Here is a 144,179-nt window from a genome sequence, read left to right as displayed (position 1 = left end):
GTGTGAGTCAGCACGCCTGGCCAGTTCCTGTTATTTAGTTAGATTTGAACAACTTAATGGTATTAGTTGTGCCATGTCCAACAGATGTCTCTATTTTTCTGAAAATTTTAAAATATCTTACAGCACCACTGAGTTTGTTTCAGCATTCTGGATTGCCTCAGCACATAGTTTGGGAACTGCATTATTAATTTGAATAATTAATATTGAATGCTTACATTAGTTTCGAGAATTCCAGCAGTCAACTGGACTGCTGAGAGGGACTAGTTGGTCCCTTTCACTAACATATCTTTGAACTGGTTTTGTATTAACTAATAATATCCTGGGGCTACTATACTAAGATGGTGTTTGCCTTGACTGAGCATACTACACTAACTGATAATAAATGGTGCATGTCCACATGTGTTCTAATTACAAGGCTTGTCTAGTCAATCCTAGACAAGACAAAGACCCAGCTGAAGACCTGTAAGAGTGGTTGACTTTCCCCATGAAAGAAAATCACCTTGAGAGCAGAGACATTGTCTCCATCTCTAGGATACAGACGTTGTCTCCATCTCTAGGATGGATAAATTCCCTAGGGCTGTGCTCAGCACAAGGTGGGGACTCAACACATTTTTGTTAAATGAATGAATGACTGAATGGCTGTATCTATTTCATCCTTCCTCCCTTTTTTATTTTTAGAAGATGAGCGGAGGTGTCCTAGACATTTCTAACTCAGAATTCTTCCCTGAAGAACCTTATAGTGTCAGCCCAAAGAAGGAAAACAATCATCAAAGTCAGTGACCAATACCTAAGCTTAAAATTTCACTTGTTCTTCACTCTAAAGCAGGGGTTCCCAACTCCAAGGCCATGGACCAGTACCATTCCATGGCCTGTTAGGAACCCGGTTGCACAGCAGGAGGTGAGTGGCAGACAAGCAAGTATTATAGCCTGAGCTCTGCCTCCTGTCAGATCAGTGGCAGCATTCGATTCTCATAGGAGCTTGAACTCTATTGTGAACTGCACATGCTAGGGATCTAGGCTGCACCCTCCTTATGAGAATCTAATGCCTGATGATCTGAGGTGGAACAGTTTCATCCTGGAAACATCCCATCCATGGAAAAAATTGTCTTCCATGAAATCGGTCCTTGGTGCCAAAAAGGTTGGGGACCACTGCCCTAAATGAAGTGGAAGGAGAAAAGTGCTTTAGGAATACTAAAACAGGAAAAAGAAAAATGGACAATATTTTGATGTTTTATTACTTGAGGTTGTGGCATCTTTTTCTTGATGCTTTTAAAGAAAAGGATAGATAAATTATTGGAATGGTTTGGTTACAGGCTAGCTGTGAGAGAGGGGAATAAATTAATCAACCCTTTTGTGGAAGGTTGACAGCAATATTTCAGGCCCTCATGCTCTTACAGAACGTTGACACTCTACGTCAAGAGGTGAAGTCTATTTTCCCTCTCCTTAAACTTGGCTAGGATTTTGTGACTCCTCTGACTAATCAAATGCAACAGAAGTGAACTTAATTTCCAAGACAGAACCTAAAAGGCAACGTGGCTTCCATCTGGCTCTCTCTCTCACTCATGGGATACTTAACTTTGGATCCCAGCCACCATGCTGTGAGGTAGTCAAACTAGCCACATGGAGGGTCCCATGTGGACAGGAATTAAGGTTCCCGGTCAACAGCCAGCATCAACTGCCAGGCATGGGAATGTGGTGAGTCCTCCAGATGATTCCAGCTCCCAGCCTCCAAACCCTCCAACTGGTGCTGACTGGGGCAGACATGAGTCATCCCTGCCAAGCTTTACCCTGTTTAAAGAACAGATTCATGAGCAAAATAAATGCTGTGCTTGTTTAAGCCACAAGTTTGAAATATTTGTTATAGAACTTTAGTAACTGAAAAACTTAAAAAAAAATTTTTTTGAGACAGAGTATGGCTCTGTCACCCAGGTTGGAGTGTAGTGGCACAAACAAGGCTCACTGCAGCCTCAACCTCCTGGGATCAAGTGATCTTCCCACCTCAGCCTCCCATGTAGCTGGGACCACAGGTGTGTGTCACCACACCCTGCTAATTTTTTTGATTTTTTTGTAGAGACCGGGTCTCACTTTGTTGCCCAGGCTGGAAAGAAGGCTTTTTTTTTTTTTTAAAACATTGTATTTGAAAAATGTATAGATAATATAATGAGGAACACAGAACTCTGGACATAGACTGCCTGGGTTCTAGTGCTAGCTTCAGCACTTATAAGCTCTATGACCTTGGGCAAGTTAAACTCATCCCTGGAATGAAGGTAATAAGAATACCTACTTCATAAGATTGTTCTGATCATTAAGTGACTTAATACATGCAAAATATTTGAAACAGTGCCCACTACAAAATAAGCTCTATGTAAGTATTCCATATGTTGTGGTGGTTTGGGTGATGGTTATTATGGGTAATACTAATGTGGTAGGCAGAATTCTAAGAAGGCCGTTGTGACTCCTGCTCCCTGGTGTCCACGCCATTGTATTATTCCCTCACTTTGAATCCAGACGGAAGCAGTGATTCACTTCTAGTTGATAGAATATGGCAAAAGTGAGGGAATTTTGCAGATATAAAGTCCCTAAAGTTGATTTTAAGTGAATTCAAAAGGATGTTATTCTGAGTGGAGCTAACCTAATGAAGTGAGCTCTTTAAAAGAGGATCTAGAGATCAGAGACTCTGACCTGCTGGTGTTGAAGAAGCAAGCTGCTGTAAGCTCAACAGCTGTGAAGAAGTGAACGAGGCCAACTACCACATGAGCTTGGAAGGGACCCCAAACCTCAGATGAAACTACAGTCCAGGCCGACACTTTAATTGCAGCCTTATGAGACCCTGGGCAGAGGACCCATTGAGCCATACCTGACTCCTGGTCCATGCAAACTATAATATAATAAATGGTTGTTGTTTTAAGTCACTGAGTTTCTGCTAATTGGTTATGCAACAATATGCAACTAATGCAAGTAGTAAAAATTCAAACCATAATAAAGTATATACAATGAAAAGGAGATATTTTTCTACCATTCCAGACCTTCACCCTCCTCAGAAACAACCACTAATAAGAACTTGTGCTTTTGGCTGGGCACGGTGGCTCATGCCTCTAATCCCAGCACTTTGGGAGGCTAAGGCAGGTGGATCACCTGAGGTCAGCCTGGCCAACATGGTGAACCCCATCTCTACTAAAAGTACAAAAATTAGCTGGGCATGGTGGTGCACACCTGTAATCCCAGCTACTCAGGAGGCTGAGGCACAAGAATCACTTGAACGTGGGAGGTGGAGGTTGCAGTGAGCCAAGATTGCGCCACTGCACTCCAGCCTGGAAGACAGAGTGAGACTCCATCTAAAAAAAAGAACGTGTGCTTTATCATTCCACAATCATCTATGCATGTGTAAGCATTTATATCCATACAAATTTCCTATATGTACACACACAATAGAGAGGTAAATAGGTATTTTCCACTGTTTTCCACCTGTTTTCTTCACTTAAAGACCAGAGATTTTTTTTTTTTTTTTTTTTAGACAGAGTTTCACTCCTGTTGCCCAGGCTGGAGTGCAATGGCATGATCTTGGCTCACTGCAACCTCCACCTCCCGGGTTCAAGTGATTCTCTTGCCTCAGCCTCCCAAGTAGCTGGGATTACAGGCGCCCACCACCATGCCCAGCTAATTTTTTATATTTTTAGTAGAGACGGGGTTTCACTATGTTGGTCAGGCTGGTCTTGAACTCCTGACCTCAGGTGATCCACCTGCCTTAGCCTCCCAAAGTGCTGGGATTACAGGTGAGCCACCACACCCAGGCCAGAGATCTTTCCTTATGTTATTTTTTATTGTTGCACTACAGTTCATTGTGTGGATGTGCCATCATTTTTCCTAGTTCACTATTGATAGATATGCAGGTTGTTTTAATATTTTGCTATTAAGATAATGCTACAATAAGATTCTTATGCTTACATTTTTGCATGCATTTTTCTGCATTTGTAGCATAAATTTCAGTAGTGAAACTCTTAAGTCAAAGTATATATTTTAAATTAATAAGTATTGACAAACACATCCTAAAAATTTGCACCAATTTATACTCCTACTAACCATGTATGACAGAATACTTGTTAACACCGGGTAATATGAATCACTTTGATCTTTGCCAGTTAGGCAGGTGAAAATGTATATCACTCTTATTTGTTTTTATTTGTGTTTAAGTAACTTTGAATAATGTTGAGCATTTAAAAAAAGTTTATAAGCCCTATTTATTTTTGTGAACTGCCCATCCATAGCCGCAGCCTATTTTTCTTTTATTATTATTATTATATATATATTTTTTGAGACAGAGTCTCCCTCTGTCACCCAGGCTGGAGTGCAGTGGCGCAATCTTGGCTCACTGCAACCTCTGCCTCCTGGGTTCAAGTGATTTCCTGCCTCAGCCTCCTGAGTAGCTGGGACTACAGGCACCCGCCACCACGCCTGGCTAACTTTTGTATTTTTAGTAGAGACAGGGTTTCACCATGTTGACCAGGCTGGCCACGAACTCCTGACCTCAGGTGATCCACCCACCTCGGCCTTCAAAAGTGCTGGGATTACAGGCATGAGCCACCACACCCGGCCATCCATAGCCTATTTTTCTATTGAGCCATTGGCTTCTTCCTTATTGATATACAAGACCTCTTAATACAAGAGCCTTTTGTCCTCTGCCTTACAAATACCATCCCCTGGTATACTTTCTTCACCGTTTGTCTTTATTGAATTTTATTTATCCGTGATGAAATTTCACCTTTTTATAAGGTCAAGTTTTTTTTGTTAATGGGTTCTGAGTCTTGTTTTCTGCCTAGAAAGACCTTCTCTGCTGTAAAACTTAAAAAAAAAGAAAAAAAACTCTTCCATATTTTCTTTGGGTGGTTTTACATTTTAATTCTTCACTTTATATATTTAATATACTTGGAATTTAAAGGTTTATCTTTTTTCTACACAGTTAACCAGTTGTTTCAAAACCATTCATTGAATAATCCACGGTTTTCCCTGATGTGAAATACTAACTTTGCAATATATTAAATTGGCACGAGCATTTTATCTTCTGGATTTATGCATCAGTGATACACTAACTTAATTACAGTAAATTTATAATATATTTTAACATCCAGAAACATTAATCATCCCTTACTGCTCTCCTTTTTCTGATTTTGCTGGGAGTGTTTTTATTCCTATTAGCACAAGGTACCATTCTGCTCTAAGAAAAAGTTATAAATTTAAGCCAGAAAGGAAACTATAGTGTTAACCAGGAATAAGAAAGTCAGTGCAAGGGAAATTCCCTCCGTTGGCCCCAGGTTCAAACTTTGTTCCTAATGACTAGTCCGGCATTCTTTCCTCTCTGTTTACTTTGGCATACCTCACCACACATTTAATTACAGAGTGTAAGCTATGAAACCACAGCACTGAAAGGAACCAAACCTGGCTCTCCTAAAAGCTATCTCAGCTGGAAAATGTTTCATCTTGTTTCTAAATACAGATTTCTGAAATTCTCTCTCTCTCTCTCTCACTGCCCTTGGTCCTTGTTTCAAAACTATAAATCTTCTGGTGATATATTTTTACGACTAATTATCCTCCAAGAGTAATTTATTATTTTCACTGTGGTATATAAAACAATCTCCTCTGAGAAATGAAAATTTAAAATATTATTACCAATTAGGCTATAGATATTCAGAAAAGGCCAAGAGTACCAATTGTAGACTTCTGTGACCACACTGGCAAGGTTTTGCTTATGTAACGAAGGCCTTCTCATTTAAGTTATCCAACTCATTATTCATTCAGTCAACACTAGTCATCTACCATTTGCCGAGCACTGAGCGAGGCACTGGAGATCCTGCCTTCACTGAGCCCACACTATTGGAGGAGAGAGGCGTGTACAGAGATATTTTCAATACTGTGAGATAATTTGGCACTATATATGAAAAAGTGATTTAAATGGGCATACCCTTTGACAATTTTCACTTCTAAGAATTTATTTTATTTTTTTAAAGGCAGAGTCTCACTCTGTCACCCAAGCTGGAGTGTAATGTCGCAATTTCTGCTCACTGCAGCCTCAACCTCCCGGACTCAAGCAATCCTCCCACCTTAGCCTCCCGAGTAGCTGGGACTACAGGCACACGCTACCATGCCAGGCTATTTATTTTTATTTTTTGTAGAGACAGTGTTTCCCCATGTTGCCCAGGCTGGTGGTAAACTCCCGGGCTCAAGTGATCTGCCCACCTCGCTTTCCAAAGTGCTGGGATTACAGGCAAGACCCACCATGCCTGGCCCTAAGAATTTAAGAACAGCTAGGTGCAGCGACTCACGCCTGTAATCCCAGCACTTTGGGAGGCCGAGGAGGGCGGATCACAAGGTCAGGAGTTCAAGACCAGCCTGACCAACATGGTAAAACCCCGTCTCTACTAAAAATACAAAAATTAGCTGGGCGGGTGGCACACACCTGTAATCCCAGCTACTCGGGAGGCTGAGGCAAGAGAATCACTTGAACCTGGGAGGCAGAGGTTGCAGTGAGCCGAGATTGTACCACTGCACTCCAGCCTGGGCAATAGAGCAAGACTCTGTCTCGGAAAAATAAATAAATAAGTAAATTTATTTATTTAAGAAAATATTGAAATGGATGAACAAAAGGTATATGAATGACTATCATAGCATTTCCACAATAATAATACTCATCAGGAAAGAGACAAAATCAAACTACCTAAATATCCAGCAACTGGGAGAATCAAGTAAATAAACTATGACAAAACCATGTGATTGAATACTGTCAAACCACTGAAAGAAAAAAACTATACAGATCTATAGATATAGCTATGGGTGATGATTCCCGATTTATTAACTGAAAAAAAGTCACAAAACAGGAAGTGTTATATGACTCTATTTTTGTAAAAATAAAATACACTTCAAACAAATTTTTAAAATATGAAAGGATATACATACTAATGTTAAAAAAGAGTTATTTAACATTTGATTGGATTGTTGGTTATAAATTATTATATGTAAATGATTATATGATGGTTTATAATATGAATTGGGTATCTGGTTATAGATTATTTTTGTATTTTCAAAAAATAATATAGTGTAAAACCTAATTATATATTCATATATATATTTTACAAAGAACATGTACATTTTTAGTCAGAACAAAGGTTTCTAAACCTAAGGTGTAATACAGTAACAGTGATTGAACAGGCATTCCTTTCAGTAATGGGAATATAGCACCTTCTGTGTGCTGGGCCTGAGCCGCACTAGAGGAGGCAAAGCTAACGGGAGGGGTTTCCTGCTCTCAAGGCCCACCCTAGAAGGTTGTGAGAACAGAGGGTCACCCATTGGAGCATGGGGAAACATGGATGGGCAGCAGAGAGATGCTCAGAGTGTCACTGGAGCTGTGCCTTAAAGAATGAGGAAGAGTTTCCTAGATGGTATGGGAAAGGCTGTGAAGGTTGTCCACGCAAGGGCAACAAGATCAGAGTCTCAGGAAAAAACAGAAAGGTCAGGGCTGCAGATGGTTGTGCAGTTTGCACTGCAGAAAGCTACCTGCTGAGGAAGGAGGAGTGGGGCGGATATGCAGGATGGGCTTCGCTCGCCAAGTTATACGTCCCAGTTGCAACCATCCAAAGAAGTATCCACTCTCCATTTTTTTTTTTTAATAGAGGAAAGGGGACTTTTGTTTCTGCAGGCACCTTCTGCTTGTGAAGCTGTGGGTCTGGAGGCTTTGTCCACCCAGAGAGGGATACCTTTTCCTATTTACAGAAGGTGCACTGAGGGCTTTGAAACCTCTGTCCAAAAAAGTCCTTAAATCCTGACTTGGGAAAAACCATACCTGACAATGTCTTCCTGAGGATGAAAGAGCCCTGTCATATGCTCTCCAGAGCCATTGTAATGCATGCGATAGGCTTTATATAATAAGAGCCAGCATTGCAAGATGCTGGAAGATGTGGAAAGTGTTGCCGAGAAAAAATTAAAATTAGGTAAATGTTTCAGCTTAACAGCATGAATATGTATCAACAGTCTTTCAAATAAGGATTCCTTTTTACTTTGCAATTCCGCTTTTCAAAAAAAATTTTTAATGCATTCTAAAGAATAAGTATAAAGGTTTGAATGTGATTCATTGCAGAAGTTATTTATAATAGTCAAAAAAAAATCCACAATCTTGGTTGGGTGCCCTGGCTTACACCTATAATGCCAACATTTTGGGAGGCTGAGGCAGGTGGATTATTTGAGCCCAGGAGTTTGAGACCAGCCTGGGCAACATGGCAAAAACCCATCTATATAAAAAATACAAACATTTGCCAGGCGTGGTGGCGTGCACCCACAGTCCCCACTACTCGGGAGGCTGAGGTGGGAGGATCACCTGAGCCCAGGAGGTCAAGGCTGCAGTAAACCAAGATTATGCCACTGCACTCCAGACTGAGTGACAGAGCAAGACCCTGTCTCAAAAAACAAACCACAATCTTAGTGTTCAGCATTAAGAACAGTTGGTTGGTTCAATAAAGTACAATACCTCTGTATTAGGAAATACTAAACTAGGCAGCAGTTAAAAATCATGTTTTAGGCCGGGCATGGTATAGCTCACATTTGTGATACCAGCACTTTGGGAGGCCGAGGTGGCGGATCACCTGAGGTCAAGAGATCAAGACCAGCTTGGCCAACATGGCGAAACCCCATCTCTACTAAAAGTACAAAAATTAGCTGGGCATGGTGGCACTCGCCTGGGAGCTACTCGGGAGGCTGAGACAGGAGAATCGCTTGAACCCCGGAGGCAGAGGTTGCAGTGAGCCAAGATTGTGCCACTGCACTCCAGCCTGGCTGACAGAGCGAGACTCCATCTAAAAAAATAAAAAATCATGTTTTAGAGCTGATTCATTCCCAGACTAGGTGAAGTGCCTCTGCAACAACACCCTAAGCACTGTGCTTCTCCTGTGTTTGCACTGAGCAGACTTTATTGCTGTGGCTTACTGAATTGTGTGTCCTCCCTGCAGACAGAGACCATGTCCCTTTTGTTCACCATTTGTCCTCAATGTCTAGCAGTGTCTTACATATAGTAAGTAGTTCCTTTATCAAGGTTTAGTCAATGAATGAATTACTAGATACGTACAGAAAGAAGCCTGGAAGAATATATGCCAATAGATTAAGAAAGCTATTTTTTTATATTTAAAATGTTTATTTCTTTATACTTTTTTACATGTTCCAAATTTTCTACAATGGCCCTAGTATAATTTTGTAATCAAAAGAGAACATACTATTTTTAAAATTTGTAACTCAGCAGCCTGCCATAAAGTATATGGAGCCCAATTTTTAATATGAGACTTCTGTTTGGCTCTGCCCTACTTTAGCAGATCTATTAACTACAAATCAGAACTCAAGTATTATGCAGGTTAAAAGGTGATTATTCTCAATGCCAAAGGATTTATCAAAAGGGTCCATTACATTATAAATTATCCTAGGATATTTAAATGTTGATATGATTTTCAAAATATTCCATCCAGAGCGGGCACGGTGACTCATGCCTGTAATCCCAGCACTCTGGGAGACCAAGGCGGGTGGATAGCTTGAGGTCAGGAGTTCGAGACCAGCCTGGCCAACATGGTGACACCCTGTCTCTCCTTAAAATACAAAAATTAGCAGGGCGTGGTGGCACGTGCCTGTAGTCCCAGCTCCTTGGGAGGCTGAGGCCAGAGAATCTCTTGAACCCGGGAGGCGGAAGTTGCAGTGAGCCAAGATTGTGCCACTGCACTCCAGCCTGGGTGACAAGAGCGAAATTCCATCTCAAAAAAATTATATATATATATATACACACACACACACACACACACACACACACATATATATATTCCATCCATATACTAATTTTCCAAGACAAATATTCAAGGAAGCTTCAGTGGCTTAATTTTATTTTGTGAAAGTTACTGTTTGGAAATCTTCATCCTCCTAATCCAAGCAGGTCATTTTGCCCAGTGCAGAGATGGCAGCAGGTATTTTTATGATCATTTGAGATTTACAATTTACTTCTTTTTAAAGTGAAAACTATGTGGTTCTTCCCGGTAATTTTTTTTGTTTTTTTCCTAAAAGGTTAAATCTAGATATTCTTAGCCAGGACCATTTCATAAATGGAAAACACAAAACCAGACATAGTTTTAGGTCCTCAACTGTTTCATTCTATGGCTCAACTATCCTCTGAGCCCTAACGGCACACATTTCTGTCCCTCATTTTCTTCTGCAGAGTCACCGTGCACAGAGAAAAATATTTAGGTAATCAAAGTTATTCATCTGAATCCACCCCTTTGGGGCTCCTTCCTAGTTTATGGGTGGTCCATGTCTGCCTAGTTAGCACCCCTCTCAAACACAGACACACATGCCCGATAATTATAAATTGTCCTGTGTTCTCTCCAGACAAAAATCCCACGGTTCAGTTTTTCTCTCACTCCAAACAAAACTGATGTGCCCAGCACTCCTCTTATTCATGTCTTAGTACAAAAACTTAGTAAAAAAAACGGCATGGCATAGGGTTTTTAGTGGTTTACAGGTTCCTGTTGGCAGATGTCAGGCTTGCTTTTTAGCACCAGGGTAACATAATACCCTCCCATAAGGTTGTAATTCCAATGGTGGTAATTTCATGAGTGCTTTAATAGTTTTGGTTCTACATGTTATAGCAACTGTCTTCTAGTAACCACTACTCAACCCACGAACCTGTTCCAGCGCCCCCAGGAAAGTGTGGATGAAAGGGAGAATGCTAACAACCCAAGGAGGAGTCCCTTTGTTTTCCAAGTCCCTGGATTCTGTCCCTATGCCTTCCTGCTGGAAGGGGCAAGGTGGCATTTCCTAGCAGAAGAAATATGCACACAGTGAAAGAGAAGCTGTCTTGTCAAATACAAAAGCAAATAAAAGTACACGAGTGAATACAAGGGGCCTAATTGCAGGCTCATTCAAATTCAGTCCAGCCTTTCTTGTCAGTGCCCTAATAACTGTGTGAATTTTGTCCTACTGGATTAAAAATCACTCCTATTATCCAATCGCCACCCTTCATTTCATCTGAACAGAGCCATTTTCTACTGCAAGAAAGTCATTCTCAGGAGGAACTATGTTTGGGAATTTCAGTTGCCTGGCAGGCTGGTGAATGTTTGGGTACTCGTGTTGGGTTTGCAAATCTTCATGGTTGTTTCAGACTATAATTTTTGTGCAGCTTCCCCCACTTTTTTTTTTCCTAGTGACAAGGTCTTGCTCTGTCGCCCAGGCTGTTATACAGTGGCATGATCATAGCTCACTATAGCCTCAACCTCCTGTGCTCAAGAGATCCTCCCACCTCAGCCTCTCAAGTAACAGACTACAGGTGCATGCCAGTGCCTGGCTAATTTTTTAAAAAATTTTTAGTATAGCTGAGGTGTTGCTATGTTGGTCAAGCTGGTCTCAAACTCCTGGGCTCAAGCAATCCTTCCACCTTGGTCTCCCATAGTATTGGAATTACAGATATAAGTCACCACACCCAGCCTCCTGACTCTTACCTTCAGAGCACACGGCTTTGGTCCAGAGGGGCTACTGTGGTTATGGCTGGTGTGTGTAATTTCACAGGTCTTTGTCACCTCCACAGGTTGGTTCTCTGTGCTCCTTTATCAAGACCTGTGGCAAGGTCCCTTTGCTTAGTGGAAAGGCTGGAATGCTGCAGTGGGTCTTCTCATTCAAGAGGTCACTATCTTCGCAAGTCTGTTGCTCTCCAAAGCTCCCATTCCTTATTATAACTCTGGTTCTTGATAGTGAATTGGAACTTGGTTAAATGTAACTTGAAAGCTGGGGTAAATTTGGACACCTGCTCTTGATCTTCAAAAGCAGCAACACCCAATGCAAATATGTGATCTACCCATGTGATTTGAAATATTCTGGGTTTCAATTACATATATAATTGTTTTAGTCTGTTTTATGCTGCTATAACAGAATATGTCTGAGGAAAAAACTCTCAAACTGTTTTTCCTCTGCTCTCATACCACAAAAATCATCAACACAGAAGACTTCTATAACCAAATATGTAGGGGGTAAATTGGTGCATACACCAAGCAGTGGACACCAGCTAGGTGTCCTCCAATTCAGTTCTGACACTATCTACCAAGAGATAGTGCCAGAACCAGAGGTTGAGGGCTCAGTCCTGTGAGATCACCCCCTACTTCCCACCAGTCACAAGTCCAGACCTCCAGAACTTCTGAAAAACTGGCTCCAAGTTGGGGTTCCCACAACCCCTCTATGGGTTTGATTAATTGGCTGGAGTATTGGGGGAAATTCAGTCAGATATCGGGCAAAATTTGCCCCGATATTTCACGTAGGTTCTTTTCAATATTCTCTAAGTGTTGGCCAGTCCGAGAAATAAAGGGACAGAGTACAAAAGAGAGAAATTTTAAAGCTGGGTGTCTGGGGGAGACATCACATGTCAGCAGGTTCCGTGATGCCCCCTGAGCCATAAAACCAGCAAGTTTTTATTAGTGATTTTCAAAAGGGGAGGGAGTGTATGAATAGAGTGTTGATCACAGAGATCATGTGCTTCACAAGGTCATAGAATATCACAAGACAAATGGAGGCAGGGCAAGATCACAGGACCACAGGACCGGGGCAAAATTAAAATTGCTAATGAAGTTTTGGGCACGCATTGTCATGGATAACATCTCATCAGGAGACAGGGTTTGAGAGCAGACAACTGGTCTGACCAAAATTTATTAGGCAGGAATTTCCTCGTCCTAATAAGCGAGCACTACAGGAGACTGGGGCTTATTTCATCCCTACAGCTTCGATCATAAAAGATGGCCACCCCCTGAAGTGGCCATTTTAAAGGCCTACCCTCAGGGACACATTCTCTTTCTCAGGGATGTTCCTTGCTGAGAAAAATAATTCAGCAATATTTCTCCCATTTGCTTTTGAAAGAAGAGAAATATGGCTCTGTTCTGCCTGGCTCCGGCGGTCAGAGTTTAAGGTTATCTCTCTTGTTCCCTGAACATTGCTGTTATCCTGTTCTTTTTTCAAGGTGCCCAGATTTCATATTGTTCAAACACACATGCTCTACCAACAATTTGTGCAGTTAACGCAATCATCACAGGGTCCTGAGGTGACATACATCCTCCTCAGTTTATGAAGATGACGGGATGAAGAGATTAAAGACAGGCATAGGAAATCCCAAGGATATTGATTGGGGAAGTGATAAGTGTCCATGAAATCTTCACAATTTATGTTCAGAGATTGAAGTAAAGACAGGCATAAGAAATTATAAAAGTATTAATTTGGAGAAATAATAAATGTCCATGAAATCTTCACAATTTATGTTCTTCTGCCATGGCTTCAGCTGGTCCCTCCATTCGGGGTTCCTGACTTCCTGCAACACTGGAGTGGCTCACAGAACTCAGGGAAATACTTACATTTAATGGTTTATTATAAGAGACAGTACAGAAGATACAGATGAAGGCCAGACATAGTGGCTCATGCCTGTAATCCCAGCACTTTGGGAGGCCAAGGCAGGAGGATCGCTTGAGGCCAAGGTATGGGGGAACGGATGCAGAGCTTCCATGCCTTCCCTGGGCATGCCACCCTCTAGGAACCTCCACATGTTCAGCTATCCAGAAGCTCTCCAAACTCTGCCCTTTTGGGGTTTTACAAAGGCTTCATTACATAGGCATGATTAACAACCATGTAGAAATGTGATTAGACAAAAAGCACATAATCTAAACCCAGCAAGTCCTGCCTGTTCAGGCTTTTCTTGGCCTGTGTAGCATTCCTTCCTCTAGAGTATGGGACAGAACACTTTCTGGAATGAGGATCTTATGACCCACAATCAGATTAGAGTCCTGCCTTGGGCAGGTGAAAGAAAAACAGAAGGTCAGAGAGAGATTCTGTTTCCTGAGGCCTGTTCCTGAAGCCTAAAGTGCCCCAACATTATAATATAAAAAAAAGACTGGGCTTGGCGTGGTGGCTCACGCCTGTAATCCCAGCACTTTGGGAGGCCAAGGCGGGTGGATCACAAGGTCAGGAATTCAAGACCAGCATCTGGCCAAGATGGTGAAACTCACTGCAGCCTGGGCGACAAAGTGAGATTCTGTCTCAAAAAAAACAAAAACAAAAACAAAAAAACTGTAACAAGGGTTATGGGAGTTATAAGACAGAAACCATGGATGAAAGCCAGTATATATATCATAACACCACAACCTGAGACTGAGCAATTTATAAATAACAGAAATGTATTCTCTTACAATTATGGAGGCTGGGAAGTCCAAGATCAAGGCACCAGTGATTTCAGTTTCTAATTCCAAGATAATGCCACTTTGCTGCATCTTTTGGAGAGAAGGAGCATTGTGTACTCACCTGGCAGAAGAGCAGAGGATACCAACCCATTCCCACAAGCCCTTTTTATAGTAGCATTCATCCATTCATGAGGGTGGAGCCATCATAACCTAAACATTGCCCATTAGGCCCTATCTCCCAGCACTATTAGGGATTAATTTTTAACATGAGCTTTGGAGAAGAAAAAAATAATCAAACCACAGCAGTAATTTGAAAATATAAAAAGAAATGGGTGAAATTAATTTTAATAATATATTTTATTTAACCCAAAGTGTCCAAAATATTATCATGTAATCAATAATCAGTATTATTAACAAGATATTTTATATTTTTTTCTGTACCCAGTCTTTGAAATCCAGTGTGAATTTTATACCTATAGTACATCTGAGTTTGGACTAGTCACATTTCAAGTGCTCAAGAGCCATATGTGGACTAGTGGCTACCATATAGGACAACATAGTTCTAGAGGAAGCATGGCATGACTTTGGAGGTCATCTAGTCTGACTTGTTATTTACAGCAAAGTTAAGTACGTTGCCTGAGGTTATACAACTTATTAGTAGATGAGGAGCAATTAGAATCCAATTATCTTCACTCTACCTCATGGTTTTATTCACAAAGCTGATTGGCAGCAAAGCTGGACTAGCACTCATGCCTCTTCACACCTGCTCTTGGGCTCTTTTCTACAAGGCATTGCGCCTCTTCCTGTCTTTCTCCTAAATAAGCTATTGTAAAAAGCTTCACTGGAAACAATTTGGCTGTGAACCAAGACTAGAGTGGGGTTTAATACTTCCATATCTTTCCACAAAGATAAATTTTTTATGACTTGTCACCCTTGTCCCCAGAAACTCATGGTTTCCATAAGCTACTTAAAAACTGATTATGCAATGGATCTCAACATAAGTGTCCATCAGAATCACCTATGGAGCTTTTACAAAATTCAAATGACTGGTCTCCTACCTGGGAGTTCTGTTTTACAAATCAGGGAAAGGGAAGACTCATTTAGATTGATTTTTTTTGTTGTTTCCCAAATGATTCTGATGCACACCCCGACTCACAGTGACCCTACCAGCTGCCAGATCTCCACTGACATCCCCTGACCCCCAGGCAAGGTGAACACAAGTTAGGAGCTTGATAAAACGGGGAGGAGCCTGGTCTTAAGGAAAGAAACATGAGAAATAGATACCCTGAACACCTCCCAGGGCGGGGCCACCTGGCTTACTTTTCCTCTACACTTTCTCTGTGCCCAAGGACACCTTTAGCCTCATTTCCTGATCGAACAGCCTCACTTGTGTTGCTGTCAGTGCCAGTAGGGCAGGCAGGAATGCAGCAGACAGGACTCGCCATCGTGGTCTTGGCTGTCTGTGTGGCCCTACATGCCTCAGAAGGTGAGTGGGAGCACTGGCCACTTAGGCCTCCACTGGAAGGGGGGTATCTCCCAAATCTGTGCTGGAAGGCTTGAGGTGGGGCAAGAATATCTATCTCTTCAAGCAGGAATTTCCAATTGATTTCTGATTACCTACAAGAGAATGACATAGGTTTAAATTCTAGATCTCCCAGAAGTTTCAGGAAGGAACCTCATTCTAACAGGCATACTAGAAATTTTTGCCACCTGGAGGATGAGGTCCTTCCATATAGGTACAACTTTGAGCTATGTTTCCTTTTCTGATGACAGTATCTTAGAAAATCCCCAGCTAGAGGCTGGAGTAAAGCCCCTACTATTCATCTGTCTTCCTCCACACCCCAACCTGCTAAACGGTCTGAACACAAGTGTGCACATTCTGGGAGGGAAATACAGACTTGGCCAGCAGCATTCAAATTAGGTAAGTTGTAAATTTCCTGAGCAAAGTCAGCCCTGTGGATACAGAAAACTGAAACTTCAGTCTGACCTTTAAAAAGGGAGGGCAGAGCTGAGCACAGTGGTGCATGCCTGTATTCCCAGCTACTTGGGAGGCTACGGCTGGAGGATAGCTTCAGGCCAGGAATTCAAGATTGCAGTGAGCTATGATCACACTGTGAATTGCCACTGCACTCCAGCCTGGGCAACACAGTAAAACCCCATCTGTTAAAAACAAAAAGAGGGGAGGGGAGGGGAAAGAGAAGGAAAGGAAGAAAGGAAAGGAAAGAAAGAAAAAGAAGAAAAGCAGGATGAGGGAGATTGAACCATACAAATTATGTCAAAGAGAATTTAAATTGTGAGTTTCTAGCATGTATTTGGAGATTATAACTGCATTTGAACTAGAGGGAATCTCTTCTAAAGTGGCACTCGCTACTATATTCAGGAAACCCTAAGTGTCAGTACTTAATACTTGACCAATGACTCTTTTCCATTGTCATCTTTTCTTTAAGCTTTATCCTGAACAGATTCTCTAAGTCTAGAGCAGAGGTGGAATATAAGTCTTTGGTCTGCTTTTTAAAAATTTGAGCCAACATTTTAAAACTGAAAGCTTTCTCATGTACATACTCATACATACACACATACAAATTGGATTTTAAAGCTTCTCTTGAAAAATCAGATGTGGCAACAATGATTCCACCATACCATGGCAAGAACTGGCTATAGCAGATGAGCCTCTGAATTTGCTGTATTAACTGCCTGGTCCCTGCAGGCATTTGCTTAGGGACTCCAATATAGTCCATCAATGTACTGGGCTTATACAAATAAGCAACAGAAAAAACCTGGACAATCCCTTCTCAATTTCTACTAATCTATCTATCTTATCAAGATAAAGACAAAAATTTGTCACTTTATGTTTCTGTAACATTTCTCAGAAAAATTCACCATTGAGATTTTGGGACTCATTTTCACTATTTCTGAAAGTTCTACCTGCTAAGGCTTCACTCCTAGTTCTGGTAATTCCACCAACTCAAATTTTTTACATAAAACTTTGAAATGTGTGCCTCCATCCAGCTTCCTGACCTACTCCCACCTGTCCCCACAGCAGCAGCTCTCCTACAGGAAAGGAGGGAGGGAACAGCAGGTCGAGGAGGCAGAGGGTAATGAGGAAGGCTCTGCCATACCCAGGACCCACCTTCACATGGGACTGAGTCCTGGTAGAGACGGTGGGGTGGGACGGCAAAATGCAGAGGTGTGTGAAAAGGTACGGCTGCTGGCGATAATAAGAAAGGGAGCCGAGAGACCCAGCAATAGCCTTTTGGGTTAGTCTCAATGCTTTACCTAAGGCAGTTTAGGCCACAGGAAAATCACATTGCCTGAGAAGCCCCAACCTTCTGCCATTTAAAAATAAGTGATACTGGGTAAAAATACACAAGTAGGCCTGAGAACAGTTGTGGAACAGAGGGGCAATGCCACAGCTATTCTTAACAAACTTCCACTCAAGTGTCCATGTAAGCCAGGTGCCCTGTGGGAGGCACTTAAGTGATTCTGGCTCCAGGGAGGGGGTGGAAAATCAAGTGGGGAGGGAGGAAGGTAGACAACACTCAACAACTCAACAGTGCAGAGAAGAGGACAGGTGGCCTTGGCAAGGGGAATAGGGAAAAGGCCTGTGCCAGTTTGGAACTTTGGGAAATATATTTTGTTTTCTTCAGTCAGAAAGCTGTTCCCTTATCTTAATGGTGTCTTAAATGGCTATCTTGTTGTGATGGCTCAATAACTGGCATTCCCTAAGTGTTTTGCATAAATCAGGAAGCAGGTGACTTTATCTATAATTAAAAGCCTTGGATTCTGCCCAAAGGTAGGGCACACTCCACCTCTGCTGACGTGGCTGCTGGCTCCCAGAACTCAAAACTGGATCCATAAACAAGTCTATCATCCTGTTTCAGTGGCCCTGAGCCCAATTATTTAAACCCACAATCTAGGGCTTTGTGGGCCTGGCTGTTTTATTGTACATTAAGATTAAGGCTCACTTGTGCCCAGCAGATTCAAGTTAGGAGGTTTTGCTGCAGTGAGTCCCAAATTGCCTTCCCACTGACAACCTTCTTCCTCAGAGTGCAATGGCTACTGAATCACACCAATACTTGCTAGAGATTTGCTGCTTGCATCCTAAAACCTTTATCTTTTGTTTTAATCATAAGACTCTGGCTAGGGAAGGTTACCACGAATATACATTTTGACTCAATGTTGTTCTGCACAATTGGGACTCTCCAATTGTGGTCCCTAAGAGGTCTGACATAGGTGGGACTACAGGTGCATGTCACCACACCTGGCTAATTTTTTGTTTGTTTGTTTTTGGAGATGGAGTTTGTTGCTCTTGTTGCCCAGGCTGGAGTGCAATGGCACAATCTTGGCTCACTGCAACCTCTGCCTCCTGGGTTCAAGCAATTCTCCTGCCTCAGCCTCCTGAGTAGCTGGGATTAGAGGTGTGCACCACCACACCCAGCTAATTTTTGTATTTTTAGTAGAGACGGGGTTTCACCATGTTGGCCAGACTGGTCTCAAACTCCTGACCTCAGGTGATCCACCCACCTCAGCCTCACGAAGTGCTGAGATTACAGGTGTGAGCCACCATGCCCAGCTACACCTGGCTAATTAAAAAAAATTTTGTTGTAGAGTCTCACTATGTTGCCCAGACTGGTCTCGAACTCCTGGCCTCAAGCAATTCTCCTGCCTTGGCCTCGCTGCCTGTAATCCCAGCAATTGGGAGAATGAGGCAGAAAGATTGCTTGAGCCCAGGAGTTCGAGGCTGCAGTGAGCCATGATCGCACTGCTGCACTTCAGCCTGGGTGAAAGAGTGAGACTCTCATCTCAAAAAAAAGTAAAAAATTACCAAAAAAATAAAATTACCAAAAAAGTCACAAAAATTAAAGAATTTATCCTAATATTATGAAAGTTACAAATACTTAGTGTATTTTCAAATATAAAAATATAAAGAATAAAAAAAAAGGAAAGTCCCTCTTCATCATTCCTTTAATCCCTCTCCCCTCTCCAGAGGGTTCTGCATATCCTTCCAGAATTTCCTCTATGCATTTAGCAATATGAACCCACACATACTCGTGCCTGATTGCCCTGGCCAGAACTTCCAACACTATGATGAATAGGAGGGTGAGAGAGGGCATCCCTGTCTTGCGCCAGTTTTCAAAGGGAATGTTTCCAGTTTTTGCCCATTCCGTATGATACTGGCTGTGGATTTGTCATAAATAGCTCTTATTATTTTGAGATACGTCCCATCAATACCTAATTTATTGAGAGTTTTTAGCATGAAGCACTGTTGAATTTTGTCAAAGGCCTTTTCTGCATCTATTGAAATAATCATGTGGTTTTTGTCTTTGGTTCTGTTTATATGATGGATTATGTTTATTGATTTGCATATGTTGAACCAGCCTTGAATTCCGGGGAGGAAGCCTACTTCATCATGGTGGATAACCTTTTTGATGCGCTGCTGGATTCGGTTTGCCAGTATTTTATTGAGGATTTTTGCATCAATGTTCATCAGGGATATTGGTCTAAAATTCTCTTTTTTTGTTGTGTCTCTGCCAGGCTTTGGTATCAGGATGATGCTGGCCTCATAAAATGAGTTAGGGGGGATTCCCTCTTTTTCTATTGATTGGAATAGTTTCAGAAGGAATGGTACCAGCTCCTTTTTGTACCTCTGGTAGAATTCGGCTGTGAATCTGTCTGGTCCTGGACTTTTTTTGGTTGGTAGGCTATTAATTATTGTCTCAATTTCAGAGCCTGTTATTGGTCTATTCAGGGATTCAGCTTCTTCCTGGTTTAGTCTTGGGAGGGTGTATGTGTCTAAGAATTTATCTATTTCTTCTAGATTTTCTAGTTTACTTGCATAGAGGTGTTTATAGTATTCTCTGATGGTAGTTTGTATTTCTGTGGGATCGGTGGTGATATCCCCTTTATCATTTTTTGTTGGGTCTATTTGATTCTTCTCTCTTTTCTTCTTTATTAGTCTTGCTAACGGTCTATCAATTTTGTGGATCTTTTCAAAAAACCAGCTCCTGGAGTCATGGATTTTTTTAAGGGTTTTTGAATCTCTATCTCCTTCAGTTCTGCTCTGATCTTACTTATTTCTTGCCTTCTGCTAGCTTTGGAATGTGTTTGCTCTTGCTTCTCTAGTTCTTTTAATTGTGATGTTAGGGTGTCGATTTTAGATCTTTCCTGCTTTCTCTTGTGGGCATTTAGTGCTATAACTTTCCCCCTACACACTGCTTAAAATGTGTCCCAGAGATTCTGGTATGTTGTGTCTTTGTTCTCACTGGTTTCAAAGAACATCTTTATTTCTGCCGTCATTTTGTTACGTACCCAGTAGTCATTCATGAGCAGGTTGTTCAGTTTCCATGTAGTTGAGTGGTTTTGAGTGAGTTTCTTAATCCTGAGTTCTAGTTTGATTGCACTGTGGTCTGAGAGACAATTTGTTATAATTTCTGTTCTTTTACATTTGCAGAGGAGTGCTTTACTTCCAACTATTTTGGAATAAGTGCAATGTGATGCTAAGAAGAATGTATATTCTGTTGATTTGGGGTGGAGAGTTCTGTAGATGTCTATTAGGTCTGCTTGGTGCAGAGCTGCGTTCAATTCCTGGATATCCTTGTTAACCTTCTGTCTTGTTGATCTGTCTAATATTGACAGTGGGGTGTTAAAATCTCCCATTATTATTGTGTGGGAGTCTAAGTCTCTTTGTAGGTCTCTAAGGGCTTGTTTTATGAATCTGGGTGCTCCTGTATTGGGTGCATATATATTTAGGATAGTTAGCTCTTCTTGTTGAATTGATCCCTTTACTATTATGTAATGGCCTTCTTTGTCTCTTTTGATCTTTGTTGGTTTAAAGTCTGTTTTATCAGAGGCAAGGATTGCAACCCCTGCTTTATTTTTGTTTTCCAGTTGCTTGGTAGATCTTCCTCCATGCCTTTATTTTGAGCCTATGTGTGTCTCTGCAATTGAGATGGGTCTCCTGAATACAGCACACTGATGGGTCTTGACTCTATCCAATTTGCCAGTCTGTGTGTTTTAATTGGAGCATTTCTCCCATTTACATTTAAGGTTAATATTGTTATGTATGAATTTGAGCCTATCATTATGTTGTTAGCTGGTTATATTGCTCATTAGTTGATGCAGTTTCTTCCTAGCATCAATGGTCTTTACAATTTGGCATGTTTTTGCAGTGGCTGGTACTGGTTGTTTCTTCCCATGTTTAGTGCTTCCTTCAGGAGCTCTTGTAAGACAGGCCTGGTGGTGACAAAATCTCTGTAAAATGTCTGTAAAGTATTTTATTTCTCCTTCACTTATGAAGCTTAGTTTGGGTGGATATGAGATTCTGAGTTGAAAATTCTTTTCTTTAAAAATGTTGAATATTGGCCCCCACTCTCTTCTGGCTTGTAGAGTTTCTGCCGAGAGATCAGCTGTTAGTCTGATGGGCTTCCCTTTGTGGGTAACCCGACCTTTCTCTCTGGCTGCCCTTAACATTTTTTCCTTCATTTCAACTTTGGTGAATCTGACAATTATGTGTCTTGGAGTTGCTCTTCTTGAGGAGTATTTTGTGGCATTCTCTGTAATTCCTGAATTTGAATGTTGGCCTGCCTTCCTAGGTTGGGGAAGTTCTCCTGGATGATATCCTGAATGGACCTTGGTTCCATTCTCCCCATCACTTTCAGGTACACCAATCAGACGTAGATTTGGTCTTTTCAAATAGTCCCATATTTCTTGGAGGCTTTGTTTGTTGCTTTTTACTCTAAACTTCTCTTCTCACTTCATTTCATTCATTTGATCTTCAATCACTGATACCCTTTCTTCCACTTGATCGAATTGGCTACTGAAGCTTGTGCATGCATCACGTAGTTCTCATGCCATGGTTTTCAGCTCTATCAGCTCACTTAAGGTCTTCTCTATGCTGTTTATTCTAGTTAGCCATTCGTCTAATCTTTTTTCAAGGTTTTTAGCTTCTTTGAGATGGGTTCAAACATCCTCCTTTAGCTTGGAGAAATTTGTTATTACCAGTTGTCTGAAGACTTCTTCTCTCAACTCATCAAAGTGATTCTCCATCCAGCTTTGTTCCATTGCTGGTGAAGAGCTGCATTCCTTTGGAGGAGAAGAGGTGCTCTGATTTTTAGAATTTTCAGCTTTTCTGCTCTGGTTTCTCCCCATCTTTGTGGTTTTATCTACCTTTGGTCTTTGATGATGGTGACGTACAGATGGGGTTTTGGTGTGGATGTCATTTCTGCTTGTCAGTTTTCCTTTTAACAGTCAGGACCCTCAGCTGCAGGTCTGTTGGAGTTTGCTGGAGTTCCACTCCAGACCCTGTTTGCCTGGATATCACCAGCGGAGGCTGCAGAACTGCAAATATTGCAGAATGGCAAATGTTGCTGCCTGATCCTTCCTCTGGAAGCTTCATCTCAGAGGGTCACCTGGCTGTATGAGGTGTCAGTCAGCCCCTACTGGGAGGAGTCTCCCAGTTAGGCTAGTCAGGGGTCAGGGACCCACTTGAGGAGGCAGTCTGTCCGTTCTCAGATGTCAAACTCCATGCTGGTAGAACCACTACTCTCTTCAAAGCTACCAGATAGGGATGTTTAAGTCTGCAGAAGTTTCTGCTGTCTTTTGTTCAACTATGCCCTGCTCCCAGAGGTGGAGTCTACAGAGGCAGGCAGGCCTCCTTGAGCTGCAGTGGGCTCCACTCACCCAGTTCAAGCTTCCTGGCCGTTTTGTTTACTTACTCAAGCCTCAGCAATGGCAGACGCCCCTCCCCCAGCCTCACTGCCGCCTTGCTGTTCAATCTCAGACTGCTGTGCTAGCAGTGAGTGAGGCTCCGTGGGCGTGGGACCCTCCAAGCCAGGCATGGGATATAATCTTCTGGTGTGCCGTTTGCTAAGACTATTGGAAAAGCACAGTATTAGGGTGGGAGTGTCCCTATTTCCCAGGTACTGTCTGTCACGGCTTCCCTTGGCTAGGAAAGGGAATTCCCTGACCCCCTTGCACTTCCTGGGTAAGACAATGCCCTGCCCTGCTTCAGCTCACGCTCCGCGGACTGCGCCCACTGTCTGACAAGACCCAGTGAGATGGTCCCGGTACCTCGGTTGGAAATGCAGAAATCACCTGTTTTCTGTGTTGCTCACGCTGGGAGCTGTAGACTGGAGCTGTTCCTATTCAGCCATCTTGGAACCAGCACACACCAATTTTTTAGAACAGAAACAGGATCACAATCTACATATTGTCTTAACACATATTTTAATCATAGATAACAGTATATCTTTTCAACACAAAAAGTTAATTCTGAAAATCTGCATCTTCATCTTATATAAAACATTTAAACTTCCCAGAACAATTGGGAATGTTAATGTTTCATTTATTCATTTATTATTAATATTAATCAGGGTCCTATTAGGAGACAGAAACCAGATAATTTGAAAGTTTAATATGAACAAATTATTAACTATAACAAGAGATAGGCTAGAAAGAAAGAGAATTTTAAGGAATGTAGGAAAAGCAGATATTCCAAGGGCTAAAACAAATCACTCAAGGAAGAATTCCTGTACCCTTACCCTCCCCAGCTGAGATCCAGCCATGGCTCAACAAATGGCAGAAAAGTCACCTGTCTGTACTGGGAGAACATGCTGGATATCCACCTTCCAGTTTGCAGGGGAAAGTCCTTCACAGGGAAGCATCTCATTGGACACGCTGGGCTACAAACCTGCCTGTAGGGGTGCTGTTAGTTGCCATGCACTGGAGAAGCTAAAGCACTGCAGAAGCTGGGTCTACAGGAACCTGATGAGAGAACCCTGGAGCCAGGAAGGAAAACCCCCTCTTCCTGCAATGTCCCTTCAATATCTTCTATAGATAAAGTTTAACAACGTTCCACCTAGCCAAGGAAAAATATTTAAGGGCCCATCTCAATTTCATAGAATAGGAAATTAAGGGTGAGTTTGAAACTGAGGGAAAATGAATAAACAAGTGGCACATTCCACAAACATTTAGTGGGCACCTGTATACTTACTATGAGCCAGGGACTGTACTGCATATTGGCCCACATATGTCCTTTTTGTTTCCATTTATTGAGTGTTGTTTGTCACTCCTATTCTAAGCGCTTAAATGTACAAACTCATGCAATCTTCACAATAACCCTGAGGTAGATGCTAGTACCATCCCCATATTACAGAAAAAAGGATTGAGATACAGAGAGTTAACTCACCCAAGGTCAGCTAGTAAGTAGCAGAAGCAGAATTTAAACCTGGTAGTCTCCACATGCTTAAGTACCATGCTACAAAGCCTCTCAGGATGTTTTTATGGCACACAATTATCCAAACCCCTTCAAGACTATCCCCTGACCACTCTAGTGTCTGTATCATGTTAAAGCAAAGAAAAATCCCCATCCACTCTCCATGCCCCCAAACATTATCCCAGGGTTCCAAAAAGTACCTGGCAGGACTTTATTTGGGAATAGCAGTTCCATATATCATGGATTAGTGAGTCTTACCTGCCCACTTAGTGACAGCAGTGGTCATCTGTCGGCACCCACTGCATGATCTGGCTACATTAAGGTGTGAGGTCCACAAGAATGGAGAGATGTGTTCTAACCACATTCTGAACATTATGTGTTGCCTTTTTGTTCTTTTTTTTTTTTTTTTTTTTTTTTTGAGACGGAATCTTGCTCTGTTGCCCACGCTGGAGTGCAGTGGCGTGGTCTCTGCTCACTGCAACCTCTGCCTCCCAGGTTCAAGTGATTCTCCTGTCTCAGCCTCCTGAGTAGCTGGGATTACAGGCACCTGCCACCACACCCGGTTAACTTTTTGTATTTTTAGTAGAGACAGGGTTTCACCATGTTGGTCAGGCTGGTCTCGAACTCCTGACCCCATGATCCGCCCACCTCGGCCTCCCAAAGTGCTGGGATTACAGGCTTGAGCCACCGCACCCAGCCTGCCCTTCTTAAATTGCATTCAGTCTTGAGACACCGCTAGCAGCTAAGTGAATCTTTTATGTCATTTTTATCTTTAGTCTGCAAATCGTTTCTCCAATAATTGCATGTGCCTTTCTTTACTGTTTCTATTTTGCTGTGTTCTATATACAGTACCAGTGCTTTTCAAACTGCATTTCTAATCACCTCCCAGGTGATGCCATTGTTGTGGCTCTGGGAGCCACACTTTGAGTAGTGAGATCCTATACAACACATCCAAGTAAGAGAGGAAGCTGTTCACGTCTCTACAATAGCAGGATCCTTTCCTTAAAACCCAAAATCTGCCAGGCACGGTGGCTCACGCCTGTAATCGAGCACTTGGGGAGACAAAGGTGGGAGGATAGCTTGAGTCTAGGAGTTTGAGACCTGCCTGAGCAATAGACTGAGACCCCATTCTCCAACAATAACAAAACCCAAAATCTAACTTTTGTATCACAAATTTGATGTGTAGTGCCAACAGTTCTTGAGCACTAAGAGATCTTTACAGCCCTCTAGTGACCAAAACTGGATCATAGACAGGGACTCACATTCCTGGAAAATCATCCATACACTTAATACTGGGAATAATAATGACAACAATCCAAAACTAATAGAAATAACACCAGAATAAGGCCAGGTGCAGTGGCTCATGCCTATAATCCTAGCACTTCGGGAGGCTGAGGTGGGAGGACTGCTTGAGGCTAGGAATTTGAGACCAGCCTGGGCAACATACAACATCCTGTTTCTGCAAAAATTTTTAAAAATTAGCCAGGCATAGTGGGATGCACCTGTAGTCCGAGCTACTTGGGCAGCTAAGGCAGGAGGATCACTTGAGCCTGGGCATTCAAGGCTGCAGTGAGCCGTGATCGCACCATTGCGCTCCAGCCTGGGCAACAGAACAAGACGGTCTCCCCCCCCCAAAAAAAAGAAAAGAAAAGAAATAACACCATAATAAGACAAATAGGAATGCTTTTAATCAGACACTAAAAACATCTTTACAATATTACATATAGTGAACAAGTGATTTATCATATTGACTGACCCCTTATTACTTCAATGTGCAGGGATGGTACCTATGAAAAGCACTGTGTAATTGTAGGTAATTTGGGACATAAGACCTTGACCAAAAACTGAAAATACTGTTCCTAGAAAAAAAGCAAAAATATTTTGGACATTAAAAGCCTTTAAACAAGATAAAAATGAAACACTGATAAGATCAGAGCTTAGTTCAATCCAAGAAACTTATTTAGCACTAATACCAGACAATGTGCTATGTGGTAGGGGGTTACAAAGATGCCCTGTGGGAGCTTACAGTCAAAAGACAGTCATATAGACTCTTAATGTCATACATGGTAAAGACTAAGATATACGAAAGCACAAGGTACTGTGGGACCTCAGATTCAAATGGGGAAATGACAAAATTGGAAGAAAGTAGACAACTGAGGTTCAGCAGTCCAGAAGCCAATTAATAAGGTCCTGAACTAAGAGTTGTAACAAGGATGAAGAGGAGACAGATCTGAAGTGTTAAGGAAAATACAATCTACAGGAGTTTGACTGTCCATGGGAGTGAAGAAGATGGAATTACACTTGGATAACAGTACAAAGTGACTAAACGAGATGAGAAAAGGAAAACAGAAGTAGATTTAAAGTGGCAGGAGATGATGTCTTCAGTTGCGGCTCTGCTGAGTTTGGGGTGCCTGTGGGATATCCAAGTGCATGTTCAATGACAGGTGGATACACATCAGAATATTTGGGTAGGGCTAAAAAACACATTTTGAAGTTACTGACATAGTAAAAATTTTAAACAAGAAATGTGGAAAGAAAAGAGCAGTAGGTTAGGGATGGAACTTTGAGAATGCTAACTATTGAGGAGAGGGCAAAGGAGGACGCATTCAAGAGGCAGAGAAAGTAATTTCTCTTCTTTTTTTTTTGAGATGGAGTCTCTCTCTGCTGCCCAGGCTGGAGTGCAGTGGCACAGTCTGGGCTCACTGCAACCTCCACCTCCCGGGTTTAAGCAATACTCTGCCTCAGCCTCCTGAGTAACTGGGATTACAGGCATCTGCCACCATGCCCGGCTAATTTTTTTGTATTTTTGGTAGAGATGGGGTTTCACCATCTTGGCCAGGCTGGTCTTGAACTTCTGACCTCGTGATCCTCCTGCCTCGGCCTCCCAAAGTGCTGGGATTACAGGCGGGAGCCACAGTGCCCAGCCGTAATTTCTCATTATTCAGAAAACTAGAAGAGACTAGTAACTAGGAATATGGAAATTTTCAAGGAAGGAATGGGTAAGTGTTAAATGCAGCAGAGAGGTCCAATGAGACAATGTTAGAAAAATGTCTGCTCAGCCTGGGCACAAAGTGAGATCCCGTCTCTACAAAAAAATAAAGAAATTAGGCGGGCATGGTGGTGTGCACCGGTGGTCCCAGCTACACGGGAGGCTGAGGCAAGAGGATCACTTCACGCCAGGAGGTGAAGGCTGCAGTTAGCTGTGTTTGTACTACTGCACTCCAGCACTCCAGCTTGGGTGACAGAGCAAGATCCTATCTAAAGGGAAAAAAAAAAAAAAAGTCTGCTAATTGCTAATTGTAGGCGCCCTGAGGGCAGGTACTATGACTTATTAATTCTTATATACTCGGTGTCTGTTACAAAGACTGATACAATGCAGGCAGCACCCTATAAATGCTTCTAGAATTTTACTGATGTGACAATCACTTTAATTAGTAAAATAACACACTTCTACAATTCAAAAAGAAACATGTCAGTACTAGATATTGTAGACATTTTTCCCAAGGGAGCTTTTTCTTGACCCAACTCAGCCTAAACTTTTAGTAGAAAAATATTAATAAACGAAATACAGAAAATACCTTTCCAACAGAAAGAATAAAAACCAAAGAAAAAGGATTTAAAAATGCAAAAAAGAATAAATGAATACAAACCAAAAGATTAGTGTAGCAATGTCAATAACAGAAAAATATGATTTAAGCAAAAAGTTATAGTAGAAATAGAGGAATCTTAACCGAAAGATAAAAAAGTTCACTTCACAGAAAAGCTATCTCTAGGGCCCAGACTCCTGTGAGGCAAGAGAGGTGATCGAGTCGTGAAAATGCAGTCAGATTTTGTTTTTATTTAAAATTGCAGCATTTTACTAATCATAGACTTTTTGGCATTAATTTTTATTTTTTAAAATATTGCAACCAAATATTGCGTATCTTCATTACGGAGTTCTTTTGGCGGTCCCTTAAATTCTGCACCTGAGGCTCGTGCCTCATTTTAATCCTGGCTGTGGACCAGGAGGGTACTTGGGCGTCTGAAAACATAACCCCAAGTGTTATATCACATAAGTAGACAGAAATGCAAGAAAAAAAAAAACTGGCATAATCCCAATAACAGTGGGAGATTTTAACACATCCGCATCAAAAGCTGACCGATCAACTAAAAAAAAAAAAAAAAACTAGTAAGGGTTAGGGAATGCGTGCACAATACAACTAGTTTTCTCCTGCAGCTCTGTGAAGGGCAGCCCGCGGTAGGCTAGGCCTGGTCCTGGGCGCCCCAGCCGGCTTCCCCGGTTCCAGGCGTGCGCTTGCGGGCGACGTGGGCGTCTGGGCATCCGGCCGTCACGCGCTGCCTGGGACTCCACCCTACCCTTCGCGTAGTATTTGTTATACTTTGCCAGCTTCTTCACGCCGATCCTCTCCGCGCGCCGGTAGGAACAGTCCACGGCCTTAAAGAAGCCTCCTCACCAGGTCAGTGGCGCCAAGCAGGTTGCGCACGCGCAGAGGCCGGAAGGGCGTCTTGACGTCGCCCAGGTAAACGACGTCCCGCGCCACCCCTTTCTTGTTGCTGTCGCTCTGCACTTCCCGCGCTCTTCCTTGCTCTCTGCTTCTGCTACCGCTGTTTCCACTTCAGTCTCCCTGGTCCACGGTAGCCACGACTACAGATACGAGCAGCGCGACAGCCGCAAAGCGCCATAACGTCGTGCTTTTCTTTTTTCGTTCTTTCTCTTTTTTTTTTTTCTCGTGCTTTGTTTCCTCTGATTTTCCTTTTCCGGGTTTTTAGTTGAACACACGTTTTTTTCGTGTATGTGTTTTAAATAAATGCATTTAGGGCTAAATTTAACTGTACCCCACCCATTATAATAAATAGTACTTTTACGATTTTCCAGAATAAGATTTTGTGGTTTCCTCTTTAACCCATGAGTTGAATGCTTTGTTTCTAAGCTTAGAGCCAAACATTTATTTATTGTTAGAGACAAGGTGTCAGTCGCCCAGGCTGCAATGCAATTGTCAGAGGCGAGTGAACCAGAGCAACTCTATCTTAAAATAAGAGCTAGGTAAAATGAGGCTGAAACCTACTAAGCTGCATTCCCATCTAACTCACAGGATGAGATAGGTCAGCACAAAATACAGGTCATAAAAGACCTTGCTAATAAAACAGGTTGCAGTGAAGAAGCCGGCTAAATCCTACCAAAACCAAAATGGCCACAAGGGTAACCTCTGGTCGCCCTCACTACTACACTCCCATCAGCCCCATGACAGTTTACAAATGCCATGGCAACGTCAGGAAGTTACCCGATTTGGTCTCAAAAGGGGAGGTATGGGCCGGGCGCAGTGGCTCACGCCTGTAATCCCAGCACTTTGGGAGGCAGAGGCGGGCGGATCACGAGATCAGGAGATCGAGACCATCCTGGCTAACACGGTGAAACCCCATCACTACTAAAAATACAAAAATTAGCCGGGTGTGGTGGCGGGCGTCTGTAGTCCCAGCTACTCGGGAGGCTGAGGCAGGAGAATGGCGTGAACCCGGGAGGCGGAGCTTGCAGTGAGCAGAGATCGCGCCACTGCACTCCAGTCTGGGCAACAGAGCGTTACTCAGTCTCAAAAAAAAAAAAAAAAAAAAAAGGGCGGGGGGGAAGGCATGAATAGTCAACTCCTTGTTTAGCATATCATCAAGAAATAACCGTAAAAATGGGCAACCAGCCACCCTCAGGGCTGCTCTATGAAGTAGCCATTCTTTTATTCCTTTGCTTTCTTAATAAACTTGCTTTCACTTTGCACTGCGGACTGGCCCTAAATTCTTTCTTGCACGAGATCCAAGAACCCTCTCTTGGGGTCTCGATGGGGACCCCTTTCCTGTAACGCAATGGCAGGATCAAAGCCTCCAACTCCTGGGTTCAAGCGATCCTCCTGCCTTAGCCTCCCAAGTAGGTGGGCCACAACGCCTGGCTAATCTTTTAATTTTTTTGTAGAGACAGGGTCTCACTATGTTGCCCAGGCTGGTCCTGAACTCCTGGCCTCAAGCAATCCTCCCACCTCAGTCTCCCAAAGTACTGGGATTATAGGTATTAGCCACCACACCTGGCTCAAACTTTGCACAAGAACCTTCACTTCAAACACTAAGAATTTAAAAAAGGAGTCATGACTGCAAATACAGTGAGATAAAGATATGACACTTTGTGAGAATAAAGTAGAAACTGTGGATAAAATGAACAATTTCTTGGAAAAATAATAAATATATATATATGTGAATATATATATATATATATTATATACAAGTAAGCCAATAACAAATCCAACTTAAACATCTTTCCTCAGACACCAGGCCTAGATAGTTTTTTAAGTTTTACCAAAAATTGGAGGAACAGAAAATCTTTATCTTATACAAACTCTTTCAAAGGATGGATGAACAGAGAAAACTACCCAATGCATTGTTGAGATTAACATATCCTTAATACCCAAAACATGGAAGGATGGTAACAGAGTATAAAAGTATAGATTAATTTATGAACAGAGGTGCAAAAATCTTAATAAATAGCAAATCTTATACAAGATATAAAAATTAATATATTATGAATAAGTATGGTTTATCCCAGGAGGGCAAGGAAGAAAATAGATTAATCCACCACAGCAATTTAAAACTTTCAATGGGCTAGGTACTGTTCTAGGCATTTAGCAAAGTAACAGATTTTAAAAGAGAAAAATCCTTTATTTCCTACACAGGAATTGAGAAGAAAGAGATAAAAATGACGATTTACCTATAAAACCAGAGTATCTACTCCAAACTATTACAAATAAAAAAATTCAGCAAGGTTGCTGGATACAAGAGCAACATTAAATAATTAATCCAATTCTTATACATAAAAATTAACTAATTAGAAAAAAGTATTTTTAAAGAGTTCATTCACGATACAACAAAATATATAAGGTACCTAAATATAGATCTAAGATATATGACATTATCTTATCATTTTCTTCATAAAGATCTTGGAGGACCAAGAAAATCTGAATAGATAGATAATTCCGTATTTATGAATGGGAAGACAGTATATTTCAGATCTTAGTTGTAAATTTAGTGCATTTCCAACCACAATTCCTGAAATTCTTAAAGAACTAAGCAAACTGATTCTAAAATTTATCTAAAAGGTAAAGGATCAAGAACAGCCAAGACAATTTTGAAGAATAAATTGGGTGGGGAGACTTATTGTATCAAGTTTTGAGACTTATTAAAAAGTGTCTTAGTTGAGACATGTGGAATTGATGCAGGGATCAATAAGTAGAACATGAGACAGAAGAAAAAGCCCAGAAACAGACCTATGTGTATGTGTAAACTTGAAGATTTAAGGAGTGTCTGCATATCAGTGAGATGGCGTGGTTCTGTTATGGAAAGAGAACAATCCTGCCAATGAAAGATTCCTCTGTACCAATACAGAAGAGAAAAAAAAAGTATTACTGAGTAAGCATTAACATATTTACAAGCATGTACGGCAGCACAAAAGTGACTATGAAATTGGAACAGAATTTTATATAGCATAGCAGAAGAAAGAATAACTTCTCACCTCCTCAAAAGATAAAAGGGTCACACCTTGTGACAGTTGCTACACGTCTTGTGAGAGACCCTGAGCTAAATCCAGAGGTGTTTTTAAAAATACATCTGGAGGTTATTTGGCCCTTGGCCTTGGATATATATAGCTATTATTACAAAAACTGAAGAGTGGGCTTAATCCTTGTAGAGATTTATCTCAATCCAAAAGTAAAGATTAAGATACACTATGTCTTTAAAGAACCTCATCTTAAGAATGGAGGAAAGGAGGCCAGGTGCGGTGGTTCACACCTGTAATCCCAGCACTTTGGGAGGCTGAGGTGGGTGGATCATTTGAGGTCAGAAGTTCAAGACCAACCTGGCCAACATGGTGAAACCTCACCTCTACTAAAAATACAAAAATTAGCTGGGCATGGTGGCGGGCGCCTGTGGTCCCAGCTACTTGGGAGGCTGAGGCAGGAGAATCGCTTGAACCCAGGAGGTGGAGGTTGCAGTGAGCCGAGATTGCGCCACTGCACTCCAGCCTGGGCAACAGAGTGATACTCTGTCTCAGAAAAAAAGAAAGAAAAAAAAAAAAAATGGAAGAAAGGGATGGGTGTGGTGGCTCATGCCTGTAATCCCAACATTTGAGGAGGCCAAGGTGAGCGGATCCCTTGAGTCCAGGACTTGGAGACCAGCCTGGGCAACATGGCAGGACCCCCGTCTTTTTAAAAGACTTTTTAAGTAAAAAATACATACATTTTTAAAAGTATGGAATAAAGGGGAAATGGTTTCTTTGCCCTTTGTAAATGGAGAAAAAAATTTCATTTACCACTATAGTTCTGAGACAATAGGTATTCTTATTCAAAAACTTTTTTCTGACTCACAATCTATAAAAAATAAATTACAGGGGTAAAAAAGCTTTGCTTTTTAAAACAAAATTATTATTATGTTATTTTTATGACATCTGACTATGGGAGGATTTGCTAAATAAGACATAAATAGCAAACTGTAAGGAAATACTTCAAAGTTAAAAGATACACTTACCAAGGGGGAGAAAATATTTTCTAATTACTGAGAAGAGATTAGTATCCCAAGTATTTTATGAGTTCTTATAAATAATTTTTTAAAAATCAAGGTAAAAAAAAGCTGGCAAAAATAAGATTTGGCAATTCAAAGAGAAAATGTAAATGATTAATAACTTACCAATAGGGGAACACAAATGAAGCCACATTAAGGTACAATTTCAACCCCATCAGATTGGCAACATTTTAAAACGACATTATGAAAAGTTGTTGAGGATGCGCAGAAATGGAACTCTCATCAACTGCAGGTATGAGTGTAAATTGGTATAATCACTTTGTAGAGCAATTTGCTGGTATGAAATATAGTTAAAGATGCATATATCCTACAACCTAGCAATTCCATGTGTGAATCTGTTTTCCAAGAACAGTGGTTCTCCAAGTGTGTTCCAGGACTAGCAGTATCAGCATCACCAGGGAAGTTATTAGATATGCAAATATTGGCCCAGCACAGTGGCTCACACCTGTAATCTCAGCACTTTGGAAGGGCGAGGCAGGCAGATCACTTGAGGTCAGGAGTTCAAGACCAGCCTGGTCAACATGGTGAAACCCCGTCTCTACCAAAAATACAAAAATTAACCAGACGTGGTGGCACACACCTTTAATTCCAGCTACATGGGAAGCTGAGGCAGGAGAATCTCTTGAACCCAGGAAGTGGAGGTTGCAATGAGCCGAGATCACGCCACTGCACTCCAACCTTGGTGACAGAGTAAGATTCCATCTCAAAAATAAATAAATAAATAAATAAATAAATAATAAGATATGCAAATGTTCAAGCCTCCCCTCAGATTTACTGAATCAGAAACCTGAGGTAAGAGAGGGATTTGATTTTGATACACATTAAAGTCTGAGAACCACTGCTGTAGAGAAATTCTCACACAAGCCTCAAAGAGACATCTAGAAAAGCAAATAAAGTATAACGAAAAGGTCTAAAAAGTGCCAGAATGTATGTATTCAAATTCCAGCCCTACTATTTATTTCTTGGCCCTTTGATCTCGGGGAAGTTATGTAGTTTTTCTGCATATTATTACCCATTTATAAAATGGTGATTAATATACTTCCTTCTGCATATAGTTGCTGTGTAGATTATGTAAATTAATTCACACATGGCAGTTACACTAGTGCCTGGCACACAGTAAGAACTCAAAAAATGTCTGTTATCATTAGGATGTTTGTTGTAGCCTTGCTTGTAACAGTAAAGTACTGGAAACAGTTACTTAAAAATAAGACTGAAGGCAAATATGGAAAAGATTGAACATTAATAACATTTGGGTGATGAGTATATAGGTGTTTTTATTATTCTTGGTAGTTCCTCTGTGTTGAAATATTTCACAAGGAAAGGGGAATAGTAGTAAAGTCGTCATTTATTTATTCACATCTACATTTCCACTGAAGTATTAGTTTAGGTGAATTGTCATGTCTTGATTTTTAAAGTTTCCATAGAAAAAGATTACTGAACTTGTGTTATTGGTATAAAATATAAAGCTGTCTGGCCTCAAAATACTTTTCATGTCATCCTCCTACAACTTACATTCATAAATTCTATATTCCAACCAAATTTGCATGAATCTGCCTTTTTCCACATTTGTATCTTTACACCCACTGTCTCCTCTATATTTACTGCCCTATTCATATTCTATCCATTTTTCACATTTTCAGCTTAAATGCCACCACCTTGATAAAGATGGACCCAAGTCTCTATAATTTATCGCTTCTGCCTTTTAGTGTTCCAGATACCATTCTGTTTATCACATAGCCCTTGCCACATTTTCTCTTATGTTAGAAATGTTTTCCCCCTACTTTCTTTCACACACACTCTACAGAAGCACACCATTATTTTTAATGGAGCAAAAGTTGATACAATCTCAAAAATGCCAGAGCAAACTGATTCAAATATGATTTAAATACTGATTTCAATTCACTGCATAGACACATCAGATGATACCCATGGAACTCCTATACTCTGGGCTTCACTGGCTGGTGAGTAGAAATTGTGATGTTCTGGGTTCCCACTTTCTTGCCTGGCAGTAATTACAAAGTTGCTGCAGGATTTCTCAATCCAAATATTCTTGACAATTCTCAAATAGTGGGTCCTGGAGAAGGGTACTTTCCCTCTAAGAGTCTGGGGGAAGTTGGTCTGATAGTGTAGGAGGGATGATCCCTTGCATAATCAGAACCCTTACTCCCAGTTTTGTGGTTCCTCTGTTGGGCAGCTGCTCCGGATCCATTTGAAACCCACTGGCAGTTGCCCACTTCTCCAGAGAGCTGACCTCAGTGCCTGCTTCTCAGGCCAGCTGAGAAACGCATCTGCTGATCTCACAAATCACTTTTCAGAGAAATTCCCAGGTGGATCTATTGGGCTTTGTCCTTCCCAAAGCAAAGGGAGCACCTCTAGGAGGGGTTAGGGAGGCAGTTGGGGGTGGATCAGGCAAAGTCTTGCATTATACCTCAGATCCTTGCTCGTTCATACCTCTGGACTCCGCTGCTTTATTAAGCCCACTCTGCAAGACTTCTCTTATTTTCAGTAATAGTCACATATTTCTCTTCAGGGGAACCCCTTCTCCATCATACAGATTTGTGTTTGTGTGAACTCCAATTCTGGAACATAAGCTGGTTATTTTCCATTATATACCTGACCAAGGTGGTCTTTGCAGACAGGTTTTGGCCTCCCCGATCTCTTATCAGCTTGCCTCCCCCAACAACCTCTCCAACAACCATCGTTCAGTATCATCTGAACAAAACTATGTAAATGCTGAATAAATGTCACATAATCATCTTTTTCAGCCTAATTGACACACCAAACTCTCTCCTATATAGAAATTCTGGAGTCATAATTGAAATAAAGGGAAGTAGCTGATGGCTTTTTAAAAATGGAACTATTCTGACAGGAGGCTGCAGGAGGGAACCTCTAGGGGGCGATGTTATCTAACAGGATTTTACAGTTGCCCTATTCAGAACTACCCAGTTTACATTCTCCATTGCCTAACTTCCCATGTTCTCTCCAAAGTTGTTTCCTGGCCTCATATTTTCTGCTTCCTCTGGAGGGCACTAGTTGCACCTACTAACATGTAATAAATGCTGGCCTGCTTCTTGCCTTTTTATAGTTAATGTGACTTAGATCAAGTGATCTCCAGCTAAGCCCATCCTACGTTTATATTAATATTTGAGAAATGCAATCCAGTTTACTAAGTATATATAGGCCCCCGGTACTCTTCTGGGTTAAGACTGTTTGAATTGATATCAGCACTCAAATAACTCAAATTCCTAAACAGACAGATTTTCTTGTGATTCTTAATTGCTACCATGCTTCTGAAAGTACGTTTCCTATTAGAGTTGCTTGGGTCACAGCTAATCTTTGAGGCTAGTAATCTTTCATCTTTCTACCTTCAGGGTCTAGCATAGTGATTCACATATAGTGAGATGGGTGGATGAATGGGTGGATACGTGGATAAACCCAATACCTTGTTCAGGATATTAAGAGTTTGACTCAGGCAGCACAGCATAGCTAAAGAAAGAAACAATTAGTTTTAGGAAATAAATGCATTAATAAATGTAGGAACAACCAGTATTCACACACCATAAAATTTTCCATTTTAAAGTATAAAATTCAGTGGTCTTCAATATATTCACAGGATTGTGTGATCATCAATATCTAATTCCAGCACATTATCATCACTCCAAAAAGAGATCTTGTACCTGTTCGCAGTCACTCCATGTCCCCTCCTTTCATTTGTCCCTCTCCATCCCTTAGCCCCCCAGCCCCTGGCAACCACTAATCTACTTTCTGTCTTTATGGATTTGCCCATTCTGGATCTTTCATATAAAGGGAATCATACAGTATGGCCTTTTGAATCTGGCTTCTTTCATGTATAATCCCATAACCCTTTGAACATAACTCTTTAACACTTATTTTGCTGTGTTGGGATTATTATGGCCTGCCTCCCACTGGACTATTAAGCATCACAAGGACAGATTATGCCTTGTTTATTTTGACTTTGAATGCAGAGCTCAGGGCCTGTCACAGAATGGGTAATCAATAAATGTTTGCTGAACGAATGATGCTTTTCCAGTTCCAAAATGCATGAAACACCGTGTTGACCTCACTCCTTTCATCTTTGATCAGTCTGCAGTACCACCAGAATCCTTGTCTGTAACTCTTTTCATCTCTTTCACTTGTTTTGTGTCTTTGCCTAAATTTACATTTTCTCTTTCACAAATACAGCTTAAATTCCAGAAAGTGGGAACATGTCCTGCCCCAAGTCTGTATTCACAAAGCCATGTTTGCCCCTTGTTTGTGTGGATTAACATTGTTTCTCTGAAATCTTTAAAATGAGAACCATGCCAGTGTTCTATAAACCGTAAGATTTAACATTTTCTTTCTTTTCTTCTTTTAGCCATACTTCCCATTGCCTCCAGCTGTTGCACGGAGGTTTCACCTCATATTTCCAGAAGGCTCCTGGAAAGAGTGAATATGTGTCGCATCCAGAGAGCTGATGGGGATTGTGACTTGGCTGCTGTCATGTGAGTGCTCTTCAGCCGGGAGGTCTAAACCTGCACAGTGATTATTTCCCTGACCAATGAATAATAGGTTGGAAAGGCTTTGCTTGATTACAACATACAAACAATCATCCAAACAAGGGAGGGAAGAGTAAATATTCTGTCCGTTAGGCCCCAGGCTCCCTGGAGTAAATGCATAGTCTCTCTGTCCAAAGATGTCCTGAGCCCCATACCAGCACACCATCTACTTCCACCCTGTAGTGCTGTGGTTAGGACTAAATTCCCCCAGTCACCAAGAAGTGTTCATGACTTTCCCAGGCAAAACAAAACCCCAAACAAAAGATAACTCTGTTATATTTCATGGCTTTTAACCTTTTTTAGTATATGGGTTGCTGTCATTTCTACTTTATGAATTCATCAGGAGCATATTATAAGGTTCAAAAAGGTAGGCCGGATGTGGTGGTTTATGCCTGTAATCCCAGCACTTTGAGAGGCCAAGGCAGGGGTATCGCTTGAGCCCAGGTGTTCAAGACCAGCCTGGGCAACATGGCGAGACCCCATCTCTACAAAAAACTTTAAAATTAGCCAGGCGTGGTGGCGTGCACCTGTAGTCCCAGCTACTTGGGAGGCTGAGATGGGAGGATCGTTGAGCCCAGTTCGAGGCTGCAGTGAGCCGTGATCATGCCAGTGCACTCCAACCTGGGTGACAGAGTTAAATCCTGTCTCAAAAAACCACCACCACCACAACAACAAAAAAGGCAAAGAAAAACAAAAGAAAAGGTTCAAAAAGAAGCGTGGAAATATCTATACCTGCCGCAGTGCTATATGCAATCCAATCACAAATGCCAATCCAATCTCTGCTTTTGATTTTGTGGTGTTGGTTCACGGTGAAGCCTCCCACCCCTGCCCCTGGCTCAGTTATTAAAAGCTTTGTTTGTATATGTACTTAACATTTCTATGGAGGCTCTAACATCTGAACTGCATTGGTATTTAGTAAATCTGGATTCTGACAACAATGCTGTGAGGAAAGCATAAATGATCTCCCAATCATACACAGGAGAAAGCTGTGACTCAGGTTACACGGTTCACTTGTGTACAGCTCGTGAATTGCAGAAACAGGATGTGAACCCAGGTCTCTTAGTTCAGAACACTGTATACCTCCAATGTCATTCTAAAGCAGTGGTGGGACCAACCATAAAATGCCCTCTCCAAACTCTACTGCATCCGAGTATCAGGCATCTCCCTGGCATGCTGGTTTTAACACCATTTGTGGCTCCAGGTGATGCTAGTGAGTCATTTGGTGCTCCTTTCTTTGGCCTATAAATAAACCCATTGCTTATGCCTGAGCTCCTGAGTCACTCAGAAACCTTATTCTTTCAGTGAATTCAACAAATACTTATGAATTAACGATTATGTGCCAAGCACTGTTCTATATGCTGGGGATGCAGTGGTGACAAAATGGGTTCTGTCTGCCTAGAGTCTCGAAGGGACTCTTTATCCAGCTGGGTTCTGAAGATCATCTTAATGATTTGAGATGATCTCTGGAACTTGAAATATATTTTCCCCCCTTTCAGAGGAATTTATCCATTATTCAATTTTGAGGAAAAACTGCTCCAAGATAAGGGTTCTCAAAAGTTCAGAGGAAGAGTTTGTAAGATGTCTGTTGATAGACTTTCATCAGGTTAGGGGCTGTGAACTTCCTGAAATTTTTGTGTATGAACCTGTGAGCATTTTTAGAAGGTCCATAGGTTTTATAAGATTCTCAAAGTTTCTGAGATCGAATAAAGTTTAAAGATCACACTCAGGGTCAGATGTAGGGGAGGAAACAATTCTTGATCCAAATTTGTATTAAGCATGAATGTCTTTGTGGGAGAAGGGAGAAGACTGAGAATTTTCTCAGCATCTCCTGAGTTCAAGCCACCACGTGGCTCCACTGGCTCAGGTGGTTTAGTCATTGGGAACCAGCATCACCTGTGGCACTCCAGGGGCTACATACCAATGAGGATTCTGAGGGGTGCTCCAAGTTCCCAACTTCTTTGAAAAATTCCTTGGTACATGTCTGGGCGAGATTCTACCAGTCTTTTATTTAATCTTAAAGAATATTGTTGGTAATAGTTGGGAAGTAAAAAATTCATAGACAATGCATGGATAGACAATGCTCTAGGTAGTTAGAAACAGCTGGATATTTGTGTTGAGTGGACCCAGCTGCACTAAATCTGTCTGAACCTGCTCCAGTTGCTCTGAGAAACTCCAAATTTTCAACTCCTCTCAATTCCTTCCACCTCATTGGCATATATCACCTCAGACTTGAAGCTTGAAGCTTGTAAGGGCTCCAATAGGACTCCCAGAAAGACTTGGAGGAAAAAAACAGAGGAAGTTTCTGTGGGTGTATAAGAGATTCTGGAGGTTATCCAGGGAAGGTATTGGTAACAGGATTTTCAGGGATGTTTCTTTGGGATAAGCAGGTGTCAGAGATCTGAAAGGCATAAGAACAGAAATGATGTTTTTCTGTGATAAGGGAAAATATAATCAGAAACATAAGTCTTCATTTTAAAAAGGACTCAATTTTAATTAAAGAGGAACTAGGAAGCCAATCAGTTGGATCTAAAAATATTTACTTTATTCAAGCACAATTTGTAAATTGACCTCTCTGTGCTAAGAAAGCTGAAAAATACAGAGTTGTTATGACCTAATCCCAAATAAAATTAAATTTAACTCTGTAGTATTTTTTAACCATAAATTACAGATCCTATCTGTTGTGTTTCCTGATGTTCAACATAAATAGATAAAGATTATCTTGTTTGCAGATTAGTTTAGTATGGAGCATGTCTTTACCTATCTAAAATGTAGTCCCTTATCCCTGACTGGGTATAAAGACTTTAAGATTTGAGAAAGTGTTTAAGATGCAGAAAGCATTGCTAACACTGGAAATGTAATTCCCAAGTAGCATGTATTACTAGTAACAATTAATTAATATAAATCAACGTACGGTAAACTTACTAGGCTTCTTTTTCTTTTCTGCCTAGAAATAGGTCCTTTGTTTCATACCTTATAAATGGTCATTGTAGTTTTTGATGCCTGAGACAGCAGTTTTCTTGTTCAAACTCCTCTACAGTGACTCCATTAATGAGCTTCTGGATGTTTCTGAACATAAATACAATAAAAGGTTGTTTATCATGGCCAGGCACGGTGGCTTACGCCTGTAATCCCAGCACTTTGGGAGGCTGAGGCAGGTGGATCACGAGGTCAGAAGATCGAGACCATCCTGGCTAACACGGTGAAACCCCGTCTCTACTAAAATACAAAAAAATTAGCCGGGCGTGGTGGCAGGCACCTGTAGCCCCAGCTACTCGGGAGGCTGAGGCAGGAGAATGGCGTGAACCCAGGAGGCGGAGCTTGCAGTGAGCCAAGATCGCGCCACTGCACTCCAGCCTGGGCGACTCCGTCTCAAAAAAAAAAAAAAAAAAATTGTTTATGTTAGGCAGAGGCCTGAGGATTCTTGAATCAAACAGACATTTTTTGTTGTGAGAAAATTTGAGGTTTTTAAATAGAATTATCTGGAAGGCTTGAGTAGTGTTTCAGATGTGGTTGTGAGGCATTGTGTTTAGAGGAATGGGTAAAGAAATAAAGTTTAAGGGATATTAAAGGTATAATCTCTATGGCAGGACCACCCCTTTACGTCCATCAGACTATCTCCAGCTATCCTCCTGAGGGTTAAGAAAAAAAAAAAAAATCAGGGGGTTGGCCTCAGGATTTCTTACAGTCAAAACTCTCCACCTACAAACTCACCATTGGGAAGGTGGAGATTGGTGCCCATCAGCATACTATGGAATTGCGAGTAGGGGAAGGAGTGTGGAATAGGCCAGCCCCCTTTCCAACATTACTTCATCTCTTTCTATCCTGGTGGAAAATACATGGGATCCAAGTAGAGATTTAAGAAGTTTTTAAACTTCAGGATTCTAAAACATCATAGGATCTCAGATTTGGGAGCTGTATTCTGGTAGCTGATTTTTTTCCCCAGTTGAATTACACTGAGAGGTTGCCTCACCAGCAAGTCTTTGAAAAAGCCCATATGCTAGTTGTTGCCTGTTTTCCTATGGTCCTCCACCTTTCTGAATCCTCTGTCTATATCTCTTCCATCTGGTTCTCTCCTTCAGCCGCAGTGCCAATGCCCCTCCCTGAATCCCATCTCTCTTATTTTTATAATGGACTTGAATCCTAGGTCTTTCCTGTGTAACTTATGGGCTTATCTGCATGTCACAGAAATCTTTTTTTTTTTCTTTTTGAGACAGAGTTTCCCTCTTGTTGTCCAGGCTGGAGTGCAGTGACACGATCTCGGCTCACTATAACCTCTGCCTACCGGGTTCAAACGATTCTCCTACCTCAGCCTCCCAAGTAGCTGGGATTACAGGTGCATGCCACCATGCCCAGCTAATTTTTGTATTTTTAGTAGTAGAGACAGGGTTTCACCATGTTGGCCAGGCTGGTCTCGATCACCCAACCTCAGGTGATCTTCCTGTCTCGGCCTCCCAAAGTGTTGGGATTATAGGTGTGAGCTACCGTGCCCGGCCTGCATGTCACTAAAATCTTTATCTGCTCAGTTTTTTTCTAACATCACAGGGATAGGCAAGAGTTTTAGTCCTTTGGAAAGGGTAGGAGCTTCAGTGCCAGTTTTTTGTTTGTTTGTTTGTTTTTGTTTCCTACGCAGCAGTGCTACAGCCACATTTTCTCCTATGATAGCAAACCAACTGACCATAGTGAGAATTAGGCTTTTTTTTTTGAAGACTCTCTATCTAATATACATAGGGAATATATTGTGCTCTTATTAATATTCCCCACATGCTGGCTTTATTATGTTAAAGCTCATTTATAACTTTCTCCCCATTCTCCCCACTTTTCTCCCATTTCAGGAGTCCCTACATTAGCTGAAAAAGATTCAACTTGGGTCATCTAGAAAAATAGCAGCTTACTCTCTACTCCACCTCTGTTTTTTCCCTGAATAACAGGGTCAGGAGTTTCAATTTATCTGGATACAGAAATATTGTATATGTAGAGCCAGCAGGATTTGTGACATTTGATAAGAGCTGATGACCCCTCATGGGGAAATTATAAGTCACCAATATCTTTTTCAACAAAAAAAATTCTTCTAGTTACCAGAAACTGTGCATGCTGTAGCATTCTCCCAGCCCACTGTGAAAACTTCATATAGAAAAATGAAAATGAGCCAGGTACGGTGGCTCATGTCTGTAATTCCAGTGCTTTGGGGGCTGAGGCGAGTGGGTCACCTGAGTTCAGGAGTTGAAGACCAGCTTGGCCAACATGGTAAAACCCCCTCTCTACTAATAATACAAAAATTAGCTGGGTGTGGTGGTGCACACCTGTAATCCCAGCTACTCGGGAGGCTGAGGCAGAAGAATCACTTGAACCCAGGAGGTGGAAGTTGCAGTGAGCCGAGATCACGCCATTGCACTCCAGCCTGGGTGACAAGAGCGAAACTCCATCTCACTAAAAAAAAAAAAAAAAAAAAGAAAAGAAAAATGAAAATGAAAACACATTCTGAACTGTGGCATAGATCTATATCATATTAAAATGTTAACAAATGCCTAGAATATCTTAGTTTTGTTTTGTTAATTTAAGTTTTAAATTAAGTTTACATTTTAAATTAGTTTAAGTTTTGAATAAGGCGTTTTCAAGACACTTCTAGACTGTTCCTCCTTCAAGGAGCATAACTCCAGTAGGAAAGATGAGACAAGTACTCAGATAAAAGACAGAATAAACTAAGTGCCAGAAAAGAGATAACTCTCACCGTGGAGAATCAGAGGGGAAAAAAGACGGCATCTAGCTGAGAGAATCTACAAATCCTTATGGATCAGAAAAACGTCAAACAAACCTTAAGGATGTGTTTGAGATGGGCTGTGAGGATGAATTGGTTTTGTTGGGTTCACTTGGTTTTTATTATTGTCTCTTTTCCTCCTTTTCTTCTTCCTCTTTTTTCTCCTTCCTTTTCTCCTTCTCCTGCTCCTCATCCAATTCCTTCTTCTCCTCCTCTTTCTTTTAATACTCTCTCCTGATATCTGAGGACCCACAGGCAGCAGTGTTTGTAAAGTCAAAATTGAACCTTGTGGTGCTCAGCTTGAGAATTCACTTCATTTCTACACTGAATTCAGAAATTTAGTCTGAATTTAGTCTCTAGGAATACAGTGTTCCAAAGTGGGAGCTGCATGTAAGTCACTAAGTGATTATTTATATATGTTTTATATCAGTGACTTTCTTTTGCTTCCTTTTCTAACAGCCTTCATGTCAAGCGCAGAAGAATCTGTGTCAGCCCGCACAACCATACTGTTAAGCAGTGGATGAAAGTGCAAGCTGCCAAGAAAAATGGTAAAGGAAATGTTTGCCACAGGAAGAAACACCACGGCAAGAGGAACAGTAACAGGGCACATCAGGGGAAGCACGAAACATATGGCCATAAAACTCCTTATTAGAGAGTCTACAGATGAATCTACAGACAATTCCTCAAGTGGACTTGGCCATGATTGGTTGTAAGTTTATCATCTGAATTCTCCTTATTGTAGACAACAGAACAAAACAAAATATTGGTTTTTAAAAAATGAACAATTGTGCAGTATGCAAATGTAGCCAATAATATACTCAACTGGAAAATGAAATGAAAAGATAATACTGGCTGGGTACGGTGGTTCACACCTGTTATTCTAGCACTTCGGGAGGCTGAGGCAGGAGGATCACTTGAGGCCAGGAGTTTGAGACCAGCCTGGGCAACATAGCGAGACCTCATTTCTACAAACAAAAAAAAAATTAGCTCAGCATGGTAGTACTTGCCTATAATCCCAGCCACATGTGAGGCTGAGGTGGATCACTTGAGTCTGGGAGAGTTTGAGGTTGCAGTGAGCAGCCTGGGTGACAGAATGAGACCTTGTCTCTAAAAATAATAATAATAATAATGATAGTGCTTATCTTCATATGATATTTTAAGAAGAGCATATAGATATAACTTCTCCCAACTTTTTAATTATAGTTTTCCAAACTTACAGAGAAGTTAAAAGAATGGTACAATGAACATCTATATATCTTTCACCACAATATTAATCATTGTTAATATTGTGTCACATTTGCTTTCTCTCTCCTCTCTTTGTATGTGTTTCTATATAAAATATTATAACTTTTTAAATATATCTTGTTTGCTAAACCATTTGAAAATAAGTTGCAAACATCATGACACTTCACCCCTAGTTTCTTTTTGGTGTTATAACTTGACATACCCTAAAATAAAGACATTTTTCTACGTAATCACCTTATCAGTTTTATACCTAAAAAATTAACAATTTCATCTAATATATTCCATATTCAAATTTTCCCAACTATTTAGAGAGCATTTTATGTAGTTTTTTTTCACTCCAGTAATCAATGTTGACATACATATTGCAAATAATTGTTATTTTTCTTTAATATCTTTCAATCCAAGAAAGTTCCTCTGTCTTTTTTTTTTAATTTTTAAAATTATTTTGTTGAGGGAGGGTCTTGCTGTGTCTTCCAGGCTGGAGTGCAGTGGTACAATTTTGATTTTGGCTCACTGAAGCCTCAACCTCTAGGGCTCAAGCAATCCTCCCACCTCAGCCTCCCGAGTGTCTGGGACCAAGGTGCATACCCACCACACCTGGCTAATTTTGTTTATTTTTTGTAGAGACAGGGTCTCACTATCTTGCCCAGGTTGGTCTCAAACACCTGGGCTCAAGCGATCCTCCCACCTTAGCCTCCCAAAATACTGGGATTATAAGTGTGAGCCACAGTGCCTGGTCTAATTATTTTCTTATGATCAAATTCAGGTTTAATGTTTTTGGTTAAGAATTTCCTATGTGAATTCATATACTTATTTTGTCATTTAGAGTTCACAAATATTAGGGTTTATTTTCTAAATAGAAAAGTTTAAACTAAATATAACTTCAGAACGTCTAGTTTGAGTAGCTACCGTTGTTTGGATTGAAATTTTCTGATACTGAAAAGAACAAAAAGCCTGCCTTGCTGCCCAGAACCTTTTGCCTCCCCCAGTCAGTTCTTGGAGCAGCACTAGTTAGGGACCCAGAGTTCGGTCCTCTGTGTGGTGATTTTATGCTCTGCCTAAACAAGGAGCCTACATCTTTTAGCTCCTATCCCACCCTTCTCACAGGTTTTTGTTGTTGTTTGGTTGTTATTTTTGAGACAGAGTCTTGCTCTGTTGCCCAGGCTGGAGTGCAGTGGCACAATCTCGGCTCATTGCAACCTCTGCCTCCCGGGTTCAAGTGATTCTCTTGCCTCAGCCTCCCAAGTAGCTGGTATTACAGGTGCCCGGCCACCACACCCCGCTGATTTTTGTATTTTTAGTAGAGACGGGGTTTTCCCATGTTGGCCGGGCTGGTCTCAAACTCCTGACCTCAAGTGATCCACCCGCCTGTGCCTCCCAAAGTGCTGGAATTACCAGCATGAGCCACCATGCCGGACTCCCACGTTTGAGTTGATACCATTGTGCCATTCCTCTTTTGGCCTCTTTTTTCTCCATAGAGTCTTCAAGAGAGACAGGTAAGAGCCCAGTATTGTTCACAAGAAGCCAGTAGAGAGCAGGAGCCACTTTATCAGGTGGCAGGTGTCCTGGGCCTCCCTGCTGGCTAGTCCCAAGCAGTGGTGTTGCCAGGATGTCTTGGAGGTGATAATGGGACACACAGAGGCACTGAGTCTCCATAGGTTAAAATGCCACCAAAACTGGCCTTTGCCTAATATCCCTCATTGACTATTTAGCATTTAATTTATTTATTTTCCTGACATTTCTGCAAGCTTTGTATTTATATTTCCACTTTATGGATGAGGAAACTTGAGGCTCTTAGAGGTAAAATGACTTGCCCAGGTCACACAGTAAGTGGCAGAGACAAGCTTTTTAAATAAGAAAAAATTAATAAAATATAATATGAGAATAACTTAAAATATTAATAAACCACAATTTTAAGTTAATTAACCATGATAACCAACCTTAATAAAAGTTAAAATACCAAAACACTGGTGTCTAATTCTTTCAGCTAACAACTTGAATTATTTTCCATTTTGTTTCTTCTTACTAGTTCGATCTGCAATTCTACACAATTGTTGGGTAGTTATGAATGACAGTAGGTTTACATGATATATTTTAAAAACTGATCTTTCTGCAATGCAAATAATTGAAACTTTGCTGAAGATAGTGTGCCTGGGAAACCAGATTTTTTTTTATTTTTATTTTTTTTTTGAGATAGAGTCTTGCTCTGTCACCAGGCTGGAGTGCAGTGGTGCAATCTCGGCTCACTGCAATCTCTGCCTCCTGGGTTCAAGCAATTCCCTTTCCTCAGCCTCCCAAGTAGCTGGGACTACAGTTGCACATCACCACATCTGGCTAATTTTTTGTATTTTAGTAGAGACAGGGTTTCACCAGGATTGGCTAGGATGGTCTCAATCTCCTGACCTCGTGATCCACCTACCTCGGCCTCCCAAAGTGCTGGGATAACAGGCGTGAGCCACCATGCCCAGCCAAAACCAGATTCTTAAAGAAATTACATTTTACAGGTTATTGCATGTGCTTAGTAAAACATTATTGTATCACTGTTACTGTACTATGTACTATTATTGTACTAAGAGTAAATGCTGTTACTATATCATGAGTTACTGTATTATGAGTAAATCACCTGGTTAATCCTTTAAGTTTTCTTTTTGAGAAGTAACATTTTTATTGAAGTAATATAGGTGTGTGATTTACAAAATCAAAAGTACAGCAGAATTTATAATAAAAATAATATCCTCCCACCCTATCCTCCCTATTCCTAGACCTATCCTTGAGGCAACATCTTGTAATCCTTTTTTTTTGAGACAGGGTCTTGCTCTGTTGCCCAGGCTGGAGTGCAGTGGGGCAATCTGGGCTCATTGCAGTCTTGACCTCTTGAGCTCAAGCAATCCTTTTACCTCAGCCTCCCTAGTAGCTGGGACTACAGGCATGTGCCACCATGTCTGGCTATTTTTTAAAAATTATTATTTTCTGTAGAGACAGGGTCTCACTACGTTGCCCAGGCTGGTCTTGAACTCCTGGACTTAAGCGATCTTCCCATCTCACCCTCCCAAAGTGCTAGGATTACAGGCATGAGCCACTGCACCTGGTTTTCTTAATCCTTTAAAAAGTTTAAGTTCTAGTGGTTACTTCTGTGATTTCAAATGAAATGTTTAAAGTATCATTTCTTTGCTTATCTCTTCCCTTCTTTCTCCTAATCCTAGTGCTTGATGTTTCATTACAATTATTTTTCTTTATCTCTGTAACTTTCAATAATATACTTGTCTTCCATTTATTAGTCTTTTTAAAATAACTTTTTCTTTTTTCTTTCTTTCTTCTTTTTTTTTTTTTTTCTTTGATACAGAGTCTCACTGTGTCACACAGGCTGGAGGGCAGTGGCAGGATCTCAGTTCACCCCAACCTTTGCCTCACGGGTTCAAGGGATTCTTGTGCCTCAGCCTCCCGAGTAGCTGGGATTACAGGTGTGCACCAGTACGCCTGGCTAGTTTTAGTATTTTTTGTTACAGACAGGGTTTCACCATGTTGGCTGGGCTGGTCTCAAACTTCTGATCTCAAGTGATCCATCTGCCTTGGCCTCCCAAAGTGCTGGGATTACAGGCATGAGCCACCGCACCTGGCCTATGTATTAGTCTTTATGTAAGATGTACACAATACTCCATACTCCTTTCCTTTTCCTCCTATTGAAACTGTTCCTATAAACTTTATAAAATTAATCAGAGAAGAAGAGAGGGTGAGAAACATAATAATCCAAGCTTGCAGCACATTCAGCATTAATCACTAGGTCAGTTTGCTCGCTGACCCCTTCCTCATAGTTGTTTGGCTATTGCTTCAGAATTACGTGGAGTCTGTTACAAGATTATAGTTCCCCTTAACTGCTCTATAGATAACAGCTTGAACATTATGAAATGTTAAGTTTTCCCTTTGAGACATTCTTTCAGGTCCTGCATACTGATGAAACTACTGATGTCAGCTAGTCTGAAGGACCCTACCAGAAGCTAAATCATCAAAGAATGCAATTTCCATATCCTAATGATTTAATCTCCCTTACCCTGACCAATCAGTGACCCAAATTTTCCAGCCCCTTGCCTCCCATGATCTTCTTAAAAACCCCAGCCCAGAACTCTTCAGAGATTTAAGAATCTCCTCCTACCTCCTGACTCAGCACCATGTAATCATTAAACTCTCTGCTGCAAACTCTGCTGTCTCAATGTATCAGTCTGTTACTGCACAGTGGGTGTATGAACCTGTTGGTCTTATGACAGTATCCTCCTATGTTATGTCACATCAGCTATACTTTTACATTTACATGTCTGATGTTGATCATTCTAACTCTGCACTGTAGTAATAATTGTCTTTCCTGTTTTGCTTAGGGCAGGGTTTCACAATCCTGGCACTACTGACATCTTGGGCTGATAATTCTTTGTTGTGGGGGGCTCTCCCATATACTCTAGGTGGGTTAGTAGTATCTCTGGCCTCTACCCACCAGATGACATCCAAAAATGTCTCAAGATATTGCCAAATGTCCCCTGGGGAGGGGTATAAAAATCTCCTCTAACCCCAGTTGAAAACAACTGGTCTAGAATCTAAGATAGATTTCAAAATTGAAAACCAATGTAGTCGGAAAAATTCTGAGATGACCCCTAAATTTTCTGCCCTGGTATAGACATACCTCCCAAGCACCAATCTAGGTGCTGCAGTGAAGGTATTTTGCAAATGTAATTAAGGTCACAAATCAGTTGACCTTAAGATAGGGAAATTATCCATGTGATAGTGACTTAATCACAGGAGCCCTTTCAATTTTTTGAGACAGAGTTTCGCTCTTGTTGCCCAGGCTGTAGTGCAATGGCACAATCTCAGCTCGCCACAACCTCCGCTTCCCAGGCTCAAGCGATTCTCCTGCCTCAGCCTCCCGAGTAGCTGGGATTACAGGCACACACCACCACACCTGGCTAATTTTTCATATTTTTGGTGGAGACGGAGTCCGCCCACCTCAGCCTCCCAAAGTGCTGGGATTACAGGCATGAGCCACCATCCCCGGCCCCAAGTTCTTTATATAGCCTACTATTCTTGCCTTTATCAGTCACTCGAAATCTTGAGATGACCACTTGTGCATTTGGAGCTGTTTATACTTCTAAGATTTTTAAGTAACAGCGTTCATGTCAACTGCATTGCTGGGGAGGGCTGTGCCCTTCAAAATGAGTGCCAAATGTCTGCCTCCAGATCCCTAAAAGTGGGCAATGACTTTTCTATCAGTTAGCAATGGCCTTTTTTTTTTTTTTTTTTTTTTTTTTTTAGCTTTCTGTCTGTTTCTGATGCCTGCTTCTGTTTCTGGCTACCCTGGATTGGTAGATGAGTTTTTACTCCTGTTTTTTTTTTTTTTTTTTTCTGAGACGGAGTCTCGCTCTGTCCCCCAGGCTGGAGTGCAGTGGCATTTTTACTCCTTTTAATAGGAAGACTATTGGCCGGGCGCAGTGGCTCACGCCTGTAATCCCAGCACTTTGGGAGACCGAGGTGGGTGGATCACGGGGTCAGGAGTTTGCGACCAGCCTGGACAACATGGTGAAACACCTTCTCTACTAAAAATACAAAAAATTAGCTGAGCATGGTGGCAGGCACTTGTAATCCCAGCTACTCGGGAGGCTGAGGCAGGAGAATTGCTTGAACCTGGGAGGCGAAGGTTGCAGTGAGCAGAGACCGCAGTATTGCACTCCAGCCTGGGCAACAGAGCGAAAGTCCATCTCAAAAAAAAAAAAAAAAAAAAATAGGAAGGCTACTGTAGCTTTCAATTTAATCTGAATTGAAAAAGATCTTCCAGGCCTGGCATGGTGGCTCATGCCTGTAATCCCAGCACTTTGGGAGGGCAAGGCGGGTGGATCACCTGAGGGTGGGAGTTTGAGACCAGCCTGACTAACATGGAGAAACTCCATCTCTACTAAAAATACAAAATTAGCCGGGAATGGTGGTGCATGCCTGTAATCCCAGCTACTCAGGAGGCTGAGGCAGGAGAATCACTTGAACCCAGGAAGCGAAGGTTGCGGTGAGCCGAGATCTCACCATTGCACTCCAGCCTGGGCAACAAGAGCAAAACTTCGTCTCAAAAAAAAGAAAAGAAAAAGATATTTCATTTTGTAGAAAATGGATTTTCTGGGTAATGCCATTAAACTTCACTATTTCAATCCAAATTGGGATGGCTAGCAGACAATCTAAAATGCTTCACTCATTCTATGAAGCTTAACTAGAGAATGAGAGCAAGAGGACAAAGATGACCTAAATGTGTAAATGTGGTATTAGTACACATCCCTGTGAGATCTGAATTTTTTTTTTTTTTTTTTTTTTTTTTTTGAGACAGAGTCTCACTCTGTTGCCCAAGCTGGATTACAGTGGCTCGATCTCGGCTCACTGCAACCTTCACCTCCTAGGTTCAAGCGATTCTCCTGACTCAGCTTCCTGAGTAGCTGGGATTACAGGTGCCCGCCACAAGGTCCGGCTGATTTTTGTATTTTTAGTAGAGATGGGGTTTCACCATGTTGGTCAAGCTGGTCTTGAACTTCTGACCTCGTGATCCACCCGCCTTGGCCTCCCAAAGTGCTAGGATTACAGGCGTGAGCCACTGCACCCAGCCTTGAATTTTTATACTATCACAGAATAAATAGAACTATGACATATGTTTCACAATTACATAGCTAATTCGATGTTCTTTTGACAATTCTAGCACATTTTTTTTACAATGATAAAATCATTGTTTCCCTCTGGTAAATGTGGGTGACTCCAAGCTCATTCCATCCTAATGCCATGCTTATGCTCTTCCTCACTGTTCCTGACAGATAATTTATTAACTGGCATATTGCAGCCTCTATATATTCTTGCCATTCTACCTCTATATAAACTTATCAAAACAGTACAGCATCTCCTTTCTTCATCCGGGGTTTAGCACATAGTAGGCACTCAGTAAATATTTATTGATAAAACAAATATATGTAGGCAAGTGACATCTTATTTGCTCAATTACAATGAAAACAAAACACCACAGAGCAGTCATGCACTCTTGAGATGACCAACTTCTACTGAAAAATGAGAAGGCTACTGAGGGTTAAATTCTGCCAAGACCTGGCCTAGGAAACTATGTTAAATTAAGCCAGTGTGACTGGGCTCCAGGGTTTCCAAACTTTTCCTAATATCAGACTTTCCATGCCCTCAGCCTGTCTATAAGATAGACTTATCTCTATTTCTGCTCATTTTTCTCCCAGGCCATAATTATATGCATCAGTGAGTTAAAAAACCTTCTTTGCACAGTAGGTAGGACAGGAGAAATGGCTTCTGGAAGACCAACTTTGCTAAACGCAGGCCACAGTGAAGACAAATGGCACAATCTGTGAGAAAAGTCAGTTTTGGAAAGAATCTGGGAACATAGCAGCCTTGGAGATTATAAAAGATGAAGAAAGGAGGTGATGCCCTGTTGATTCTTTACTTGGAGAGTTACCCTGGACCAATCAGAAGGGCTAAAATTTAAAAGATAAAAATATCAAGTGTTAGTCCGGGTGTGGTGGCTCATGCCTGTTATCTCAACACTCTGGGAGGCCGAGGCAGGTGGATCACCTGAGGTTGGGAGTTCAAGACCAGCCTGACTAACATGGAGAAACCCCATCTCTACTAAAAATACAAAATTAGCCAGGCGTGGTGGCACATGCCTGTAATCCCAGCTACTCAGGAGGCTGAGGCAGGAGAATCACTTGAACCAGGGAGGCGGAGGTTGCAGTGAGCCGAGATCGTGCCACTGCTCTCCAGCCTGGGCAAAAGAGTGAGACATCATCCCACAAAAAAAAAAAAAAAAAAAAAAAAAAAAAAATCAAGTGTTAGTAAGGATGTGGAGCAACTGGAACTTTTGTGTGTGTGAGAGGAGGTGCAAATTAATGAAATCATTTTGGAGAACTGTCTTCACTATCTAGTCATATACCTATGCTATGACCCAGAAATTCCACATGTGGGTATTAATAATATCTAGTTAAGTGAATATGTTCGCCAAAACACATGTATAAGAATGTTCAGGCTGGGCGTGGTAGCTCACGCCTGTAATCTCAGCACTTTGGGAGGCTGAGGTGGGTGGATCACCTGAGGTCAGGAATTTAAGACCAGCCTAGCCAACATGGCAAAACCCCATCTTTGCTAAAAATACAAAAATTAGCCGGGCGTGGTGGTGAGTGCAACTGTAATCCCAGCTTCTCAGGAGGCTGAGGCAGGAGATTCACTTGTACCTGGGAGGCAGAGTTTGCAGTGAGGAAAGATCATACCACTGCACTCCAGCCTGGGCAACAAAGCAAGACTCTATCTCAAAAAATAAAATAAAGTCAGATAACAGCTCTAAAAAAAAAAAAGAAAAGAAAAGAAAAAGAATGTTCATAGCAGCCCCCAAACTGGAAACTACCTAAGTGTCCATCAACAGTAGAATGGATAAATTCAAAATATTATATGTATATAGTGAATATAACATTTGGCTGGGCATGGTGGCTCACCCTTGTAATCCTAGCATTTTGGGAGCCCAAGGTGGGTGAATCAGTTGAGTTCAGGAGTTTGAGACCAGCCTGACCAACATGGAGAAACCCCATCTCTACTAAAAATACAAAAATTAGCTGGGCATGGTGGCACACACCTGTAATCCCAACTAATCAGGAGGCTGAAGCAGGAGAATCTCTTGAACCCAGGAGGTGGAGGTTGCAGTGAGCTGAGATTGCCCCACTGCACTCCAGCCTGGGTGTCAAAGCAACACTCTGTCTCAAGCAAACAAACAAACAAAACAAAAAGAATATAGCTGTGTTAATGAGAAAGGACATCTAAAAGACATGAGTCCTCTTCAAGGACTCATGAAACAATACAGGTGTATCTCACAAGCATAATTCTGATAGAACAAGATCAGATACAAATGAGCCAGTATTAGTTATTGCTACAGTTAGCTATGTTTGCCCCCTGAAAACTCATATTGAAATTAGATCCCCAATGTTGGAGGAGGGGCCCAATGGGAGGTGTTTGGGTCATTAGGGCAGATCCTTCATGAATGGCTTGGTGCCATCCTTGTGGTATTGAATAAGTTCCCATGCCGTTACTTATCTGGAAAGCAGGTTGTTAAAAAAAGAGCCTGGCACTTCCCCCACTCTCTTGTTTCCTCTCTTACCATGTGATCTGCACACACTGGCTCCCCTTTGCCCTCCACCATTAGTGGAAGCAGCCTGAAATCCTCAACAGAAGCAGATGCTTGTGCTCTTGTACAGCCTGCAGAATGGTGAGCCAACTAAACCTCTTTTCTTTATAAATTACTCAGCCTCAGCTATTCCTTTATAACATAAACAGACTGAGATAGTTATACATTAACGTATAATAAGTTACCCCAAAACTTAGTGACTTAAAACAACACATATTTATTATCTCATAGTGTCTGTGGATAAGGAATTTGGGAGTGGCTCAGCTGGATGGTTTTGGCTCAGGCTGTCTCATGAAGTTGCAGTCAGAATGTCTGCAGGGGCAGCAGGCATCTGAAGGCTTGACTGGGGCTGAAGGATTCCCCTCTCAGATGGCTCACTCACATGTTGTTAGAAGGAGGCTTCATGTGGGTCTCTCCATGAGCTGTCTGAATATTCTCACAACATAGCATCTGAATCCCTCAGAGAAAGTGATCCAAGAGACAGAACAAGGAGAAAGCCTCAGTGTTTTTATGACCTAGCATTAGAAGTGACTTATCCTGTCTCTGTAGGTTATACAGACCAAATCTGATACCATGTGGGTGGGGACTACACAATGGCATGAACACCAGAAGTCAAGGATCACTGGGGACAATTTTGGAGGCTGGAATCATCCATTCCACACGTTTCTATAAATATAAAGTACAAAAACCAGTGAAACTAAGCTATGCTGTTGGTTAAGATAATGGTTACTCTGGGGAGAAGGTAGTGACTAGAAGGAGGGAAGAGATGGACATTGGGGATGCTAGTAATGTTCTGTTGCTTGATATAGGTGTAGTTATATGACTAAATTCATCAGGCTGTAACTTATATGTTTCTCCATATATATTAAACTTTGACAACTTAAGCAGATTAAGAAAAAAGAAGAAGGAGAAAAGAAAGAGAAAGAAGCCAGGCATGGCAGCTCACTCCTGTAATCCCAGCACTTTGGGAGGCCAAAGAGGGTGGATCACTTGAGGTCAGGAGTTTGAGACCAGCCTGGCCAACGTGGTGAAACCCCATCTCTACTAAAAATACAAAAATTAGCTGGTTGTGGTGGTGGGTTCCTGTAATCCCAGCTACTCAGAAGGCTGAGGCAAGAGAATAGCTTGAACCCAGGAGTCAGAGGTTGCAGTGAGCCAAGGTCACGCCACTGCACTCCAGCATGTGCAACAAAGCAAGACTGTCTCAAAAAAAAAAAAAAAAAAAAAGACAGAGAGAGAGATAAAGGAAGAAAGGAAAAGAACTCTGGAATACATCCAAAGGACATGGGTTTCATATTCTGTGAATGGAAAATCAGACCTTCTCAAGAAGATGCTTAGCCCAGTGGCCCAGTGACCCACTGCAACATAACTCAGAAGGAGAAGGGAGATCCTGATCCATTTGACAGATCTAGGACACAATACATTGGCAGTTGTCTTATTATTAAACCAGGTGCCATAAATTCTTGAGTATATAAACAGATAAAGATATTAGAAGAAGCAGGAGTAATAAAATTTAGATGTCTGCAATATTGCTCCATTCCTGGGTGTATCATGCCAACCACCAAGAGACAATAGATTGTCTATGCATTGATATGCATGGTCATGACCTCATAAGACTGTTGAGAGATTAAGCGATATGATGTGTGAGAAAGTAGTAGGAGGATAGGATGGAGGAGGCACTGAACACATGTTTATGTATTCATTAACTAGTATTTGAATCATATATTGCCGTCTAACTCACTATCTTAAAATTTAGTGGTTTAAAACAACAGTAATTTATGATTTCTCACAGTTTTCTGGGTTAGCTGGGGCTCAGTTGGACAGTTCTTATATTGGTCTCACTTGAAGTCTTTTATGTAGGTACAGTCAGATGGTTGGGACTGGAAAGTCCAAGATGACTGCACTCCCATATCTAGCACTTTGTGGGGATGACAGGAAAGCTGAGCCCCACAGGGTGCTGGGATCGCAGGATCTAGTCTTTCTCCATAGTCTCAGAGTCTTTTCCTCTCCATGTGGTCTCTTCCCATACTATCTCTAGTAGAGTAGCCAAACTTTTTTCATGGTGACTCAGGGTTCCCAAAAGTACAAACATGGAAGCTGCCAGGTCTTGTGCCACACTCAGTTAATTAAAACAAGTTGGCAGATTCCATTTGGGAAGGGACTGTATACCAGGAGGTATGATTCGTTGGAGGTCATCTTTGGAGTCTAGCTGCCACATGTGGACACTTAAAATATGTATCAAGGCCAGGCGCAGTGGTGGGCCTGTAATCCCAGCAGGGTGATGTTGGGAGGCCAAGGTGAGTGGATCACTTGAGGTCAGGAGTTCAAGACCAGCCTGGCCGACATGGTGAAACCCCGTCTCTACTGAAAATACAAAAATTAGCCGGGTGTGGTGGCACACACCTGTAATCCCAGCTACTTGGGAGGCTGAAGTAGGAGAATCACTTTAACCGGGGAGGCAGAGGTTGCAGTGAGCCAAGATCCCACCACTGCACTCCAGCCTGGGCAGCAGAGAGAGAATCCGTCTCAAAAAAAGAAAAGAAAAGAAATAAAATTTAAAAAATAAAATAAAATACATATCAGGAAACATCAATGTTGTTTATTTTAAGAATGTACTTTCTCAATTTGTTTCTACTTTTTGGTCTCAATTTTTTAAGATCAGCTTTAGGTATACTAGAAATTAACAAACTAATAAGCCTGGTGGGCAATCTTCTAAAATGGTGCCCAATCATCCCTGCCTTCTAGTATTCATGCCCTTAAGCAATCCCCTTCCCTTGAGTGTGGGCTGAACCTAGTGATTTGCTTCTAACAAATAAAATACAGCAAAAGTGAGGGGATGTCAGTTTTTTAATGAATTATAAAAGATTGTGACTTTGTCTTACTGGTTCTCTCTCTCTCTCTCTCTCTCCCCCCGCCCCCCACCCCACCTCTCAAAGACACTCTCCTGTCTTCTTGGCTTACTTGCTGTATGAGTTTGCCAGGGTTGCCATAACAAAGTACCACAAACTAGGTGGCTTAACAACAGAAATTTATTGTCTCACGGTTTCAGAGTCTAGAAGTCTGAAGGTATCAGTTGGGTTGGTTCCTTCTGAGGGCTGTGAAGGAGGATTCTGTCCCACACCTCTCTCCTTGGCTTGTGGATGCCTGATGGCCAGCTTCTCCCAGTGTCCCTTCACATCATCTTCTTTCTACGTGTGTCCATTTCTGTGTCCAAAATTCCCGTTTATATGAAGACCTCAGTCATACTGGATTATGGCCCACCCTAATGACCTTATCTTAGCATAGCTAATTAAATCTATAACAACTCTATTTCCAAATAAAGTCATACCCTGAGGTCATAGGGGTTAGGACTTTAACAATTCAACCCATAACAGGTAGGATGAGTGCTGTGGGAATGGGAAAGGAAATTTTTTTTTTTTTAAAGTACATGACTCAGAGGTTGCATATAGCACCTCCCCTCATATGCCATTGGCCAGCAGTTAGCCACATGGCCACATGACCATCCAACCTCAAGAGAAAAAGGAAATATAGTTCTTAGCTGGTGGCCACCTGCCAGCCAAAAGTGTTGTTGTTTTATTATTAGAGGAAGATGGGGAGAAAGGATATTGGAGGCAACTAGCAGCTTCAGATACATTATAGTTTGCAAAAATTTTGTGAAGGAGAGAACTACCTCCTCCAAAATGCAATAATAATTGCTCTTTTGTTGCAACTACCAACCTACCATACCAGAAATATTATGATTAGTCCTTACAATAACCCTGAGAGTCATTTTTCCTCCCACGTGTTACAAAAGGAAAAATCAAGTTTCAGAGAGATTAAGCAATTTGGTCAGAGCCAAACCCTTTAAGTGGTGGAGCCTGGAATCCAACAGAGGATTCTGTCTGGTGTTAAAGCCTGACCATTTCACTGCACCCCATCACATACCCTAGCAAGCAGCACTCCATCAGGCCTACCTTATTTGTACTGCTTAACTTCATGGCAGTTCTGGGTAGTGACTTGAAGATTTGTATGGGAAATATCAGAAATGCCCATTTCTAGACTTTATGGGATAACAAAGTGAGAGACAATCAAAATTCCTATATAAAACATACACTGGTAGTTGCAGGCAAGATAGCCAAATAGGAACAGCTAGGGCCTGCAGCTCCCAGCAAGATCAATGCAGAAGGCAGGTGATTTCTGCATTTCCAACTGAGGTACACGGCTCACCTCATTGGGACTGGTTAGACAGTGGGTGCTGCCTACAGAGGGTGAGCCAAAGCAGGGTGGGGCATTGCCTCACCCAGGAAGTGCAAGGGGTTGGGGAACTCCCTTCCCTAGCCAAGGGAAGCCATGAGGGACTGTGCCATGAGAAACAGTGCACTCTGGCCCAGATACTATGCTTTTCCCGCAGTCTTCACAACCCGCAGACCAGGAGATTCCCTTGGGTGCTTATGTCACCAGGGTCCTGGGTTTCAAGCACAAAACTGGGTGGCCATTTGGGCAAACACCAAGCTAGCTGCAGGAGTTTTTTTTCATACCCCATTGGCACCTGGAATACCAGTGAGACAGAACTGTTCACTCCCCTGGAAAGGGGGCTGAAGCCAGGGAGCCAAGTGGTCTAGCTCAGCAGATCCACCCCCACAGAGTCCAGCAAGCTAAGATCCACTGGCTTGAAATTCTTGCTGCCAGCACAACAGTCTGAAGTCCACCTGGGGTGCTCAAGCTTGGTGGGGGGAGGGGCATCCACCATTACTGAGGCCTGAGTGGGCATGCAAACAAAGTGTAAACACAAACACAGTGTAAACAAAGTGTAAACACAAACACAGTGTAAACAAAGCGTAAACACAAACACAGTGTAAACAAAGCGTAAACACAAACACAGTGTAAACAAAGCCACTGGGAAGTTCAAACTGGGTGGAACCCACAGCAGCTCAGCAAAGCCGCTGTAGCCAGACTGCCTCTCTAGATTCCTCCTCTCTGGCAGGTCATCTCTGAAAGAAAGGCAGCATCCCATAGTCAGAGGCTTATAAATAAAACTCCCATCTCCCTGGGACAGAGCAACTGGGAGAAGGGGCTGCTGTGGGTGCAGCTTCAGCAACATTCCAGCCTGCTGGCTCTGAAGAGAGCAGCAGATCTCCCAGCATAGCACTTGAGCTCTGCTAAGGGACAGACTGCCTCCTCAAGTGGGTCCCTGACCCCCGTGCCTCATGACTGGGAGACTCCTCCCAGCAGGGGCTGACAGACACTTTATACAGGAGAGCTCCAGCAGGCATCTGGCAGGTGCTCTTCTGGGATGAAGCTTCCAGAGGAAGAAATTGCAGCCTCCGCTGGTGATACCTAGGCAAACAGGGTCTGGAGTGGACCTCCAGCAAACTCCAGCAGACCTACAGAAGAGGGGCCTGACTGTTAGAAGGAAAACTAACAAACAGAAAGGAATAGCATCAACATCAACAAAAAGGACATCCACACAGAAACCCCATCAAAGGTCACCAACATCAAAGACCAAAGGTAGATAAATCCATGAAGATGAGGAAAAACCAGCTCAAAAAGGCTGAAAATTCCAAAAACCAAAATGCCTCTTCTCCAAAGGATCACAATTCCTCGTCAGCAAGGCAACAAGACTGGAGGGAGAATGAGTTTGATGAATTGACAGAAGTAGGCTTCAGAAGGTGGGTAATAACAAACTCCTCCAAGCTAAAGAAGCATGTTCTAACCCAATGCAAGGAAGCTAAGACCCTTGAAAAAAGGTTAGAGGAATTGCTAATGAGAATAACCAGTTTAGAGAAGAACATAAATGACTTTGAAGGAACTGAAAAACACAGCGCGAGAACTCTGTGAAATATACACAAGTATCAATAGCCAAATCAATCAAGTGGAAGGAAGAAAGGATATCAGAGATTGAAGATCAACTTAATGAAATAAAGCGTGAAGACAAGATTAGAGCAAAAAGAATGAAAAGGAACAAACAAAGCCTCCAAGAAATATGGGACTACCTGAAAAGACCAAACCTACATTTGATTGGTGTACCTGAAAGTGACGGGGAGAATAGAACCAAGTTGGAAAACACTCTTCAGGATATTATCCAGGAGAACTAGCCCAACCTAGCAAGACAGGCCAACATTCAAGTTCAGGGAATACAGAGAACACCAGAAAGATACTCTTCAAGAAGAGCAATCCCAAGATATATAATCGTCAGATTCACCAAGGTTGAAATGAAGGAAAAAATGCTGAGAGATTTTTGTCACCACCAAGCCTGCCTTACAAGAGCTCCTGAAGGAAGCACTAAATATGGAAAAAAACAAAAAAAAACAATACCAGCCACTGCAAAAACATACCAAATTATAAAGACCATCGACATTATGAAGAGACTGCATCAACTAACAGGCAAAATAACCAGCTAGCATCATAATGACAGGATCAAATTCACAGATAAAAATATTAACCTTAAATGTAAATGGGCTAAGGGCCCCAATTAAAAGACACAGACTGGCAAATTGGATAAAGAGTGAAGACCGCTGGGCACAGTGGCTCATGCCTGTAAGCCCAGAACTTTGGGAAGCTGAGGTGGGTGGATCACGAGGTCAGGAGATCAAGACCATCCTGGCTAACATGATGAAACCACATCTCTACTAAAAATACGAAAATTAGCTAGATATGGTGGCACATGTCTGTAATCCCAGCTACTTGGGAGGCTGAGGCAGGAGAATCACTTGAACCAGGGAGTCAGAGGTTGCAGTGAGCCAAGATCACGCCACTGTACTCCAGCCTGGTGACAGAGCAAGACGCCATCTCAAAAAAAAAAAAGTCAAGACCCATCAGTGTGGTGTATGCAGGAGACCAATCTCACATGCAAAGACACACATAAGCTCAAAATAAAGGGGTGGGGGAATATTTACCAAGCAAATTGAAAACAATGAAAAAAGCAGGGGTTGCAATCCTAGTCTCTGATAAAACAGACTTTAAACCAACAAAGATCAAAAAATACAAAGAAAGGCATTACGAGACCTACAAAGAGACTTAGACTCCCGCACAATAATAATAGGAGACTTTAACACCCCACTGTCAATATTAGATCAATGAGACAATAGATTAACATGCGTTTTTTTAGAACTGAAATAATTACATTCTATGATAAAATTATTTTGAGATTAATATACCATAAGGCTGCCAGAAATCTATATCTTTATACAAATGGATATTTTTTTAAATTCCTTATTTTTATCAACACATTGTAATTATATATATTTATGGGGTACAATTTGATGTTTTGATATATATGTTGTATAATGATCAAATCAGGGTACTTAGCATACTCAAAAAAATACAGTGGCATAAACATATAAAACACTCTACACAATACACATACATACACACATGTACATGTACATACACACACACACACACATATATAGTTTTGCTTTTGTGGAAAATTACTGTCCTTTCTTTTATTCCTCCAAGAGCATCACTTTGCTCTGTGTTGCTCTGGTTTTAAAAAAAAATCACAATGTTTATCAGAAAATAAGGTTTGTAGTCTGCTTTGCCTATGGAGTAGCCATTCTTTATTCCTTTACTTTGCTAGTAAACTTGCTTTCACTTTTTAAAAAGCAGAAAAAGAAAAGAAGATATATAAATAAGATTTTGCTGAAGTTGAGCAGAGAGTTTTATCCTTGTCCCTCTCCCAAATCTGATGGCAGGTTATTGTTTCAATTATCTTAGCCACTTTTTCTTTTTCTCTAGGCAGAGGCAGGGAGTCAATTGGGGATGATGATTCACTAGTCTCAATTGCTCTATGAAGGCTTTCTTGAGTGGCTTCTATTTCGTTGTGTAAACCCAAAGGTTGCCATAAGATGATCCTCTCCTCTCCCCCTTTATGGGTTAGCAGCAGTTTCTTCCACTAATCTATGAAAATTCTGGAAAAGAGGTATGTAGGTTACATCAGAGAGCCAGAGCTTTTTGGGAAAGAGGTACCAACACTCTAATCTGAGCTACTGAAATTGGAGATAGGGAAACCTGTCAGGGTAAACCCCTGAAGTCAGCTGGCAGGCAAGGCACCAATTGCCACAAAGGGAAACTCACCTGAAGGGCAAGTGCATTCTCAGTTGGTCACTTGGGCTTGACACCAGGGACTCAGTGCTTGGGCATGGAGGTGGATTCTTTCTACTTCGGTGAGTGATTAAGAGCCAAAATGCTCAAGACCTTCCCACTCAGGGTATGGAATCTGAGCCTATGTGCTTCCCAGGACAGCTGCAACTGTGGAGCCCAGTTCTGGAGTAAATGAAGTTGGTTGTGTGTCTGGTCGAGTAAGGACATCATCATCTACTGAACTGTGGTATTAGAAAAGCCCCGTGAGGGCAAAGCCATATCTAGTGTGCTCCCTGTTGTATTCCTGGTGCCTAGCCCACTATCTTGTATGTGGAAGGTGCTCAGTGAATACTTCATCATAAAAGATGCTAAAGAATTCAGGATCTAGAATTCAGTAACATAACACTGTGGTAGCAACCACAGCAACCATAGCAACCATGCTGGTAGACGCAAATCTCTCTCTCTACCTCATATCTGGAAAACAAAAGTGCCCTGCTTTGGACTGAATTCTTGGACTATTCAGGTGGAGGACATAAAGAGACCTTGAAAAGGAAATACTCTAGTTCTTGTAAATAAAGGTAAATTGATTTGCAATGAATTGACTGGAAAAATAAATGTTAGTATATGTGCACCCCAAGTAAGTAGAACAAATCATACTGGTTGCATAAGATATAATTTCAGGTATCTGAATCATGTACATCACGGGTGACAACTGCAAGGTTCTGATTCCCTGAAAGGACATGCCTGAACAAATCTTATTTTAGTTGGATGAATCACTTAGTACGTATATATATCAATCTTTTATGTTAGAAATAGCTCCTCACTCCAAAATGGGCTCAAGTTACTTTTCAGGTGTAAAAGGAGAAACTCAGCATTTCTAGTTCTCCAAATAAAATGTTAAAATCAGGCCAATTTCTCCATATTGCTGTATAAGAAATCAGAGGTAGCGAAGACACAGCAGATATTATTTATTTCCGGAGCAAACATATTCACAATGACTGCTATGTAAATAATTCAAGTAAAATATTAGTTTTAACGATCTTGCATGCATTTTCATGGAGTTAGCAATTATTATTTAAAACACACACACAACTTAGTAACTATAAGTGAAAACTATGGGGTAAATAATATTTGTATAATATAATTAAATTGTAAATGAAGTAGAAAAGTTTTGCAGATGACATGATTCTATATCTAGAAAACCCCATAGTCTTGGTCCAAAAGCTTCTTATGCTGATAAACAACTTCAGCAGTTTCAGGACACAAAGTCAACATACAGAAATCATTAGCATTCCTACACACCAAAAACAGCCAAGCTGTGAGGCAAATCAGGAATGTAATCCCTTTCATAACTGCCACAAAAATAATAAAATACCTGGGAATACAAGGGAGGTGAAAGATCTCTACAATGAGAATTACAAAACACAGCTCAAAGAAATCAGAGATGACACAAACAAGTGGAAAACATTCCAAGTTTATGGTTAGAAAGAACAAATACCATTAAAATGGTCATACTGCCCAAAGCAATTTACAGATTCAATGCTATTTCTATCAAACTACCAATGACATTCTTCACAGAACTAAAAAAAACTATTTTAAAATTCATTTGGAACCGAAAAAGAGCCTGAATAGCCAAGGCAATCCTTAGCAAAAAGAACAAAGCTGGAGGCATCACTTTACCAGACTTTGAACTATACTACACAGCTACAATAACTGAAACAGCATAGTACTGGTACAAAAAAAAAGACACATGGATCAATGGAACAGAATAGAGAGCCCAGAAATAAGGCCACACACCTACAACTATCTGATCTTCAACAAAGCTGACAAAAATAAGCAATGAGGAAGGGACTCCCTATTCAATAAATAGTGCTGGGATAACTGGCTAGCCATATACAGAAGATTGAAACTAGACCCCTTCTTTACACCATATATAAAAATCAACTCAAGATGGATTAAGACTTAAATGTAAAACCCAAAACTATAAAAACCGTGGAAGACAACCTAGGCAGTGCCATTCTGGACATAAAAACTGGCGAAGATTTGATGATGAAGATGCCAAAAGCAATTGCAACAAAATCAAAGATTGATAAATAGGGTCTAATTAGACTAAAGAGCTTCTGCACAGGAAAAGAAACTATCAACAGAGTAAATAGACAACCTACAGAATGGGAGAAAATATTTGCAAACTATGCATCCAACAAAGGTCTCATATTGAAATGCAAATCAAAACTACAATGAAAGACCATCTCACTACAGAAAGAATGGCTATCAAAGGAATATAAGTCATTCTATTATAAAGATACATACATGTGCATATTCATTGTAGCCCTATTCACAATAGCAAAGACATGGAATCAACCTAAATGCCCATCAGTGATAGACTGGATAAAGAAAATGTGGTACATATACACCATGAAATACTATGCAGCCATAAAAAGGAACGAGATCATATCTTTTGCAGGGACATGGATGGAGTTGGAGGCTATTATTCTCAGCAAACTAACACAGGACTACAAAACCAAACACTGCATGTTCTTACTTGTAAGTGGGAGCTGAATGATGAGAACACAAGGGGAGGAACAACACACACTGGGTCCTGTCAGGAGGTGCTGCCAGGGGAGGGAGAGCATGAGGAAAAATAGCTAATGGATGCTGGGCTTAATACCTAGGTGATGGGATGATCTGTGCATCAAACCACCATGGCATGTGTTTATTTATGTAACAAACCTGCACATCCTGCACATGTACCCCTGAACTTAAAAGTTGAAGAAAAAAAGGTCTCATATCCAGAATCTATAAGAAACTTAAACAAATTTACAAGAAAAAAACCATTAGAAAGTGGGCAAAGGATGCAAACAGACACTTTTCAAAAGAAGACATACATGTGGCCAATAGGCATATGACAAAAAAGCTTAATATCACTAATCATTAGAAAAACACAAATCATTTTGCATTTAGTACATATACACCATGAAATACTATGCAGCCACAAAAAAAAAAGAGATCATGTCCTTTGCATGGACATGGATGAAGCTGGAGGCCATTATCCTCAGCAAACTAATGTGGGAACAGAAAACCAAATACCACAAGTTCTCACTTATAAGTGGGAGCTAAATGATGTAAACACATAGACACAAAGAGGGAAACAACAGACATGGGGGCCTACCTGAGGGTGGAGGATGGGTAGAAGGAAAGGAGCAGATAAAATAACTATTGGGTATGAGGCTTAGTACCTGGCTGACAAAACAATCTGTACAACAAACCCCTGTGACATGAGTTTACTTATATAACAAACCTGCACTTGAACCTAAAATTTAAAAAAAATCCCAAAGAAACGTGATAAAAATGAATATTAATATTATTTCATTTTTTTACGTGGGTCTGGGGACCAAGGGAGAATATTATTTCTTAAAGCCAGTGTTGACATTTGAGTTTTCATTTGTGCAGCATTACCTGGTAGTGTAATTGCCCAAAGGGTTCTTCTTGTCTGCTGCATGGATAAACCAGTTCACTGAGACAGCATTATTGCAGCATAGAGTTTAGTTTACACAAGGCCAGCCAGGTGGGAGGACAGGAGTTCATTATTACTCAAAACAGCCTCCCTGAGAACCCTGAATCCTGAGTTTTTATGGATAATTTGGTGGGCAGGGGACTAGGGAATGGGTGCTGCTGATTAGTTGGGGATGAAATCATAGAGATGTGGAAGATGGTCCTCATGCATTGAATCTGCCTCTAGGTGGGGGCCATGGGACTGATTTTGAGTCATGAGTCACAGGCCTGGGGGGTGTCATTCAGTTGCCAAAATGCAAAAGTCTGAAAAAATCTCAAAAGACCAGTCTTAGGTCTTACAATACTGATGTTATGTATAGGAGCAATTGAGGAAGTTACAAATCTTGTGATCTCTGGCCACATGACTCCTTAGCAGTAAATTATTATAGAAAAACAATCTAGGGGAACAATGGCTGCTTATTGTTGGGAACAGGCCCCCAAATCTGGCCATAAACTGGCCCCAAAACTGGCCATAAACAAAATCTCTGCAGCACTGTGACATGTTCGTGATGGCTACGACACCCACGCTGAAGGTTGTGGGTTTACCGGAACGAGGGCAAGGAACACCTGCCCCACCCAGGGCAGAAAACCACTTAAAGGTGTTCCTAAGCCACAAACAATAGCACAAGCGATCTGTGCCTTGAGGACATGTTCCGGCTACAGAGCACTAGCCAGAGCCCATCCCTTTGTTTCGACCCATCCCTTTGTTTCCCGTAAGGAATACTTTTATTTAATCTATAATCTATAGAAACAATACTTATCCCTGGCTTGCTGTTAATAAATATGTGGGTAAATCTCTGTTCAGGGTTCTCAGCTCTGAAGGCTATGAGTCCCCTGATTCCCACTCTGTACTATATTTCTGTGTCTTTCCCTTAATTCCTCTAGCACCACTGGGTTAGGGTCTCCACAACCGAGCTTGTCTCAGGAGCTTATCATTTAGCTATACCTACATTTTAGCAGAATTCAGGCCCCTTTCATAATCCTAATCTTGTGGCCTTTCATTAGTTTTACAAACATGGTTTCAGTCCCTAAACAAGGAGGGGATCAGTTTTAGGAAGGGATTATTGTTATTCTGGCTTTATAACTAAACTATAAACTAAATTCCTCTTATAGTTAGCTTGGCTTTTGCCCAGGAGTGAGTGAGGACAGTCAGCCTGTGAAGTTAGAAGTAAGACAGAGTCAGTCATGCTAGACCTCTCTTGCTGTCATAATCTTTGCAAAAATGATTTTAGTAGAAAAAGTTTGGGACTATTTTGGTCAGACAGACCTTTATTAAAATCCTTGTAATTAACATTTGTTTGTTTATCTGTAAATATATATATTTTTTAATTTGCTTAAAAGATTGTGAGGATTTGATATAAAGCACAGTGCTTGACATAAGAGTTGCTCAGTAACCATTACCTCTGTTTTGGTGAAGACATAATTCCCAGCAGTTGCTGGATAAAATTTATTGAAGACCAATAGTTTGGACTGGTCTCCTGCACTAGGTCAACAGATCAAACCAAAATGAAGTTACTTTTGCTGAAGTTCCACACCACCAAACGGAAACTAAGTTGTTTATCTGACCTTCCAACAAACAAGAAGAGAGAAAGATAGCCAAATCTTCAAACAGGCCAGTTTTGGCTGACATAAGGAAGTCCCCTCTGCTTTAACCTTTATAAGGAAAGCAATTTTGAAATGACCAATCTGCTTTTTGTTCTCTGTTTTTGCTTTTTTATGACCTTTTCTGTCTATAAAGCCAATTTCCTCTGTTCAGCTCATGGCAACACTCATTCTACTTTGTACAATAAGGTGTTGCCTGATTCTAGAATTCCAAACAAAAGCCAATTAAGATATTTCAACTAAATTTTTTGTAATTTGTCTTTTGACACACTTGAGCACTTATTAAATATTACAGCTTTGCCTCAGCCATGCTGTGGAAGTTGGGGAAGGGCCTGTATTGTGCTTCAGAACGAATTGCTAAGAGGAGAGCTGTATCTTCACAAGGCCTGAGTGGTGACATTAGGGGCTGTCACTAATAGAACAGAAGACATCTGTGCCTCTAAAAGCAGCAAGTTAATGTGGGTCATTAATAGCTGAGGTAGTGACAGGGCAGCAGAAACAAGGCCTGTCCCTGAGCACAGTTGGGACAATACCCTTGGGCCCTGGGTGGAGGTGGGAGTGTCACACTGAAGAAAGGAAATTTTTGACAGTTAGTTTGGTGGAATTACAAGATATCTTAATTGAGCATCAAAATAACATGCCCCTGTCTTGCAGTCACATCAGTTATTTTTTTCACAGCATGAAATTGGCTTCTGTTTCATTGATTTAGATTGGATTTGGGAGTAGTTTGAGAAAATGTTGTAGCATACACTCCCCTTCCCTTTTCCCCCCCATCTCCCTTTCTTTCAGGAACATCAGAGACCTGGGTGGGAGAGAGTAAGAGAAAGAACACAAGAGTAAAAAATAAAGTATAACCACAGCTTTTGGAAATAAGGAGAAGAATTTGGGAGCTTGATCATGTTTTTGCTTTTGTTGTTTTCTCATTCTGCTTCACCTTCCACCAAGCCTACTTCCCCAATGCCATGGCGGAAGATCAATGACAACAACTCTTAATCTTTTCTGACTGGCTTCACTATCCTGAATGGTGTCAAAGAACTGGTTCTTCCCTGCACTGAAATTGGAGTCTATTATGATGGTCTGTTGTATACTGAATCATTGGCCCCAATTTTTTGTCCTTCCCTGTATGCACACCCTATGCCAAGTGACTTTGCAGTTCCTCCCACAAAAACAGAGTGTATTTCTTCTCGCCTTGACTTTGGACTTGACCAGATGACTAACTTTGGCATGTTAGCAGATGTGATGCAAAGGAGGGCTTGAAGAGTATTTGTGCAGTGGTGCTTGCCCTCTTGCACTCTGCCACTGCCATAAGAATCCTCCCCTCTGGGTAGCAACTCCTTCCATTCTGGGTCCTAGAATGAAAACACCCCAGCACAGATCTAAACTGGCCAGACCCATATTTTGAACAGAGCCATTCGGTTGAACCCACTCTGGATCAGCTGACCCCTAGCTAACCTGCAGAGGTGAGCAAAAAAATGTTGCTGTTTTAAATCATTGAGCTTTGGGGTGGTTTGTTTTACAGTAGTAGCTGACTAATGCCATATTTCTACAGAAGGGAGGTAGAGAGAAATGTATGCTTTTTTCATAGGAATTCATCTGTCACAGTGGATATCCTGCTACATCAGGGAATGGAAGAGAGGAGGAGAGGTGATACGCCAGAGTGACAATGAGGTTGTGAGAAAAACAAGATAAATCTGGGGGATATTACCAAATAAAGTCAGCTTGGCATGGTGGCTCACACCTGTAATCCCAGCCTGGGCAACATAGTGAGATCTATCTCTAAAAAGAAAAAATAGGCCAGGCACAGTGGCTCATGCCTCTAATCCCAGCACTTGGCAGGTGGTGGGGCAGGGGGGCCGATGTGGGTGGATTACCTGAGGTCAGGAGTTCAAGACCCGCCTGACTAACATGGTGAAATCCCATCTCTACTAAAAAATACAAAAAATTCGCCAGGCATGGTGGCAGATGCCTGTAATCCCACATACTTGGGAGGCAGAGGCAGGAGAATCACTTGAACCCAGGAGGCAGAGGTTGCAGTGAGCCGAGATCATGCCACTGAACTCCAGCCTGGGCAACAAAGACTCTATCTCAAAAAAAAAAAAAAAAAAAAAAAGCTGGGTTTGGTGGCATGTACCTGTAGTCCCAGCTACATGGGGTAGGGGCAGGGAGGATAGGGCTGAGGCAGGAGGATCACTTGAGCCTAGGAGTTCAAGGCTTCAGTGAGCCTTGATCATACCGCAGTACTGCAGCCTGGGTGACAGATCAAGACTCCGTCTGTAAATAAATAAACATGTCAGCGGTATACTGCCCTTAAAGTGTGGGCTGAGCATAGTGATTCCCTTTTAAAGAGCACAGTATAGAAAGTGGGAAAAGAGTAACTTTATAGTGAAAAACCCTGGTAAACATTGCCTTAGTCAGATGATCAAGGTTAACATCAACCGCAATAAGTCATGTTGATAGTATGTACCCTTGGTATGATTTAATGAGAATGGCACTTTAACCTCAGTGGTCTTCCTCCAGAAAACCTATAACCCCAGTCTTGCCATGAGAAAAACATTAGACAAACCCCAATTGAGGAATGTTCTACAAAATAGTTGACTAGCATTTCTCAAAACTGCCAAGGTCATCAAATACAAGGAAAGCCTGAGAAATCGCCACAGCCTAAGGTGATATAATAATGTGGTGTTATGTGGTATCCTGGATGGGATCCTGAACAGAAAGGAAACACTGGGTAAAAACAGAGGAAATCTGAACAAAAGCATAGAATTTAGTTAATGATAATGTGTCAGTATTGGTTCATTAGTTATGACAAATGTACCATATGTAAGACATTAACAACTGGGGAAACGGGGTGTGGAGTGTATGGGAACCCCGTATAACATGCGTAATTTTGCTGTAAACCTAGAACTACTCTAAAATTAAAAGTGTACTTTAAAAAAATCGAAGAATACTATAATCCAATTCTCACATCCCCCTAGAAGTCTTTTTTGTTTTGATTTCACTCATTGATACATTCTCCCTCTCTTTCTTCAAGGCCTAGAAATGCCAGTTCACCAATTCTTTTCAAGACAGTACCTTCAATTCTTTCTTTTTTTTTTTTTTTTTTTTTTTTGAGACAGGATCTGGCTCTGTCAGCCAGGCTGGAGTGCAGTGGCATGATCATGGCTCACTGCAACCTCTGGCTCCTGGGCTCAGGTGATCCTTCCACCTCAGCCTCCCGAGTAGCGAGGACCATATAGCACATGCCACCAAGCCTGGCTGATTTTTGTATTTTTATTTTCAATTTTTTTTTTTTTTTTTTTTTTTTTTTTTAGTTTTTGTATTTTAGTAGAGACAGGTTTTCACCATGTTGCCCGGGCTGGTCTCAGACTGCTGGACTTAGGCAATCAACTTGCCTTGGCCTCCCAAAGTGCTGGGATTACAAGCATAAGCCACCATGCTTGGTCCCTTTAATTCTTTTATTTCCCTTCATTTGTTCCCCTGTCACCTGTAATCATTTTTGTAGGCAAGCTGCCCCAGGCAAAGCAAGACAGGGCAGGACAGGTAGGGCAGTCATACCAGTCCCACCTACTTACTATCACCTCAGCAATTCAAACGGTTGGATAAAATACCATGTCTCTCCTCAGAGTAAAATTACTTTGGAACTGTGAAAACAAGCGGCATTCTTATTTTAGATATTGAAAAATCATAGAACTTAAGAATGTGGCAAGTACTTGGAAAATCTCTCATTTTAAAGATGAAGAGGACGAGAGCCAGAAAAGGTAAGGTTGAAAAGGGTAGGCTGAAAGCCATGGTTCCTGGTTTAGAGATCATATGTGCAGTTTATCACACATAATTTTTAGGGAAATAATTACCCAGATCAACTACATTTATTTCAGAAAATATTTAAGCATCTACTTTGGGCAAGGCTTTGTGCTAGATGCTGAAGACAATAGAAACACAAGCAAGAATAGTACCTGTTCCCAAGGAGCTTCCAATGTAGGGATGGGAGAGAAATAACACCAATATGTGGAATAACTATAATGTAAGCAAGAGCAGTATATGTGCCATAAGAGGTATAAGGTGGTGAGAAAGGCGACATGACATCCAGTCAAAGATATCAAGAAAGGATTCATGGGCGGGGTATCATTTGCAGTGGGTTTTGAAGGATGGGTGAGACTTTGGTGGGTAGAGATGGGGTGGCAAGGCATTCTAGACAGAAGAAGAGCAAAAGTCAAGTCAGAAATGTGGGAATATATAGATTGAAGTTGAGGAAGAGCAAATAATTTGGTTTGGCAAGAAAATTCTGCAAGAATAGGCCAGGATACTATGGACAAAGGACTTTGGATGGCTGTAGCTTTGGTATTTAATTCCCTAAGAAATGAGGAATGCCTGGTTTGTGCCACTGGCAGAGAAGATGTGGGACTTTACCTGGCTTGGTGTTCTCCAGTTCAGAATGGTGAGAAGGTAGATCCACCCTATACCCACAATGTAGAGGCAGCACATAAGCTAGATTGGAGGAAGGCATGTCCTTGAATGAGGTGGGAACACACTGGGAAATCCAAAGTGGTCTATGAGAATGTGGGGCTGAAGCAGTACAACATAAGCATAGCCAAAAGAATGGTTAAATGTGAGCTAAGAGGTATGAGACATGCATAGGGGTTAGGCCATAACTGCAGAACTTCATTCTTAAAAGAACAAAGGAGGCCAGGAGATATCCTGAGCAGTGAGTTACGGAGCAAGAGGAAGGTGAGCTAGGAACTTCAGGAAACTCTACAAACAGGAGGCCCATTAGTCTGGAATACTCTCTTATCCTGATCATCAAGATGGTACATATGGAAATTAACCTAGTATGATAAGTATAAAGTTCCAAAGTGAGTGTCAGAATGAGATGCAGATTTTCTTTCTTTTTTTTTTTTTAAGAGGCAAATAAAAGTAATCTTTAAATCATTTGAAAAACATGGTGTTTATTTGCCCAATACAGACTCAAACTTAAATGCTATGGTTATAATTTCCAAACTTCTGCAAAATTAACATTTATATATACATATGGGTTTGTTTATAGAACCATATTTTGCAATCAACAAGTTTTAGAGAACAATATGTCTGGTTACAGCTTCACATATCTGCAGTAAAGACAAGCCACATAATATTCATGATGTTAAATCTGGCTCTAAATAACCTAAGGTACAAAATTTTGACCAAATATCAAAATTATAATAATCTGATCTTAAAAATTCAACCCATATGAAACTACTTTTCAGAGAGTAAATGTGCTGTTCAGTAATTATTTCAATAATCCTTTCTTTTTATGAGTATCTGCAAACTGATCCTTTTCTTTAATCTTCGTGACTCACCAATATTTCAAAGTGACCTCTTTGCTGCCATGTTACCATGTCAGTACGCAGGGATTTCTGAGGCAGCATAAATTTGACTTCATAAAAAGAGTAGATACTTTAACAGTGACAGTTTTTAAATCTGTAAACTCAATAATCACATTAGTGATTCAGCAACTATAAAAACATTGAGATTGTGGCACTGCAACCCAGAATCTCTTTGTGCTTTTAAAATTAAGCTGCTTTTGCATCTTTTTGGTATTTTATCAGCCATCTGTATTTCCCTTATAAGAATAAAAGAATATATTTAAAATAAATTTTAAGGTTAAATGTCCTGGGGGCTTATCAATACTTTTTTTTAAAACAGTATAAATCAATTCTCTTTTTTCCTTCAGTATTTGGAAGAGCAAAAATTATTTCTGGTCCCTCCTTAGATCAATCCACACCACTTTTCATGACATATAACACCGAAATTTACAGACATCCCTGAAATGTTTTTAAGTAAACGAGTGAATCACAGTGGAGTCTCCATCAGTTAACAGTGTAGATCTATTTTTTAAAAAAAACTGAATATTAAAAGAAAATCTTCAACCTAAAAACAAAAACAAAACCCTCCTAAGAACTAAAGCTGAGTGTGTGTTGTCAATGATTCGATACTTCTATCCCCTGACTGATTTAGACTCCTCCTCCTCATGTTGTAAGACATGTTTGCTGAAATCTTCTCACCAAGCTTTTGGGACGCCTGGGTGAAGAGGCTATGCTACTGCAGCATCTAAGGGAATAGTGACACCATTTCTTCCCTAATAGACTTCATATCGAAAGATGAGCAATGAGTCTCACTCCCCTGCATTTACCAGCATCTTATCAGGAGATAATACTTGCTGTGCAAATTGATAACAGCTGATCCTCCCACCCCACCCCCCCCACCCCAACCCACCCCAACCCACCCCACCCCCTACTGTCAATATGAGGTTATCATCAGTTTGTCATTATATGCACTGGCCTTTCACTCTTTCAATCAGAAAAGCTGTGGCTTACTTTAAAAAGGTCGGGGAGGGACAGGGAGAAATGAAAAACCAAGAGTCTAAAGGCATAAAATCGCATAGCTGCTCTAGTTGGAGTTTGTAAACAGAGAATAGGTTGAATTTAGGTAATCCCAATCTATGAGAGTAAAAAGGCATCCGCAGCAGGCTTTTATCCAGCCAGCTTCTTTGAGACCCTTCGTGGGTTTTGAGGTCTACAAAGTATGCACTAAAATACCCATACTTCAACAAGCAATAAGGCAAATAGTATAATCATTATTCCAAACGTTACAGTGGTAGTGTAGGCATACATAGTATAATTTAATTACAATGTGTGGTACTGTTTCTATTATATTAACTGTTTATTTCCTACATAATTATGAATTCAGCTGGGTTTCAGTTGAACAAAAAAATCCTTGTATCACCATGGATAGTTGGCAATAGCTCTTTGATAGCAGTTTTTATTCTGCTGTAGAAATTAGCCTTGAACTGAAAAAAGTCCACAATCCAATGTCCAGTCATTAAACAGTATCATATTTGTGAAGAGCTACTTCCAACTTCTGGGTCACTTTTTGGAAAAATATTGTTTGTTGTAAGAAATGCTGGAGATGCAAATTTTCAAAGGAAATGCTCAAGCTTTGGTTTGGATTCACAATTCTAAAAACACCCAACTCATAATAAGGGTGTGATGGTCAGTTTTATGGGTCGACTTGGCTGGGCTACTCTACAATTCCCAGTTATTCAACCAAACACTAATCTAGCTGTTGCTGAGAAGAAATTTGGTAGACATAAAGTTCATGGCAGTTGCCATTAGGGACATTATCTAGATAATCTGGATGGGCTGGATTCAACCAGTTGAAAATCTTGAAAAGCAAAGCTGAGATTCCCTGAAGAAAAAGCAATTCCACATATGGAGTGCAGCTGCAGCTGTTGCTTGAAGCTCCAGCCTGCTGTTCCTGATGGCTTGCTTTCCGGATCTGCCTAGCCAGTTCCCACAATTGTGTAAGTCAATTGCTTGCAGTAAATCTTTGACTATATATCTCCTGTTAGTTTGGTTTCTCTGGTTGAACCCTGAATGAGTTGAAAGAGGAGTGCTCAAGAAACAAGTTAGGTGAGGAAGTTTTCTTTGGAGAGAAGTATGCTTTGATTTCCTTCCTTCAAATGGGATGGGGCTTCCATGGGACTCCTAAGAATGTGACATGTGCTCTATGAAGTTGGAGGCAGCATGGACTGATAACAGTTTCTCAGGATGAGAGCAGGTGGGCTACCTCCTTTAGCAGATGAGCCACCTAAAACCAGGACAGAGACTTCCAAGTAAAAATATGAATTGAATATACATTGACATTTACTCCCTTGCGAAAACTGACTGAAATTATAGTACGTGGACTTTGTAAAAAATCATAAGAATAGGAAGGCTAAGAGAGGAAAAAACAGGAGCAAGATTTTCTTGGGAAGGAAATAAAAGAGTGAAAAATCTAGCAGAACCTATCAGTATCATCTGAGTACATAACCAGCTATTGGAAAAGAAAAAAAATCTCAATATTCCTTATGGGAACAACAGAAAATACAAAAATTCAACTCCAGATTCCCAGAATAGGCCTTTGGGTAAGCACAGACATTCACTACTTTAGTGCTGGATTACTCTGAATTTTCAAAAGTGGATATTAGTGTCAGAAGATACAATTAACTTAATATCACCATAAAATAAAGCCAAATCAATATCTAGGGGTATTGATTATGGGTTTGTTTCCTCTCAGCTTCAAATTCACTCTGTTAATTTCCCCGGGCTGTGAAAACAGTTCTGGGATCTTCAAAGGATTTTCCTTTGCCAGCTGGCACAATGTTAAGCTTTGTCAGTGGAGGGGTTCTAGAAAGACATTGCAGGAGGGAAAAAGGGGTTTTGCTTTCTGATTCCCTGAGCTTCTCTCAGCAGGCTCCTGCAAGAGTTTAGTGTGTGGGGTGTGGGATGGGGCAGTAGCCCCCAGAGGCCAGCAGCACTCCCCTTCCCAACACCAACCCCCGGTCTTGAGCAGCTTTGTACCCCAATGCCTCTGGTGAGCCCCAACAATTTTCCCCAGCACCCTGGAGGATAAATTTCCACAGATTCCAGAGGACATGCCACCACAGTGACTTCTGTGCCTTTCCGTGAGCCACAGCCAAGTTCTCTCCAACAAAGTCTGGCTCTCAGCCCAGTGCCAGGGCTTTTCCTTGGATGCTCCATCTCACCTAAGAGACGTAGGGATAGTGGCTGCTCTTTATATCTGCTATTCCTGTATTCTTTAGAATTCTCTCTTGACTACTCAATCTAGGTACACCAGTCTCATCATTTAGTGCATGATTCTTTATATTAAACCTTTCCTGTTTAAATTACTATGTGTTTCCTCTTTCCTGATTGGATTCAGACTGAGACAAGAAGAAAAAAGTAGCAAACTAGATACACATTAAATTTTTAGAATTTTACTTTATTTTTTTGTTTTGTTTTGTTTTGTTTTTTGTTTTTGAGATGGAGTCTCCCTCTGTCACCTAGGCTGGAGTGCAATGGCGCAATCTTAACTCACTGCAACCTCCGCCTCCTGGGTTCAAGTGATTCTCCTACCTCAGCCTCCTGAGTAGCTGGGACTACAGGTGCGTGCCACCATGGTTGGCTAATTTTTGTATTTTTAGTAGAGACAAGGTTTCACCATGTTGGCCAGGCTGCTCTTAAACTCCTGGCCTCAAGCAATCCACTCACCCTGGGCCTCCCAAAGTGTTGGGATTACATGGTGAGCCACCACGCCCAGCCTAGAATTTTACTTTGAAAGTACAAATGGAATAATTTGTATAAATCTGTTTGAGTCTGCCAGTGCTACATTTAAAAACTGTCCTCTTCTCATGTCAAGTTCTTAAACGATTGCCAAATGAGACTAAAGTATTGCCTATATTCCTGCTAAGAGTCAAGGTAAAGGACATGATCCAGGTGTGTACAGTATCAGTGGGCTTCCTAACGCTGAACCTCTGAATTGCAGACTCACCCTCTCAGGCACAGGCAAGGGTGCACCAGGACAAGCCTCTTTCAGAAGGGCAGGGCTGGTACTCCAAGCTTACTATATGGTAAGGGCAACACAGCTCATGCAGTCTGGCGGTGGCTCCCAAGATGGAGGAGAATGGGCTGGGGCCACAACTTCCTGGTTTCTTCTTCCAACTCTTAAATTAGGTAAATCAGTCTTTCCTCTTGGAGAAGGAAAGAGTAAGTGGGTATGGAGACACCAGGAGTATTTTACAATGATGCTCTCCATGTGCCACTCCCTTCAACAAGGTCCATCACATTTTCATATTACTTTTCTGGATTTCACAAGGATGTATAAAAAATGACATAGGCATAGTTGGATTATAACACATATCAGTTAAAATCCCATGTTCATAATCTCCTAGTGCCTATATGGGTCATGAAATAACATTAGAGATTGTGTTTTTTTTTTTTTTTAAGAGTTTGGTTTTTTATTGAACATGTTACAAAAGAGATTTTGTCAAAAAAGACCAAAGCTCATGCATCATCAGACTGCTCGGATTCTTCTTTCTTTGATTCCACTTCCCTCTCTTCAGCTTGGGCTGCTGTGGTGGAGGGAGCAGGACCTCCCATTGGTGCAGCACCAGGTGCTGGAGCAGGTCTACTGGCCTCTCCAGTGCATATGAGGCTCCTGATGTTGACATTGTCCAGGGCCTCTGCAAACAAGCCAGGCCAGAAAGGTTCAACATTTCCACCAGCTACTTTAGTGGTGGCATTTATCTTATCTTCCATGATGGTCACCTCAACATGCAGAATGGGGCCTGAGTAAATGCAGGTGAGCTCAGAGACAGAGTCCATGGCGCAGGCGAGTACAGGGCTGATGCTGCTGGGAGTGGTGCTCATTGTCAGATCAAGTGAGGGCCTCACTCCAAGTCAGCTTTAGCTTCCTCGGAAGAACTCAGCACCTTGGCAGCAGATGACGAAAGGATTTTTGTTCAATCATTTGCATGGTTTTCTTTTAACATAAATTATGGTACAGAAATTTCAAAAGGTGCAACCATAGACATAGTTAGACATAGTTAGCCATTGTATCAGACACCAATTCCGACTGGTTTAAACAGAAAAAGGATTTATTAAAATGATACTGGGCATCTCAGAATTTCTAAGAAGGCTGAAGAACCAGGTCTAGAAAATGGGCAGAAAGGAAGGGTTGCTAGTCATTCAGCACAGCAGCCATAATCATGCCAGCCAGGAAAGACCTATCCCCTCTGCAGGATGCTGGTGCCGTTGCTTGCACCACTGGTCCTGAATATTCTCTTGGCCTTTGCCTGTAGATAACAGACAGGGCAGCCATGGCAGCCATTGTCAGAAAGAACTGTCCACTTGGATTGCTTCTTTCCAACATTAGCTTCAGATTCAAAGTCCCAATTAGATGTATCTGACTGGCTGAACCCAGGTCATGTGCTTTCTTTCCAACTGTTAGGTGATCTGGGAAAGTGATTATCTGTTGCTCCCATCTTCTTATTGTGGAAGGAAGACAGCAAGAAATGTTCATAGGGAATTCTCTAAATATAGAAAAGAGATCCACATACTAAGAAATCAAGAGAAAAAAGGGCAAATGTGCACTACAACTATTTGTTGCTGTAGTGCAAGTAGCCACATGTTTGCACGGATTAAAACAGGTCATGCCGGCCCGGTGCGGTGGCTCAGCCTGTAATCCCAGCACTTTGGGAGGCCAAGGAGGGCAGATCACTTGAGATCAGGAGTTTGAGACCATCCTGGCCAACATGGGGAAACCTCATCTCTACTAAAAATACAAAAATTAGCCGGGTGTGATGGCGGGCACCTGTAATCCCAGCTACTTGGGAGAATCTCTTGAACCCGAGAGGCAGAGGTTGCTGTGAGCTGAGATCGTGCTACTGCACTCCAGTCTGACTGACAAAGCGAGACTCCATCTGAAAAAAGCAAACAAACAAAACAGGTCATGCCTTAACTCACAATTTTGTATCCTGTAGCACCTTCATATTCAGCAGACAGATGAAACACAAAGTTCTACTTTTAAAGAATTAAAGTCCACAAAACAAAAAGGTTAATACAGCAATAAATGTCTTTCTTCATTTAAACTAGGAGAACCGAGAAAGAAATATCTAAATCAAGAAATATTAAAGTTTTCATATTTACTATATCATAGATTTTACCTTTTATTTATTTATTTTTTTTTATTATACTTTAAGTTTTAGGGTACATGTGCACAACGTGCAGGTTTGTTACATATATATACATGTGCCATGTTGGTGTGCTGCACCCATTAACTCGTCATTTAACATTAGGTATATCTCCTAATGCTATCCCTCCCCCCTCCCCTGACCCCAAAACAGGACCCGGTGTGTGATGTTCCCCTTCCTGAGTGCATGTGTTCTCATTGTTCAATTCCCTCCTATAAGTGAGAACATGCGGTGTTTGGTTTTTTGTCCTTAGGATAGTTTGCTGAGAATGATGGTTTCCAGCTTCATCCATGTCGCTACAAAGGACAGGAACTCATCATGTTTTATGGCTGTATAGTGTTCCATGGTGTATATGTGCCACATTTTCTTAATCCCGTCTATCAGTGTTGGACATCTGGGTTGGTTCCAAGTCTTTGCTGCTGTGAATAGTGCCGCAATAAACATACGTGTGTATGTGTCTTTATAGCAGCATGATTTATAATCCTTTGGGTATATACCCAGTAATGGGATGGCTGGGTCAAATGGAATTTCTAGTTCTAGATCCCTGAGGAATCACCATACTGACTTCCACAATGGTTGAACTAGTTTACAGTCCCACCAACAGTGTAAAAGTGTTCCTATTTCTCCACATCCTCTCCAGCACCTGTTGTTTCCTGACTTTTTAATGATCGCCATTCTAACTGGTGTGAGATGGTATCTCATTGTGGTTTTGATTTGCATTTCTCTGATGGCCAGTGATGATGAGCATTTTTTCATGTGTCTGTTGGCTGCATAAATGTCTTCTTTTGAGAAGTGTCTGTTCATATCCTTCGCCCACTTTTTGTTGGGGTTGTTTGTTTTTTCTTATGAATTTGTTGGAGTTCATTGTAGATTCTGGATATTAGCCCTTTGTCAGATGAGTAGATTGCAAAAATTTTCTCCCATTCTGTAGGTTGCCTGTTCACTCTAATGGTAGTTTCTTTTGCTGTGCAGAAGCTCTTTAGTTTAATTAGATCCCATTTGTCAATTTTGGCTTCTGTTGTCATTGCTTTTTGTGTTTTAGACATGAAGTCCTTGCCCATGCCTATGTCCTGAATGATATTGCCTAGGTTTTCTTCTAGGGTTTTTATGGTTTTAGGTCTAACATTTAAATCTTTAATCCATCTTGAATTAATTTTTGTATAAGGTATAAGGTATAAGGTAGGGATCCAGTTTCAGCTTTCTACATATGGCTAGCCAGTTTTCCCAGCACCATTTATCAAGTAGGGAATCCTTTCCCCATTGCTTGTTTTTGTCAGGTTTGTCAAAGATCAGATAGTTGTAGATACGTGGCATTATTTCTGAGGGATCTGTTCTGTTCCATTGGTATATATCTCTGTTTTGGTACCAGTACCATGCTGTTTTGGTGACTGTAGCCTTGTACTACAGTTTGAAGTCAGGTAGCGTGATGCCTCCAGCTTTGTTCTTTTGGCTTAGGACTGACTTGGCAATGTGGGCTCTTTTTTGGTTCCATATGAACTTTAAAGTAGTTTTTTCCAATTCTGTGAAGAAAATCATTGGTAGCTTGGTGGGGATGGCCTTGAATCTATAAATTACCTTGGGCAGTATGGCCATTTTCACGATATTGATTCTTCCTACCCATGAGCATTGAATGTTCTTCCATTTGTTTGTATCCTCTTTTATTTCATTGAGCAGTGGTTTGCAGTTCTCCTTGAAGAGGTCCTTCACATCCCTTGTAAGTTGGATTCCTAGGTATTTTATTCTCTTTGAAGCAATTATGAATGGGAATTCACTCATGATTTGGCTCTCTGTTTGTCTGTTATTGGTGTATAAGAATGCTTGTCATTCTTGTACATTGATTTTGTATCCTGAGACTTGGCTGAAGTTGTTTATTAGCTTAAGGAGATTTTGGGCTGAGACAATGGGGTTTTCTAGATATACAATCATGTCGTCTGCAAACAGGGACAATTTGACTTCCTCTTTTCCTAATTGAATACCCTTTATTTCCTTCTCCTGCCTAATTGCCCTGGCCAGAACTTCCAACACTATGTTGAATAGGAGTGGTGAGAGAGGGCATCCCTGTCTTGTGCCAGTTTTCAAAGGGAATGCTTCCAGTTTTTGCCCATTCAGTATGATATTGGCTGTGGGTTTGTCATAGATAGCTCTTATTATTTTGAGATATGTCCCATCAATACCTAATTTATTGAGAGTTTTTAGGATGAAGGGTTGTTGAATCTTGTCAAAGGCCTTTTCTGCATCTATTGAGATAATCATGTGGTTTTTGTCTTTGGTTCTGTTTATATGCTGGATTACATTTATTGATTTGTGTATATTGAACCAGCCTTGCATCCCAGGGATGAAGCCCACTTGATCATGGCAGATAAGCTTTTTGATGTGCTGCTGGATTCGGTTTGCCAGTATTTTATTGAGGATTTTTGCATCAATGTTCATCAAGGATATTGGTCTAAAATTCTCTTTTTTTGTTGTTGTGTCTCTGCCCAGCTTTGGTATCAGGATGATGCGGGCCTCATAAAATGAGTTAGGGAGGATTCCCTCTTTTTTCTATTGATTGGGATAGTTTCAGAAGGAATGGTATCAGCTCCTCCTTGTACCTCTGGTAGAATTCGGCTGTGAATCCGTCTGGTCTTGGACTTTTTTGGTTGGTAAGCTATTAATTATTGCCTCCATTTCAGAGCCTGTTATTGGTCTATTCAGAGATTCAACTTTTACCTGGTTTAGTCTTGGGAGAGTGTATGTGTTGAGGAATTTATCCATTTCTTCCAGATTTTCTAGTTTATTTGCATAGAGGTGTTTATAGTATTCTCTGATGGTAGTTTGTATTTCTGTGGGATCAGTGGTGATATCCCCTTTATCATTTTTTATTGCATCTATTTGATTCTTCTCTCTTTTCTTCTTTATTAGTCTTGCTAGTGGTCTATCAATTTTGTTGATCTTTTCAAAAAACCAGCTCCTGGATTCATTGATTTTTTGAACGGTTTTTTGTGTCTCTATTTCCTTCAGTTCTGCTCTGATCTTAGTTATTTCTTGCCTTCTGCTAGCTTTTGAATGTGTTTGCTCTTGCTTCTCTAGTTCTTTTAATTGTGATGTTAGGGTGTCAATTTTAGATCTTTCCTGCTTTCTCTTGTGGGCATTTAGTGCTATAAATTTCCCTCTACACACTTCTTTGAATGTGTCCCAGAGATTCTGGTATGTTGTGTCTTTGTTCTCATTGGTTTCAGAGAACATCTTTATTTCTGCCTTCATTTCATTATGTACCCAGTAGTCATTCAGGAGCAGGTTGTTCAGTTTCCATGTAGTTGAGTGGTTTCGAGTGAGATTCTTTATCCTGAGTTCTAGTTTGATTACACTGTGGTCTGAGAGACAGTTTGTTATAATTTCTGTTCTTTTACATTTTCTAGGGAGTGCTTTACTTCCAACTATGTGGTCAATTTTGGAATAGGTGTGGTGTGGTGCTGAAAAGAGTGTATAATCTGTTGATTTGGGGTGGAGAGTTCTGTAGATGTCTATTAGGTCTGCTTGGTGCAGAGCTGAGTTCAAGTCCTGGATATCCTTGTTAACTTTCTGTCTCATTGATCTGTCTAATGTTGACAGTGGGGTGTTAAAATCTCCCATTATTATTGTGTGGGACTCTAAGTCTCTTTGTAGGTCTCTAAGGACTTGCTTTATGAATCTGGGTGCTCCTGTATTGGGTGCATATATATTTAGGATAGTTAGCTCTTCTTGTTGCATTGATCCCTTTACCATTATGTAATGGCCTTCTTTGTCTCTTTTGATCTTTGTTGGTTTAAAGTCTGTTTTATCAGAGACTAGGATTACAACAACTGCCTTTTTATGTTATCCGTTTGCTTGGTAGATCTTCCTCCATCCCTTTATTTTGAGCCTATGTGTGTCTCTGCATGTGAGATGGGTTTCCTGAATACACCACACTGATGAGTCTTGACTCTTTGTCCAATTTGCCAGTCTGTGTCTTTTAATTGGAGCAGTTAGCCCATTTACATTTAAGGTGAATATTGTTATGTGTGAATTTGATCCTGTCATTATGATGTTAGCTGGTTATTTTGCTCATTAGTTGATGCAGTTTCTTCCTAGCCTCGATGGTCTTTACAATTTGGCATGTTTTTGCAGTGGCTGGTACAAGTTGTTCCTTTTCATGTTTAGTGCTTCCTTGAGGAGCTCTTTTAGGGCAGGCCTGGTGGTGACAAAATCTCTCAGCATTTGCTTGTCTGTAAAGGATTTTATTTCTCCTTCACTTATGAAGCTTAGTTTGGCTGGATATGAAATTCTGGGTGGAAAATTCTTTTTTTTAGGAATGTTGAATATTGGCCCCCACTCTCTTCTGGCTTGTAGAGTTTCTGCTGAGAGATCTGCTGTTAGTCTGATGGGCTTCCCTTTGTGGGTAACCCGACCTTTCTCTCTGGCTGCCCTTAATATTTTTTCCTTCATTTCAACTTTGGTGAATCTGACAATTATGTGTCTTGGAGTTGCTCTTCTCGAGGAGTATCTATGTGGTGTTCTCTGTATTTCCTGAATTTGAATGTTGGCCTGCCTTGCTAGATTGGGGAAGTTCTCCTGGATAATATCCTGCAGAGTGTTTTCCAGCTTGGTTCCATTCTCCCCATCACTTTCAGGTACACCAATCAGACGTAGATTTGGTCTTTTCACATAGTCCCATATTTCTTGGAGGCTTTGTTCATTTCTTTTTATTCTTTTTTCTCTAAACTTCTCTTCTCACTTCATTTCATTAATTTCATCTTCCATCACTGATACCTTCCTTCCAGTTGATCGAATCGGCTATTGAGGCTTGTGCATTCATCACATAGTTCTCGTGCTGTGGTTTTCAGCTCCATCAGGTCCTTTAAGGACTTCTCTGCATTGGTTATTCTAGTTAGCCATTCATCTAATCTTTTTTCAAGGTTTTTAACTTCTTTGCCATGGGTTCAAACTTCCTCCTTTAGCTTGGAGTAGTTTGATCGTCTGAAGCCTTCTTCTCTCAACTTGTCAATGTCATTCTCCATCCAGCTTTGTTCCATTGCTGGTGAGGAGCTGCGTTCCTTTGGAGGAGGAGAGGCACTCTGATTTTTAGATTTGTCAATTTTTCTGCTCTGTTTTTTCCCCATTTTTGTGGTTTTGTCTACCTTTGGTCTTTTATGATGGGGATGTACAGATGGGGTTTTGGTGTGGATGTCCTTTCTGTTTTTTAGCTTTCCTTCTAACAGTCAGGACCCTAAGCTGCAGGTCTGTTGGAGTTTGCCGGAGGTCCACTCCAGACCCTGTTTGCCTGGGTATCAGCAGCAGAGGCTGCAGAACAGCAGATATTGTGAATAGCAAATATTGCTGCCTGATCGTTCCTCTGTAAGTTTTGTCTTAGAGGAGTACCCGGCCATGTGAGGTGTCAGTCTGCCCCTACTAGGGGGTGCCTCCCAGTTAGGCTACTTGGGGGTCAGGGACCCACTTGAGGAGGCAGTCTGTCCATTCTCAGATCTCAAGCTGCATGCTGGGAGAACCACTACTCTCTTCAAAGCTGTCAGACAGAGACATTTAAGTCTGCAGAGGTTTCTGCTGCCTTTTGTTTGACTATGCCCTGCCCCCAGAGGTGGAGTCTACAGAGGCAGGCAGGCCTCCTTGAGCTGCAGTGGGCTCCACCCAGTTTGAGCTTCCTGGCCGCTTTGTTTACCTACTCAAGCTTCAGCAATGGCAGGCTCCCCTCCCCCAGCCTCGCTGCTGCCTTGCAGTTTGATCTCAGACTGCTGTGCTAGCAATGAGCGAGTCTCTGTGGGCGTAGGACCCTCCAAGCCAGGCACGGGATATAATCTCCTGGTGTGCCGTTTGCTAAGATCATCAGAAAAGCACAGTATTAGGGTGGGAGTGACCCGATTTTCCAGGTGTCGTCTGTCACCCCTTTCCTTGGCTAGGAAAGGGAATTCCCCGACCCCTTGCACTTCCCGGGTGAAGCGATGCCTCGCCCTGCTTTGGCTCAGGCTCAGTGCACTGCACCCACTGTCCTGCACCCACTGTCCAACAATCCCAGTGAGATGCACCCAGTACCTCAGTTGGAAATGCAGAAATCATTCATCTTCTGCGTCGCTAACACTGGGAGCTGTAGACTAGAGCTGTTCCTATTCGGCCATCTTGGCTCCACCCTTCAACAAATGATTCATTTTACCTTTTAAAACTAGAAGTATTCAATATGTGGGTGCAGTGATTTAGAATCCTTTTCTCAGCTCAAAAACTGTGGCTCAAGCCAATATTCAAAATGGCAACCAAATTTTCCATTTCCACCCCCCCCCCACACACTTTTTCTTTAGTATTCAGCTTTGGTAACAATGTTGATAGTTCTTGGCATGTTGCCCCTTAGTTATTATTTATCTTAATATTTGCTACAATTTGTGACTCATTTTGAGAGCAAGGTTAGGTTGGAATATTAAAAAAATTAGTATTTTAAAAAGACTTTTGCATAGTAGCATTTAGTTTGCTAGGCTAGAAGCCACCAGAGTTAGAACTCCTGCACTTTTTTCCACATACAGGAACACATTATTAATCCTAGAACATAACTGCATGTGTCAAGAATATCTTTAAAAAGTGCTTTTTTTTTTGAGACAGAGTTTCGCTCTTGTTACCCAGGCTGGCGTGCAATGGCACACTCTCAGCTCACTGCAACCTCTGCCTCCTGGGTTCAAGCAATTCTCATGCCTCAGCCTCCCAAGCAGCTGGGATTACAGGCACCTGCCACTACGCTTGGCTAATTTTTGTATTTTTTTAGTAGAGACGGGGTTTCACCATGTTCGCCAGGATGGTCTCGAACTCCTGACCTCAGGTGATCTGCCTGCCTTGACCTCCCAAAGTGCTGGGATTACAGGTGTGAGCCACCATGCCCGGCCCTAAAAAGTGCTTTTTAAAACCTGCTTGTGAATCGACATTCTACATTCTTGATTACATATTTTATTTGTCTATACTTTTCCAGGAAATCATATTTGAAATTGGCATTCTGATCAAATCATAATAAGCATCATAAGCTTGGTTGATATGAGTTTGTTTCTGAGCCCACAAAGCCAAGCACTAAATCGTTGAGCATATTCACTTCCTCAAGGAAATGAGTTCTGTCCTCTGAGGCCTCTCAGGTGAAGCTACCCATCTTTCCTTTCTAATCTCTGGACATAATTGTGTTTTTTATGGTACATAGAATAGTGGAAAGAGCATGAAATTTGGCACAGACCTGGGTTTAAAACCCAGCTTTGCCATTTACTGTGGGAAAATTACTTAAGCTCTTTGAGGCTTGGTCCTTCAACTGTAAATTGGGAATGATATCTACTTGGAGGATGGTGGGTAGGATAATATTCCTAAGACACCTATTCCTAAGACACCTAGAAAATAGTAGGTGCTCAATAAAATGGTAGCTATTATTCAAATATTTACAAGTTAGCAGGTAACTAAGAAACTTAGGATCCTAGTGAGGGAAGAATACTCCATTGAACTCATTCCTTTACTTCCCAATGGCACAGAAAAAGTCACTGCAACCTACTCTAGGACAAAGGAGATTGCACTGTTACCACAGCTTCAACTTTATTACTCTTTTTTTTTTTTTTTCAACAAATGGGGTCTCACATGCCAGGCTGGTCTTAAACTCCTGGCCTCCAGTGAAAGTGATCCTCCCACCTCAGCCTCCCAAACTGCTGGGATTACAAGCATGAGCCATTGTGCCTGGCCACTTTATTACTCCTGATTAAAGTTTCAGTTCCCACTTTGTGCAGTTTATGGATCCCCTTCTCTAAAATGACTTCCCGTCCCTGTCCTCTTCTTCCTGTCCCTTGGTCCACAACCCAGATAACTCCTGTTAGTCCTTCAAAATTCAGCTCAGACACATGGATCTTTATTTCCTGTTCTTCAAATAGGCCAAGGCTGTTCCTGTCTCAGGGACTTTACCCTTGCTGTTCCCTTCTCTTGCATCATTCTGCCCACAGAGCTTCATAGACTGGCTGCTTCTCATCCTTCAAGTCTCAGCTTAAGTGTCACTATTTCAGAGAGATCTTTCCTAACCACCTCATGCACATATTTACCCCACAGTCATCTGCTATCTCATTAGTTGCATTATTTTATTCATAGGATCATCACTACCTGAAGAAACAGCTCATTTATTATTTTTCTTACATAATGTTCTGTCTTCCACCACTAAGCTTCACTGGATCAGAAATTGTATCTTTCTTTTTCACCACATACAATCTCTGAACCTAGAACAGTGCCTGGCACGCTGTAGTGTTCAATAAAGATTTATGAATCTGCTCAGGGAAGCCTTTCTTTACCACTAGGCTGAATTAGATACATCTTTGAATTCCATTATCCTTTGGGCATGTTTCTTTGTATAGCACCTGAACTATATTGTAATTGCTAATTGTGCTATTTTAAAAATACTTTTTATGCATCCTTCCATGGTAGTAAAGCTTTTAGGGGTGAGATGGGAAAGAAGAAGGAAAAGCTGTAAAACCCAAGAAGACAGCGTGTTGGAAACAATACTGGGTTGTCAGTAAGAATGCTAAATCAATGGAGTTTTCAATCCATTTCTCATAAAAAACTTTCCAGGGATCTGGAGAGAGGAGAATATCTTCTTGGGAACTACAAGCCTGTCTTGGAGCATAGCAGTGGAGTAGAACTAGTGTCCTTGTGCAGTCAGGAATCCACAGGGCCCTGAGCCTCCCTCACCCCCTGAGTGGCATGGAAGGACTACGTAAGCTCCTCATGTCACACAGAAGAAAGGAGACAGCTGAAATTCTGGTTGGCAGGATTTAGGAATTTTGCTGCAAAGGGGGCTCAGTAAGCCAGTAGCTGAGGGCTGTTATAGGGCAGATGAGGGCATCAAATGAAAGCTCTGGTGAGCCTTAGGATTGTGCAGCACAGAGAAAGCCAAAACAGGGGCCTGGTCAACAGAGGGCCAGTACAAAAACCCACATGTAGGGCCGAGCCCCCTCTTCTGATATAACATCAACCCAGTAAGTTCCATAAAACCCAGATGTCAGCAGGGCATGGTGGCTGGCTCCTGTAATCCCAGCACTTTGGGAGGCTGACACAGGTGGATCACAAAGTCAGGAGTTCGAGACCAGCCTGACCAACATGGAGAAACCCCATCTCTACTAAAAATTAGCTGGGCATGGTGGCGTGCGCCTGTAATCCCAGCTACTCAGGAGGCTGAGGCAGGAGAATTGCCTGAACCCAGGAGGCAGAGGTTGCAGTGTGCCGAGATCATGTCACTGCACTCCAGCCTGAGCGACAGAGCAAGGGTCCATCAAAAAACAAAAAACAAAAAAAAAACCCAGATATCATCCTGCCACGTAGAAGGCTGGAGGAGAAACAGCCCTGACAGGGAGTTAAATTTTGAATTGACTGAATATTTAGGCAAAATAAGGCTGTCTAAACCAGAAAGATGAAAATACCTTTAATTAGCAAGTTTGAGGATCTTCCCACACCACCCCCTCCTTCCCATTACTTAGTGAGACAGAGGCTGTGAAGTGTAGAATCCTTACAAAAAAATAAAGTTTGGTGCCTTTTCACTTTTTGCTTTTGAGTTGTAGTATGAAACCCAGCTCCTTGATATAATTTTTTTCCTCTCCTTCCCTCTCCTCCACTCTTTAGACTATGCACTCTTTGAGGGCAGTCTATATCTTCCAATTATGCAATCCTATTTTCTAGCACAGAAAGGAGCCATAAATGTGAGCTACATGTATAATTTCACATTTTCTAATAGCCACATTTAAAAACTCATAAGAAACAGATAAATTTAACCCAGTATAGCTAAAATATTATCATTATAATGTAATCAATATAAAAATTATTGACATAATTTTTTTATCAAGTCTTTAAAATCTGGTGTATATTTTACATTGACAACACATCTCACTTTGGGCTAGCCACCTTTCCAGTGCTCAATAGCTACGTGTAGCTAGTTCTTACCTTATTGGACAGCAGAGGTCACACACAAGCACCTCCATAGAGTAGGTAAAAAATAAATGTTCAACAGAAGAATTTATAATACTAAATGTTATCATTATAATATCTTCCTGCCTCTTAAGGTTTTGTTTTTCTTTCAAAGTGGGGCAGTACAACAAATTTTACTTTACCTTTGAAGTATAGCATCTACAATGCTTGACCAATAATATATTTGGCATTAAATTTAGAAACAATACATAAAACATATCTTTTAACATGTCTTAAAATGCAGATTCAGACATGACATTGGCTTCACTGTGCTTGTGTGAAATCACGGCTCAAAAAACTAGCAGTCCCTTGTATAATAAATATATGTATACTTTTCCCTAAATTGCATGGGCCATAGCTGACATTTGTGTAGCCTGTTATAATCTACTATTATATATTAATATTTCATAGAATCCAGAGACTGTTTTTTTAATTCAACTGAGATTGTTAAATATGAATTCTAAATTTCTCTTCAAAGAATTAATATGTCTGTATGTTCAATTCTTTGCCTTCTACTTTTAAACATAACTTCCTCATAAAGCTACATTTTCTGATTACCTACTGCACCCTGACTCATTCTCCACCTTGACTCATTCCGATTACCTACTCCACCCTGACTTATTCTCCACCCTGACTCATTCTGATTCATTCTCCATACTGACTCATTTCATAATCATTTTTCCCGCCAAACCACTCACCCCGTCACTCTCTTTAAATTAGTCAATCAGAATTAGTTTAGCCTGTGCGGTCTAACCCTAGCCAATAGGGGAATGACACAGGAGTAGGGACCACATGTGTCAAGAATAAGAACCCCTTTCCCTCCCTTGTCGAAGTACATACTCACCATTGCTCCATCTGTAAGGGCACACCTTTCTGTAGAAGTACTTTGCCTTGCTGAGAATTAAAAAGAAAATTTTATATTTGAGTGTTATTTCTTTTGTGGCACTGAAACTTTATTTATAACAATTTGGGGGCTTGTCTGGGATTACATTCCCCTCCGGGGATGGTCTCTGGTTCTCTCTCATGAGGAGGTATGCACCCTGCCCCTTGTGGCAGCCTAAGGGGTGAGAAATCAGAACCCACCCAGTGCAAAGAATAACCCAAGCCCTCAGCAACGTGAAAAAAATAAACTGGCCAGCAACCTAGTTTAAAGGATCCTCACATACTGCAGCAATGACTCTGTGCACAGACCAAGGAAGGAGAAGCCGTGGGAGCCGGTAAAGTATTTCCTTGGTGGTTGGGACCAAGAAAACTGCAGCGGGGATGGTGAAGTTCTCCTTGGTCAGGGTGGCTTAGAGGTTAAAAAGAGGTGAGACATCCCTACTGGGGGGGATTGAACCTCACACAAACCTCCAGTAGTAGAAGAGGCAAGAGATTTCCAGTGGGGGAAATTGAGCCTCACCCCAAAAGGCAAGAAATTTACAGTTGGGGAAATTGAGCCTCACCCCAAAAGGTGAGAAAATTCCAGTAAGGCAAATTGAACCTTGAACGTTACCCCAAAACCATCAAGATGGGAAATACCCCCAAGCAAGACAGGGAGCCAGGGGAACAAAGATGGTAACAAAGATATCCCTCTCGATAAACCCCTAGGTCTCATGCAAAAACACTGGAAAGATAATGAAAGGACTAAACATAGGAAAAAGCAACAAATGATAAAATATTACTGTTTTATTTGGACTCAGGGACCTATCCTCAAACCCTCAATCTTCTTGCCAAAGTTTGGGTCGAATGAGGATGGAATGTGTCAGCTTCTAATCTGATATGTTAATGATAAAAGTCCAGTATCTCAAGAAGAACTAGGTTATGCCCTTTGTTGGAGTCAAGGACCTGCCCTCCTTTCTCCCTTAAAAACAAATAAGGAAGAACCCAATCTGGCACCTCAAAATGAAAAGTCAGAGGAGCCAGCTCTCTTGAGTAAAGACTCCAGCACATGGGATCCCCTAGACTACCTTCCCCCATTCAGTGTCCCCAATCTTTCCCCTCAGACAGCCACTGCCACCTCTGATCCTGTTCCAAATTCCCCCTCTACTCATGTTATCTCTCCTCCTTATAACCCTGACTCTTGGTAATTACCATCCCACCAGCCTGTTCCCTCCCAACCTAAATACCCCTCTCTAAAAGGACTCCAGCATGAGGTAGAACAATATAAAAAAGATATTCAAAATTTCCCATTTCCCTCTGTACCTAAGAGGTCAGCCCCGACCCTCTTCCCTTTGAAAGAGGTACCACAAGGAGGGGGGGCCATTGGCTTTTTAAATGCTCCCTTAACCAGTTCAGAAGTCTGGAATTTTTAAAAGGAGCTTAAACCACCACTAGATAACCCTTATGGAGTGGCAGACCAAATTGACCAATTCTTAGGACCTCAGTTATATACTTGGGTCGAGTTAATGTCCATCTTGGGCATCCTCTTTTCAGAGGAAGAAAGGAGTATAATTCGTAGGGCTGCTATGGTAGTTTGGGAATGTGAGGACCATCCCAGTGAAAATGTTCCTACCACGGATGAGAAATTCCCTACCCGAGACCCCTGGTGGGACAATAACAATGCAGATCACCAGGAAAATATGCAGGACCTAAGGGAGATGATAATAAAAGGAATTTGGGAATCAGTACCCCAAACCCAAAATCTTTCTAAAGCACTTGATATATAAAAGGAAAAGGATGAAGGGCCTGTGAGATGCCTAGACAGACTGAGGGAGCAAATGAGGCAATCTGCAGGCCTCAGTTTGGATGATCCCCTTGTGCAAGGAATGTCAAAACTCCAATTTGTCACTAAAAGTTGGCCAGACATTTCAAAAATTTACAAAAGATACACAATTGGGAAGAACTGCCCCCTAAATGAGTTTCTCAGGGAAGCTCAGAAAGTATACATGAAAAAGGATGAAGAAAAACAGAAAGAAAAGACAAAACTTATATTTTCACTTTCCAACAGATGGCTCCAAACCCAGGTGCTTCTAGACAGAGCTTCCAGGAAGCCAGAAACTATAAAGGGTCTGAACGTCTTTTAAAGGACCCCAGCCTCCATCTGGAGGATCAACGTCCTTGTCTATCAGCTGCCCTAAAGAGTATGGGGGAGCAAGGCTAAAGAATCCCAGAATTAAGAGGGAGGAAGGACAAGATAGGTGCTATAGATGTGGAAGAACAGGCCACTTCAAGAGATGTCCTGAACTAAGAAAGGAGAAAGAAGCCCTTCCACTCATGACTTTCAAGGAAGAATTGGGGGGTCAGGGGCTCTGTCTCTTTTATCTTGAGTCCCACCAGGAGCCCTTGATAAATTTGGAGGTGGGACCTAAACATGAGCTTATCATCTTTTTAGTCGATTCAGGGGCTGCTTGCTCCTCTATTTGTTTCCTCCTGTCTAATGTTGTCTCCTCCTCAGAGGAACTTCTAGTCTCTGGGGTTAAAGGGGAAGGATGTAGAGCAAAAATTTTATAAAGCGCAGAAGTTAGATACCAGGATCACTCAACTTATATTCAGTTCTTGTTAATCCCTGAAGCAGGAATTAATTTACTGGGGAAGGATTTAATGCTAAAGTTGGGCATAGGTCTACAAGTCAGCCCAAGAGGATTCCTCACCTCATTAAACCTACTCACTGTCAGGCTTCTGAGTGAAAGTTCAGCCATTGTAATCCTGGTAACCTGCACATATACATCCAGGTGGCCAGCAGGAGCCAAGAAGTCTGGGGCAACCCAAAACTACAAAAGAAGTGAAAGAGCCAGCTCCTGTCTTAACTGATTGACCAACTTTCCGATATTCCATTATGACTTGTTCCTGCCCTGTCCCAACTGATCGATCGACCTCATGACATTCTTCTTCTGGACAACAATTCTCATGATCTCCCCACCATGCACCTTGTGACCCCCTCCTCTGCTGACAATAGATAACCACCTTTAACTGTAACTTTCCACTGCTTACCCCAGTTCTATAAAACTACCCCACCCCATCTCTGTTTGCTGACTCTCTTTTTGGACTCAGTCCACTTGCCGCCAAGTGAAATACAGCCTTGTTGCTCACACAAAGCCTGTTGGTGGACTCTCTTCACACAGACATGCTTGACATTTAGTGCCATGACTCAGATTGGGGGACCTCCCTTGGGAGATCAATCCTCTGTCTTCCTGCTCTTTGCTCCATAAGAACATCCACCTATGACCTCAGGTCCTCAGACTGGCCCAAGAAACACCTCACCAAATTTAAATCAGGTAAGCGGCCTCTTTTTACTCTCTTCTCCAACCTTTCTCACTATCCCTCAACCTCTTTCTCCTTTCAATTTCAGCACCACCCTTCAATCTCTCCCTTCCCTTAATTTCAGTTCCTTTCCTTTTCTGGTAGAGATAGAGGAGACACATTTTATCTGTGAACACAAAATTCCGGTTCCAGTCACGGACTCAGGAAGACAGTCTTCCCTTGGTGTCTAATCACTGTGGGGATGCCTGCCTGATTATTCACCATCATTCCAGACTTGTTCGATCACCGCAGGGATGCCTGCCTTGATCCTCCACCTTGGTGGCAAGTACTACCTCCTCTGGGTGACAAGTACCACCCCCCTCTCTCCGTGTCTCTACCCCTCTTTTCCCTAAACTTACCTTTTTACTATAGGCAACCTTCTGCCCTCCATTCCTCCTTCTTCCCCCTTAGCCTGTGTTCTTAAAAACTTGAAACCTCTTCAACTCTCACCTGATCTAAAACCTAAGCATCTTCTTTTCTTCTGCAACACCGTTTGGCCCCAATACAAACTTGATAATGGCTCTAAATGGCCAGAAAACAGCACTTTTGATCTCCATCTACAAGATCTAGATAATTTTGTCAAAAAATGAGTAAATGGTCTAAGGTGCCTGATGTCCAAGCATTTCTTTTACACCTTGGTCCCTCCCTAGTCTCTGCTCCCAAAGTGACTCATCCCAAATCTTTCTTCTTTCTCTCCTGTCTGTTCCTTCAGTCTCCACCCCAAGCTCTGAGTCCTTTAAATCCTCCTTTTCTACGGACCCATCTGACCTCTCCCCTCCTTCCCAGGCTGCTCCTTGCCAGGCCAAGCCAGGTCCCAATTCTTCCTCAACCTCCGCTCCCCCACCCTATAATCCTTCTATCACCTCCCCTCCTCACACCCGGTCTGGCTTACAGTTTCATTCCATGACTAGACATCCCCCACCTGCCCAACAATTTCCTCTTAGAGAGGTGGCTGGAGCGGAAGGCATAGTCAAAGTTAATGCTCCTTTTTCTTCATCTGACCTCTCCCAAATCAGTTAGAATTTAGGCTCTTTTTCATCAAATATAAACACCCAGCCCAGTTCATGGCCCATTTGGCAACAACCCCTTAGACGCTTTACTGCCCTAGACCCAGAGAGGCCAGAAGGCTGTCTTATTCTCAATATGCATTTTATTATCCAATCCACTCCTGACATTAGAAAAAGCTCCAAAAATTGGATTCTGGCCCTCAAACTCCACAACAGGACTTAATTAACCTCACCTTCAAGGTATACAATAATAAAAAAGAGCCAAACAGTAACATATTTCTGAGTTGCAATTACTTGCCTCTGCTGTGAGAGAAACCCCAGCTACATTTCCAGCACACAAGAACTTCAAAACACCTAAACTGCAGTGGTCAGGCATTCCTCCAGGATCTCCTCCCCAAGGATCTTGCTTCAAGTGCCAAAAGTCTGGCCACTGGGCCAAGGAATGCCCACAGCCCGGGATTCCTCCTAAGCCAAGTCCCATCTGTGTGGGACCCCAATGGAAATTGGACTGTCCAACTCATCCAGCAGCCACTCCCAGAGCCCCTGGAACTCTGGCCCAAGGCTCTCTGACTGACTCCTTCCCAGATCTTCTCAGCTTAGCGGCTGAAGATTACCGCTGCCTGATCACCTCAGAAGCCTTCTGGACCATCACAGACACTTTGGGTAACTCTTACAGTGGAAGGTAAGTCCGTCATCTCTTTCTTAATCAATACGGAGGCTACCCACTCCACCTTACCTTCTTTTTTTTTTTTTAATCTTATTGGTTTTATTTTCATTTCAGAACCAAAAAACAATCAATCAAAACCATCATTTTAGTCTTCCTTTCCTTTCTCTTTTTCTCCCATATCTGCTTACAGTGCCCATATTGAACATCTTTCTTTACCTTTTTTTTTATTATTATACTTTAAGTTTTAGGGTACATGTACACAATGTGCAGGTTGGTTACATATGTATACATGTGCCATGCTGGTGTGCTGCACCCATTAACTCGTCATTTAGCATTAGGTATATCTCCTAATGCTATCCCTCCCCCCTACCACCACCCCACAACAGTCCCCAGAGTGTGATGTTCCCCTTCCTGTGTCCATGTGTTCTCATTGTTCAATTCCCATCTATGAGTGAGAACATGCAGTGTTTGGTTTTTTGTCCTTGCGATAGTTTACTGAGAATGATGATTTCCAATTTCATCCATGTCCCTACAAAGGACATGAACTCATCATTTTTTATGGCTGCATAGTATTCCATGGTGTATATGTGCCACATTTTCTTAATCCAGTCTATCATTATTGGACATTTGGGTTGGTTCCAAGTCTTTGCTATTGTGAATAGTGCCACAATAAACATACGTGTGCATGTGTCTTTATAGCAGCATGATTTATAGTCCTTTGGGTATATACCCAGTAATGGGATGGCTGGGTCAAATGGTATTTCTAGTTCTAGATCCCTGAGGAATCGCCACACTGACTTCCACAATGGTTGAACTAGTTTACAGTCCCACCAACAGTGTAAAAGTGTTCCTATTTCTCCACATCTTCTCCAGCACCTGTTGTTTCCTGACTTTTTAATGATCGCCATTCTAACTGGTGTGAGATGGTATCTCATTGTGGTTTTGATTTGCATTCTCTGATGGCCAGTGATGATGAGCATTTTGTCATGTGTCTGTTGGCTGCATAAATGTCTTCTTTTGAGAAGTGTCTGTTCATATCCTTCGCCCACTTTTTGATGGGTTTTTTTTTTCTTGTAAATTTGTTTGAGTTCATTGTAGATTCTGGATATTAGCCCTTTGTCAGATGAGTAGGTTGTGAAAATTTTCTCCCATTTTGTAGGTTGCCTGTTCACTCTGATGGTAGTTTCTTTTGCTGTGCAGAAGCTCTTTAGTTTAATTAGATCCCATTTGTCAATTTTGGCTTTTGTGGCCATTGCTTTTGGTGTTTTAGACATGAAGTCCTTGCCCATGCCTATGTCCTGAATGGTAATGCCTAGGTTTTCTTCTAGGGTTTTTATAGTTTTAGGTCTAATGTTTAAGTTTTTAATCCATCTTGAATTAATTTTTGTATAAGGTGTAAGGAAGGGATCCAGTTTCAGCTTTCTACATATGGCTAGCCAGTTTTCCTAGCACCATTTATTAAATAGGGAATCCTTTCCCCATTGCTTGTTTTTGTCAGATTTGTCAAAGATCAGATAGTTGTAGATATGCGGTGTTATTTCTGAGGGCTCTGTTCTGTTCCATTGATCTATATCTCTGTTTTGGTACCAGTACCATGCTGTTTTGGTTACTGTAGCCTTGTAGTATAGTTTGAAGTCAGGTAGCGACCGAATCCAGCAGCACATCAAAAAGCTTATCCACCATGATCAAGTGGGCTTCATCCCTGGGATGCAAGGCTGGTTAAATATATGCAAATCAATAAATATAATCCAGCACATAAACAGAACCAAAGACAAAAACCACATGATTATCTCAATAGATGCAGAAAAGGCCTTTGACAAAATTCAACAACTCTTCATCCTAAAAACTCTCAATAAATTAGGTATTGATGGGATGTATCTCAAAATAATAAGAGCTATTTATGACAAACCCACAGCCAATATCATACTGAATGGGCAAAAACTGGAAGCATTCCCTTTGAAAACTGGCACAAGACAGGGATGCCCTCTCTCACCACTCCTATTCAACATAGTGTTGGAAGTTCTGGCCAGGACAATTAGGCAGGAGAAGGAAATAAAGGGTATTCAATTAGGAAAAGAGGAAGTCAAATTGTCCCTGTTTGCAGATGACATGATTGTATATCTAGAAAACCCCATCATCTCAGCCCCAAATCTCCTTAAGCTGATAAGCAACTTCAGCAAAGTCTCAGGATACAAAATCAATGTGCAAAAATCACAAGCATTCTTATACACCAATAATAGACAAACAGAGAGCCAAATCAAGAGTGAGCTCCTATTCACAATTGCTTCAAAGGGAATAAAATACTTAGGAATCCAACTTACAAGGGATGTGAAGGACCTCTTCAAGGAGAACTACAAACCACTGCTCAATGAAATAAAAGAGGATACAAACAAATGGAAGAACATTCCATGCTCATGGGTAGGAAGAATCAATATCATGAAAATGGCCACACTGCCCAAGGTAATTTATAGATTCAATGCCATCCCCATCAAGCTACCAATGACTTTCTTCACAGAATTGGAAAAAACTACCTTAAAGTTCATATGAAACCAAAAAAGAGCCCGCATTGCCAAGTCAATCCTAAGCCAAAAGAACACATTAGCTTCTTTTCAAGCGCCTGTTTCCCTTGCCTCCATAACTGTTCTGGGTATTGATGGCCAGGCTTCTAAGCCTCTTAAAACTCCCCAAATTTGGTGCCAACTTGGACAACATTCTTTTATGCACTCCTTTTTAGTCATCCTCACATGCCCAGTTCCCTTATTAGGTGGAAATGTTTCAACAAAATTATCCACTACCCTGATTATTCCTGGACTACAGCCACATCTCATTGCTGCCCTTCTTCCCAACCCAAAGCCTCCTTCACATCTTCCTCTTGTATCCCCCAACCTTAACCCACAGGTATGGGACACCTTTACTCCCTCCCTGGCAACTGATCACATGCCCATTACTATCCCATTAAAATCTAATTACCCTAACCCAACTAAATGCCAGCATCCCATCCCACAACAGGCTTTAAGGGGGTTAAGGCCTGTTATCACTCGCCTGCTACAGCATGGGCTTCTAAAGCCTACAAAATCTCCTTACAATTCCCCCGTTTTACCTGTCCAAAAACCAGACAAGTCTTATAGGTTTGTTCAGGATCTGCACCTTATCAACCAAATTGTTTTGCCTATCCACCCTTTGGTGCCAAACCCGTACACTATTCTGTCCTCAATACCTCCATCCACAACTCACTATCCCATTCTTGATCTTAAAGATGCTTTTTCACTATTCCCTTGCACCCCTCATCCCAGCCTCTCTTTGCTTTTACCTGGATTGTCCCTGACACCCCTCAGTCCCAGCAGCTTACCTGGGCTGTACTGCTGCAAGGCTTCTGGGACAGCCCTCATTACTTCAGCCAAGCTTTTTCTCATGATTTACTTTCTTTCCACCTCTCTGCTTCTCACCTTATTCAATATATTGATGACCTTCTACTCTGTAGTATCACCTTTGAGTCTTCTCAACAAGATACCCTCCTGCTCCTTCAACATTTATTCTCCAAAGGATATTGCATATCTCCCTCCAAAGCCCAAAATTCTTCCTCATCTGTTACCTATCTCAGCATAATTCTTCATAAAAACACATGTGCTCTCCCTGCTGATTGTGTCCAGCTAATCTCCCAAACCCCAACCCCTTCTACAAAGCAACAACTCCTTTCTTCCCTAGGCATGGTTAGGTACTTTCACCTTTGAATACCTGGTTTTGCCATCCTGACTAAACCATTATATAATCTCACAAAATGAAACCTAGCTGACCACATAGATCCTAAATCCTTTCCCCGCTCCTCTTTCCCTTCCTTAAAAACAGCCCTAGAAGCTGCTCCCACACTAGCTCTCCCTAACTCATCCCAACCCTTTTTCATTACACACAGTCGAAGTGCAGGGCTGTGTGGTTGGAATTCTTATACAAGAGCTGGGACCATGCCCTGTAACCTTTCTGTCCAAACAACTTGACCTTACTGTTTTAGGCTGTCTCCCACATTATTCCTGATACCACACCTGACCCCCATGACTGTAGCTCTCTGATCCACCTGACATTCACTCCATTTCCCCATATTTCTTTCTTTCCTGTTCCTCACCCCGATCACACTTGGTTTATTGATGGCAGTTCCACCAGGCCTAATCGCCACTCACCAGCAAAGGCAGGCTATGCTGTAGTATCTTCCACATCTATCATTGAGGCTACCACTCTGCCCCCCTCCCCTACCTCTCAGCAAGCCAAACTCATTGCCTTAACTTGGGCCTTCACTCTTGCAAAGGGACTATGCATCAATATTTATACTAACTCTAAATATGCCTTCCATATCCTGCACCACTATGCTGTTATATGGGCTGAAAGAGGTTTCCTCACTACACAAGGGTCCTCCATCATTAATGCCTCTTTAATAAAAACTCTTCTCAAGGCTGCTTTACTTCCAAAAAAAGCTGGAGTCATTCACTGCAAAAGCCATCAAAGGGCCTCAGACCCCATTGCTCAAGGCAACAATTATGCTGATAAGACAGCTAAAGGAGCAACCAGTATTCCTACTTCTGTCCTCATGGCCAGCTTTTCTCCTTCTCATCAGTCACTTCTACTTACTCTTCCACTGAAGTTTCCACCTATAAATCCCTCCCCACTCGAGCCAAATGGTTCTTAGACCAAGGAAAATATCTCCTTTCAGCTTCACAGAATCATTCCATTTTATCATCCTTTCATAACCTCTTCCATGTAAGTTACAAGCCACTAGCCCATCTCTTAAAACTTCTCATTTCCTTTAAGACATTACTCTGCATTGAGGTCCATTCCAAGATGGCTGAATAGGAACAGCTCCAGTCTGCAGCTCTCAGTGTGATTGACACAGAAGATGGGTGATTTCTGCATTTCCAACTGAGGTGCCTTGTTCTTCTCACTGGGACTGGTTGAACAGTGGATGCAGCCCATGGAGGGTGAGCCAAAGCAGGGCAGGGCATTGCCTCACCTGGGAAGCATGAGGGGTTGGGGGATTTTCATTTCTTAGCTAAGGGAAGCCGTGACAGACTGTACCTGGAAAATTGGGACATTGCCACCCAAATACTGCACTTTTCCAAAGGTCTTAGAAAAGGGCACACCAGGAGATTATATTCCGCAACTGGCGCAGTGGGTCCCATGCCCACAGAGCCTTGGTCACTGCTAGTGCAGCAGTCCGAGATTGAACTGCAAGGCGGCAGCCTGGCTGGGGGAGGAGCATCTGCCATTGCTGAGTCTTGAGTAGGTAAACAAGGCAGCCAGGAAGCTCAAACTGGGTGGAGCCCACTGCAGCTCAAGGAGGCCTGCCTGTCTCTGTAGACTCCACCTCTGGGGGCAGGGCATAGCTGAACAAAAGGCAGCAGAAACTTCTGCAGACTTAAACATCCCTGTCTGACAGCTCTGAAGAGAGCAGTGGTTCTCCCAGCATGGTGTTTGAGCTCTGAGAATGGACAGACTACCTCCTCAAGTGGGTCCCTGACCCCCAAGTAGCCTAACTAGGAGACACCTCCCAGCAGGGGCCAACTGACACCTCATATAGCCGGGTGCCCCTCTAAGATAAAGCTTCCAGAGGAAGGATCAGGAAGCAATATTTGCTGTTCTGCAGCCTCCACTGGTGATACCCAGGCAAAGAGGGTCTGGAGTGGACCTCCAGCAAACTCCAACAGACCTGCAGGTGAGGGACCTGACTGTCAGAAGGAAAACTAACAAACAGAAAGAAATAGCATCAACATCAACAAAAAGGACATCCACACCAAAATCCCATCTGTAGGTAACCATCATCATAGACCAAAGGTAGATAAAACCACAAAGATGGGGAGAAACCAGGGCAGAAAAACTGAAAATTCTAAAAACCAGAGGCCCCTTCTCCTCCAAAGGATTGCAGCTTGTCTTCAGCAATGGAACAAAGCTGGACAGAGAATGACTTTGATGAGTTGACAGAAGTAGGCTTCAGAAGGTCAGTAACAACAAACTTCTCTGAGCTAAAGGAGGATGTTTGAACCCATCACAAGGAAGCTAAAAACCTTGAAAAATGATTAGACTAATGGCTAACTAGAAGAAACAGTGTAGAGAAGACCTTAAATGATCTGATGGAGCTGAAAACCACGGCATGAGAACTATGTGATACATGCACAAGCTTCAGTAACTGATTTGATCAAGTGGAAGAAAGGGTATCAGTGATGGAAGATGAAATGAATGAAATGAAGCAAGAAGAGAAGTTTAGAGAAAAAAGAGTAAAAAGAAATAAAGCCTCAAAGAAATATGGGACTATGTGAAAAGACAAAATCTATGTCTGATTGGTGTACCTGAAAGTGACGGAGAGAATGGAACCAAGCTGGAAAACACTCTGCAGGATATTATCCAGGAGAACTTCTCCAACCTAGCAAGGCAGGCCAACATTCAAATTCAGGAAATACAGAGAACACCACAAAGATACTCCTTGAGAAGAGCAACCACAAGATGCACAATTTTCAGATTCACCAAGGTTGAAATGAAGGAGAAAATGTTAAGGGCAGCCAGAGAGAAAGGTCAGGTTAGCCACACAGAGAAGCCCATCAGACTAACAGCTGATCTCTTGGCAGAAACTCTACAAGCCAGAACAGAGTGGGGGCCAATATTCAACATTCTTAAAGAAAAGAATTTTCAACCCAGTATTTCATATCCAGCCAAACTAAGCTTCATAAGTGGAGAAATAAAATCTTTTACAGAAAAACAAATGCTGAGAGATTTTGTCACCACCAGGCCTGCCTTACAAGAGCTCTTAAAGGAAGCACTAAACATGGAAAGGAACAACTGGTACCAGCCACTGCAAAAACATGCCAAATTGTAAAGACCAGCAATGCTAGGAAGAAACTGCATCAACTAACGGGCAAAACAACCAGCTAATATTATAATGACAGGATCAAATTCACACATAATATTAACCTTAAATGTAAATGGGCTAAATGCCCCAATTAAAAGAAACAGGACTGGCAAATTGGATAAAGATTCAAGACCCATCAGTGTGCTGTATTCAGGAGACCCATCTCACATGCAGAGACACACATGGGCTCAAAATAAAGGCACAGAGGAATATCTACCAAGCAAATGGAAAGCAAAAAAAAAGCAGGGGTTGCAATCCTAGTTGCTAATAAAACAGACTTTAAACCAACAAAGATCAAAAGAGACAAAGAAGGCCAGTACATAACGGTAAAGGGATCAATGCAACAAGAAGAGCTAACTATCCTAAATATATATGCACCCAATACAGGAGCACCCAGATTCATAAAGCAAGTCCTTAGAGACCTACAAAGACACTTAGACTCCCACACAATAATAATGGGAGATTTTAACACCCCACTGTCAATATTAGACAGATCAACAAGACAGAAGGTTAACAAGGATATCCAAGACTTGAACTCAGCTCTGCACCAAGCAGACCTAATAGACATCTTCAGAACTCTCCACCCCAAATTAACAGAATAGACATTCTTCTCAGTACCACATTGCACTTATTCCAAAATTGACCACATAGTTGGAAATAAAGCACTCCTCAGCAAATGTAAAAGAACAGAAATCAAAACAAACTGTCTCTCAGACCACAGTGCAATCAAACTAGAACTCAGGATTAAGAAAGTCACTCAAAACTGCTCAACTACATGGAAACTGAACAACCTGCTCCTGAATGACTACTGGGTACATAATGAAATGAAGGCAGAAATAAAGATGTTCTTTGAAACCAATGAGACCATAGACACAACATACCAGAATCTCTGGGACACATGTAAAGCAGTATGTAGAGGGAAATTTATAGCACTACATGCCCACAAGAGAAAGCAGAAAAGATCTCAAATTGACACCCTAACATCACAATTAAAAGAACCAGAGAAGCAAGAGCAAACACATTCAAAAGCTAGCAGAAGGCAAGAAATAACTAAGATCAGAGCAGAACTGAAGGAGATAGAGACACAACAAACCCTTCAAAAAATCAATGAATCCAGGAGCTGCTTTTTGAAAAGATCAGCAAAATTGATAGACCACTAGCAAGACTAATAAAGAAGAAAAGAGAGAAGAATCAAATAGATGCAATAAAAAATGATAAAGGGGATATCACCACCAATCCCTCAGAAATACAAACTACCATCAGAGAATACTATAAACACCTCTACACAAATAAAGTAGAAAATCTAGAAGAAATGGATAAATTTCTGCACACATACACCCTCCCAAGACTAAACCAGGAAGAAGCTGAGTCCCTGAATAGACCAATAACAGGCTCTGAAATGGAGGCAATAATTAATACCCTACCAACCAAAAAAAAGTCCAGGACCAGACGGATTCACAGCCAAATTCTACCAGAGGTACAAAGAGGAGCTGATACCATTCCTTCTGAAACTATTCCAATCAATAGAAAAAGAGGGAATCCTCCCTAACTCATTTTATGAGGCCAGAATTATCCTGATGCCAAAGCCTGGCAGAGACACAACAAAAAAAGAGAATTTTAGACCAACATCCCTGATGAACATCAATGTGAAAATCCTCAATAAAATACTGGCAAACTGAATCCAGCAGCACATCAAAAAGCTTATCCACCACCATCAAGTTGGCTTCATCCCTGGGATGCAAGGCTGGTTCAACATACACAAATCAATAAACATAATCCATGACATAAACAGAACCAAAGGCAAAATACACATGATTATCTCAACAGATGCAGAAAAGGCCTTTGACAAAATTCAACAGCAGTTCATGCAAAAAACTCTCAATAAAATAGGTATTGATGGAACGTATCTCAAAATAGTAAGAGCTATTTATGACAAACCCACAGCCAATATCATACTGAATGGGCAAAAACTGGAAGCATTCCCTTTGAAAACTGGCACAAGACAGGAATGCCCTCTCTCACCACTCCTATTCAACATAGTGTTGGAAGTTCTGGCCAGGGCAATCAGGCAGGAGAAAGAAATAAAGGGTATTCAATTAGGAAATGAAGAAGTAAAATTGTCTCTGTTTGCAGATGACATGATTGTATATTTAGAAAACCCCATCGTCTTGGCCCAAAATCTCCTTAAGCTGATAAGCAACTTCAGCAAAGTCTCAGGATACAAAATCAATGTGCAAAAATCACATGCATTTCTATACACCAATAACAGACAAACAGAGAGCCAAATTATGAGTGAACTCCCATTCACAATTGCTACAATGTGAATAAAATACCTAGGAATTCAACTTACAAGGGATGTGAAGGACTTCTTCAAGGAGAACTACAAACCACTGCTCAATGAAATAAAAAAGGACAGAAACAAATGGAAGAACACTCCATATTCATGGATAGGAAGACTCAATATCGTGAAAATGGCCACACTGCCCAAGGTAATTTATAGATTCAAGGCCATCCCCATCAGGCTATCAATGACTTTCTTCACAAAATTGGAAAAAACTACTTTAAAGTTCATATGGAACCAAAAAAGAGCCCACATTGCCAAGACAATTGTAAACAAAAAGAACAAAGCTGGAGGCATCACCCTACCTGACCTCAAACTATACTACACAGCTACAGTAACCAAAGCAGCATGGTACAGGTATCAAAACAGAGAGATAGACCAATGGAACAGAACAGAGGCCTCAGAAATAATACTACACATGTACAACCATCTGATCTTTGACAAACCTGACAAAAACAAGAAATGGGGTAAGGATTCCCTATTTAATAAATGGTGCTGGAAAAACTGGCTAGCCATACGTAGAAAGCTAAAACTGGATCCCTTCCTTACACCTTATACAAAAATTAATTCAAGATGGATTAAAGACTTAAATGTCACACCTAAAACCATAAAAACCCTATAAGAAAACCTAGGCAATACCATTCAGGACATAGGCATGGGCAAGGACTTCATGACTAAAACACCAAAAGCAATGGCAACAAAAGCCAAAATTGACAAATGGGATCTAATTAAACTAAGGAGCTTCTGCACGGCAAAAAAACTACCATCAGAGTGAACAGGCAACCTACAGAATGGGAGAAAATTTTTGTGATCTACCCATCTGACAAAGGGCTGATATCCAGAATCTACAAAGAACTTCAACAAATTTACAAGAAAAAAAACAACTCCATCAAAAAGTGGGCAAAAGATATGAACAGACACTTCTCAAAAGAAGACATTTATGCAGCCAACAGACACAAGAAAAAATGCTCATCATCACTGGTCATCAGAGAAATACATATCAAAACCACAATGAGATACCATCTCACACCACTTAGAATGACGATCAGTAAAAAGTCAGGAAACAACAGATGCTGGAGAGGATGTGGAGAAATAGGGACACTTTTACACTGTTGGTGGGAGTGTAAATTGGTTCAACCATTGTGGAAGATAGTGTGGCAATTCCTCAAGGATCTAGAACTAGAAATACCTTTTGACCCAGCCATCCCATTACTGGGTATATACCCAAAGGGTTATAAATCACGCTACTATAAAGACACATGCACACATATGTTTATTGCAGCACTATTCACAATAGCAAAGACTTGGAACCAACCCAAATGTCCATCAGTGATAGGCTGGATTAAGAAAATGTGGCCCTCTCCCTCTCCCTCTCCCTCTCCCTCTCCCTCTCCTCCCTCTCCCCTTTCTTTGGTCTCCCTCTCCTTCTTTTTTCGGTCTCCCTCTGTTGCCAAAGCTGGACTGTACTGCCGTGATCTCGGCTCGCTGCAACCTCCCTGCCTTGGGCTCCTGTGACTCTCCTGCCTCGGCCTGCCCAGTGCCTGGGATTGCAGGTGCGCGCTGCCATGCCTGAATGGTTTTTGTATTTTTGGTGGAGACGGGGTATCACCGTGTTGACCGGGCTGGTCTCCAGCTCCTGGCCTCGAGTGATCTGCCCGCCTCGGCCTCCCGAGGTGCTGGGGTTGCAGACGGAGTCTCGCTCACTCAATGCTCAATGGTGCTCAGGCTGGAGTGCAGTGGCATGATCTCGGCTGGCTACAACCTCCACTCCCAGCCGCCTGCCTTGGCCTCCTAAAGTGCTAAGATTACAGCCTCTGCCCCACCGCCACCCTGTCTATGAAGTGAGGAGCCCCTCTGCCCAGTTGCCCAACGTCTGGGAAGTGAGGAGTGCCTCTGCCCGGTCGCCCAACGTCTGGGAAGTGAGGAGCGCCTCTGCCCAGTCACCCAACATCTGGGAAGTGAGGAGCACCTCTGCCCTGCCGCCACCCCGTATGGGAAGTGAGGAGCGCCTCTGCCTGGCCACCCCATCTGGGAGGTGAGGAGTGCCTCTGCCCGGCTGCCCCGTCTGGGAGGTGAGGAGTGCCTCTGCCCAGCCGCCACCCCATCTGGGAAGAAGTGAGGAGCGCCTCTGCCCGGCCACCACCCCGTCTGGGAGGAAATGAGGAGCGCCTCTGCCCGGCTGCCCTGTCTGGGAGGTGAGGAGCGCCTCTGCCCGGCTGCCCAGTCTGGGAAGTGAGGAGCTCCTCTGCCCGGCCGCCCTGTCTGGGAGGTGAGGAGCGCCTCTGCCTGGCTGCCACCCCATCTGGGAGGAAGTGAGGAGCGTCTGTGCCCGGCCGCCCCATCTGGGAAATCAGGAGTGCCTCTGCCCGGCCGCCCCGTCTGGGAGGTGAGGAGCATCTCTGCCCAGACGCCCCATCTGGGAAGTGAGGAGCGCCTCTGCCCAGCCGCCCTGTCTGGGAGGTGTACCCAACAGCTCCGAAGAGACAGTGACCATGGGAGCGCCATGAGGACAATGGCGGTTTTGTTGAAAAGAAGCGGGGGAAGTGTGGGGAAAGGAAGGAGAGATCAGACTGTTGCTTTGTCTGTGTAGAAAGAGGTGGGCATAGGAGACTCCATTTTGTTCTGACTAGGAGAAATTCTTCTGCCTTGGGATGCTGTTGATCTATGGCCTTTCCCCCAGCCCCCTGATCTCTGAAACATGTGCTGTGTCAACTCAGGGTTAAATGGATTAAGGGTGGTGCAAGATGTGCTTTGTTAAACAGATGCTTGAAGGCAGCATGCTCTTTAAGAGTCATCACCACTCCCTAATCTCAAGTACCCAGGGGCACAAACACTGCAGAAGGCCGCAGGGACCTCTGCCTAGGAAAACCAGAGAACTTTGTTCATGTGTTTATCTCCTGACCTTCTCTCCACTATTATCCTATGACCCTGCCATATCCCCCTCTCTGAGAAACACCCAAGAATGATCAATAAATACTTCATAAATAAAAAAATAAAAATAAATAAATAAAAAATAAAAAATAAAGAAAATGTGGCACATATACACGATGGAATACTATGCAGCCATAAAAAAGGATGAGTTCATGTCCTTTGTAGGGACATGGATGAAGCTGGAAACCATCATTCTGAGGAAACTATCGCAAGGACAGAAAACCAAGTACCGCATATTCTCACTCATATGTGGGAAGTGAACAATGAGAACACTTGGACACAGGGTGGGGAACATCACATACTGGGGCCTGACATGGGGTGGGGGGATGGGGGAGGGATAGCATTAGAAGAAATACCTAATGTAAATGACAAGTTAATGGGTTCAGCAAACCAACATGGCACATGTATACATATGTAACAAACCTGCACGTTGTGCACATGTACCCTAGAACTTAAAGTATAATAATTAAAATATATGCATATATATTTTAAAGAAAAGAAAAATAAATAAAGATCTAACCTAGATTAATGAAAAAAAAAAAAGACATTTACTCTGCATTTCACTCCATCCTTGGCTACTTTCCCCTTGTTCTTCAGACTCTCCTCCCAGGCCCTCTTCTTGTTTACTTATATCCAGCCCCGTAAATAACAGTGATAGTTTGCTTGTAGACACTCGACTCTTTCTCATACATCATGAGAATCGAATCTCCCCATCTACACAGTTACCCCATCAGTCCCCATTACAACCTCTGACGGCTGCCGCCCTAGCTGGATCCTTAGGATTCTGGGTACAAGACACCTCTTTTACTACTCCTGCTCATCTTTTCACTTTGCATTTCCAATTTTGCCTTGCAGAAGTCCTCTTCTTCTTCTGTGGCTCCTCCATCTACATGTGTCTACCTGCTAATTGGACAGGTTAGTTTTTCTTATTCCCAAAATTAAATTTGCAAATGGGACCGAACAACTTCCTGTCCCTCTCATGACACCAATCAGACAGAGAAGAGTTATTCCTCTAACCCCTCTACTTGTACTGTTAGGACTTTCTGCTTCTACTATTGCCCTTGGAGCCAGAATAGCAGGCATTTCAACTTCTGTCACAACCTTCCATAGCCTTTCTAATTACTTTTCTACTAGCATTACAGATATATCACAAACTTTATCAGTCCTTCAGGCCCAGGTTGACTCCTTAGCCGCAGTTGTCCTCCAAAATCGCTGAGGCCTTGACCTACTCACTGCTGAAAAAGGAGGACTGTATATTTTTAAATGAAGAATGTTGTTTTTATCTAAACCAATCCAGCCTGGTATATGACAACATAAAAAAGCTTAAAGATGACTCGCTAGCCAGGAAAATAATTACGCTGGACCCACCTGGAGACTTTCTAACTGGGTGTCTTGGCTCCTCCCTATTCTTAGTCCCCTGGTACCTGTTTTTCTCCTTCTCTTATTCAGTCCTTTTGTCTTCCATTTGGTTTCTCAATTCATACAAAACCGCATCCAGACCATCACCAATAATTCTATACGACAAATGCCACTTTTAACAACCCCATGGTACCATCCTCTGCCCCAAGATCTCCGCACAGCCTAAATTTCTATTCCTTGTAACTCATTGTAAAATTTTTTTTCTTTTTAAATTTTATTATTATTATACTTTAAGTTTTAGGGTACATGTGCACAACGTGCAGGTTTGTTACATATGTATACATGTGCCATGTTGGCGTGCTGCACCCATTAACTCATCATTTAACATTAGGTATATCTCCTAATGCTATCCCTCCCCCCTCCCCCCACCCCACAACAGGCCCCGATGTGTGATGTTCCCTTCCTGTGTCCATGTGTTCTCATCGTTCAATTCCCACCTATGAGTGAGAACATGCGGTGTTTGGTTTTTTGTCCTTGCGATAGTTTGCTGAAAAATTTTCTTTAAGGTGTCCATGTAGTCCCTGGTCACATTGAAGCAGTCCCAAGAAACATCACCCCAACCCCAATAATCCCCAATAAAACTTATATTTTCTTTATTTTTTCTTATAACTTTATATTTTATAAATAAAAAGACAGGAATGTCAGGTCTCTGAGCCAAAGCTCAGCCATTTTAATACCTGTGATCTGCACATATACGTCCAGGTGGCCTGCAGTAGCCAAGAAGTCTGGGGCAACCCAAAACTACAGAAGAAGTGAAACAGCCAGCTCCTGTCTTAACTGATTGACCAACCTTACAATATTCCATTATGACTTGTTCCTGCCCTGCCCCAACAGATCAATCAATCTCGTGACATTCTTCTTCTGGACAATGAGTCTTATGATCTCCCCACCATGCACCTTGTGACCCCCTCTTCTGCTGACAATAGATAACCACCTTTAACTGTAACTTTCCACTGTTTATCCCAGTCCTATAAAACTGCCCCACGCCTATCTCCCTTTGCTGACTCTCTTTTCGGACTCAGCCCACTTGCCCCCAAGTGACATAGACAGCCTTGTTGCTCACACAAAGCCTGTTGGTGGACTCTCTTCACACGGACGCACTTGACACTCACCTCTGCAGATGAAAAATATATTAATCCTAATATCTGGTCCAAAGAAGGAAACCAACGGAAACTCCAAGTCCCTCCGATCCACATCAAGCTAAAAACCGTGGGAGAAGTAGTAAGAAGGAAGCAGTACCCTATTCCCCTAGAAGGTAGGATAGGGTTGAAACCTATAATCGAAGGCCTTATTAAGGATGGGCTTCTTGAGCCCTGTATGTCCGCTTATAGCCCCCCAGTACTGCCAGTAAAGAAATCAGACGGGTAGTATCAGCTAGTACAGGACCTTGGAGCTATCAACCATAGTCCAGACTACCCACCCTGTTGCCCCCAATCCTTACACCATTCTTAGCAAGATTCCATATAATCATCAATGGTTTACTGTAATAGATTTGAAGGATGCTTTTTTGGGCATGGCCCCTGACTGAAGATAGCTGAGATATATTTGCTTTTGAGTGAGAGGATCCCCACTCAGGGCAGAAACAACAATATCGATGGACAGTCTTGCTCCAAGGGTTCACAGGCTCCCCTAATCTTTTTGGCCAAATTTTAGAACAAGTACTAGAAAAAGTTGTCATCCCAGAACAAATATGCCTTCTCCAGTAAGTGGATGTCATTCTTATAACTGGTGAAGATACAGAGAAGGTAACTGACTTATCCTTAACCATCTGCAGTTTGAGGGGCTACAAGTCCCAAAAAGAAAGCTTCAGCATGTAGAGCCCAAAGTTAAATATTTAGGCCACTTAATAAGTGCAGGCAAGCCAAGAATAGGGCCTAAATGAATCAAGGGAATCATGTCCCTACCCTTGCCTCAAACAAACAAGAACTCAGGAAAATTTTAGGGTTAGTCAGATACTGCCACTTATGGATTGACTCAGAGGCACTGCACAGTAAACTGTTATATCAAAAACTTGCCCAGGAGAAGCCTAACCGTCTCCTGTGGACTTCTGAGGAAGGTGATCAAGTCGAGAAGCTGAAGGAAAGAAAGTCTCATAACTGCCTGTTTTAGCCTTACCCTCCCTAGAAAAGCCATTCCACCTTTTTGTTAATGTGTACAGTGGGGTAGCTTTAGGAGTGCTGACTCAAGAACACAGAGGCCACTGGCAGCCCATAGCCTTCCTATCAAAGGTCTTAGACCCAGTCACTTGTGGATGTCCTCAATGCATCCAGTCCATCGTGGCTATGGCAATACTAGTCAGGGAAAGCAGAAAGTTAACCTTTGGAGGAAAATTGACAGTAAACAAGCCTCACCGAGTTAGAACTACCAGAGAGCAGGGAGATGGCTTACTGAATCAAGAATCTTAAAGCACGAGCCCATTCTGTTAGAAAAGGATGATTTAACATTGACTACTGATAATTCACTCAACCCAGCAGGTTTCTTAACAAGGAATCCAAATCTAAGGAGGGAACACACATGTTTAGATTTAACTGATTACCATACAAAGGTTCAACCAGACCTAAGAGAAACTCCCTTCTGGACTGGATGGCACTTATTCACAGATGGTTCCTCCTGGGTGATTGAGGGAAAAAGACACAGTAGGTATTCAGCGATTGACGGAGAAACTCTCATAGACATAGAGACAGGGAAATTGCCCAACTGTTGGTCTGCTCAAACGTGTGAGCTGCTTGCACTCAGCCAAGCCTTAAAGTACTTACAGAACCAGGAAGGAACCATCTATACAGATTCCAGGTATGCCTTTGGAGTGACCCATGTGTTTCAGAAAATTTGGACTGAACTAGGTCTCATTAATAGTAAAGGTCAAGACCTTGTTCACAAGGAGCTGATCACCCAAGTATTGAATAATTTTCAGTTGCCGGAAGAAATAGCTATTGTCCATGTTCCTGGACACCAGAAAACTCTTTCTTTTGAAAGTCGAGGAAATAACCTAGCAGATCAGGTAGCCAAGCAGGCTGCTGTGTCTTTTGAATGTGTATTTTTCACTTAACTCCCTACCTTCCTCCTCCTACCATAATCCCCATTTTCTCTTCCACCAAAAAAGAGAAACTAATAAAAATAGGTGCTAAAGAGAATTCAGAAGGAAAGTGGATACTGCCAGACCAGAGAGAAATGTTATTTAAACCCTTTATGAGGGAAGTCTTATCCCAACTACATCAGGGGACCTATTGGGGGCCCCAGGCCACATGTGATGCCGTTCTCAGAGTTTATGGTTGTATAGGAATTCATACCCTGGCCTAACAGGTTACAGATAGTTGCTTAGTATGTAAGAAAACTAATAGACATACTACAAAAATATTACCACTCGGGGGAAGGAATCCAGGCTTAAAGCCATTCCAAAGTATCCAAGTTGATTACACAGAAATGCCTCCAACAGGTCGTCTAAAATATTTACTAGTGATAGTAGACCACCTCACTCACCGGGTCAAAGCTATCCCCTTTTCAAATGCAACAGCCAATAATGCAGTTAAGGCCCTAATTGAAAATATAGTATCCAGGTTTGGACTAATAGAAAATATTGACTCAGACAATGGAACTCATTTCACCGCACACATTATTAAAAAGCTATCCCAAACATTAGATATTAGATGGGAACACCATACTCCCTCACACCCACCCTCATTAGGGAGAGTAGAAAGAATGAATCAGACTCTAAAGAACCACTTAACCAAATTAGTCTTAGAGACTCGATTGTCATGGACTAAGTGTCTTCCTATTGCCCTGCTGAGAATTCAAACTGTACCATGGAAAGACATTGGTCTTTCTCCTTATGAGATGTTTTATGGATTACCTTATTTGCACTCTACTGCTGATATTCCTACCTTTGAAAGAAAAGATCAATTCCTTAAAAATTATATGCTTGGTCTGTCTTCTACTTTCTCTTCTCTTAAAACTAAAGGTCTATTAGCACAGGTGCCGCCCTTGGAGTTCCCGGTGCATCAACATCAGCCTGGGGATCATGTCCTCATCAAGAGCTGGAAAGAGGAGACACTTGAGCCAGTCTGGGAAGGTCCTTACTTAGTGCTCCTAACTACTGAAACTGCAGTCCACACAGCAGAGAGAGGATGGACTCACCACACCCGAGTCAAGAAAGTGCCACCCCTCCAGAGTAGTGGCCATAGTCCCAGGGGAAAACCCTACCAAACTAAAGCTAAGAAGAATTTAACTCTCTTTCATCTATTCTATTAACTTTCTTCTTTCCTCGCTGTATCGCTGATCATCTAGTTATTAACATAACCAAGTCAATTTCGCCTCAAACTATTGCATTTGATGCTTGCCTTGTTATACCATGTGGGGATTTGTCAAGTCAAAGACAGCTCTCTACTTCAGAAAAGTACCTCTGTCCCTCCTGGCTCTCCTCATACTCGGCATTAGTGAATTGGGACCATTTAATTCAGGGAGATTTTGATAAAGACCCCAGTGGCAACCAGGAGTCTTGCCCCCACCGACATAGAGCTTTTATGCTGTAGTTGGTCCAACGTTCTGTGGACCACCAAAGAGCAAGGATGGACTGCCCTGACCAGTTTTTGTAATTTCCTAAAACCATACATTCATTTTACTAAACGGACAGCCCCCGCTAACTGTCAGCTAAACCAGTGCAATCCTATATAGGTTATTATCTCGAGCCCCCAAAGTTCTTCCCCTTTTCTAAGCCAGTTCCCTTCTTTAAGCCGGTTTTATGGCATGGGGGCTAGGTGTCAGGGACAGACCCTATTGGATCTTTGAAATGCATTTCTTTGATACCCTGCCACCTGCACCTGCCTTTAAGCTTTTTTCCAAAACCTCTCACAATGGAACCATTGTTCCTCCTCCATCTAACGACAAGGCCAAAATAGCAACGGTAGAAGTTAAAGACTTAAAACAAACTTTGGCAACTGAGACAGGATACCAAGATGTAAATGCCTGGTTGGAATGGATCAAATATTCCATCCACATGTTAAACAAAAGCAATTGTTATGCTTGTGCACAGCAGGCCAGAGGCCCAGATTGTCCCCTTTCCACTAAGGTGGTCCTCCAGTCGACTGGGCATGGGCTGCATGGTAGCTGTTTTCCAGGATTCTACAGCCTGGGGTAACAAGTCATGCCAAGCTCTCTCTCTACTATATCCCGAAGTCTGACACCCTGTGGGTCAGCCCCCAAGGGCCATTCAGCTTCCGTCTCCCAACACTAAGTTCACTTCCTGTGTCTCACAACAGGGAGGAAACTTAGCATTCTTTGGAGACCTGAAGGGATTCAGTGAGCTTAAGAATTTTCAAGAGCTTACCAATCAGTCAGCCCTTGTTCATCCCTGAGTGGATGTGTGGTGGTATTGTGGTGGACCTTTACTGGACACTCTGCTGAATAACTGGAGTGACACTTGTGCTTTAGTCCAGTTGGCTATCCCTTTCACGCTGGCATTTTATCAACCAGAGGAAGGAAAAATAAGACATCATAAAGCAAGAGAAGCCCCTTATGGGTCTTTCAACTCTCATGTCTATTTAGACGCAATTGGAGTCCCACGGGGAATACCAGATCAATTTAAAGCCCGAAATCAAATAGCTGCAGGATTTGAATCAATATTTTGGTGGGTGACAATTAATAAAAATGTAGATTGGATAAACGACATCTATTACAACCAACAGCGATGTATTAACTACACTAGAGATGCTGTTAAAGGAACAGCCGAGCAATTGGGGGCTATTAGCCAGATGGCTAGGGAAAATAGGATAGCCTTAGACATGATATTAGCAGAAAGAGGAGGAGTTTGCATCATGATTAAAACTGAATGTTTCACCTTCATCCCAAACAACGCCACCCCTAATGGAAGTATAACAAAGGCACTGCAAGGTCTGACTGCTCTATCCAATGAGTTAGCCAGCAACTCACGGGTAAATGATCCCTTTACAGGATGGCTAGAAAAGTGGTTCGGTAAATGGAAAGGAATAATAGCCCCAATTCTTGTCTCCCTTATAGTCATAATAGGTGTACTTATTCTTGTCAGGTGCTGTGTCATGCCATGCATCTGTGGGTTGGTGCAGAGGCTCATAGAAACGGTACTTACTAAAACCTCCCTTAACTATCCTCCACCTCATCCAGAAAAGCTTCTTCTTTTGGAAAATCAAGCAGAACAACTAAGTCAAGACATGTTAAATAAGTTTGAAGAGAAAGCTGTAAGAAAAATGCAAGAGGAGGAAGTTGTTAAATATGAATTCTAAATTTCTCTTCAAAGAATTAATATGTCAGTATGTTCCATTCTTTGCCTTCTACTTTTAAATGTAACTTCCTAGGAAAGCAACCTTTTCTGATTACCTACTGCAACCTGACTCATTCTCCACCTTGACTCATTCCGATTACCTACTCCACCTTGACTCATTCCAATTCATTCTCCACCCTGACTCATTTCATAACCATTTTTCCCGCCATACCAGTCACCCCATCACTGTTTTTAAATTAGTCCATCAGAATTAGTTTAGCCTGTGCAGTCTAACCCTAGCCAATAGGGGAATGACACAGCAGTGGGGACCACGTGCATCAGGAATAAGAACCCCTTTCCCTCCCTCGTCCAAGTGCGCACTCACCATTGCTCCATCTGTAAGGGTGCACCCTTCTATAGAAGTACCTTGCCTTGCTGAGAATTAAAAAGAAAATTTTATATTCGAGTGCTATTTCTTTTGTGGCACGGAAACTTTATTTATAACAAGATCTTCTGTATCTAATTACTAACCCTTTTGTTCTCCATTGCTTGGCTTCCCAGTAATCAATAATCATGCTCATTTTGCTTAATTGAAGATTAACATGATCAAAAAGACAGTCTGTTCCTTGCAGAAATTTCCAGTTGTGTAAGATGGTCATTCTCATGACCGTCTGGCTAATCATTTCCCATTGTGTACTCCTGGAGTTGGAATTATTTGCGATTCCTTTCTAAGGACAAAACTGTATCTTCTTTCTTGTGTTTGTCCTTACTGCCTTTCAGCATATTCCAATATGCCAAGAATTTTAATCTCCTACCCCACCCCAAATTGCTGTTGATCACAATCAGGCAATGTCTCTCTCTCTGTTTACTATCTAGTTACTTTACGTACATATGAAATGAGTCATGGGCAATACTGTGGAATGGAAATCATTATTGAATGGTCTTCTTCCCCCAAGTCATTTATGCCACCACTTCACAGTGGTTCCATTTCCAATATATTTTGCCACTTTGCTGCTGAGAATGTGTCTTACTAGGTTAGCATCTATAGTGGTTAAAAAAATCTCCCATAACAATAATTGTGTGAATCACAGAATTACCAATGACCCCTTATCAATAGCATTCCTGTTAATTAAACTGAGTGGAGAGAGATACAAAGAACTCCGAACCTCACTCATGGTCCCCCACCAAAGCTAAGTATTATGGCTTCTCTCTCTCTGACCAGATAGGCAGAGTTTATTGCAAAGCCACAAGTGTCCTCCTTTGGATTCCCCCAAATAGTGTTTCAGTGAATTCCTCTAGCTTGAATTGCTCCTATTTGCTGGGGGAGTTAGGCAGTCCGTATCCGATGGATTTACTATGCCGACAATTACCTGGCCTTTCCACAGCCTTTTATTTGGCACGTACCACATATGAAGCTTAGAAGATACAGGGGGGAACAGGCCAAATGGAGTCCCTTTCCTCAGAGTGCACGGCCTGGCAAAAATCCTTGAATTCAGTATCAACTTCCCTTCACAGGCAAGGCTCTGCACCCTCCCCACGGATGCCTAATCCTGAAACCATTTTGTTTTAGGTTTAGTTAGAAAGCTTTGTCTCAAGAGCACTTTTGTTTGTTTGTTTTGTTTTTTTAAGTCAAGGTAGTTTTGAATAAAGAATACAATATTTGAGTATTTACAAATCGGGTATTTAGAATATTTACACCTATACAAGTTCTGGGTGAAGTATTCTGCTCCAATTAGTAATCTAGGCACACTTTGCTAGAAAATGTTAAGACTGAATTCAAATCAAGTACAGTACTTTAGAAATCTTTCAGGTGAAGCCTAGTTCTGGTTGCTAGGCAACCTGACAGCTTCCCAAGCTGGGACCAACTCGCCTCCCACACTTGACCATCTCTCCAGCGGTGGGACGCGGAGTACCCATTGGCCTGCATCTCCTCTCACTTAGTCCCAATTGGTCAGAGAACCTCTCACTCCGCTCCCGTTGGCTCTCGCCGTATCTCGCAGCTCCGTCATTGGCAAGTGGGCTCTCGTGCCACCCCACGTCAGTCTCTCACACCACTTCCTCGGCCCTGAGACTTTGTCCCCGCCCCTTCTCCCCGCCCTTCCAGCCACGAGAGAAAATCCTAGCGAGTCACCGCCTCTAGTTTCCTTTTGATTGGTAGAAGCCGGATTGGGGGGCGGGCGCCGCCAGGCAACTCTACCGGCCGCGATTGGCTGCTGGAGCCACCGTCCCGCCTCCCAGCGACTCTCGGCAGTGCCGGAGTCGGGTGGGTTGGCGGCTATAAAGCTGGTGGCGAAGGGGAGGCGCCGCGGACTGTCCTTTCGTGGCTCACTCTGTTTCCTCTGCTGCCGCTCGGTCACGCTTGGTGAGTGTCCCGCACGGGGGAGTAGAGCTGGGCTGCGGAGGTACCGCGGGCGGGGTGTGGGCCAGACAGAGGCGGTGTCCTTGACTAGGCCCGAAGGAGCTGGGGCTCTGGGTCAGGACGTAGGCGTGGACCTTGCCCGGGAGGATGGGGCACCGTGAGCGGGGCCGGGCGGGGGCTCCCTCGTGAGGGACCTGAGGCCGACCATAGCGGATCTGAGAAGAGCCGAGAACACAGGCGAGTCGCGGAGGGGAGAACGCGAGAGGGCGTTGAGGTCTAGGTGTTCTAACGACATAGGAGTTGGAGGTGCCAGAAAGGCAGCTATGACCGCCTAGGGGGGAGTAGGGGGTGTCAGGAGGGAGAGAGAAGAGAGTTGGGCTACCAAGGCGTTTCCAGAGCCTTGGTTAAGGGTGGACGCCAAAGGTTGGGTAAGATCTTCTTTAGACGGAGGCTGGTAGGTTCGCAGGGGGTGTGTCCTGCTGCCACATATAGCAGTTGATGGAAAGAAGGGAAGTGGGTGGCATTACTTTTCTTCCTCAGCTCAGGTGCAAGAAAGCGTTCACAACCGTGATTTAGACCTGGTTAAGTAATGGGGCTCAGTCTGTACTTGCTTCAAATCGCATAGATCACTGCCTCCCGCCTTGCTGCCTCCATATTTTTTTTTGTCTACGTTTTAAAAAATAGGCTTCCTTGGTGTTCTGAAATCCCACATCTCTCTCCTGCTAATACCTGCGGGACCAGCTTTAGGTGATACAGTGTAATGGGCAGGCACTCACAGAGTCCTCACACAAATAGGTTTTGGATTAAGCTAAGGATATTTCAAAGCAAGTATATGGAGTCTTTGAAAACGCACGTCTGGCCTTGACCAGTAGTAGAGAAACGATTATTCTGATCCGCTCTGGAGGAAGGATTTGGGGAACAGATAATGTGAGGTTGTGCCTGTTTGTCATGCTTGTCCCTATGGCCTTAGCCTTAAGGCATCAGTAGCTGCTTTCACTGCTCACCTCTGCTGCAGCTCCCCACCTTTTCGAGGATGCTCTTGCCCACCTGCTGCAGTAGGATGATGTGTTCTGGCTGCTGGTAACTAACATTTGCTCTGTTTCAGGCATGAATATGAAAAACAATGATAAGATAAACAACAAAATTAGGACAAATGGAAGTGCTCCTAGAGCTAACAGATTTTTCCTTCTGAGATGGTTTTTGGACTTTATTGCACAGATACTATTAGATGGGAGGCAGTTGAAAGTCCTTAACATTATCCGTGTCAGTAGTTCTTTGCACTTGAGACACCTAAGTAGCTTGTGTTCTTTAAACTTTATTTTAAAATTGCAGTTATTTTTGTGTGAAGAAGGGGGCAGGGATAGCATACCTTATGGGAAGAGAGAAAGGCTTTCTTTGTGTCTACCTTTGTAGATATTTCTCACATAAGTTTGTAAGTTTGCCCTTTATTCAGTTCTAGTTTAGTTCAGCTCAATTCTAGTATAATCATCAGTAACCCCAGCACTCAGAAGGTCTGACTTATGCTGTGGGGAGGGAGTGTAAAGGGATATTTTATGTTTGGAGCCGTAGGCCACATTATTTGGGCCTTGTTTTAATTTTGTTTTTCATCCTAAATATCCCTCCAGATTGCCTTTACATCTTGTTTCTTTTAACTGTGAATTGATTTTGAGATTTTGACTTAGATTTTAGATAGCTTTTCTTAGAAGAAATAAATGCAAAAACCCCAGATATTGTTGTAACATCAGTTTCCTGTGTCCCCTAGAATCATTTAAAACCTGGTTGGATCTTCCATAATCCAGTGGAATTGGATATGAGGTGTAGCTGGAGAAGTTTGTTTTGCTACATATGAGAATCTCCAATTAGTTTCATTTAGAAAGGAATATAGCCTTATAATTTTATGCTGGGTTACTGTGGCACCAAATATCATAGAAGGATGTGTGATATTTTTATGTTTTTCAAGAAGGTAGTATAGATTTAAAAGCTGAGATACATATTAACCTGTCCTAATGATAGGACTAGATTTTTTTTGTTTGTTTTATGAGACAGAATCTTGCTCTGTCGCCCAAGCTGGAGTGCAGCGGCATGATCTCGGCTCACTGCAACTTCCGCCTCCCGGGTTCAAGTGATTCTCCTGCCTCAGCCTCCCTAGTAGCTGGGACTACCGGCATGTGCCACCACACCCAGCTAATTTTTTTGTATTTTTAGGAGAGATGGGGTGTCACCATGTTGGTCAGACTGGTCTTGAACTCCTGACCTCAAATGATCCGTCCGCCTTGGCCTCCCAAAGTGCTGAGATTACAGGCATGAGCCACCATGCCTGGCTAGAACTAGATTCTTAATCTCTTCATCCTAATGCATGGCGTGTGTTGATGTTCACTTAATGTCTGTCAACTGAGTGTAGTTACACCAGTAGCGGAGAGGCTAATCTTTGAAAGCTTGACGTGTTGTCTTCATCTTTGCAGAGTTTGTAGTTGTGTGGGGGTGCATATGGGAATGATTGTAAGACCAACAAATGTTTTCTGATTCCATATGGGCTTCTTAGATTTTTCACCTTGGAATGTGGGAACAATTGAAACCTACCATTTGCCTTGAACAGTAGCAGTAGAGAGCCAATTTCTTTAAACTAGACATTATGGTGCTGCAGCTCATCTCAAAAGTGATAGCAGGCTACTCTGGACACACTACATATAGAGTAGCCCTGCTCTGCAAGGAGCAGTAATAAATTTAAAAAAAAAATTAAAAAGTGATAGCAGAAAGCACTTACTACTGAGGGCTGCTACAAGTATTAAATCTAAAAGATTTGTCCTCTAGTAGTTATAACTCCAAATTCAGCCACTGAAAAATGTGTCATTTGAGTACTCTTTACTTCAAGGTCTCAAAGGGATTTCAAAAAATCAAAATATATAGCCCCTCTCCCAATAGAAGTGTAGGAATCCTGTATGGATAAGAAGACTGCCCATAACTAGTTTTCCATAGAGAGTAAGCTATGTAGACTTGGGTATGAATGACCTACTTCTATAGAAGTGCAGGTCCCTGATTAGAAAACTTATATTCTGTGTGATTTATCGAGGAAACCTTCCGGGAAGAGGTGACTTAGAACAGGGCCTTGAAGATGAGTAGAATCTCTGATAGGCAGACCAGTAACTCTGGGAGGAGGCAGGGATGTCCATGCTTTTTACTTGGAGAACTATACCAGTGTGTACAGGTTTGAGCAAGTCTTTCTTAACATTAGTTTTTACTTGCTTGCTCCTAAGGAGGAAAGGTTGCCAACTTGTTCTTTATTTCCCAGATTTATCTCCTGTAACAATGAGAAGTATCAACAGGTAACTGTTTATATTTTATAGTTTACATACCAAAATGTGTAGGCTATGAACTTCTCCAACCACTTGTTTGAATCAAGGCTAAGGAGGGAGCCAGAAGGAAGTATTCAGACCACTGAGTACACTCCAGAAGAAACTACCATTGCATAAATCTGGTTGGCCCTAGGCAGTCTTATCATTCTTGTGTTTTAGTCTTTGCCAGACTCAAAGTGCCTGTATTTCATCCCATGAATCTGCAAACCTTCTTTGTGGTAACCTGCCTGGCTACTTGCCATTCATTAACTGCTTCTCGACCCATGTTGATTCCCTCTGTCACTTACTCTGAAAAGACCTGTTAGAAATAAGTTTGTGATCTGCTTGAGACTTTGGCAATACTGGTTTAGCCAGAATAGAGAAATCCTTAAGTAGCACAGCAATCCTTTCTGAATCTTCGGTTTGTTTCTTCTTTGTTCTCTGTGTCTCTCCCACCTAACCTCCCTTTCCAATTTAAGTAATCAAAATAGAAAGAGGGGCCCAGGCCAGGTGGCTCACGCCTATAATCCCAGCAATTTAGGAGGCCAAAGTGGGTGGATTGGTTTAGCCCAGGAGTTGGAGAACAGCCTGGGAAACATGGCAAAACCCCATCTCTACAAAAAATACAAAAACCAGCTGTGTATTGTGGCATGCGCCTGTAGTCCCAGCTACTTGGGGAGCTGACACAGGAGGATCGCTTGAGCCTGGGAGGTCGAGGTTACAGTGAGCAGTGACTGGAATGCCACTGCATTCCAGTCTGGGTGACAGAGGGAGACCCTGTCTCAAAAAAAAAAAAAAAAAAAAAAATTGAGGGAATATAGGCAGTGCAAGGAAAGGCAGAATATAAGCAGTTCAAGGAAAATTTCCTTGATACAAGTAGTGTCAATGCATATACATACATGAACATCAAGAAGAAATATTATTATTTAAGTAGTCTTAACATGGAGAAGGAATCATGTTTTTCAAGAACTGGTCTCTGTGGGTCTGCTTAATTTGCAGAAGACAAAGGCATAATTTGAGATAATAAAGAACAAAAGATAGGTTATTTTGTCAAAGTATGTCTAATACTGTAATTAGAGACATTTTTGGAATATTGTAGTATTCTTTGCCTACAAAACTCAAGATCTATTTCTTTTCATGGGGCGGGGGAGGCGTAGGTGGGTAGTAAACTTAGTTAATGAAGTAAAAGGCGCTACAGCTGTGAAGAGCTCTTAAATTATGTAATTATGTAAAAAAGTAAAGCTTTATTAAATATTAATAACATCTGAATGTAGTCACCAGTGAATTCATTAAGGGCAGATGCTAAATTTGCCAGTAATTAAATAGAGAGCAGAGGAAATGGTGTATGCTGTGTTAAACATAGAAGTTGTCATCTCAAGTAACAATCAGTCTTTCAAAATAGGTGGACTGAAGAGTATGTTCCAGTCACCTTCGCAAATTATTCCTACTTAATTTACATAATAATGTTTAATGCTCCTTTGTCTAAATGCTTAATTTTTTAACATAAGCAGTTAAGAGGGAAAATCACTTTATAAAAGGTTGGGAGGGTGAAGGTGGCAGTATTGAAAATGATTAGGTCTTGCCAGAAAAAATACCTTTATTTTCTTTGAAAAACACTTATAAGAACTATAAGAACTAAGGTAATAATCAATGTATTGGTGCTTTGTGTTACAAAGTGTCTTCACATATTTTATCATCTCAGCAATCCTTCACAATGATCTGGGGAGGGCAACTGTATTAGCTTCATTTTATAGATGAGGAAACTGAGGTCCAAAATTGCTGCCAAAGCCACAATCTGTTACATGCAGTGCAGGCTCTTGACTGCATAGATCTCTTTACTCTAGAAATTTGCTAACTTATTACAACTTGTTTATATTCCTTTCCCCCAATTCTTGAAAACCTTGGTTTAAAGCCTCATTTGGTGACATGGGCTTCTTATTTCCTTGAGGTTTTTTTGTTTTTTCCTTCCTGCAATAGTAGGCTTCTTATATCCATTTATTACCAGGACTGAACCTATCACTATAAGGGCTATGAAAATAAGGGGGAAAATGTTCTATAAGCTTTAAGTATGATTTTTTCTAAGCAAATGTCAAATTCCATTCTGCATAACGTAATTGGATAAGGAATTGCTTATTTTAACTCACTTTGAATTGGCTTCATTAGTATTTGAATTTGGGTAGTGATTTATAACTTTAAAAGCAGTTCTTATTTGAAATTCCTAGTGCCCGAAGGAGGAAACAGTGACAGACCTGGAGACTGCAGTTCTCTGTCCTTCACACAGGTATGGCATCCTGTCATGCTGCTTAAGGAAAGTATTCCTCTCTAATGGAAGGAGGAAACTTGGTATCCTAGAGCAAATAACGATTTGTTTGTGCCATATGTTCTTAAAACCCCTTTTAGGGTTCTACCTCATCTTTAAAATTTTGTTAATGCTTTATTGCTTCAGGAAACTAATTTTATGTTTATTAGACTAATGTTTAAAATCTAGAAACAAATTTTAAAAATTAGTGTTCACTCATAAAAGTACGTATGATAAAATGTAACTACATGAACTACTTAATCAGAAACAATCAGAGGTAAGCCTGTCTGCCATTAGTGCTTTTTAAATTATGGCCTCAAAAGATATGTATCTGGGCTGTGGATGAATGTTTAAAATTATGTAAGAATGGGCCAGGCACAGTGGCTCACATCTGTAATCCCACCACTTTGGGAGGCTGTGGCGGGCCGATCACCTGAGGTCAGGAATTCGAGACCAGCCTGGCCAACATGGTAAAACCCGGTCTCTACTAAAAATACAAAAAAATTAGCCAGGCTTGGTGGCAGGTGCCTGTAATTCAAGCAGCTCAGGAGGCTGAGGCAAGAGAATCGCTTGAACCCAGGAGTGGGAGGTTGCAGTGAGCTGAGATTGCACCACTGCACTCCAGCCTGGGCGACAGAGTGGGACTCTGTCTCAAAAAAAAAAAAAAAATTATGTGAGAATGGACAGTAATTGCAAATGTGTTTCGACTGGTAATCTAATTATTTGCAGCCATTGCTTTCTCATATTGTCAGGGAGTGCTTATCTTACGATTCTGCTTTTTTTGTATTTCAAGATTATGATTTCCTATGGGTGTTAATGATTTTAGATTAGAAGTCTAGTACCATTTCATTTATTCAACATTAGCATATACCATATGCCGAACAGTGGGCTGGGTACCAGGGACACAAAAATGAACAAAGCACGGTTCCTGCTCTCCAAAAGCTCCTTGTTTAATGCAGAGAGGCTAAGCCTAAATAATAGAGGAGAAACTTGGCAGAGTTTGAAATATAAATTGAGTTTTCCTTATCTGAAATGCTTGGGACCAGCAGTGTTAAAAGATTTTGGATTTTTCTGGATCTTGGAATATTTGAGAAAACATACCATTTGAGCACCGCTAATCTGGAAATCCAAAATCCAAAATGTTCCAGTGAGCATTTCCTTTGAGCATCATGTTGGTGCTCAGAGAGTTTCAGATTTTGGAGCATTTCAGATTTTGCATTTTTGTATTAGGAATGCTCAACTTGCAGCATCTTGACAATGGTTAGACATGCAATTTGGAAAGAACTGTTGGCCTGTGACAGAGAAGAGAGCAGAGGCAGAGCTCAATTAGGAGGGACTGATGCTGAAGTCCTTCCCCAACACAGCCATTGAGGAGCTAGGTTAGGACTTCCCTTGCACCAGTATCATCAGCTAGTTTCCTTCCCCATTTTTTCCCCTTTCCAGTTCTCTTTCATTTCCAGATTTATTCTCAGAATAACTATATAGGTCTTTTATGTATTCTAGGCAGGAAGCATTCAGAAAACATTAACAAGTCTTCCTTATCTTGCTTTACTGACTCTGGAAATAGGATATGGAGTTTCTTTTGTCCACCAGAGGGAGTGAGCCCTCACTTTAATGAGACTTATTTAAGACTTTAGTCCTCTGTTGGTACTACTTTGTTGGAAGACTTGAAAGGTTTACAAAGTTCTCTGAAAGTTGCCTTTTCTCTTCTTTTTTAAGGATGGAATTTAAAAAGAAAATGTATATATTTTATTATAAATACAGAGTCTTCATTATTCTCTTTAGACTTATTTTATGGTGAATATAGTACTCTGAAAATAATAAAATGCATTATCTGTAAAAAATTAAAAACGTAATTTTTTTAACTATCAGATTTTTAAAATTATATTCTACTTAGAAAGTTTTTGTGATTTATCTCTTTTTTTTAATTTTTTTAATTTTTTTAATTTTTTTTTTTTGAGATGAAGTCTCACTCTGTGACCCAGGCTGGAGTGTAGTGGTACGGTCTTGGCTCAGATTTTGGCTCACTGCAACCTCCGTCTCCCAGGTTCAAGTGATTCTCTTGCCTCAGCCTTCCAAGTAGCTGGGATTACTCTTGCCCGCCACCACAACCAGCTAATTTTTGTATTTTTAGTAGAGAGGGGGTTTCACCATTTCGGCCAGGCTGGTCTTGAACTCCTGACCTTAAGTGATCCACCCACCTCGGCCTCCCAAAGTGCTGGGATTACAGGTGTGAGCCATCACACCCGGCCTCTTTATTCTTAAATAGTGAATTAACCAGAATATTCTATTCTCTGGTAGGGTAAAGAGTGAATACCATCATGTGAGCACCTCAGACCTGTAGCTAGTCTTTTTTTCCCTGATTTATATCTAACTACATCTAGCCTATTTCAGAGAGCATTTGAAAGGACAATGTAAGAGCACATGCTCAATAGGATAGTTAAAAGTAACATTTGCCGGGCATGGTGGCTCACGCCTGTAATCCCAGCACTTCGGGAGGTGGAGGCGGGTGGATCACTTGAGGTCAGGAGTTTGAGACCAGCCTGACCAACATGGTGAAACCCCATCTCTATTAAAAATACAAAATCAGCTGGGTGTGGTGGCACCCGCCTGTAATCCCAGCTACTTGGGAGGCTGAGGCAGTAGAATCGCTTGAACCTGGGAGGCGGAGGTTGCAGTGAGCCGAGATCACGCCATTGCACTCCAGCCTGGGCAACAAGAGCGAAACTCCGTCTCAAAAAAAAAAGTAACATTTGAGACCAGAAACTATTAACTTTCTGTTCTTCTAAATGTCATGAAAGCAATTATTTCTCTGTATTAATTTTCCTGTCAACTTAATCAGTCTCTTTCTCAATTTGAACCAAAGGCTAAATATTTCAGATTAGATGGCTTTTTACCAAGAACATAATGGAAAACACATTGGCTGTCAGAAACCCTCAGAGAATGAGTAATATTGACTGACTTGGACAATGTAAAAATGTTTTTGTCATCAAGGTCAGAATTGTGTTTCACTTTCCATTTGATGTATGTGGGTTATTTTAGTTAACCTACATTTTTTGTTTGTTTGTTTTCAAATGAAACATGTATTTAATGTAGGACATTTAGGAGTCATAGAGTTGTACCTTATTTTAGGAGTACTATAATACAAAGAATTGATCAGAGCTGGTCAGACTGTGACAAATACAGATTAATTCTGAAATGGAAGCCTTGCATTATAGCTTTTTATAGAGAATTGTACAAGCATTATAAGGATAATTAAATATATTGCCAGTGTTGCTACATGATGCTCTTAAAAGACTAAAGTGAATTTATTAGTGAGTACAAGTATATTGCAAACTGGTTTATGCCTTCAAAAAGATATATTACCTGTTCACTTTATTTCCAATAGTGTTAAAAACCACTGAGCCAGGCAAGGAAGACCATACCGTCTTCAGCATGTTTAAAGCAGTTTGAAGAGTTGAAAAGAATCTAAAGGGTAGCCTTGTGGGAAAGGCTGGGAAGGTGGTTACTCCTACTTTGGTGACTTAAGAGATCATATGTAGGAGCTTATAAGCCTATGGACTAGTCTTTTTCTGGTAACAGTAGTTGTAGGGCTCTTTCTTGTGGACTATCCAGTATCTTATTTTACTATAAACTTAGAATCCATGCCTAGTGGCATATTAGACAGCCCTTTTATATTTTCATTTCAACTTCAGCAAAGTGGGCACCAACTTTATCAAAAAATTGATGGGGAGAGTTTGTTGAAGCTCAGAGTGAGGATGGATGTAGAACATTTCAAGTGCGTCATATCCAGAAAATCAGTAGTCTTCCATCTGAGTTGTAGACACAGGAAAGGAGTTGAAGATGAATGGAGTAGGAATGTAAAAGCCTTATCTTTACCCTCCCTAGCTTTAGGTCTTAACAAGAATGAGCCTCCCTTAGTCTTTCTTTATGCCCCTGTCCCTGAATGTTGGTGATGACCTTGTTTTTCCTGTATTGAATACAGAAATATGGCCAGTAATTTAGGAATTAAGAGGATATAATTCGGAAGTAGATTGTTGTGTTTAGGAGTTTTTCTTTCCATCGTGGAGTTGAGTAGCAGCGGTATATATACTATGTCTGGTAAAACGGGCCATACAGTAGTCCAAGACATGAGGAGACCTTAAGGAACTTGGACTTAGTTGAGGTGACCAGACTATTTAATCTGTTTAGGTGCCACAGCAAAATACCATAGAGTAGGTGGTTTAAACAGCAGACATTTATGATCTCATAGGTCTGCAGTCTGGAAGTCAGGGTGCCAGCATGGTTGGTTCCCCATGAGGGCTGTCCTCCTGGATTGCCCATGTCCTCACATGGCATAGAGAGAGTATGACAGCATGAGCAAGCTCTCGTGGTATCTTCTTATAAGGGCGCTGATCCCATCATAAGGGCCCCATCCTCATGACCTCATCTAAACCTGATTATTTTCCAAAGGCCCCATCTCCAAATGCCATCACATTGAGAGTTAAGGCTTCAACATATGAATTTGGTGGGGAAACCCAGACATTCAATCCATAATACAGGCAGATATTTGGGAAGTAACACAGTTGAAGCACTGAATGCTATATTTCGTACTGTCTAAAGAATCTAGGATGTAATAAATTTAAGATGCTTCATTGCCAATTAAATTAAAATACAATGCTTTTTTGATTACTTAGAATTTTTTAAAGAGCTCTTTTAGAGTTAGACATAGATTTTTGTCATATGCCACTTGCACATTCAATAAGATGGAAAACACAAGTGAAAAAACACAAGGAATTGCTAAATTTCATATATTTAGAGTCTGCCTTCTGAATTGTTTTCGGAGTCAGAGTTGTTAATACCTGTAATTTTCCATTAAACATCCTCTGTGCCGCCAAGAGAATTGGTGATGTAGCATTCCTTTCAAGAGCCCAAAAAAGAATGCGAAGGTTTTGGTGCTGGCCTTCAGCTTTGCAATTATGCAAAGCCAGCCTACTTTGACTCCTGCTTAGGGATTCACCACCTTCTACTTCCTTCCCAGTCCATTTGGTTCCTAGAGGGTGAAATGAGTGCTCCAGTATCATTTCTGGGAATTTCTTTCAGGCTGTTGACTGTCATCTGCAAATGTCATGCTAGCAGTTTTGTTATTTTCCCATGTGTAAGCAATGACAACATCATAATTGGCTTCTGTCTGATAGCAATTGTAAGAGGAATCCCAATTTCTGAAATGTTACCCAAAAAAGTGACTTTTAACTGACGAAGTATGATGGTGTAGAAGGATAGGCAAGAAGTGCAAAACGTAATTTAGAAACGTTTCATGGGTAAAATGTGACCTATGTGATCTAGGGCTATAAAGGATTTCAATAAGAAGCACGAGGTGGGTTGTTGAAGAAAGCACTAAATGTTTTTGGATAAAGAATATAATAATTTGAGAGTAAAGAGTAGAGGGAGGGTTATGTAGGGTAAGTAGTTGTAAGATGGGGAAAGATTGGGTGGTATTTAGCATTTATCCTTGATGTTGACTTTAGTGTAGTTCTCTTTGTGTGTGTTCTAGTATAAATTGCATACATGAAAGTTAAGAATCTTTGTGTTAAGTCCCATATAGGAAGGAAGTAGATAGGAAAACCAAACTGGAAAAATGTATGGAGATGTTGGTGAAATGACAGGAACGAAAGCAGCTTGTCTGAGCCTGATCTCTTCACTTCCTCAGTGGTGGTTCTGAGCGCTGGTTTGGCTGAACTCCACTTACCAGGGAAAAGGGCATAAAGGAAACAGGGTTTGTGTGGAAGAAGTGGAGTAGAACAAAGTGGAGAGGATCTCTGTTCATTTAGTGTATCTGACAGTGTGCTTGTCAAGTCATAAAACACTTGAGGATGGAAATCTGCAAGTCATTCTATACATTTTATTCTCTCCCTAACATCTAGTCAGTTACAGTTTCTGCTAGTTCTTTTGGTTTTTCCATGTTTTTGGAGGCTGTTCCTCTTCACTCCACATGTAGTAAATGCTCTAGTTCATGACCCATGTCTTATCTGGACTGCCATGTCAGCTTCCTAACTCATCCATTCACAGCACCAGTGACTGTAAAACAGCATTAGTGATGATAAAACAGTGGCTGTCAAACTTTTTTGACTGTGGCCCCCAGTAAAAATACACTTTGTATTGCAACTTATGTATACTTTATATATGTATGAATAATTCAAACAAAAGGTTGATTCAAGAAAAATCTTTACATTTACCCTGTGCCATGCAATCTTATATCTTGTATTCTTTTCTGTTTCATTTTTTTAAATGTGTGCTTGCCATCCACTAAATTGATTCCAGAGTTGGAAAAACACTGACCTGACAACTAATATCACCATGTTATTCCTTTTTTTGAACTCTCCGATGGCTTCTTACTATCTTCATGATAAATTTGAAGCCCCTCAACATCAGCGTTATCAGAACCTTCATGACCTAACCCTTACCTAGTTATCCTAATCTATTATTTACCTGATCCACTCAGCTCATGTTTCATTCCAATAGACAAGTAAAGTTTTTTGTAATTCCTTGTGGCTTGCCTTTCTTCATGGTGTCCACTCTGTTGAAAATCTACTACCCTCCGTTTCTTCAGTGCTTTACTGCTTACTCCTACCCATTCCTGGGGCTCAAGTCAGGCCCCTATAACCAGGATGCTTTTCCTAACACTCCTTGCCCTACCACCAGGCTGAGTTAGGTAGTTCTCCATTATATAATGTGGCTGTCAATGTTGTTACTTGTTTATGTGTTTTTCTCTTATTATCCCATAAAATAGTGAATATTAGAGAGGATAAGGAAGTCTCCCATTAAACATCCCTAATGTTTAGCATGTAACATGTTGGCATTGTTTGGATGAATGAAAAAAAAAAATAAGATTCTTCTGTTTGGAAGGAAGATACAACTGGTAGCCCTTAAGTCTTTTTTTTTTTTTTTCTTTTTTCTCTCTACAGACAAGGTCTCACCGTCACCCAGGCTGGAGTGCAGTGGTGCAGTCACAGCTCACTACACCCTTGTACTCCTGAGCTCAAGTGATCCTCCTGCCTCAGCCTCCCTAGTAGCTGGGACTGCAGGCATGCACCACCATGCTCAGCTCATTTTTAAAAAATTTTTTTTGTTGAGACAAAGTCTTGCTATGTTGCCTAGGATGGTCTTGAACTCCTGGGCTCAAGTGATCCTTCTGCCTCAGCCTCCCAGAGTGCTAGGATTATAGGCATGATCCACTGCACCTGGCCCCTTAAGACCTTTAATTGAAGAGTGGCAGAGGACAAATGACATAAATACAGGATTTGACTTTCATTTTTAAGTATCAAATTAGTGGTGGGTTGACAAACAAGTGATACAGAATGTTCATGAATCAGTTCGGCCCAGGTAACTAATAAACCAAGACCTTTGGGTAAATGAAATTCTGTCACCTAAGTAGCACCATCCAATGATGTCATACCTAAAAAGGAAATTGAGTTGTAGAATTTTAGGTTTTAGGATTCTTTCTCTAAAACTGAGGAGCTGTGCCACTCTTCAAAGCCTCACAACTACATTTCATTGGTTCTTATGCCATCTGGGTTCTGGTTAGAGGGCTGATGGAAGTACTCAAGAAATATTAGAAGGTGGGAAGAAGGTACCTCTCTTGTTCTTGTCAGTGGCAGCAGCAACAGTGGGACTTTGGGTCTCTGGGTTCCAGCTCAGCAGCACAGGTACTAGTACTGTAGCTCAAGTGGCTTCAGCAGGAGTGCAGGCTCATGGGATCAGAGAACCACCTTTCCCACTTTGTTCTTCCAGCCCAGCCAACAAGTTTGTAGCTATTTCCCTGCATTAAAACTCCCCTCTGTTTTAAATATCTAGAGTAATTTTTCTTTTCCTGACTAATACAACCTGTTAAAGAAGCTGAAGCTCTGGTAAGTTAAATGTCCAACAATGGTCTTGAGTAGCTAGCGATTTTTGTTAATATTGGTAAGTAAATCTAGACACCACTTTTTAGTCCCTTTTTTTTTTTTTTTTTTTTTTAAGTATTTATTGATCATTCTTGGGTGTTTCTCAGAGAGGGGGATGTGGCAGGGTCATAGAATAATAGTGGAGAGAAGGTCAGCAGATAAACACATGAGCAAAGGTCTCTGGTTTTCCTAGGCAGAGGTCCCTGCGGCCTTCCGCAGTGTTTGTGTCCTTGGGTACTTGAGATTAGGGAGTGGTGATGACTCTTAATGAGCATGCTGCCTTCAAGCATCTGTTTAACAAAGCACATCTTGCACCGCCCTTAAACCATTTAACCCTGAGTTGACACAGCACATGTTTCAGAGAGCTCGGGGCTGGGGGCAAGGCCATAGATCAACAGCATCCCAAGGCAGAAGAATTTCTCCTCCCAGTCGGGGCGGCCGGGCAGAGGCGCTCCTCACATCCCAGACGGGGCGGCCGGGCAGAGGCGCTCCTCACTTCCCAGACGATGGGCAGCCGGGCAGAGGTGCTCCTCACTTCCCAGACGGGGTGGCCGGGCAGAGACACTCCTCACCTCCCAGAAGGGGCGACCGGGCAGAGGCACTCACTTCCTAGACAGGGCGGCCGGGCAGAGGCGCTCCTCACCTCCCAGACGAAGGGCCGCCGGGCAGAGGCGCTCCTCACATCCTAGACGATGGGCGGCCCGGCAGGGGCGCTCCTCACATCCCAGACGATGGGCGGCCGGGCAGAGGCGCTCCTCACCTCCCAGACGGGGCGGCCGGGCAGAGGCACTCCACACTTCCCAGACGGGGCGGCCGGGTAGAGGCGCTCCTCACTTCCCAGATGGGGCAGCCGGGCAGAGGCGCTCCTCACTTCCTCCCAGACGGGGTGGCGGCCGGGCAGAGGCGCTCCTCACTTCCCAGACAGGGCAGCCGGGCAGAGGCGCTTCTCACTTCCCAGACAGGGCGGCCAGGTAGAGGCGCTCCTCACTTCCCAGACGGGGTGGCAGGGCAGAGGCGCTCCTCACTTCCTCCCAGATGGGGTGGCGGCCAGGCAGAGGCGCTCCTCACCTCCCCGATGGGGTGGCCGGGCAGAGGCGCTCCTCACTTCCCAGACGGGGCGGCCAGGTAGAGGCGCTCCTCACTTCCCAGACGGGGCATCCGGGCAGAGGCGCTCCTCACTTCCCAGACGGGGCATCCGGGCAGAGGCGCTCCTCACTTCCTCCCAGACGGGGTGGCGGCCGGGCAGAGGCGCTCCTCACTTCCTCCCAGACGGGGTGGTGGCCAGGCAGAGGCACTCCTCACTTCCTCCCAGACGGGGTGGCAGCCGGGCAGAGGCGCTCCTCACCTCCCAGACGGGGCAGCCGGGCAGAGGCGCTCCTCGCTTCCCAGACGGGGCGGCCGGGTAGAGGCGCTCCTCACTTCCCAGACGGGGTGGCAGGGCAGAGGCGCTCCTCACTTCCTCCCAGATGGGGTGGCGGCCAGGCAGAGGCGCTCCTCACCTCTCAGATGGGGTGGCCGGGCAGAGGCGCTCCTCACTTCCCAGACGGGGCGGCCAGGTAGAGGCGCTCCTCACTTCCCAGACGGGGCATCCGGGCAGAGGCGCTCCTCACTTCCTCCCAGACGGGGTGGCGGCCAGGCAGAGGTGCTCCTCACCTCCCAGACAGGGCGGCCGGGCAGAGGCGCTCCTCACTTCCTCCCAGACGGGGTGGTGGCCAGGCAGAGGCGCTCCTCACTTCCTCCCAGACGGGGTGGCAGCCGGGCAGAGGCGCTCCTCACCTCCCAGACGGGGCAGCCGGGCAGAGGCGCTCCTCACTTCCCAGACGGGGCGGCCGGGTAGAGGCGCTCTTCACTTCCCAGACGATGGGCAGCCGGGCAGAGGCGCTCCTCACTTCCTCCCAGACTGGATGGCGGCCAGGCAGAGGCGCTCCTCACTTCTCAGACGGGGCGGCCAGGTAGAGGCGCTCCTCACTTCCCAGACAGGGCAGCGGGGCAGAGGCGCTCCTCACTTCCTCCCAGATGGGGTGGTGGCCGGGCAGAGGCGCTCCTGACCTCCCAGATGGGGTGGCCAGGTAGAGGCGCTCCTCACTTCCCAGACGGGGTGGCTGGGCCTAGGCACTCCTCACATCCCAGAGGATGGGCGGCCAGGCAGAGACGCTCCTCACTTCCTATACGGGATGGCGGCCGGGCAGAGGCGCTCCTCATATCCCAGACGATGGGTGGCCAGGCAGAGACGCTCCTCACTTCCTAGATGGGGTGGCGGCCGGGCAGAGACTGTAATCTTAGCACTTTGGGAGGCCAAGGCAGGCGGCTGGGAGGTGGAGGTTGCAGCGAGCTGAGATCACGCCACTGCACTCCAGCCTGGGCAACATTGAGCATTGACTGAGCGAGACTCCGTCTGCAAACCTCGGGAGGCCGAGGCCGGCAGATCACTGGAGGCCAGGAGCTGGAGACCAGGCCGGTCAACAGGGCGAAACCCCCTCTCCACCAAAAACACAAAAACCAGTCAGGCGTGGTGGCGCCCGCCTGCAATCCCAGGCACTCGGCAGGCCGAGGCAGGAGAATCACAGGAGCCTGAGGCAGGGAGGTTGCAGCGAGCTGAGATCACGGCAGTACAGTCCAGCCTCAGCAACAGAGGGAGACCGAAGAAAGGAGAGGGAGACTGAAGAAGGGAGAGGGGGAGGGGGAGAGGGAGAGGGAGAGGAAGCTTAGTCCCTTTTTTAAAAGAAGACTGGTTTATCTATGATGAATACATGATTGATTGATTGATTGATTTTTACTTTTTCTTTTTTTTTTTTGAGATGGAGTCTAGCTCTGTCACCCAGGCTGGAGTGCAGTAGCGTGATCTCTGCTCACTGCAAGCTCCACCTCCCGGGTTCACGCCATTCTCCTGCCTCAGCCTCCTGAGTAGCTGGGACTACAGGCACCCGCCACCACGCCCGGCTAATTTTTTTGTATTTTTAGTAGAGACGGAGTTTCACCATGTTAGCCAGGATGATCTGGATCTCCTGACCTCGTGATCCACCCGCCTCGGCCTCCCAAAGTGCTGAGATTACAGGCATGAGCCACCGCGCCCGGCCTAATTTATTAAAACTTTCGGGTGGTCAGGTAATTCTGATTTGTCAGCCATATTTCTAAATTATCATTGTATTTTATCTTACAGTTCTTTACAGTGTAGAAAATCTTATTTGAGTGTTGTTTACCTCTAATAATCATGTTTTAAATCTAGAGATGCCCAATTTTGAATAAAATGGAAGCCTTTCTAAAAGACTATAATTTTAAATGATAATATTCCATTCATATAATAATTGCTACTTCACATGTACACAATTGAGTGCCCTAAATACTAAACTTAAACTAAACTAATACTTCAGGTGATTGCTAAACTCTTAATATCTGTTTCTCAATTTCAGAGTTGAAAACCAGCAACTTATAACCTAAAACAATGTTTTTTCTGTTTCTCGTTTCTAAAGCTCTTTCACCATGCCTGGATCACTTCCTTTGAATGCAGAAGCTTGCTGGCCAAAAGATGTGGGAATTGTTGCCCTTGAGATCTATTTTCCTTCTCAATATGTTGATCAAGCAGAGTTGGAAAAATATGATGGTGTAGCTGCTGGAAAGTATACCATTGGCTTGGGCCAGGCCAAGATGGGCTTCTGCACGGATAGAGAAGATATTAACTCTCTTTGCATGACTGTGGTTCAGAATCTTATGGAGAGAAATAACCTTTCCTATGATTGCATTGGGCGGCTGGAAGTTGGAACAGAGACAATCATTGACAAATCAAAGTCTGTGAAGACTAATTTGATGCAGCTGTTTGAAGAGTCTGGGAATACAGATATAGAAGGAATTGACACAACTAATGCATGCTATGGAGGCACAGCTGCTGTCTTCAATGCTGTTAACTGGATTGAGTCCAGCTCTTGGGATGGTATGTTACATGCGTATTCCCTGCCGTCCCCCCAAATTTTTTCTAAGGTTCAATAGACCCAAATGACATTTTAATTAATGCAATATGCAAACTTTTATAATTTATCCTTGTTTGGCTATATTAAGAAAGATATTATACCTGTCTGTCGTTATCCGAATTGTGAATTGGTTATCTTATCTTGTAGGACAAATGATCTATTCAAAATTTAGTCAGATGGGTGACAGAGCCCTGGCAGATGAATTAAAAAAAATTAGAGCATTTTCTTTCTTCATCAAAGAAGGAAAAAGCATATTCTGGGGAAAATATAACAGACTTCAGTTTCCATGTGTGGTTATAGTATTGAATTCCTTCTTGTGAAATAATAAAAAATATTTTTCAGGACGGTATGCCCTGGTAGTTGCAGGAGATATTGCTGTATATGCCACAGGAAATGCTAGACCTACAGGTGGAGTTGGAGCAGTAGCTCTGCTAATTGGGCCAAATGCTCCTTTAATTTTTGAACGAGGTAAGTGCTTGGGAAAGCATTTTTGTTTTTTTTAGCACAATATGCTGAGAAATTTGAAAATAGAAATAGGAGCTGTCGCTTACTTAATGGTCATTAAATGCAGGTACTACTTGCTAAGAGCTTTATATGTGTTATCATATTTATGGGGTTTTTTTTCTTTTTTTTTTTTTTGAGACCGAGTTTCACTCTTGTTGCCCAAGCTGGAGTGCAATGGCACGATCTTGGCTCACTGCAACCTCTGCCCCCAGGTTCAAGTGATTATCCTGCCTCAGCCTCCTGAGTAGCTGGGATTACAGGCACGCACCACCATGCCTGGCTAATTTTTTGTATTTTTAGTAACAGGGTTTCACCACATTAGCCAGGCTGGCATCGAATTCCTGACCTCAGGTGATCCGCCCCCCTCAGCCTCCCAAAGTGCTGGGATTACAGGCGTAAGCCACCATGCCCGGCGTGTATTTAATCTTTATAGCAGTTTTATGAGGTAGGTGGTGTCATCCCCACTTTACAGAGAAGTGGGTTAATGTAGGGTTCAAATGATAACTTAAATAGTAACTTGCTGATAGTCCCTGGCAAGTTTAATTTGTCTTCAGTGTAGTAGAGTAACTGTGAACTCTGTTAGAGTTATGAAACTGGCATGGAAAGTTGTATACCAAAGGAGTCTTAGGACTGTCCATGGATACTGTTATGTATCATTTCACTTATATTGGCTTCACCCTGCGATTTCTCTGCTGTAAGTGGTGAGAATTGATCAGATAGTTAAGGAAGGTCCTTAGATAATGCAGTATACTTACTAACATACAGACATCAAGAAGCAGAAATATATAGACATCTTCCTTTTTGGTTCTAATAGGGCTTCGTGGGACACATATGCAACATGCCTATGATTTTTACAAGCCTGATATGCTATCTGAATATCCTATAGTAGATGGAAAACTCTCCATACAGTGCTACCTCAGTGCATTAGACCGCTGCTATTCTGTCTACTGCAAAAAGATCCGTGCCCAGTGGCAGAAAGGTAAATGTTACCCATTTTCCTTGGTTTTGGTATCAGTTGAGAGTAGTGTAATGTACTAGGTATCTTTGGTAAGTAACTACTTTGTGGGCATTCTTCATTTAATATCCTTTTACCATTAATCCTCATTCACCAAACAACATTTTCCCATAGTTTCTGGGAAAGTGTAATTTACTAGAAGAGGTAAACTTTGGAACTGAGGTGTATCTCTGCAAAAATATTTAGGTCGGTTTACCCCTTGTAAGAGAATCAAAGTGGAGAAAGAAGGTAAGTTGAATTTTGTTCATCTTTTGAGAGAGGTGTTTTAACAAGGTTTTGGACTACAGCTGTGATTCAGGGAAAACTAATGAAAATGAATTACTAAAGTGATCTTCCCCCAAAACTAATCTCTTTGCACTTGACCTGTGAATTTGTATTTTTTTTTTTTACTGTCATCATTAATCTGGAAATTTGTTGAGGCACTGAAAGGACAGTATTTGAGTTAATGCTCTCATAACACATTATTACATAAAGTATACTTTTTCTATAGTCCAACTTTGCTTTTTGGAGGTTATGAGAAAGGGTTAAAAATCATATTCAATGACAAATATCAGTGAATTTAGTCGCTCTGGATAAGAAGCATTCTTGCAGTATATATTAACAGAACAGTGGTTTTCTAACCTTTTTATTAGGACCCACAGTAAGAAGTACATGTTACATTGTATGTGTATGCCAGACTGAAACAAAAATGTCATGACATTACTTACCCTTGCTGCAAGTTATGCAGTTTGCTATTTTTCTACTGCATTTTGTTTTTTAAAAAACTCTTTTATTTTAAAAAAAAAATACTAATCCTGACCCACTAAATTGATTATGTAACCTGCTAATGTGTATGACTCTTAAATTTGAAAATTAGTGACATAGTACATATTGTTTCATCTTTGAGTGTCTTTTTAAATGTATATTTTAAGGTATAGAGAGGTTTCATTATACAGTGTATTTGTGGTTGCTGTTTAAACATATACAAATATCCTAGCTTTATTCTAAAGTCAAACTTTAAAATTTCATGGCTTATATGAATTTCATAGTTTCCTTGGACTTCTCTTTCAGAGGGAAATGATAAAGATTTTACCTTGAATGATTTTGGCTTCATGATCTTTCACTCACCATATTGTAAACTGGTTCAGAAATCTCTAGCTCGGATGTTGCTGAATGACTTCCTTAACGACCAGAATAGAGATAAAAATAGTATCTATAGTGGCTTGGAAGCCTTTGGGTAAGAGGAGCTATTATGAGTTTTTTCCTTCTATATTAGAGCATTTTTAATATCTGTTAAGCTGTTATTTGTACAGACCTGAGAAATTGAGAGTCAGAAGAATCTTAGAAGTCATCCGGTCTAATCTGTGTGTCTCAATCAGTGAAGAATCTAAGTCCAGAGAGGTGGTAGTTAACATGCACAAATTCTTTAGACATTTCTGTTCAGATTTTCTGATTTCTTTCTTTCAGCTCCATTCATGTTGTCACAATAAAATAACTGCACAAGGGCCTGTATTCACTACAGCAGCCTCTTAACTCCTTACCTCTCTCAGCACCCCTGCCCCCATGCCCTTTTCCATCCTGCACACTGCCACAGCTGAAGTCAGCTTTTGTACTCCACCTGCCTTTTTCTCACTTTAGGCTCCCTAGCATGCTATGCGTGTTCAACTCATTCTGTTTCTCCCTGTGTCTCTTATGTGTCCTTTCTCTATCTGATAAAATTATACTTGACTTTTAAAACTTGGCTCCTGTAATACCATGACTTTTCTAACTAAATAAACATTATTATGGACTTGAATAGTATTCTATTCCGTGACAATAAAGCTACAGTGCATCTGTTAACCTATTCAAATCAAGCAGTCTTAACTTGATTATGAAAACTTCTGAGAAAAAGAACCATATATATACAACTGTTATGATTTCTATAGCAATTAGATTGCTGCTACTTGGCTTTTAATAAATGAGAAAACAATTATATACACTTGAAGATTTGAATCCTAATTAGGCCTGCTGTTTAGTGTAATAAAAACATAGGCTTTGAACACTGTAAAACTGTAAAATAAATCTTTCAGGGATGTTAAATTAGAAGACACCTACTTTGATAGAGATGTGGAGAAGGCATTTATGAAGGCTAGCTCTGAACTCTTCAGTCAGAAAACAAAGGCATCTTTACTTGTATCAAATCAAAATGGAAATATGTACACATCTTCAGTATATGGTTCCCTTGCATCTGTTCTAGCACAGTAAGTATAAATTCCACCTACTACTTAACTCCCCTTATTTGGGAGATGTTAGATTTCTAAGACCAAATCTGGTGTCAAGCATGCTGGTGGTAGATCACAGAAAATTTTATCTTGAGGCTCTCTAATCTGCTATTGTCCATTGACTTGAAAGATGTATGGGTTGAGGCTACAGTTCTTCCAGAAGTATTTGCTAATTTCATACTGGCTTTCCCGGCTTCTGTTTTCATGATTTTTTAATTCTTGACCTACAGTTGAACCATAAATACCTGGTTGATGAAGTAACTTGTTTTGTGGCATGACTTTCACAAGCTCTGTCATTCCCCACAAGATGAAAACTCACATGCTGCAATATTAAAACTAAGTTAGATTCCCTACTGTAATATTAACACTTTGAGTTAGATCCTTAAAACTTTAAGTTAGATTCTACTTTAACTGATAGCCTAAATTTTTATTGCTACTTGTGTAGCTTCCCACACGCTGTAGCTTTGGATCAGTTAAACTTCTTAACTATTGTTACACCTTACATAGGTACTCACCTCAGCAATTAGCAGGGAAGAGAATTGGAGTGTTTTCTTATGGTTCTGGTTTGGCTGCCACTCTGTACTCTCTTAAAGTCACACAAGATGCTACACCGGGTAAGTGCTGAATCTTTCAACAAGAATGTATTGAGAACTGAGGCCAGGCATAGTGGCTCACACCCATAATCCCTGCACTTTGGGAGGCCGAGGCGGGCAGATCACGTGAGGTCAGGAGTTCGAGACCAGTCTGGCTAACATGGTGAAACCCCATCTCTACTAAAAATGCAAAAATTAGCCAGGTGAGGTGGTGCATGCCTGTAGTCCTAGCTACTCGGGGGGCTCAAGTAGGAGAATTGCTTGAATCCAGGAGAGGGAGGTTGTGGTGAGCCAAGATCACACCACTGTGCTCCAGCCTGGGTGACAGAGCGAGACTCTCTCAAAAAAAAAAAAAGAATGAGAACTACTCTGGGGAAGTTGATGTAGCAGTCTTCTCAAGTGAGCACCTGAATCTGTCCCACAGATCATTACAATATTTTAGTCTTCATTACTTCTTTCAATAGGTTTTTACTCTCTGCCCTAAAAATCTGTCCAAAAAAAAAAATTCTACTTACCTGGATAAAGGATAGGACTAAGTTATCTAATTTTTATAGGCTTATGGTCTTGGCTATATTTAAGGTCACTTTTGTGCTTCCCCTGAGCAGGAAAGAGCAAAAATGTAGAGATAAACTGATGAAAACTTGACATTACTTTTTAAAATTATACCATGGGCCAGGTGCAATGGCCCACACCTATAATCCCAACACTTCAGGAGGCTGAGGTGGGAGGATTCCTTGAGGCCAGATGTTCGGGGCCAACCTGAGCAACATAGTGAGACCCCATCTCTATAAAAAATAATAAAAATAAAATAATTATACCATGGATTAATTGTAGACAAGTTATTTATAGTTTCAAATTCTACCTGTTTCCTAACTTGTCTAGTGGCAGATACTCAATAATAGATTTCTAGTCTGACATCATAGGAGATTTGTCAAATAGGTATCATCTTATCTTTTAACTAATCAATAGCCAGTAGTTTTAACAAAAATGAAGTTGTTTTGTCTCATTTGGCAACATTTTACTTAGGCTTTTTTTGGACATGATTTTTCAAAAAAATCTTTTAATGTTGAATTATTCACTATTTTAGGGTCTGCTCTTGATAAAATAACAGCAAGTTTATGTGATCTTAAATCAAGGCTTGATTCAAGAACTGGTGTGGCACCAGATGTCTTCGCTGAAAACATGAAGCTCAGAGAGGACACCCATCATTTGGGTAAAAATATTGGATGTTCTTTAAGTTAACCCAAAAGCCTGTTTGGAGGGCTGATATCATTAAGGATGCTATATATAAGATAATGATATCAAGACTTTACTCAGTACTAATCTGATGTCAGTGAAAATTATTGGGATATATGAAACTTATCTGTAGTTTTATTACCAGATGAATTGTATATCATAACTAATTGTAGATATTCTCTCCCTTTCCTTTAGTCAACTATATTCCCCAGGGCTCAATAGATTCACTCTTTGAAGGAACGTGGTACTTAGTTAGGGTGGATGAGAAGCACAGAAGAACTTACGCTCGGCGTCCCACTCCAAATGATGACACTTTGGATGAAGGAGTAGGACTTGTGCATTCAAACATAGCAACTGAGGTAAATAAAAGAGTTCCCATCTCCATATCTTAGGGTTTAGGAGACCTAACTGGGATTTAGCAACTTAAATAAATGTCAGCAAAGAAGAGTAATTCATAGTAAGGGCTCTGGGAGTAGATTCTAGCTGTACTATTTCCAATTGTATAAAGTGCTTTGCATTTGAATTATTAATATTTTAAGAATATACAGTAAAGGCCGGGTGCAGTGCCTCACGCCTGTAATCCCAGCACTTTGGGAGGCTGAGGCAGGCAGATCACGAGGTCAGGAGATCGAGACCATCCTGTTCAACATGGTGAAACCCTGTCTCTACTAAAAATACAAAAATTAGCTGGGCTTGGTGGCACGTGCCTGTAATCCCAGCTACTCAGGAGGCTGAGTCAGGAGAATCGCTTGAACCAGGGAGTCAGAGGTTGCAGTGAGCTGAGATCATACCACTGCACTCCAGCCTGGCGACAGAGCAAGATTCCATCTCAAAAAAAAAAAAAAAAAAAAAAAAAAGAATATACAGTAAATACTAGGTTTTATTAATGATACCGGGATTTAAAGGAAGACTGATGTAGAGAGAAGGTTCATTTGTGGTGTGTGTCTTTGTGAGAGATGGAGTAGAGGGACAAGGATCCTTTCACATCTCATCCCAGGTCATGGTCAAAATCTGTCCTCAAATTGTCAAGAAGTAACAATCATAGCTATGATTTGAATTCCTGTTACCTGCTGGGCACTTTACTTACGTTTTCTTATTTAATCCTTAAAACAACCTCTTTGAAGTTTATAAATGATACTGTCCTCCCTTTAGAGATGAGCCTCCAAGAAGTTACATTACTTGCCCAGGATTATAGCTAGTAAATGTTTAAGCTGGGTTATAAACTAAGGACTTTATAACCTTGAAACTGCTTATTTATCTGCTTATTACAAGTTTGGTAAATGGATAGTCTTGCTTTTTGCTATTATACAAATTAGGTAGCAAGTCAAACCGCCACTGTTTGAGTTGCAAATACAAGACGTAACAAGTAAAATACTGTATGTGGTGGGTCTCTGTGGCAGGCTTCCTCTCCCCGCCATATGGATAATTGTATACTAAATTCACCATAAGGTGAAAAATGGATATTGAGTTCCCTTCATGAAAAGTTATATAGAATATATATTTAGCATAAACTTCTCCAGAGTTGTCCTTTATTAGTTTCTTTACAGAAACTTTAATTGGTGCCATGATTCTTGTGGGGGAACAATCATAAGAGCCATCAACTTTTTCCTTTCATTTTAGCATATTCCAAGCCCTGCCAAGAAAGTACCAAGACTCCCTGCCACAGCAGCAGAACCTGAAGCAGCTGTCATTAGTAATGGGGAACATTAAGATACTCTGTGAGGTGCAAGACTTCAGGGTGGGGGTGGGCATGGGGGGGGAGTATGGGAACGGTTGGAGGAATGGGATATCTGGGGATAATTTTAAAAGATTACATGTTACATAAATTTTTATGTGACTGACATGGAGCCTGGATGACTATCGTGTACTCGGGAAAGTCTCTTTGCTCAATTTGCTGACATGCTTCCTGTTGTGGTCTGGCCAATGCCAAATGTACTCGAATGATGTTAAGGGCTCTGTAAAACTTCATACCTCTTTGGCCATTTGTATGCATGATGTTTGGTTTTTAAACATGGTATAATGAATTGTGTACTTCTGTCAGAAGAAAGCAGAGGTACTAATCTCCAATTAAAAAATTTTTTAACATGTAAGAATTTTGTACTTTGAACAACAAGATTACAGAAAGTACCTGTGGTTTTTGGAAAACATTTCTAGCTTGGGGAATGTGACAACATTCCCCGATGTGGTAAAATTGGGGTATAATGTGGTAAAATGTGATATGCACAAACCCTTTGAAAATAGCAAAACAAACATGCCCTTTTTCTAAAATTGATAAATCCTAAAGAGGAAGAAAAGAGTTGGGACAATAAAACACTGGCTCTGGAATCTGGAGTGTTAAGTCCAGGCCAGCAGTGACAAAAGTTATTGTAATGACCTCTGAACAGAGAAACACTGCCATTGAACAGGCTTCTGGTATAGAAAACATGGTACATTCAGGAGCTGTGAATATAGCTCTAGGTGTGCTCCTGAATCAGTTCATGGTAGATTATGCTGAACAACAGTGAGATGTTATTGGAGGTGTGGATGAGGGAGTTTGTTGTTGCAATCCTTCTTTGCACCTTATTTTAAAGAATAAATGAAACATTTTTCTGGTTACTTTTTTAAAAATTTAAAATGGAAGGGAAGAATAGGGGCAGGGCATTATTAGGCTATTTCTGATGCTTCAGTGTTATAAATTCAACATAGACGCTGACAACCTAAATGCATGGTGTAACACAGCTCTTTTCCTTTTTTTGTTTTTTTTGATATCTGTTCAATGAAAATAAGGTACGAAAGTTTTTACCTAGTCTGACTAGAAGTATTCCACTTCAAGGTCTGAAGTAGAACTTTTACCTTAAAAAAAAAAAAAACAACAAACAAAAACTATCACACAGGATAGATAAGAAGATTGGTTAAACAGTTTTGTGTAGATCTTTTTGGTGCTGAACTATGACATGAGCCTTATAGATTGTAAAATAGAGATAGTTGGAACTAATGTACAGAACTAAATTTTTTAAACTTTATTTGCTGTTAAGTTCTGTGAAGTTTCAGTTATCTAAAATAAACATACACAAATATGAAATATAATGTTTCAGATTGCAAGGTAATGTGTAATAGTAGTGTTTGTAAGATACTCTTGTCTAATATTAACTAGTACTATTTTGATTTGTACAGTCATAATTTGTTAAAATGACTTCATTTAACATTCACTGATGTAGATTAATAATGTAAGTTCTGATTTAAAGAATGGTGGGAAAATGGTGCATGTAATACTTTTGCAAGTGTTGGGGAGATCGGTATGTTTTGAAAAGAGTAATTTAACCTTTGGGTGCCAGGAAATGGGTTTTCTCAAAGTCCATTGCCGGCAATGGGCAGGCCTGCAAATACTGGCACAGAGCATTAATCATACACCTTATTAACGGTGAGGTGAATAACTTTGAAATAAAGTTTTAGAGAAATATTTCAGATACTTGAGTATTCTTTTTCACTCTTGAACTAACAACTTCGGCAAGAAATCAGCTAATATTCTATTTTTAAATATGGGCATTAATTTCATTTCAGTTCATTCACTCATTCCATTCATTTATCATTTCACAAACATTTGAAATCCTAATATAAGCAAGGTGCTCTGTTTAAGGCAGAAATTTGAAAATGTACAAGATGTATGGTCTTGTCTTTAAGGAGCTGTTCATCTAGAAAGAGGAATTTACACTGATAATTATTCCTACACTTGAAACAAAGAAATTAACTCTCAAATTGGGTGGCAAGCATATATGGACTTTGCTATAAATATTCATGAAATGAGTTACTGTTTTCCTTAAAAAAGCTAAGACTAAGGGCTGGCAATCAAATAAGAGCAAATTTAGTGGTGAACATAGAACTGCCCACTACCAGTTAGAGCCTCCAACCTAGAAGTCCCATGTTGCTAGTGATCCCCAGGGGTTTTATAGAAGGAATCCCTGCCTTGGCAGTAATTTTGGATTAGATGATCCCTAAGAGCACTATCAACTCTTAGGATTCTATGAATTAGGAAATAAACCGAATTATATATTTTCTGATACTGATCAGCTCATATTTTATCGTCATGTAATGTCTGGCTTTCATACTTAGTAATAATTTACTTTCTGGGTCCTTTAGAGGCTAGCGTTCTCTAAGGTCACTTCTGCTTGCACATTCTAGGATATTATTTAGTATGGCTTTAAGAATTCAATCTTTCCCCCTCCCCTTTATGGAATGTGTGTTTCCTCTATTTGTACACTTAACCTTTTGTCCTAAGTTTTTATTTTTATGGATACTAATGAGTAAGTTTGAGGTTGACACTAGACCCAAACAGATGCAAACAGCCACTTTCTGTCCTCTTGTGACACAGTTGCAACACTTTATCTCTTGTCTGCTGTTTGGAGTGTCCTGAAAGAAACACTGAAGTGGCAGTCAACAGAGCAAGGGTAACAGGATCTTTAAATAATTTAAAGTTGTCTAATCTTGACATAAAAGTGAACCCTTTCTTTAAAATTTCTAGC

At 41.8% G+C, this 144,179-nt stretch overlaps 3 protein-coding genes and 1 long non-coding RNA gene across 6 annotated transcripts; 2 read left to right on the top strand and 2 right to left on the bottom strand.

Annotated features, from left to right (window-relative positions):
* The first annotated feature begins 28,257 nt into the window (after window positions 1-28,257).
* Window positions 28,258-46,563, top strand: CCL28 (C-C motif chemokine ligand 28). 2 transcript variants are annotated; one of them, XM_024247318.3, is made up of 3 exons: window positions 28,258-28,889; window positions 37,418-37,544; window positions 43,813-46,563. In XM_024247318.3, exons 2-3 carry the CDS (start codon window positions 37,495-37,497, stop codon window positions 44,003-44,005), a joined length of 243 nt encoding a protein of 80 aa, XP_024103086.1. In that variant the 5' UTR covers window positions 28,258-28,889; window positions 37,418-37,494; the 3' UTR covers window positions 44,006-46,563. The 2 variants fall into 2 exon arrangements, with proteins under 2 accessions (XP_024103086.1, XP_024103087.1); XM_024247319.3 differs by having other exon boundaries at window positions 28,853-28,952.
* A 10,239-nt stretch (window positions 46,564-56,802) lies between these two features.
* On the bottom strand, window positions 56,803-62,254 carry LOC129059392 (uncharacterized). The gene is made up of 2 exons (XR_008525247.1): window positions 61,847-62,254; window positions 56,803-56,995 (listed from the first exon to the last, which is right to left on the bottom strand). It is a non-coding gene; the product is annotated as an uncharacterized LOC129059392 (long non-coding RNA).
* A 14,609-nt stretch (window positions 62,255-76,863) lies between these two features.
* On the bottom strand, window positions 76,864-116,354 carry LOC100462337 (large ribosomal subunit protein P1-like). The gene is made up of 5 exons (XM_054556370.2): window positions 116,176-116,354; window positions 114,601-114,650; window positions 89,359-89,408; window positions 78,173-78,281; window positions 76,864-77,291 (listed from the first exon to the last, which is right to left on the bottom strand). Exon 5 carries the CDS (start codon window positions 77,227-77,229, stop codon window positions 76,864-76,866), a length of 366 nt encoding a protein of 121 aa, XP_054412345.1. The 5' UTR covers window positions 77,230-77,291; window positions 78,173-78,281; window positions 89,359-89,408; window positions 114,601-114,650; window positions 116,176-116,354.
* A 70-nt stretch (window positions 116,355-116,424) lies between these two features.
* On the top strand, window positions 116,425-143,124 carry HMGCS1 (3-hydroxy-3-methylglutaryl-CoA synthase 1). Of its 2 annotated transcripts, NM_001134036.1 has the most exon segments (11): window positions 116,521-116,577; window positions 122,129-122,187; window positions 133,598-134,055; window positions 134,435-134,560; window positions 135,411-135,575; window positions 136,662-136,827; window positions 137,660-137,830; window positions 138,359-138,465; window positions 139,532-139,657; window positions 139,876-140,039; window positions 141,301-142,513. In NM_001134036.1, coding segments are annotated over 9 exon segments (1,563 nt in total). In that variant the 5' UTR covers window positions 116,521-116,577; window positions 122,129-122,187; window positions 133,598-133,607; the 3' UTR covers window positions 141,391-142,513.
* The last annotated feature ends 1,055 nt before the right edge of the window (window positions 143,125-144,179 follow it).

Source organism: Pongo abelii, chromosome 4 (assembly GCF_028885655.2).
Source record: "Pongo abelii isolate AG06213 chromosome 4, NHGRI_mPonAbe1-v2.0_pri, whole genome shotgun sequence".
Lineage (NCBI taxonomy): Eukaryota > Metazoa > Chordata > Mammalia > Primates > Hominidae > Pongo > Pongo abelii.
This window is presented reverse-complemented; position numbering and strand designations above follow the sequence as displayed.

What these genes read in the sequence shown, in the direction of transcription:
- CCL28 (XM_024247318.3), top strand. Translation starts at nt 37,495, where the DNA reads ATGTGTCGCATCCAGAGAGCTGATGGGGATTGTGACTTGGCTGCTGTC. An exon ending in TGTGACTTGGCTGCTGTCAT is followed by an intron (nt 37,545 to 43,812) that starts GTGAGTGCTCTT and finishes CTTTTCTAACAG; the next exon opens with CCTTCATGTCAAGCGCAGAA.
- LOC100462337 (XM_054556370.2), bottom strand. Translation starts at nt 77,229, where the DNA reads ATGAGCACCACTCCCAGCAGCATCAGCCCTGTACTCGCCTGCGCCATG.
- HMGCS1 (XM_009240687.4), top strand. Translation starts at nt 133,608, where the DNA reads ATGCCTGGATCACTTCCTTTGAATGCAGAAGCTTGCTGGCCAAAAGAT. An exon ending in AGTGGCTTGGAAGCCTTTGG is followed by an intron (nt 136,828 to 137,659) that starts GTAAGAGGAGCT and finishes TAAATCTTTCAG; the next exon opens with GGATGTTAAATTAGAAGACA. An exon ending in AGAGGACACCCATCATTTGG is followed by an intron (nt 139,658 to 139,875) that starts GTAAAAATATTG and finishes CCTTTCCTTTAG; the next exon opens with TCAACTATATTCCCCAGGGC.